The 123,355-nt window shown below is 40.4% G+C and overlaps 3 protein-coding genes across 3 annotated transcripts in view; 1 reads left to right on the top strand and 2 right to left on the bottom strand.

Annotated features, from left to right (window-relative positions):
• The first annotated feature begins 35,470 nt into the window (after positions 1-35,470).
• Positions 35,471-92,633, top strand: CCDC93 (CCC complex scaffolding subunit CCDC93). Its single transcript, XM_072874630.1, has 23 exons — positions 35,471-35,700; positions 36,889-37,002; positions 38,717-38,811; positions 40,960-41,071; positions 46,944-47,042; positions 48,456-48,512; positions 54,502-54,602; positions 57,411-57,450; positions 58,919-59,011; positions 59,484-59,534; positions 60,622-60,708; positions 68,310-68,426; positions 72,790-72,852; positions 73,047-73,120; positions 73,673-73,754; positions 75,077-75,148; positions 76,208-76,279; positions 76,543-76,651; positions 79,994-80,076; positions 84,766-84,803; positions 86,251-86,335; positions 90,121-90,234; positions 91,462-92,633. Exons 1-23 carry the CDS (start codon positions 35,659-35,661, stop codon positions 91,513-91,515), a joined length of 1,854 nt encoding a protein of 617 aa, XP_072730731.1. The 5' UTR covers positions 35,471-35,658; the 3' UTR covers positions 91,516-92,633.
• A 7,754-nt stretch (positions 92,634-100,387) lies between these two features.
• Positions 100,388-112,551, bottom strand: LOC140657702 (5-hydroxytryptamine receptor 5A-like). The gene is made up of 2 exons (XM_072875074.1): positions 111,514-112,551; positions 100,388-101,219 (listed from the first exon to the last, which is right to left on the bottom strand). Exons 1-2 carry the CDS (start codon positions 112,294-112,296, stop codon positions 100,887-100,889), a joined length of 1,116 nt encoding a protein of 371 aa, XP_072731175.1. The 5' UTR covers positions 112,297-112,551; the 3' UTR covers positions 100,388-100,886.
• A 7,861-nt stretch (positions 112,552-120,412) lies between these two features.
• DDX18 (DEAD-box helicase 18) overlaps positions 120,413-123,355 on the bottom strand; it is a 13,097-nt gene continuing 10,154 nt past the window's right edge. Inside the window, exons 13-14 of the mRNA XM_072874644.1 lie at positions 123,042-123,219; positions 120,413-122,433 (exon numbers count right to left, since the gene is read on the bottom strand). Of these exons, the coding sequence (XP_072730745.1) occupies positions 122,291-122,433; positions 123,042-123,219 (321 nt within the window). The 3' untranslated portion in view covers positions 120,413-122,290. The remainder of the gene's footprint in view (positions 122,434-123,041; positions 123,220-123,355) is intronic.

Raw genomic sequence — 123,355 nt, 5'->3', positions numbered from 1 at the left:
GAACTGGGCACATTTTCCACACATGCCTTTTATTTCACCAGCTGAGGCTGCTGTCTTGTCTCTGTTATTATCTGCACAAGAAGGCGTAGTGGCCATCCTAGTTAGCACACAGCTGGGTCACAGGCAAAGATCAGCATGGCTGACAAGTCCTGCAACATATGGGGAGCTTGTTAGGCACAAAGAGGCAGTGTACTGTGAACAAGTCTGGGGTCCTGGCAAGAGCATAGCGTGCAGCGGATGAGTTCTATAAAACTGATTTTCCAATACGGTTGGCATTTTAGAAAGGGAAGGAAAAGGAGTAGCAATGTGAAACTGTCGGATGACATGCATTCTTACATATGAAAAGGGCTTGTGCTTATCTGAGGTTAGCAAGAGGATACACAATTCTAGGGCTGCTATCAAAGGTATTTTTGTTTATTTATTTAGCCACTTGCAAAAGATGCTGGGTTGTCAGGTCCAGAGGCTAAAGTCCTTTATTTATTTACTGAAAGGTGCTGCATGGACAAATGCAGCATGAGTTTCCCCATAGAACTCTGCCAGTGTGGCTCAGCCCTGATGTAGTTGCCACACTTATTCAGTACTTGCTAAAATAGTTACCTAGGGAGTAAACACTGCCAACCACAGTCGTGGTTCCTGAAACATGGAGTCCAGCCCAGTCAGAAGTTTACCAAGATAACCTCATTGCATCACATGCCAAAGAGCCAGAAACAGCTGTAGTACTGAAGGACTATGACATTTAGTTAAGATATTGAAAATGCAAGGTAATCATCATCACGTTAGAGTACATCCAAATATGGGATTTAGAAATTAAAGACTTCCTACTGTATTTTTATAGCACCATACAATGTCTAGATTCAATGGACAGAATAAATAACTGGGACACAGGTTCATTGAGGCATATTTTTTTCAGTGATAAATTCTGGTGGGAAGCAAGGACAGTATGGAGCCTGAAGATACACAAAGAATGTATATGAAAGCGTTCCAGTCCTAGGTGTGTATGCATGTGTCATAAGTGTGTCACTTGCTAAGAGTAAAAATAAGGTCAGCGCAGATGAATAAGTATATGCAAAAAGGGCAGGAAGGAAATTCATGTCAAATCAAGCTAAAAATAGGTGGCTGAGTGGATTAGAAGAATGGCATAAGAAATGTAAACAGAAAAACTGCAATGTCTGAGAAGGAAGGCAGCCTTGCACAAGAAGTTAAAATATTTTCTGAACTCAGTTGAAAGTAAATATATGTGTCATTGAAGACAGAAGGAAGTGGTTTCTCTGTTAATATATTTAAGGTTTGGAGGTTCACAATTTCTCTGCAGCCATGAAATTCAGATTCCCTTCCTTCCCTCCTTCTTTCCTTCCTTCCTTCCTTCTTTCTTTCCTTCCTTCCTTCCTTTTTCTTTTTTTCTTTCTTTCTTTCTTTCTCTCTCTCTTTCTCCCTTTCTCTCTTTCTCCCTTTCTCCCTTTCTCTCTCTCTCTTTTTCATTCCATTTGTGGCATCTCAGATCCACAAGGAAGGCAAAGATTCTAGCAACTGCGTTTGAAAAGCTTCTACCCAGTATCACAAGGCTTGCCATGTAGTCATTAGCAAGCAATTGCAATGCCAATTGCATTTGGCAGTACTGTTGACTGAACTTATTTCAATTGGCATTGTATTTGTAGAGATACAGACCTTATATTTATGCCTACAAAAAATGTCAACAACTCATTTTAACTTATTTTGAGATAGGGCAATAACCCACCCTTATTTTGCTATTCCCTGTACAAATACAGAGTGCGAACCAGTGTACCCCTGCAGAGTTTACAGTCTAGAGAGAGCAGCAGATTCCTCCGCAGGTGGTAGAGAGAAATAGCACATACAGAGTGATCCTTCTGCTCATTTGTTGTGTCTATTTTAAGTTGAAAAAATTGTCTTCTGGAGAAGGCTGTTTCTTTCCTTCACCTGTTGCAGATGGAAAAGATGCCAAACTTCATAGACATCTAACTTTTAGGCCTCAGAATAAGGAGATAATAATGTTATCCTGTGTAATTTGTTCAACAGCCCAGGTTATCTGGGGCAGTGTTTAGGAATGTTTGTGTTGCAATGAGTCTCAGGCATGGCTGTGTTGGACAGCAATCACTGCTGGCATTGACATTGCTGGGAAGGACACATTACAGAGCAGTTTGAAAAATGTCTATTTCTCTTAGTCAACAGAAATCTGCAAATTCACAGTGACAATTCATATACCAGAAGTTCTCGTTTCCAACAAATATTTCAATTTTGCAGCATTCAACTTCCTCTCAAATTTGACCTTTCCCTCAGAAAGCACATGGTGTAAAATTCAAAAATAAAGGAACCAAGAGCTCACTTAGAAACACAATTTTCCATTAAAAGCAGTTTTAATGAAATATATTCCATCAGCCTTAGTTGGTTTTGACAGTCAGTAAGTGATTCAGGTGCCTAAACATAGGATTCGGGGTCTATCTTAGAAACGCTTTAAGGCATCCAGGATGCCTGCGTGGAGCTGGGGATGCGGCAGCCACGTGCGGGACCCTTATTCCGTCCCGAGGCTGCAGCTGCGGGTGCGGAGGGACACTTTAAGGCATCTAGAATAGCATTACACACCCTCGGTTAGGCAATTAGTCTCCGAATCTCTACAGAGCTACACAATTCCATATAATAAAACATCCCATCTGATATTGTTATCAATGGGCTGTCGGAACCTGGTTAAAGGAGAGAGGTCAGTGGCATAGTGCTCTCGAGTCTCACCCTATGTTCATGACGCTCTTTTGGCCTCTCCTGGTTATTTTACACTAGAGCAGCCAGAAATTCCTGCGCTGGCAGCTCCGTGCCGCGACCTCCAGCAAGTGCTGAGCAGCGGGTAGGTGGCTTGCCCACCACCTGCAATGCCAGGTCCTAGAGCAAGAGGCAGGTTGCAATCCAGGCACCTGCAGCAAGAACTGGTGCTCCCCCGGGAACCCTCCTAGCACGTGACATGCAGCCTTCAGCAAGTCTGGCAAGAAAAAACTCAAGTCTGGTGTTTGGCAACCTGATTGTGCAAGGAACACAGGGATAAACAGAGCGATACTACCAACCAACTCCACGTAACTCTCCCTGAAGCTATAAAAAGACAAGAATATTAATAATTGTCTGAGTCAGTACTATTATTTTTTTTGAGTTGCAGAATCACAGAGGCAGCACTGGAGAGCCATATGCTGGAGAAGGGAAGAAGACAGAAGAACATAACATAAAATAATACAATGGAATTTGTATTGTAGAGTTTTGAGGCCTAAAAGATTGAACCCCTTTTCCTCTTCCTTATTATTTTACTGCTTTGGCTATAATCGTTGTGAGAATATAAAGAATTGTCTCTTTCTTCTGTAGTGACCCACCAGTTAGCGTCAGCAAAGAGTTGTTAGGCTGGCCTGGATTTCTGGGCTACTGCTTCAACTTGTCCTTTTCTGATGAAAGCAGGGAATTGGCCACGTTGTGTAAGATTTAATGTCACAACCAGAACATGGAGTATGAACCTTCTGAACATATTTTAATGTGATGGCAAATGGATCTGTTAACAGAATTAGTTCTCTTCTCTTCTACATATTTTTTAAGGTTTAATGAGGAAGGTTTAAGAAGGTTTAACGAGGAAGACGTTTTTAATTCTTACCTGTTTTAGTAGAATTCTTACACACAAGTTGAACCAAAGTACATAGGACTTTACATGTACTGAAAAATATGTACCCAGCTGCATTGCTGATGTGGGTCACTGAACTATGACCAGCCTAAGCTGGCTCCTGGATTTTGTCTTATCCCTTTACTCCTAGGCTACACATTTTGGACCTGAATTTCTGCTGGCATTGTAAATTTACCCCAGTGAAGAATTTGGCCTTCACGTTGCAGAGAGACAAATAAAATCTCAGTATTGTGTTTGTGTTTGGATTGTTCGTAGTGGTTTTTTGTAGGTTTTTTTTTTTCTTCTTTTTGCTCCACTGATTCATTTATGAAAAAAGATGATGAGATTCAGGCTTCTGATGGTATTTCCATTAGCCAGGAATTGAAGTACTCTGAGCAGGCCAGGACTTGCATAGAGATAAATACACACACTCAAAGTGAACACAAATACTTTAAATACAGAAAAATACTACAGCTTGTGCCCCATGCTACTTACCCAGCAGACCTTCTCCTGTGGATTTATGGCTGTTATCACAATACTTTCTTCTCTGGCTTTTCTTGGAAGAAAGCTTTTTCAAGAACTAAATGAATTAAACTCATAAAGAGTGTTAAAGTAAAAATATTGTCCATGCAGATACGCACATATATACATGCATATATGTATAATTAGCAATCAGTTCTTATAGAGATTTGATCTAAATCCAGCAGATTAGATTAGCTGATAATTAGATTGTTTTGAGTTTGGATCTCCAGGGTAGATGCTGGACTCCAGATAACATAATTAGTTTGCGAAAGGGCACCAGCTTCTCAGCAGTTCACTGTCATTTTCTTGAATGTGCTTCCTGAGAGTCGTATGAAGATCTTCCATTCTGAATAAATTCAAAGCCATGTGTCAGTTGCCAAACACGTTATAAAAAATAAGGGAATTTCATGCAGTGGTCTTTTTGAGAGTAATCTGCTTATACAATTTCTTGACTCTTAGCTCAGCTTTTTCCAGCATTTGTGGTGCAGCAGAATAAAAATCATGTTTTATTCTAGCTATGAAATTTTAGCTATATATTATTAGAGACTTTAGAAGTAGTTTGACGTGCTTGTAACCAGAACGTGGGCCAAAATGAGTAACCTTTTGTCATCGGTGAATTTCTGCTGCTTCAGAAAAAGTGATCTTACCTTCATAACCAGCAATGATCTTACATCTTATATCTTCAGATGAAACTTGGTCTCTTGTGGCCGTACTAGAAAAGTGATACATTTTCTATTTGCTCTATAAGCAGAATTTCAGTTGCCCTCGCTTTCTCTTTCACTGCATAATAAAAAAGGAGTGTTGTTCAAGTTTTATTTTTCCTATTCATAAATAAGAAATCTCATACTCATTTGGTGTAGAGACGCTTCAGATGCTTTACTAACATTTTATTGTCTGCCTCAGTAACAAATACGCTGTCTATCCAGAAACACTGTGGCTTCCATTAAACCGTTCTATTAATTTGACTCAAGCAGACAACAAAGCACCCTGAACGACAGCGTGTCACTGATGACTACAGAGCTTTAAAGAAGAACCATTCTGCCTCCTGCCTTTTCATCTGTTTTCCTATATCTGAGTGTACCCCCCATTGTATTTTAATGGAGGCATAGTCCTGTTGAGTTCTATTAATTTTTAGTGATTAGCCCAGTGTAAAGCTTTGTTAGATAAAACTGATTACATTATTTTTTCCAAAGAGGAACATGGATACCAAGATCTCAAAGATCAGTAAGTACCCTGCTGTTGGAAAATGTTGGTTAAATGTATTTCTTGTAAATTATTCTACAATACTTGAAAAACATTGGAAAACTGGGTGAGGTCCTTCAAACAAAAGTGTATATCTGTCCATCTGCTCTGGCTATAGATGGAAGAGATGACTGAGAATCAGAGCTAAAAATGGCTAGTCTGTGACTCACATTAGGGGTATAAACTGGTGGAATATCTGGTATGGTAGCAAAAGACATTTCTTCCACTCAGGCTGGAGTTCACCATATTGCAGAAGCCAGCACCACTTATGTTCCTGTTTGGCTTATACAGTGCATAGTCTCATGTGCTGCACATGGATGAGGTCTCATTTACATTTACTTTTTTTTGTTTAGTCCTCCTAGTCAAGCAGAAGTATAAGCAATGTAATCCCCCTCTCTATTAACTAGACATGATACTTCAGCAACTTCTGCCTGACACACATCTGGGTTTCTGGAGTCCATCAGAGGTCCCTTATCCTGAGGGATCAACTGAACCTTCAGATGCCCTCCAGATATTAGATATCAATATGTGATTTTCAAGGCAACCCAGGAAGTACTTATTTCTTTCTGAAATGCAAGTAGGGTTTTTTTCCTGTTTATCACATTTCTTCTGTGGGGACGGAGTATTCCAAAGTGTATTGGAAATACTACCTCCCTCTCTGAATACTTACATTTCATTCCTTAGAGAGTCAGCAAGTGGCTAGAGGCTGTAACTTGGATGCACTGGCCTTCTTTCAAGAAATTGGTTCTTGAAAACTCGGCCACAAGCAATCAGCTAAGAGGGTTTTAATGTGTGCTTTTTTTAAGATGGAAGACTTAACGCAACATTATTACAGAAACACACAGTGCTCCAGCGAACACATCCCTTGCACTCTAAGTGATGCCTACCTATGTGCAGCCGTGCAGACCCCAGCCTTTACCTCGCGCAGGTAAAATCCGTGGGACAGCAAGCTCTTTGGGAGAGGCAGCATCTTTTCATTACGTGTGAGTGCAAGACGTAGCATATCTAGAAGCCACTGCAACATTTCTAGGACCAGACTGTGAATCTCTGTTGCAATAAACCATTGCTTACCCAAATGACCCCTGTGAAACTAGTACTTGCAATATGGACCATAATAAACAATAATGACAGAAATAATAGTAACAATGCACTTCTGTGGCTGCCTCCCTTTTCTTTTACATGGGACACATTCAGGTACCACAAGATGGATATGGTATAAAATACAGATTTATTGTCTTTGGAAGTAGTAATAATGGCAGCACGTGCAAGATGATAACTAAATGAACTATCTTGGAGAGTGATGATCATCTGTGCTCGGAATGTTACATCTCTCCACCTCTTAAAATTACGTACACTATTTACAACATCTCTTGGTTGAGTAGGGATTTCTTTATGTTGCTCCATGTCCAACTAATGGTAAATATGACGTCATGCAGTACTGCTCCATCTCTGGTTGAAGGTGCGAGTGGAAAGACATACAGAACTTTCTTCTGTGACATTCCCATCTACAGATACGTATAAACTGATAGAAATAACCTTTTGTAATACCCACAATTTTCTGTAGTTCTAATTTTTATTGTGCCTGCTGCCCGAAAGATGATAAGACTTATTCATAGAATTCACACTCCAGTGGTTTGATAAATATATAACAGTCTGAAAAGGAGTTTCTTGGTGCAGTGCATGTTATTCATCAGGTCTCAGTTTTCCTTGGTTTTCGTCCTAAGGTTAATTCCTCTTTTTTTTTTTTTTTATTTTATTTGACATTTTTGGCTGACTTCTCTGATCTTCTTCCTACCAATAGCCACAAGGAAAAATAGCACTTGGGACAACTAAAACTAAATATGGCGTGACAAAAAATATGTTTATATACCTTTATTATATTATCTCTTATTCTCTATCTGACAAATGAGGAGGTGAGAATATTGTAAAGTGATATTCTATAGCAGGCACAACGCTTATCAGTTATTTTCCTTTGACCTTCTGCCTTAGAAAATTAATTCACTTGAGCTGTTCGTACACTAGAACATTAGGGAAAAAATAATGTTAGCACTGGTGAATATAATCTCTGCAGGAAAGCTGGGCAATTATTCAATGGTCTAATCTTATCTCTTGTTTCATTTTTATATGGCAAGTCTACATTTAAAGTATTAGATATACTGTGCTTCTGCTCAGTACCATCAAACCACAGTAAATAAATGCCGCTAAGTGCCACCATGAGTGAAGGAGCTTATAATGAGAAGTGTGAGTAGACATGTGCGCCATTCATCATTCTGTTCAGTCCGATATTGGGGCTCTTTTTATCAGCAGTATTCGTAGCGGTGTCATCACCTCTGGTATAAATCTTCTGTCAGTGGCTGTCGTCCCGGTGCCCTATTAAACTCATGCTCTCACATAATCACTGAATGACCTTTGGATGTCTTTCATTAACCTCTGACCTGCACCCCACTGGCTTCTTGTTGGTAGGTAAATCTATAACATGACATTTGCTTATGACTCAACCTTTATCCTTGCTTAATAGTGGTGCCTTTCATTTTTTTTTTTTTGTTCTGGAGCAAGAAGATAGTTACAATCTTAAAGCACAGCTTGGATTTCAAAGGTTGGAACACAATATTCACCTAAGTGTCTCCTAATAGACGTTCTAATATTTTTCCACTGCTGCTTACTGAATGTGATCAATTGTAAATTGATGCAGGACGTTAGCCTCACAAATAATATTTTTGTTTCTGACAGAAGTTTATTTTCTCTCAGGTATTTTCTTCTTGCTGTGTTCCCCTAATCAGGGATTAGGGATTGATTAATTAAAATTCAGTTGTGCAGCTGGAGATTCTGGTGCTGGAGATGAGGGTAGCTATTACACAGCAATAATAATAATAATAATAATAATAATAATAATAATAATAATAATAATAATAATAATAATAGTAATGCTGCAAGATTTTGTTCTCATGAGGATCAAGTGGGCTGGAAAGTAGCTACTCCAGTGCTCTATGTTGCTGATGTCTTACTGCAGAGCCTTGGTCAAGCTACTTGCTTTTTCTATGACTCATTTACCTCACTTGTAAAACGGGCCATGGTAAAACTGTACTCTGCAGAATAAAACATGAAAAATGGCTTCTATTTACCTTTTCTGTGCTTGGGAACCAGACTGATACTCTTATTAACCCTGCTCAGCTAAGTGTGTGTACAGAGTTAAGAGCGTACTGAATTCTGTTTCTCTTCCTTCAGCCCTACGTCCCCCCTGTGAATGTGCCCCTAATTAAAGTTAACTATAATTAGTACCAATTAACTAAAATTCTTAGCAGTTGTATTCCTGCAAACCCATTGATGAAAGGGGCTCTCGCAGCGAGCAGGAAAGTAAGCGGTTAGGATTTGTGGGGGCGTTGGAAGCGAGGGGTTCATGGAAAATTGCAGGACTGGCTGGTGCTCCCTTGGCGAGGGGTTGCGGGAACGTGCTCATGTCTCGGCAGGGAAACAGGAGAGAGGAAATGGGTACGGCACCGGAGGAAGCTGGGGAACGTGAAATGCAGGTGTGAACCGTGAGGGAGGTTGTGGGGAGAAAATGGGGTGGATAGGTCTGATGGGGGGCTGTGTGCAAGGTCCTGTCGTCGTGATTCAGTCTTTCGAGTGACCACAGAAAAGAGCACGGGGCTTTCCACGGGAAAATTAAAGATCTGAGTGAATGTACGTGGAATGGCTTTTGCATTTTCTGCTAAAGTGTGTAAATCATTCTGAAGCAATGTTAAAATAAGAAAAGATTGGATGACATTATCTTCTCAACTTTATCTATACCTTTAATAAGGGTATTTTAGCAGACTTATGTACTTATAATACTTTCAAGTAACTTGTGTAATGGCAACAGTGTTTCCTGAACCACATAATGCACACACACTTATTAAAACCATGTCTTGATGATTTTGCTATCTAGAAAGCTAAAGCAAAATGCCAATAGTTTGTTCCTGAGTTTTTCCTCTCTCCATTTCTTTTTACTGCGTTCAGGAATGGCAAGTAGGCTACACTTCTCTTTCCTGTTTCGGTATGAGGCTGTCTCTGCACAGTTGGAGGGCCCATCTCTTCTCAGCTTGTGACCAAGCACCATCAAAATGCGGAAAATTTCAGGGAATTGAGAAGGGACAGATAAGCAGTTTTTCTCTTCTTTAACTTACTGTGTTCTGATATAGCATTCCTCCCTGTTTTTATCAGTATTGTCCTCATTTCTCCTTTTTCTCTCTTCATTATCTTCTATGCTTGGGTATGTCGCTTTTGATACCAAGGGCAAAAAACCCTAATGTTGATATTTTGCACTTCATAACACACCTGGAACAAATTACATGGGTAGCAAAGGAAACTGTAACAAACCACCGATGTCAACACATACCCATCCCTGGTGTTGGCTGACTGCCGTCTCTGGAAAGAGAGGTTGTTCTGGGCATCGGCCATCTCCACTAGAAGGTGACAACATCACACGTGCTTGGTACCAGCATCCTCTGAAGCACTCGGACATCATCTGAAACAACATCAGCTTCCTTGTGGTGTCTGAACTCTGGATAGGGGAGATATCAAGGGATGTGGCTGCAGCCCTTTGGTGGGGAGCAGAGATGAGAGCATTGGCCTGTGCTGCAGTCCTTAGGATGATCTTCCTCCTTTTCAGGTCACCACAGGGAGACCTTTATGTCGTACGGATGTGGAACAACGGAGAACTCATTTCCTGACCCCAGGCTCATTACATGGATGGTATTATCAAACGTAATACAACTTATGTGTGGATGGTTTGATAACACTGCCTTTTATTCAACATACATGTACTTTTTAAAAAATCTTCTGTTAAATCAAAATGAGAAAGGATAATGATAGGATAAGGAAAGAAAAGACTTCTATTCATGTGTGATAACCCATGCTTCCTAGCTCATTTGTAAGCACCTTGCCCTTCCCAGTTTAACATACAGCTGTTTTGGAGCTCACAGACAGCAGCACGGGGTCAACATTGAGCAGTGCGATGGGATTGGTGGTCAGTTAAACCAAGAGCTGGTTAGATGCCAGTTCCAAGAAAGCGTACAAAAATGTCCTGGTAAAAGGCTGTTGCCTAGGCACTGTCTACTTTCATTGGCAAAAGGGAAAAAACCAAGGCAACATACTGTGTTATACTAATCCCTTGGCCATTAAGGCCTATTAGTGGCCTCAGGGCGCTGACACAAAGTCCTGCAGTGGCAGGGAGAGAGGGGCAGACAGCAGGGAACCGTGGAAAACGTGATGGAAAGGTCATTTCCCCCAGAAGTGCCTAGTGCCAGTCTTGGCTTGTGCCCCAGCATCCCTGGTGGTGCCTGTGATGTGACCTAGTACCTGGGCGCACGTTTGTCATGTACCGGACAGGGATCCATTGTGCCGGGTTTCATCGGAGGTGAATGTTATTATTATGAATAATGGTAACGATAATAACAATAAGATACTAGAATATTCTGGAGCTCTAGCTATGGATCAGAACAATATTGTGCTAGGCACAGCAACGCCCTTTCCATCACCACTGGAGAGTGAGATGAATAAAGTCACAAAAGTGTGGGAAAGGAATGGGAAAATAAAGGATTGTATCTCTCTACTTTTTATTTGGATTTACAAAAACATTTGGAAAAGCTTTTCAGGGTGGAATTTGGTGGAGTGCAGTTGAGAACCTTTGGAAAAAAAGTGGATTGCGAGGAGAAACATGCAGAGCAAGGACCCTGTCCCTTAGATGGCTCAGTCCCACAGACCTGAGTGGGCTTTTGATCTGGCTGGGACAGAGCAGAAGATTTTCAACTGACGATGACAACCGAGAGGACTTGGGATGATGGCAGCAAAGAAACACAAATGGGTGGTTAATTGTGTGACCCACAGGGAGCACTGGAAGACATTAATGGGTATAAAGAGGCCATATTTCCATAAATGACCATTAGTCTTCTGCAAATGTTCCTTGAAATGTAAAGGAATTATTTTCTCTCTCCAATTAATCATCCTGGAAATCGTCCTTCGTGTAATCTTGAAAACACGGGAGAGGACTTAGTATCAGCAAATGTTGCCAAATGTACAAAATGGCAGAGTAATGTGTTGTATAAAATGATTTTGGGTGGCAGAAACTGGATAGGCAGCCAAGAATACTGCACCAACATTTCAGCTTTTCTGCGAGAGGCGTTGCCAGCCTCAGGAGGGAGCACTGGATAATTTATAGGTTAACATTTTCTTTTTATGTGAATAGCATTTTTTCTCATTTATAGTTAATTAGGTTAAGCATGCATGGGGAGCGAGGGAGGAAAGACTTTCAGAGAGAATCTAAACGATTAGTAATTTGAATGAAGTAAAAGAATCTGCTAAAAGATGTAGCTCTGGAATTAAATATGTTGCTATAACAAGTGTAAGTATCAGATAGGAATTTTAAAGGTTCTTACATTAATTATAGCAGCAGCATAAAAAGAGGTAGAGCATATTTACAGATTTGGCACTTGGATTCTTTTCACGAGTAGCTGCTGTTTCATTTTACTAGAGGAAGAGAAGCTATTTGTCCCACCATTTCACAGGTTTATATCTTTTGCACACATTTCTTGTCTTGGGGGTATTGGCTCACATACAGGATCAGTTAAGGTGAACTACAAAGTAAAATGAACATTGACTTAACCACTGAGTTTCTTTTTTCCTGTATAAAATCTTCTTGACACTTCCTGGTTGGCTGAACATTTTTTTTTGGCAGATTCTGTGTGTCCATCTAAATGCAGGGAGCAGAACGGTTTCACTAAGGCCCATCTAAAAATGCTGCACCATATGTAGATGGGGGCAAACTTTTATGCAGACACTGAGAATGGCATTCAGGGCATTAAAATCACCTGGGCTGCAGTTAGATTACTGGTGTACAGACTTGTCAAACCCAGTACGTTGATGGTGAGGATCACGCAGTGTGCTGCCATCGCCCATCTCCCACCGCGAGGGCGGTACATCTCTGCTTTGCAGCACCGCGCCACGGGCTCTCTCCGGTCCTGGTGCCCCACGTGCCTGACACAACCGGCTGGTTTCCCCCACACGACCGGTTCTTCTCGGGTGATCCAGCGCACGGCTGTCGTGGCCAGAGCTATCATGTTCCAGGATATCTGTGATGAGCAAGACAGAATTTTACAAGAAGGAAGACATTTATGAAAAATTTGTGAAAACGCATTTCCAGCTGGAATGCCTTCTACTGTGTAATTTTTGAAAATGCTCAGAACAGTTTTTAACTAACTTTCAGTTTCCTTTGCAGATTACCCTTAAGTATTGGGTGGAGTTTTTAAATGTAAGCATGTAAGTTCAAATTTAAGCACTTTTATCCGAGGGGTCTGATGTACAAGTTCTCCCAGCTGAAGAGCATGCAGTACTTCCAAAAATCAGGCAGGACTTTGAGTTAGATGCTAAATATAGATTTAACAGTTTATCCCCTGACACCCAAATAATTCAAAAGTGAATGATTTGTGTTTTCGAGAAACGAATGATTATTTATATTGCTGCCATTTTTATTGCACATGAGCAGTTCCACATGGAGAGTTACTCAAAGTAGTTTAATGTTTGTGCTGCGCCCATAAAAGCCAGTTTCTTTTTCTAGACAGAGGTCTTTAAAATAGCCTAAAGGAATTGAATGCTGAGCTCCAGTGAAAGTCAGGGAGAGAGAAGCACCTAATTCCCTTACGCCTTTTAGAAAATCCCAGTGTTTATTGGCTTACCCCCAGCTGTAAGTCAAGCCCAAACGCTGCACCAGTTGTGCCACAGCGGTATATTCTGTGGTCCTCTGTATCAGGCGACTCGAAGGAAGATGCGCGCGTAGTTGTTCGGATTTACACTGGCTGCATGCTTTTGTGTTTTTAAAAAGAAGAAAACAGAGTATGCAGAGGTTGTGTGTGGCTGCTCTGTGTGTGGGATGTGGTCAAGGGATGTCCGACTCCGGCCAGAAGTAGAGCGAAGCTCAGTGGAGCACAAAGCCCAGACCAGGGGATCCAGGTCCGGAGCCAGCCAGGAACAAACGAGCGCAGCCCTGACCTGCACGGCCCTGCGCTATGCTGCGCTGCGCTGACACAACAACTTTTTAGAAGCAATTTTGGGTTCTTCCGACATGACACGTGGTGCGATGAATTTAAATGCCTTGCCCTAGGTCACACGGGGAAGCAGTAGCAGATGTGGTAGAACAGAGGTGCCTGACTCAGAGCCCAGTCACCTCCTGAACCACAGGCCTTCTGTCACAAGCCAAAGGGAATGCTTTCACACACGCAAGGAGAAACGTCAGAGAAAACAACAGTTCCTCCAAGCTCATAGTAAGCTTGGATAAACAGGTTTTGGTCAAGCAGCCAAAGCTGAGGACCAGAGCCCAGAAGTTTGAGTTTAGTCCCTGGCTAACTGCATCTGTGTCTCTGGTGACTCCTGGCAAGTCCTTCACTTCCCCACCAGCCTGCAAAGCCGGGGCAGAAATGGCTTATGGAGAGATTGTGAGAATTAGCTAATTAACACTATGCAAAAGCTCTGCTGGAGAGCTGCTCTGCCCTTAGGGGAAGAGACTGCAATGTGTGCTCTGTCCGGGGGTTATAGACGGCTCTTGCAGGGTAGGATTTAATTGCACAAGCGCTCATCTGTTGCTGCTGTGATCATTGGAAGGTATTTTGATCCACCCTCTAGCCCGTGTACTTGCCCCAGCAGCCCCATATATACTGAAGCCATGACTGGTGCAGCAGGAGGTGAGTTTAGGCATTTTGGGCATCATCCAGCTCCCACAGAGCAGCTCAAAGAAGGAGCTATGTGGAGCTGTGCTGAAGCAGCAAGGGAGATCGTTGCTGCCTGCAGAGCAGCACCAGATCTGGAAGGGCAGCATGAGCTCTGCCATACCTAATTGCTGCACCTCTAAAGCATGTCCACAGCTCTCCATGAAGTCATTCCAGCACAGCTGGAAAGCTAACGCAGCTTGTCCCTCTGCCCACGAGTTGGTTCCCACACATGGCAGGAAGGGCCACAGCAGAAGGATCCAGGTGAGGAACCAGAAGACTGTTCATTTCCTAACGTCCCTTCTGCTTAGAGAGTCAGGCCAGTTCACAGGGGGACAGCTCTGGGCTTAGGCAGGTGGACTGTGTGCGGCTGCTGCTTTATTTGTCCCAGCAGCGTCAAATGTCTTCTCTCTCCGTCTGAGAGAAGAAGGAAGGGAGGCAGGCACAATATTTTATCACTGGTAAAAACCGCAATATCCAAGGCGAGGGATCAAGAAGGGATAAGAAGGTCTGATGTGGCATCTCTTCCTTTCAAGACCTGGATCACACCATTGACAGTTGAAACACTTCTTGGACCAGCTGGTTTTCCCGTCTTTGGGAAGGGCTCCTTCCCTTGCGCCTGGGCTGTGTCTCTTCTCCACTCCTGTACCTGACCATCAGGGCAGTGGGGGGTGCTGGGGTGCAGTCACACACTGCCTGGAGAACTGCATAGCTCTGCACAGCTTTTGCTATTTCCTTGTGGTATCAGTCCTGGCACCTGTGCCAGGGGATGTTCCAAGGCTCGGCTCATAGCAACGTTCCCTTGAGAAATAACGATTTCACTGGAAGAAGTTGCCAGTATGTTAAAAATGTAAGAAAGACAGCATTTTTCATGCAAACACTTGCTGTCAATATGGATAATGAGCTATCTGCTGCTAGTTTCCTTCTTCTTGGGGTGGGAGGCAAGGAAGGAGAACTGGACTTTGTGCTGAACGGATGGTTGTGAGGAGCCAGTACTGTGCAGTCATTTGCAAGCAGCTTGCAGACATCAGGAGTAAAGGTTCGTTACATCTCTAATTTTCTTTCTTCCTTTGGGCAGGTGGCCTAACAGCCCAACAGCTGATCCTACTTTTTAAATTTAATTTTAATTGAATGCACTGCTAGAGATGCCTTAAATTGACTCTTTTTGTTTGAATTTCCTAAGGGAGTTTGCCCCAAGACCTCTATCCTAGTGATAACTTATTCTGGCCAATGGAGCCAGTGTGTATTTATTGTATATCTCTGTCCCTTCTCTGGCTTCTGCTACCATGAACACTGCAGTTGCTGATGACTAGAAAATTACTCAAGTGTGAACTGTTTCACTGTCTGTCACTTTCCTCATTAGGCTAGTGAGAAAATATATCTACGACTGTCACACACAGCCCTCATTAGGTTAGCAGCACATTGAGATCATTGCCTTTTTTAAAGATGGCTGCAGGAAAATGGCTGGGTAGTTTGATGCTCCTCAGTAATAAGTGGAAGTAACAAAACTAGGGCTCACTGCACTCTCCTCTGAAATAATTGCATTGTTTGCAGAGCCTGATCAATGGAATGAAGTGTTACTGCTGGGGAAGTCAGATGGCAGTGCATAATCCCACTTCTTACTCTGAGTGGAGGGGGCAGAAGATGCTCGAGGTAAGACTAATTCATTGTGCAAAAGAGATTTAGGACAAGAACACTATCCGTTTTTGGCATCTGCTTCTCCTTGTGCCTGTTAAACTTGAGGAACTCTATCGAAGGTGGTGTATTTTCTTTTGTGTGTCAGTATGAGCAAATCTAGGTCTATCAGCTATAGCTCTAACTGGTAGCAATGAAGGCTACCAGTGTGTTCCAAATTCCTACCTCAAGCAGCTAGCCAAAGCAGCACTAATCAATATAGACCCATTTTAGCCTTTCCCAGAAGGCTGGATTTAGACACTATCACTGCCAAATGTCCATGCTGAGTTTCTGCTAGAAAAGATGTGCTAAATGACTGCATGCCTTCTCTCTAACTAGTGCTACTTTCTTTTTAGTTCACTTCTTTGCCCAAGCAAAGAGTGCCACTGCCTTCCACGCTGGCATTTCCCCTGAAATTGGTCCATTAACTCCTATATGCTCTAGAAAGACATGTAGCTACTTTCACGCCTGGATTGCTTTATTTGAAGAAAGGAAAAAAAAGAAAAAGAGCAATAGTTGCAATAGTAGCTACTGTTATCTGCAACATACCCCAGCCACCAGAGCAGCTACATAATCCTACTTGCTGTAGGGCCAAAGCGTTGAATGGGACCATTGTATTGGTGGGAACTGCGACTTGCTTTGCTGGAAAGGGTGCTTCTGAAAATTTCAGTACAGCCTAGTCTGCTGTGGCTGTTAAGTGCTTGCTTTGGTGCAGTCCACTGGTGCACCAGTTTGGTGCAGACATAGCCTGGCTCACCGACTTACTAGATGTTGTCGGCATTGGTAGGTGAAGGTTTGCATGCCATACCACATATAAAATTGCTTCGAAAAGTCGTTTTACATGAGGAACTTCTTTTGTGCTTTCATTATAATGTATTTTTACTACCGATTGCTTCGGTATCGTGATCCCAAAGACCTGAAAGGCAGTATACACAAAAACTTGCACCCATTGAATCTTGATAGAAATATGTAGGGCAATGTCTGGTCGCCACATCAGACCTGCAATGCTGATGATCCATCTCTGTTCTGCCACATAAATGTTCATTCATTAGCACTGGTGAAGAGGATCAGTGATATACTGTAGTTGATTAGGTTCATAGCAGATATGTATCCCCTAAGGATAAGATGATGAAAAAAACTTATGGCCTTTTTGCTTATTTAAACTTGATATCCAACTCCAAGTTAAATTGGATATCAAGTACTTGACTTGCTTTGCATATATTCTCTTCAATTCCATATACATATGATTCTTCTCATTATCTGCATTTACAAATTCAAAGGCAATTAGCCCTGAAATAGCTAGAAATGTAGAGAAAGAAATGTTTGAATTTTTATTTCCCATAAAGTTCATATTTTCTTTTTCATTTAAGGGGGACTTTAATTTCTTTTGAAGAACAGAAGACAAATGTTAAAAAAAAAAAGGAAGTCCCTCATGGGACTGGAGGCTGAAAAGGATCATTATCATGAAACAGAATATTTACTTCCTAGGCTGGTGATTCAAGTATTTTTTGAGAGGCTGAGTCTATACTGGCAGGTAGAAAGCAGCCCCTGATCTGTTGTCCATGTGTCGAGATTGCCAGCGCGGGGATGGCTGGGCTCTGGTATTTTGGTTCTTTTTCTCTGGGCAGGTGAAGCTCAGGCTGTGTGCAGTGCTGAGTAGTTCTAGAGGGTAGACTGGTTTGTCTGCTCGATACCAGCCTGCACTGTCACTACAAAGCACTGACAAACCTGCTCCACACCATCTGTTGTGTCCAGCCTGTCTCTGCGGTGGGCTGGCATGCAGCTGGCTCTATACTCAGCAGCAGGAGCTCAAATTTTCATCCAAGCCAAGGTTTGGAGCTACCTGTACAGGAGCACTTGTGTTCAGACAGGCGCTGAGTGCATGTCAAGGAACATGTGAGCTCAAGAAAAGGCTCAAACTCACATTTAAAACATAATCCTGGTGTAGCCTATGTGAAATAATCCATTCCAGTTCCAAAGGAATAGGTGTCCTTATACTAAGAATTAGCAGACTGAGAAGGGTCGGCTCTTGCGAGCCGAGTCAGCGAGCAGCCATAGGATAGGAGCCAGTTTCTTGGATTTTATTCCTTTATGTCAGAATCACACCATTTTGGTCAACAGGAAAGCTTTGAGTTGTGACTGCAGTGCCTGGTTAGGAGGGTAGCTCTGGGAACCTCTCTCCAGCTCTCTTCGCCATCGGTGTATTCATTGAAGACCAGGCTGTGCACCCCTACGCCCAAAACCGAGCAGTATTGCACTTGGCTCGTCCCAGCTTACCCGTGCGAATAACAGGTTCACACTCTGTGTTAACTTCATAATTGCCTTCAGTTTTATATTAGCAATTAGGTTTCCTTTCCACATATAACTCGGCTTCAGACACACCAACTTTTCAGGAAAATAATTCATTTACAGCAATATTACTTAGTTCATCCAGCTTACTGGTTGTGCCTTATTACTGGCTAGGTACAAGACTGGGTTTTTTTCTTCATCCTGACAGGGATTCTTGGAGTCTCAATGAGCAATTAGTATAAAAAAGCTGTCCTGGGGAGACAAAATTAATACCAAAAAAACCCAAGCCCAAACCTGTAAATCTTCAACATGTCTGGAATTTTGCGTATTTTTTTATTCATTAAAGGACACATTATTAACTAACAATCTTCCCCAAAAGATTGTTTTTATATTTTTTAATATCAGCTATTAAAAAAAAAAAGACTAATAGCTTTTTCTTAAAGGTTTCACAAGTTAATTTTAGTAATTGTCATTTAAAGTAAAAGTATAATGTCATATTCCAAGAGATCAAACAGCATTCTGTTTAACAGGTGATGCTTCAAGAGTTGTTGGGTTTTGTTTGTTGTTTGGGTTGTGGGGTTTTTTTGTAGAACAACTTTTTCATAAAGAGGTACCATTTCCCAAAGCATAATTATCACAGGACTTCCCATTTGGACTTTCAAAGGACTATTGGCGGCATCAGTTTCTTCTTCTTTTTATTAGAGCTGGTGGGAGCCAAAACTAGATTATTGGTTTCATGATATGTGTAAACTATGCAATACCTTCTGCAGTAGGAAAAGTAAGTAAGTAACAGCAATGCATGAAGACATTACATGTAACATGGCCCGAACTAGTCTCTCACTAATGTGTATGCAACCTGCTTTATAGAACCATATCTTAACCAGGCTAAGGGCTTAATTATTATTGATTAGTTCTGCCCACTGTTCCAATATCAGTCGTTATTGAAATAATCTCCGTACCCCTCATTAAACATGCATCTGTTTCCATGGGAATGCATTTTTAAATAAGAAGTGCTATTTGAATATTATTGGTTTCACTGGTTGTTCAGGCACTTGGTACTGTGGTCGCCCAATCTGTCATAGTTAATCAACTCTCATCTCTTAACACTGGCTGCAGTTATCAATGAGTTGAGGATTAATATTCTGGGCGAAGCAGATGATAAATCATTTGTATATAATTAGTGTACAGCAAGGTTACAGCTGACATGAATTTTTATCTTAATTATGAGAGAAATTTGTTCCATTAATTTAATTTAGTTTGCATGAGTGGCTAGACACCTAACAAAGTTAATCTTACACCTGTCATTACAACATTAAGGAGAGTCTCATTTTCAAGCTGTAGACACAGATACTGTAGCATATAAGGATAATGTTGCTCGTTCTGATGTGAAAATAGATGATCGTAGACAGAAGATATAGAGCCTACTCTTTTTAAAGTCTTCCCAAAGGATTTATGTGAGAATATTACAGAGATTCAAATCCGGTTGCCACTGTACTGAGTAGACTAATTTTCCTTCAATCTTCCTTCTGTACTTCCTCATGAAAGAAGCATGCAGCACTTACAAACAAAAGGAAAGACTTTTTTCCTTATTTTATAGATATGTATTTTAATTACTTTAACTATATACATATAGTTAACGTGACAATGCCATACCACTTGTATGACATGGTATCTGCATTAATGGCAACGGGTGAGGAAATACGCACTGCCTGCAATCCAGCCTTCATATTTATGTGAAAAAGAATTATTCATAACTTCATCTACTACACAAATGGCAATTATGCAGGCATTTCTGAGGTTTCAGCACACTGAGTAAACCTAAATTCTGTGTTAATTATCCAGGCAATTATCAAGTCTGATAAATCATACATGATTGATAGATAAGGTGGGGCTGTTTAGGTAACAGGATATGGTGTTAGTTATTTCGCTGATAATTAACCAAGCACCTAAATGAAAGAAGACTATTTGTGGCATCCCTTATAAAAATGTTTATCTGTATAGATTTGTTGATTATAGTTATTTTATTCTGGTAGGATGACTTCAGAAAAAGAAAAGCCAATACCGAGTCTTTTTACAGCTAATGAGATGAGACTGAATACAGTGGAGACAGAAATATAACTGAAAACTGCATTCTGCACTAGCTCAAGTCCAAATACATATTTGTAATACAAGCCACAGTCTCCTTCACATTTACAGCATAAAAATAACCCTCGAACAGAAACATTAATTGAACAGTAACTCAGATTAATGTTTTGTAATATTAGTTCACAATTATTACTCTCAGCTAGGGTCAAGAAGTATATAGTTGGATATTCACAAAGAAATGACTGATTTAAAAACAAAGAGCTCTAATGGAATTCAATAGTGCTTTTCAGTCATTCCAGTTGGCATCTCTATTACCTGAAATGATTCACAGTCCATTATGGGAGCTTCCATGCTAATAGAATGTCTATCTTCTGTAATACAGACACATCAGGGCACTAACTGAGAATCTGTCACAATGAATTTCATCTAGATTTCACTTCATCTCTTCATGGACTGTAAAATTTGCTCTTGTACAATGCCTAAATTTACTGTGGGTAATTGAGAGAGATCTATAGATGCAGCAGCACACGGTAAAAAGTGGTTTTCCAAAGATCTATTGTAAATTGTGCAGATTTGGTTCGGTTCGGGAAAGATTATGACGTGCTGAACACCAGTCTCTGATAATTAAATGTTTTTGGTGAGCTGTGAAAATATGTTGAATGGATCACAGTGAATAGAAAAGTGAAAACAGCAGCCTGGTTAAAATGTCTCTCTTGCAATGAAAAAGCTTGGCAGTGAAAGGCAATGAAAAAGCTTTTGAAATTTAAGAAACCCCAAAAAGAGGTAGGCAAATGAGTGAAAGTAGGCTCCATTACCCCTGGTAAGACTTATGGATCATATCAAGTAGACCTATGATATTTTTTATCTGTCTTGTGTTTACATAGTGCAAAGTGGGATATTACCCACTTAATCTGACTTCCTCTAGTTCTTTAGAAAGTCCTCCTTAAATAGTGCAGGCAACTCCATTTTATTTTTGCGACTGAGATTATTCATCCTAACTGAAAACGCTGCTGTTAAGTTCTATGCATGGACTGTTGATAAAAAATTTAAGTAACGTTTAATGCGTGGCTCTTTTTTTTTTTCCCAGCTGAATACTTACTGCTCTGCTCATGAAATAGATATGTCGAGCATTTTCAACCATTTCTTTCTTTTCTTTCTTTTCTTTTTTTTCAATTTTACTTCTTCCCATTAAAAGCTAAACAAAATTATTGGTATCCTTACCGATCACAGACTTTAATATTTGTTAGCCAATTACAATTGTGATATATTCTATAGCTTTTTTCCTAAGCCACAAACAGAATAATAGCATCACGCTCCACTGCAAGTGAAGTGATCTCAGCCTTTACATTAGGAGAAAATCAGAATGGTATGACTGCAGTTCATTACTGAAATAGGTAACTGATGAACTGAAAAGACAAAGGGCATTGTTAAATGAAATGTCATTATTAGAGCTGCTCATGTTTAACAAATGTACTGTAAGTTAATTCAGTGGTGTTTTCTCCAAAGTTCTCTGTAGGATGTTCACCATTCATGCTTATGTTCTTTACATGTTCAACGTATTTTTATTTTCTTCGTGGAAACAATGCTAACTAAACCTTAAATAAACACCGGTTAAACTGTTGCAAAAAATGTTACATCAACTTTTGTCCAAGGTTTACCTCCAGAGCTATTGCTCACCCAGTAATTTCTGAAAGACAAGTCTTTTCAAATGTTTTAAAATGTTTATTTCTATCATATTTGAATAAATGCCTTGTTTTCCTTGAAGAAAAATGGAAGGTAAATTCCGAGTTTCATGGGAAAAAGATTTAGCCTTTAGGCTCCAATTCAGCAATCGATGACTATGCAACAAAGCACTTTGGCACGTGTTTAATGTCAGGACCTGAAGCATCTGTTTTAATATGTTGCTGAATTGGGGCCTTAAAGAACAAGCAGAATCTTGGACCTCATATTTTAAGAGCTGTGTAAAAGTGGTGTTCTGATATTAAATAAAAAACATATCATACTTCCAGCATCTGTGGGAAACTGTTTGCATTGCCCCAGAGGTGATAAAAATAATTTATGGACCTCAGTATTTTTCACAACAAGGAAATGACCTCAGCTTTGGCAATCTGAGGTAGTTAGTGAAGCTTTTCTGCTACGTTTATGGATTTACTTGAGCTACATATTCTTTGACCTGTATTTTAGATTTATTGGCAGATACATAAGTCACAGTAAATAACCTAAAAAGCAATTGATGCTCTGTGCATTTTGTGCATGGACTGATTGACAGATTAAGAAGGGCTGCTTCTTCACAAGTGATTGAAACTTGCGCCCTTGCTTGTTATAAATATGTCTACTGGGGTGCCATGCACATTTTTTAACCAAAAATTCTAATATAACTGGAAGATTAAAAGCATATTCAGACTATAGTACGTGTAAATATGAGCTTGAAAAGAAAATATGTAGTTATGCATGCTACGATAAGGGCAATCAAACTCTTGAGAGCAGCCCTGAAGCCCTCTCTTCTCTGAGCAGTCCCACTGGCTCGATACCTCTCTTAGGGCCAGGGCTGCAGAGTCCAACTCTGTGTTGCAGAGCATTAATGGTCTAAAAGAGGGGGACAAGAAAGGTTCCTCTCCTTCTGCTATCACAGTATTGACATTCAGATCAGCACGGTTAATAGCTGAGGACTTCAGCCAGAGCTTGCTAATGTCTTGAACAGGTTTTGAAACGAAGATCTGGGCCTTGAGTGCCGTATGCAAGGCACTCTTCGAGTGCTTTGCATAATCATACAGGACGGAGTAATTACCTTGGTATGTGATGGAGGGAGAGTCGTGCTGGATTTCCTCAGGTGGATCAAGCACTGAGCAGTAAATAAGGGAAATAGATACTGTATTTGATGGTCAAGCATCTGACTGGAAATCAGAAACCCCACAAGCACGGTTTTTTCATGATACTGCTATGGAACTAAGATATTAATGACATTAAGTAGACATCCCTAATATCTTTTCATCCCTTTTTAATTTAGGCAAGGAACATAAAAGTTGCAATCAAATATCTATACTGACATCTCCATCATTCGCCTGCTGGAAATTGGAAAACAAACATTCCCCTCTCCCATCCTTCCACCAGAAGTGAGATTAATTTAAAGTGTGAGGCAGGGCTGTAAAAGTTTACTCTCAGTCTCTTTGTTCTTGTGGCTTTAAACCGAGATCTTATTAACCCTTTCGCGCAGCTTTTTTGAGGTTAAAAAAAATTGGCATTACAAAAGTTTTAAAGCAACCCATGGTGATACATCTGCATTCTCTCAGATGTAGCACAAGATACGTAATAAAGAATAAAAGTTTACTCACTTGAAACTGAGCTTCATCCTCATCTGTTCGGGTATGCATAGGTTTTAAATACGGATGTAAGAAAGGAACGATAACAGATTCTATCTGTTCTACTGTTTCTATGACCAAAAACATCACAAACAAAATAAACATGACTTGGATTACAAACAGCTATGAATGAATTAATATTTTCTGCTACCTGAATGTGCCACGGGTGATCTGTGCACTGGAAATGAACCTTGCACTGTCTGAATATGCACGGAGCTCTATAAGCTCTCTGCAGCAACACCATCCAGCAGGCAAAACACATTTTCTCGATTTATTTCCACCCATTTGTTTAACTTCACTGCCATCTGCTGTTAAGGAAGGGAACCTGTACCACAGGCCCGGAAAGATCTGTGATGTGCACAGGTATTGCCATAGCACTTCTAACTCTTCCACATTTTAATGTGCTGTAAAGGACAGGAGGGAGATATTTGGCCATAAGGCTTGTGCCCCACGGGACGCTATGCTATCGCTACCATTGCCAGGAGTTCTTCTAACAGACTAGGAGATGCTGTGTTCTACTAAATTAAGTGTTAAAATGGCCACTGGTTAAATCAGAAGCAAGCCTGGCCCCTAGTACAGCCTGCTGCTTGATGCCCTCCTGTGCATGCTTATACCCTGCCCAAGGGAGCGTTTTATCGCATCAAGACTCCAGCAACACCAACCTAAGTAATGCCATCATTCTTTGTGCACATTTCCCCTTCAGCATCTTCCTCCCCCTTTTGCTCTAGAGAGAAAGCCTTCCTCATGTTTCCTTTCCCAGCACTATTGCCCTATCTTCCTTCAGAGAGATCCAGGAAAATTCCATCTTCTCCACCTAGCTTAGAAGAACAGCTTGAAAAGTAATCAGTAATTATAGCATCTCTCATTCTGTGCAATGGAAGGACCAGCAGTTTATTAGGCAGAGAGGAACGGACCATATGGATCATCAACTCTTGTCATCCAGTATGTCAGGTAGTTCCTTCCAGTCTAACTACTTGATGCTGGCATTTTCACTGTATTTAACAAATAGAAGGACACTCAGGATGGATAATGGGTTGCATCCAGCAAAAAAACAGGGCTACATGTAAAGACTATGAAATCAAGCAATAGAGTTTGATTATGGAAAAGATGTTAAAAGTGGACAGTATTCTGTCACTGCTGGGTGCAGTTAGAGATAGGAAGTCTGTAAAAGCAAGGCATTTTCTATTACTTCCTATGTATGCTTACACAGCTTTGACTCAATGACTTAATTCTTTGGCCTGATTCACTCTAAAGCAACAGAAAACTTTACTTTGACCTCAGTAGGCTTTGGCTGAGGCTGTCAGTAAAACTACTGTGCAAGCTAAAGTGGTATTTGAAGAGTAACCTAAATATTGTGTTTACATAGTTAATCTGATGGCCTTGAAAAGTAAATTATGATATTAGACAGTTATATACATTTATTACAAATAGTATATTTTCACTCTGCAGTGTCAGGGATAAGCTCTTGTCAGAAGCAGGTTACTACTCTAGTATTAACTCTTTCCCTATGGTAACACCTGCAATCTCCTTGCTTTTCTGATTTTTTTTTTAAATTACTAAAAGGCTTGATAATCTATACAGCTGTAGAAAAAGCAAGATACAGTCTATGTCCCCTTTACGCTTTAGCAATAAAATTGCAGTTCAGTCTTGAGCTCAGAATATCTGTTGCTACCTGTAAGCTAAATTATGAACTATATGGCAGAAAAAAAATGTAGCTTGATTTTCAGATACTCTGTTAAGTGCAGACCTGGCAGTTAGAAAAATCTTATTTTGCCTTATAAATGGAGTGAATTTGATATGGAATTCAGTGAAAAAGCATCAGAATGGAACACCAACATGCCAGTTCCCAAGTAGAACAACATCCCTTGGGGCAACCAGATTTGTATGAACAAGTATTATCCAGCATTGGGTTACCTATTAGCACTGGAGTGTGTTCTAGTGGACAGAGTATATTAACAGTCATACTCATGTCCAGGTCACCTGAAAAACCTCTGGATGAGACATGGAACAAAATAGTCTGAAAATAAAAGAATTAAGTAAAACACTTTAGAAAGAGGTTGGTCTAGAGCTGAACAAGGTCAAAGGCCAGAGATGTGGGGTTTTTTCTTTGTGTTTTATTTCTCTGTAAAGTGTTTAAAATAACTGTTCTGACTCTAACCCTTTCACCATGCATTTCTTCTTTCCTTTGGTTTCTCCTATATGAACATTCACTCTTTCACACAAGCACCCAGCATATATGCAGGCAGACTTTCAGTATACCAGAATCTCTTCAGAACTGGCTTAACATTTGAAATTCTGCCTCTGCTGGCCAGTTCATGGGTAATCACTGGTACTTCTGACTTACGGCGTGGCATGAGAGCCACTGCTTGCCGTCTAACTTTGGAACCCCCAGATCACTTTGTCTTACTGAAAGCAGACTTGGTTTTTCTCTCTCTTACAGATCAGCAGAGATCCGTTTTCTCTGAGCAACTGTGAAGCATGCTGCTTCACTTCATACACACCTCCAGAAATAAAGGCAGGCAAACCCTGATGTGATGTTCTGATATAGCATATGCAGCTCATATCATCCTACTTTCTAAATCAAAAGAATTGCAGGATATTTTCTGCTATACAAAGGGAGAAGTATAGCAGAAGGATTGACTACAAGGCAGCCAGCTAGGGAAGCAGAGACTGACAAAAAAGAAAATGCATTGTCAGATTTTCTTTAAATCTGCAGTAGAAAGGGAGCCGGGAGAGAGTCTAGCCAGAAGAGATGAAGACAGAGAAGTGTCTTTAAGCTCAGTAGAACAATAGTCAAGGCAAAAGGTTAATTATTCTCTCTGTGGAAGTTACAGTCCCCAAATGAAAGGGGGCAAGTGCATCTCCCCTCTAGAAGCAGTTACTGGATTCTGGTCATTTCTGCTGCACATGGCCTGTGCTGACCTGCCAATTCATAGCATTGCTCAGTGCTCACTGCTCAGCTTCCCACCAGCCCTAGGCTTCCCAAAGTGCAAGGAAGTAATTTCTGCTCAGTCCATCTGCAGGGAATGGGCGGTTTTATAGGGTGGCATTTTAGTTTACAAAAAATCTGAATAAGAGAAGCAACATGTCTCTGCAGTCACAGGTGATCACAGCCAGGGGTACGGTGCTAAAGGAGTACCAGTAAGTTCTAAGAGCAGGGCCAAGAGATAGGAAGCTGGAAAAGGTTTTAGTCCCTACACAGAGGCAGATTTAGGAGAGAAGACATAGTTGCACATCTGCTTCATATACTAAGCAAAAGTAATACGGATCCCAAGAAAGAGGGCAGCAGCAACGGGAAGCAGAGCTTGCTGGAGCTTTTGATGCTTGCTTTGTGAATGAGCTGTGATTTTAATAGCCGTTCTGAACTAACTAGACTGGACAGCCTACGGCATAGCCCAGGTATTTGTGTATCTGTAGGAACATTTTTCCTAATTTCAAAAATCATGGAAGTTACAGGGCATCCTTTTCCATCTTCGGTTTCTAGAAGGCATAGTCACTGATAAGAGGGCATGCAGGGGATATGCAGTATAACTCCAAACATATTACTTCCAGCCTTTCAAACTCACAATATGAACTACTGGAGACAGTGGAGAAATTGCTACGAGAATTCTACAACAAAAAGACCTTATTAGCCTTGAACTATTAAAAAATCCAACACAGTCACTGGAGTCAGCCAAACTGCTGCTTTTGAGTTGACTGATAAGAAAAATGCTAACAATCTTAGAGGTAAATCTTTGTCCTAAGTGGCCCTAAGTGTCCTAAGTGCATAAAGGATGTGAAGCTGTGTAATAAGGCGTTGCCAATTCGCCCTATTTTTATTATGGGCCTTGCAATATTCGATGTTTGTTTAAAGCCCAGCTCCTGGAATCAAGAGATTAGGTGAAAGTCTCTGTTTTAATTAAGAAACAAACAAGAAAGGTTTTCTTCATTTTGTGGGTACTGGAAAAAAATTCTCCAAGGGCTCAAAAGCCAAAAAAGCAGACAAAAAAACCTTCATATTGATGTATGATTTAGATATATTAAATCACCTGATTTAAGTTGATTACATTATTTATGGAGACTGAATTTTTAATGTTCATCATTTAGTAACACTGATGATGCCAAACCCAAGAGGAGGTTTCTTTTTTAAGTGACCCATCCTTTAATTAGCAACAAAACAGCTCCAGAGAGATCCAAGCTCAAATCAGTTGATTCCTTTATGATAGCACTTGTAGAGGAAAAAAAAAAGCAGGTAGCACTGATAGCTGATGTTACCTGTATGACTGTAATTAAGCAGGATATGCAGTATAAAGATAGAGCACGCATCCCTGGCGGTTTCCAAACTGAGTTGCCATGTGACTGACATCAGATGCAAAAGATAACGGCGATAGTATCACTCTGCGGCACACAGAAAAGGAAATTATCTTTTCTGGAACATGTAAATCTGCCAAAGAGGAATCTTCCCCTTCTGGCATGTGACATTAGATCTTTAACAAGACTGAATTGCAGATATCTGATTCGAAAAGCAAGAACCCCTACTGAAGTTAACTCACGGTTGTAAACAATATACACCTTTCTGGCCACAAAGGGCATCTGGTCTTGCCATCAGAAAGGACAGAAAGGTATCCTGAATGAATGTGGGCTGGTTATTGTCTCTGCAGGAGACAGCGTCTTCCAAGCTGCAGACAGAGCTGAATTTGATGAACCGTTACTGTGAGTGTAACCCTACTAGGTGGCTTTTTAACAACTGAGCTAGAGCTTGGGTCTTCTGGACTTGGGTCTCTCCTGCTTTCTACGTTTGATTTCTTGCCCTCTAAGAAGCCTTAGAAGCTTGTATGAATTGGAAGTTAAGGCTTTTGGAGATGTAACTTTTTTCTCCCTCATTCTTTTGGGCAATAATGGACCTGTTTTCTAATTTACTGTTTAGTACGAGTGATTTTTCTCCAACTCATCGACTACTGCAGCCTTCCTCAATATTCCTCGCTGCACAAAACAGTAGACTAACCAGCTGGGTGTTTCTGCTACAGTGTGTTCAACACTGAAACAAACTTAACACTTTTAGATGGCATCACAGGCTGAAGATTTATCATCCCAGGGCCGTGAGATGGTGGGAGGAAGCAGGGCGTATCACTTCTCTTTCCAGATAATCATCATATGCTATGTGCAGACTTACTCAGACATGCTGCACAGTTTTATGCTAGGTAACATTTTGATGATTATCTTTGCACTTTGGGGAGGTGATGCTTTATTATCTTATTAAATAAAAGATTCAATCAATATTATGTGGACCATGATCATATGATAAATTAAAAAATAACTTAGTAATTATATGACCATGTTTTTCATTAATTATATACTTGAATCCGCATAACAGTTAAGAACTTCCATGGTTCCCACATTCTTGACCTTTATCTAATTTTTGGCAAGGTTTCCTGAGGTTTAGCGGTTTTGCAGAGCTTTTGAAGTGTGAGAGAGTCTGCACAAACCACAGCCTTAGAAAACTAGTTCTTTGCAGACTAAAATTCCAGAAAGTGTTTTCTAAGCTTATTATAATTACTAACCGCTTTTATTAATTCCTAACTAAACTCATGTTAATTTGCCCTTGAACTTTAATGAAATAGGTGCAATCATCATTGTGAAAAAGGACCTATTCAGAAAAATCATGTATTTTATTTGTTAGCATATTGAGGTTCAATTTGTGCTGAAATTAGTGATGATTTGCAAATAATAGTCAGGTTAAGATCCATCCTTTTTCCTTACCTCTGAATAGCTAGAATGGTAAAAGGTAATTCATTTTTCTTAATAATTGCTTCGGTGGAAAAATCTTTGAGAAGACAGCTAAGCCAAGTTTCTTGAACACTGTAAGAAAATACTTGGATCACACACAGAAAAACCTTGAAATGTCCACTGCAATAAAACTTGGGACTGCATTTCATGGTGCCCATAAAATCTGCTCCAAAGCTTCCTAAAAAAAATGGCTCAGAACAATTCAGGAAATGTTTGATTCAAATTACAAGAACTTCTCAGTGATTTAAGGGACAGTAGAGGTAGGGTCACTGTCAGCTCAGATTTTTTTTTCAGCAAGTTCACTCTTTTACTTCTTATGCATAATTGAATAATGGATTAAAACATATTAAAACACATTGAGACAGGCCTTCCAAAATACAGGCTGTACACCATGAATATATTTCCTGATGGCAGCAGAATATAGTGATGTGCCTCGTGTCACCAGATGGTGCTCTTCCACCATTTGTCAAAGTGTTTGCCTTTAAGCAAGATTTGATTCTTAGAAAGATGTGTTATTCTAATGGCAGTGTTGGATTATGCCAGAGTCCACTGCTTAGAAGTAGTCAGAAGATGGAGGGAGTAGGCTGAACAGAAGCAAAGTTTGCTTTTCATTTAGGGTTAAGTTGCTGTCAGGCTAAAATTCCTAAAAAACATTGCTCTATGGGACTGTTTCATTTCAGAACGGGTACATGGATAAATTAATCAAGTTAAACTTGATATCTACCCAGACAGTATACAGCTAATTTTTTCTGCAGGTAAGCTGCATTGTAAAGCAGCTTGTAAGTGGTCCTGGATAGCTTAAAGGTGTGTTATTAATGTCATAATGAGACATTAGTATAAGAAGATGATGGAGGATTTATAAAAGTTAACATTTTTCATCCAATTTTTTTCATCAAAAAAGGCTGTAGATTATTTTAAAGTTAATGAAGTGAAATAATTGTTGATGCAGTGCTTGTAATTCACAGAAAAGGCAAAGTCCTATTTACTTGAATAAAATAGGAATCAGATAAGTGGGAATGTCTTTGTTCAGTACTTCACATGCCTTTCCACTCACTCTTCAGCCTATTTTCCTTTTTGCTTAGCTCTGTTCAAGGTTACAGTTCAAGTGCTCACCTTGTATCTCAACCTTTCTGTCTTCTGCCTCTACATCACTGCTGTTTTCTCTTGCACCTCTTACTGCTTCTCTGCCTTTTCAGTTCTCTTTCACAAAAATCGACACGGAAGAAGAAAAGCCAAAGAAACTCCTCCACCTTAGACTGTCTTTCTCTTGGGAGTGAGGTGTACCTGTGAGAGGTCTGTTACTGTCTCAGATTATCTGATTCCGTTGGAGAACTTAACTGTGCATTCTTACAACTATTTTAATTGAAGGATGTGCCATACCATTATGACACATAGAAGGTAAAGTCTAAATCCATATATTTTGCCCAAAAAAGCCATGGTGAAAATATACACCTCTCTGCCCCTTTTTAAGGATTTGTTCCAAGACAGCCAGTGATCCAACAATCTATATTCTTTTGGTCTTTGAACATCAAATAAATCTTAAAGCGTGATTCTATTTGGAAAACTTTTACCTTTTAAAAGTATATTATAAGTTCCTGGGCTTTTTGTTTTCCAACAATTCCAAATCAGATTTGCTCAGTCTAAATATAAAAATGAAACAAAACATTTCTTCCCAGTGCTAGCATCACAGACACAGCTGCAATCTGAAATTTAATATCCTGGCCCAAATCGAGGACTGTGTGACGCACTTACAGTGCAATTGTTCTCATTTTCTTTGTACCTTCTCAGGTGAAGGCTCAATGACTCAGACTTAATTAGTTGTTCCATGGATGATAAGTGAGTCAGAAAAACCCACTTCATTCTCCCATAGATTAATTTCTCTTGACTGTAATACAGATGCCCTGAGACTTTCGGAAGAGAAGATGTGTAACGGCACTGTCCGAACAAACTTCACTATGGGTAATTACTCTGTGTCAGGGTGTACTATGCCCGTCCTTGCCTGGACTTTGCAATGTGTACCCATGTAGAAACCAAGAAACTCCTCAGTAGCCTGATTTTCAAAGAGGGCACAGTAGGCACTCTCTGAAAATCAAGCCTCTCATAAAGTTTCTCAAAAATGGAAGTACCCAAAATGACTAGTTACTTGAACATTCTGACCACAGTCTTTGAGTGATGTGACCAAAATCATGACACCGCAAAAGAGAAGTCTGGTAAAAACTTTAGTATTAATCAGATATGTAGTTATAATATTCTCTTATTCTCCAGACAGACTGCTATGAGAGCTTTCGTGGATGAAATTGTAGAGAGGACCAGCCACCAATTTTTTTGACTTTTGCCTATGTGGACCGTGAGTGAGCTGTGTTTTTTTTCTTACCAGAACATCAGCATTTTCACCATTGGACTGTCTTGTCCTCTACAAATTCCACAGGCCATAAAGTCTTTCCTCTTCCTCCTGCTTAAAAAAGGAACTATGCTAACTACATCACCAAGAAGGTGGCCATGAACAGGAGCTTCTACCATCACTCCCACCTGTTTTACCTGTGTTTGCCTTGGGTCTGGTTGGGATGAAGTAGCAGCTTGGTAAGTGAGCTAAAAATGTTCACATTAATGTTGCCAATCTTAGTAAAACAATATTAAAAATGACACAAACATCATTTTCAAGAAAAGTGTCTTCCTGTCTCCCTGTATGTTTTAAACTGTTAAATGCTGGGAATAGGAATCATTCAGAGGAGAGACTGAATAGGATCTTGGCTAGACTGTAGCTTCTAGATTTTACCAATGGATGTGACAGTGGGCATGTTTAAAACATCACTATTTAATGTTATATGAGATTGCTGAAAGGGCGCTATATCTTGCAAAACATATCCGCCTGTTTGATGGGTTGCAATGGTCTGCTGCAGGCTTTAATGCAATGGCTACTGTAACAGGTCTGTGACTTTTTCATTTCACAGTGCACAGAGTCTCACTTCCACAGATGATAATTGGGAATTTGCAATTGCCTACTGAATGGTTCCTCGTGCCTACTACACCTCAAGCAATAGATGAAGGGGGGCTGAATAACTGTAAGGAGACGGGATACAACCAAGACAACAAATAGGAAAGAAGAGTAAATGCATACAGAGGAAGATAGTACTGCTGTGCCTGGCAGTCTTGCTAATTCCAGAAATCTAGATTGAAACCTTCATGGCAGGAATAATTTCATTATGGATCAGGATGGAAGTGATCTCTCTGCTGGAGCTGCCAGGCAACAAAATGGGTTGAAAACAGAGCCCATCCAAGGTGTGAGCCACAGAAAACAATGCAAAAATTGATACTGACTTTGGAAGGCTTGGGTTAAGTCCCCTACAGTTGGCTTCAGTTTCTCCTGAAATTAGGAATACAACTCAGAAGATGTAATTATGGCATTATTGAGGTCCATATTCCAATGAAGCCACTGGGATCCTTTCCATTTACTCCAAGACCTATCCATGACACTTTGTTTTATGGTATACATAAAAGAACATTGCATCCTAACAACAGGACCCTGTACAAAAGACCATTACACAGGGAATTATACTTTATCTATCATGCAGAATTTATGGAAATAAATCTGTCTTTTAGGCCTCCCCAGCATAGCGATCATTCGAAAATTACCTAAGTCTATATGTTTATTTGTCTAACTGTGCCTGCCCAACAAAGAGTGGAGCCCTTGCTGTTGCTGTTATAACCCCATCTCATATTTTAATTTTTGTTACAAGAAAAAACAAATTGTGCTAAAAGATACAGTGAAACCTATTGCTACATTTTTAGTGGTGACCAAGTTTGATGTTGTCAGAAGTCCAGGCTGAACAGCGAAATAAATCGCGTGGTTATAAAAAAAGGAGGAAGCTCTTTAGCTCAGCTTCATGGGGCCAAGATTAATGAAATTGAAAAAGCAAGACAGGATTATTCAGAGCAGCTGCACCAAGACCCAGAATTTGGCTTACCTTCACAGATCAAAATAGAGCAGGGAAATGGAAAATGAAGACTAAAGCTGAACCTGCTAGAGATTTGCAAGCACGAAATCCAAAGATCTGAAGGAAGGGAGGTTTTTCTTTTTTAGACAGTACCCCCCTTGGGACTTTTTTTAAACATAATTGGTATTTAGAAGATTGATTATCTGAATGTCATAGGAGACAACGGCTCTGTCTGGATAACTGGGTGAATTTGCATCACAATTAGGTATTGGGAAGCAATGCTTTTGTAGAGTATTTTATTGAGGTTCAAGTCATCAAAGATGAGTTGTAATGACCTTTCATGCCTTTCCTTTTCATTTCCTAACCATATACCAGGTGAAGGAAAATTCCAGCCTTCTCTGTAAAGGAGAAAAATGTTTCCACTCCTCATGATCGCATAGACATAAAGCAAATTAAAAGAACCTATTACATTTCTGTAAGTATATCATTTTAAGCCAGCTTTGTGATTTTGGGTGCCAGTTGCATGAGTTTTAAAGTTCCTGGGAGTTAATTAGCCCTGTCTCCCTCCTTTCCTTTACTTTAAAAAGCCAAAGAAACAGTTAAGTTTTCCAGGGTAAGTTTGATCCCCACCTTGTCTGATACTCAGTTACCACTTAAGCCCCTAGGTTATATTGCCCTTGGCTTTTTATTTATCCTTTTTCTTTAACATATTTGAAAAGGAATTTTATGAACACGTCATGGCTCAGGAAGCTTTTTTCCAAGTTGATGTTTCTTTTCAGTAGTTATGTTATAACCTGTGCTGGCTGCTGCCTCTGAAGGTCACATACATCCCTTCCTAACACTCCTCTGTTTCAACCCTTCTTCTTGTCCCTGTTTTTTGTTTGTTTGTTTCAGTCTGCCTCTCCATGACAATCAAATTAGAGCCATGCAGTTCTCTGTGAGGAGAAGGCAGACAAGAAGCAGAAAGCCTGTATTGCTCTGGTGAGCATGTTAGCCTCTGGGACTGCATAACAGTTTTCTGCAACTCTAATTAAGACGTGGCCTGTGGTTACACCAGTACACAGCCTGAGCCAGTCTGGCATATTTTTGCTTTTATTACTATTCTTGTTTTGATCACTCTGTCAGGGCAGCAGTCGGTATGGACTGGCTCGTGTATGCTCTGCTGCCCTCCGAGGGGTGGAGACGATGCTCTCGCGTGGCTTTTCTTGTTCCTTCGCCTCCCCGAGATGTCTCTGGTTGCAGCCTAACGCAGTTTGGTTTTCATGATGCTCTGTGTATGGCGAAGAGCCTAGAAACTGAACGCCTGGCGTAGACGTGAAAAGAGACCACTGTCAGGTATTTCCGAAGCCATCGTCAACAAGAAAAGCTACCGTGCCTCCAAGCTGTGGATTAGTTTACTACCAGGCTGTTATCACCCAGTAAATCCTTGTGCATGAGTGTAATTTTATTCATGAGTCCAAAGCGTGGCAGAGCCGGAGCAGGGTGTTAGAGAGCGACCGGTGCCTGGGCACGGCTTTCCAGCCCCTGGCCCTGCCATCGTACGCCTATCGTGCCACTGGGCCTGCCGGGTGCTGGCAAACGCGGGCCGGGAGGCCAGGCTCCGGCACGGCCAGTCCCTGCCGACACACAGGCGTCCGCCTTCCCAACGGGGCCGCGCTTAGACACGGGCCCCACGACGCGCCCGCTGCCAGGAGGCAGAGGTAGCACTGCATTAAGGGGGTGCAGAGGTTCCTGCGCGTGGGACCTGTGTGCAGGCCAGGAAAAACACAGTTAAATCCCCCTCCGCTGTTAGGTCACCAAACGAAACCCAGCTGCTAATGAGCAGTGTCAGTGCCCTGTGGGACACGAGGGGCCGTGAGGCATCCCCCAGCTCACAGAGCACTCAATAACTTGTCCTCCATGCTGGTGAGGGGCCTCACGTCCCCTTGCAAAAGGGAAAAAGGAAGAAAAAAGAGAAGGGCGAACGCCAGCAGAACACAGGGGAAGTGCCCGGGACCAGCGGGTGCACGCAGGGAGCGGCGGGCTGTGAGGGGACGGCTCCGCGGCCCCCCCCTCGGCCCGGGCGCAGCCGCGGGCACGGGGGCACCGGGGCTCCCCCAGGGGCGCCGCCCCGGGCACTGGCGGGCGGGGGCGGGCGGCGCTCCGGCGGTTGCGCTCCGTGCAGTCAGTCACATGAGCCGCCGGGGAGCCGCGCAGCCCCCGCCCTCCTTCGCCCGCACCCCTTTGGCCGAGAATGGCACGGCCCGGATGCGCTTGTACGCAAGGAGGGTGCGGGCGAACCATTGAGCGGGGGCGGGGGAACCCGGCAGCCGCCGGCTGGGAACACCCCCTTCGCCCGGGCGTTGCGGCGGGGGGAGCGGACGTGACAGGCTGAGCGGCTGGGCGCAGGCTGCCGGAGGCGCAGGGCGATGGTCGTCCCCAGGGGACAGGAGCACCAGGCCCCCCAGGAGGTACCGTAGCGGCGTCTCTCCCAGCCCCCCGCCGCCCCCGCTCCGGGCAGAGCGGCGTTGGCCAGGCGCGGCCGCCCGCTGTTCCTCCGGCCCCGCTGCACTGGCTTCTCCGGGCTCCTTGCCTGCTTCCTCCCCTCCTCGCCTTCCTGCGGGCTGGGGCGCTGACCGGCCCTCGCCGCCGCTCTGGGGCTGCGCCGGCAGCCCGGGGGTCACTGCTGCACGGCGGGCACGGCCCTGCGCCGTCCCCCGCCTGCGGCCCACGGCCCCGTGAGGTGGGGTCCCTCGGGGCGCGGGGAGCCGGGCCCCTCTCCGCCCCGCTCCCGGGGGAGGCCCTGTGGGGCTGCTGGCAGCGCCTGTGTAGGTCACCTTCTGTGCACCATTACGTTTCCTTGTCCCCTCCGCTTGCGAGGCTTTTCAGGTTTCCGTGGGCTCCGTGGGAGGGGGAGGAGAGAGGGAGGCTGTCGAAAAGATTTTGGGGAAGAGAGGGGAAGAGGGAGGCGGGGAGGGTGTGTAGGTGGGCCCTTGCAGCCCCTGAGGGGGAGACCCAAAGCCCTGTTAGCCGTCTCTCCGGCCTAGGTCTGAGTTGTTTGGGTGCTCTGGGCCTCTAGGAAATCACGTATGTTCTTGGAGCTGTGGGGTTTCACCCGATCACATGGGGACAAAAGCACTGTGGTGTGCTGATGAGGCTTTGGAGCACTGAAACTATCCAGGCTGCCCGTCAGAGTTTAGTTTTTGTTACTGTCATACTTTGCTTAAAATTGCATTACCCAAAAAGTGGAATTCCACATAAGTTTCTCCTCCTGTTTTTGTAAAAAGATTATAGAAGCGTTATTGTGAGGTGTACGACTTTGTGAACCCTGAAATTGAAAGAAATGTGCAAAATTGAGAATAAATTAGCTGTCTTATGGCAGTAGGAGCAATCTGTCTAGCCGGAGGCAAACAGTGGGCCAGGAGTTTGAACAGCAAAAGCAGATTAAAGTATTTAACTGGGTGAAAAAGATGTGATGTTAAATCCATGTAGGAATGCATTACCTATTTCTTTAATGTCTTTCAAATTAACAACCAAATTGCTAATGGAAGTCAATGTTTTCCCTGATATGTGGTCTATGTTAAGATAAAGTTTGGGAAACGTTCATTTGAAGAATGAAAGAGAAACACTGAATTAGTGTTGTGTTGTTTGTTTGTCAGGTTGAAACAAGAGAAGATGAGGAACAAAACATCAAGTTGACTGAAATTTTGGAACTGTTGGTGGCTGCTGGGTATTTTCGAGCAAGAATCAAAGGATTGTCACCCTTTGACAAGGTGAGACCAATGCAGTATTTTTAAAAACCTTTTTTAAGTATATGAGGATTACATATTTTATACAAGTTAGTTTAGCAGTTCTACGCGATTAAAAGAAAAAAATACTTGGAACACGTGAGTCTTTCCTGTGTAAATAATTCTGCAATTGACCCAGTTTCGGACAGATAGTACCTCCTCAGTCTTGAAAAACGATTTTGTACAGCAAGGCCTGTTTTAAAGGAGACAATTGGATGCGAGCTAATTGCTGGTGTGCTTTTTTGTGGGTGTTATGGCCTAAGTTAGAGTCATATATGGGGAATTTTGCCCCTCTTTCAACTGCAGTTAGAATAGCTACAAAGACTTGATACTTGGAGATAGCATGGTAATTTTAAAAAGAATTATTCATTAATGAGAAATGAGGAAATATTTGTCCTGAGAGGCTCTGTGTGAGAATGGAACAGTTAGCCTAGTGAGATTATTTTTGGGCTGTTTTTACATATCTTTAGAACGTCATGTATGTTAACCTTTCATTGTCCAAGACAGGAAGTATGTGATACTGACAGTGAGCAAAGTTCAGGTTGCAAAGAGACTTCTGAATTGTTTTAGTTCTGACTCTGTGGGAAATTCCTGAACCAAGGTTTGAAAGCACAGAACTACAGCCTTGAAATGGACTCTTCTGTTTTCTGCTGTTTCTTTGATCATAGCACAGCCCTACTTTGCAATACAATTTTAGTTTTTTCAAACTGCTTGGCGTTACTGACCTTAGCTGCCCAGGAGGCTGTGCACACAGACACAAAGTAGTTTCAAGGAGACCACCTTAGGATGCAGTGTTGTTGCGTTTATGTGTAGAAATGGATGCATCAGGTTTATACTTGCCTAAATACAATTGCAAAGTTACCATTTCATGACAATGCTCAACCTTTACAAAAATGAGCATTGCTATAGAAAATGATCTAGCTGCTAATATAAAAGGGATACTGATTAACTGTTTCAGACGGGAATGTGAGAGGGGTAATGTGTTAGAAAACCTTGTACCAAACACCCTAATTTGCTGTGCGATGTTGGCAAGTTATTCCACATTTTAATCCCTTTTTTCTGTTCTTTGCCTTTGCATACTTTTAGCTTATCTTGCATATGTTTATGCAAGGTTGTTTTAAAATATTTATGTAATTTATGTACAGTTGATGAAATGGCTTGGGAGTTTAAATATGCCTAAGTATCTGTAGGAATAGGGCCTGAAATAGAGATTTTTACAGAGCTGGGGATTTTCATTACTATGTTGATACTGTGCCTAGCACTTGGTGTTGCATGTGTCAGCAAGCAAAGAATAATAGTAGCAAAGGTGTATATAAAAAGGTAAATATATGAATACAGAAATTATGATCCTTGATAAAATTTTGATACGGTCACTTTTTAAAGATTATGACATTTAACATACTGTCATGTTTTATCTATTGGGGTTCTTTTAATCTGAGAGCTGTTTCAAAACTAATACATAAAGCTAAGAGAGGAATTCAGAATGTCACTAACTGCTCTGATTTTTTTTTTCTGTCATCTTGTATGTGTATTGTATGTAGAAGTTGATATGCATTCTATGTATATATATTTCTGTCTCTATATAAGATGGAGAAAAGAGTAAGCTGTAGTTTCTAAAATAAATAAAGCCTTTAAGATCTGTTTCGTTTTGCCTCTTCAAATTAAGATGGAACTAACCATGCTGTTGCTCCTTTACTAGGTGGTAGGCGGCATGACGTGGTGCATCACTACTTGCAGCTTTGATATCGATGTTGATTTATTGTTTCAAGAAAACTCTACTATTGGTCAAAAAATGTAAGTTGATTAAATGGCAAGCGTGGTATTTTTTTTCTTCTTAGAAAAGAAGAAGTGGGCGTGGGGGGGAAGTTACCTGATATTTGCTGGTTTATAAGAAGGATTTTTAGTCCAAATTTCTTGCTTTTCAAGACCATATGTTTGCAAAAATATTGCACTGGTTTCTGGGTGTCTCAGACTGTAGTTCCACAAACTCTAAAACCAGAAAGAAGCTTATTCCAAAAAAAGCAGTGCTATTCCCCTCTGGGCTGCCATGTTCTTATATCCCTACTAAGCAGTGAAAGCATTTATGTGGCTCCAGATCGAACTGGATTGGGAACTGATCCAGATTAAAACCTACCAAAAAAAAGGAAAATAGTTTTAACATGAATCAGTTCCTGGATCCATTTCTCTATGCAGCTGCACAGTTGCTTGTGCTGGCACGAGGGGATGATGCAGAGGCCAAAACAAAGGGCAGAGGGAGACCATGCTGCTGGAAACTGGCGTGCAACGTTAGAAGACCTTCCTTGAGTTCTCTATGTCTGCAGCTTTGCTGTGTAAATAACCTCTGATTCTCCTTTATGGTTCTGGGTTGGAATTGTAGGCATCAGCAAACAGAATTTAAAGCATGACACCGTTGCCGAAACAGTTACCTGCCCCATACTGAGGAGGAGGAGTTCCTTCCTGATAGTGACCCAATGAGACCATTTTGGTTTGATTCATTTATTCTGCATGGAATTTGCTCATAAGCCAGCTAATTCCTGTATTAGGGAGGCTGTAAAAATTGTTTGTGCTGAGGAAGGGATTACATTCTAAACGACATTATTTCTTTATGCATTTCTGTGATAAAAGAGCCATATTAAAATTTGCAGGAAGTAAGAATAACCTGTCAAGTTACAGTTGCATGAAAAGACTTGTTTTCTCAATGTAGTTGAACATCTTTCTGTGCTGTTTTCTTGAAAGTCATTTGGCATCGGCAAGACTGTAACACATTTAAAAACAAAAATTTGTGGTTATTGCTATCAAACTTGAAGACACTCAAATCATCATAGATAAATAACTACGTAAGGCATTGTTAAGTGGACAGAATTAGGTAGAGACTAGGAATTAAGATGGTGGTGGTAGTTTTTATAATTGCCAAGTTTTTATAATTGCCGTCTTTGTTATCCTTAAGAACAGCAGGACAGGAAATAGTTAAGTTGTTCTGAAAATGTTCTGTTATCTTTCCAGCTGACTGGATGCAAAATTGGCAAAACAAAAACCAGGCTCCCCTCCCAAAACAGCAACAATGATTTATTTGTAAATCTAAAGTGTTCAGAGCCACTGTCCATTTGGGCAGTACTGAATATCACTGAGGTCAGTACTGGACCAGTTAATTTTTTTCCTTCATGGAAAAATAGTTTTAGTTTTCCCAGTACAGTGTTCATCCTCAGTGTTGACACCTGCTTTAAAAATGTGCTTGAAAGCATTGGCAGCAAAAAGCACCTTGCCCTAAAATAAGGGATTTAGTGGAAGCAGGGTGATGTTCTTGTAGATGAATCCCTTGTGTTAGGGTAATCCTTTCAACTTTACCAGCTCTTACCTGAGCAAGATGGTTGCCAGCAAATTCAGTTTTACTCACTTCAAAACCATGTGAAGTATACTGTGTATTTAGCTTTTAGGGGTAATATATATTTAAACTCATAAAGTTTCAGTAGTAATGTCAAGATATATTTTGGGAGTTCTGCTAAACAAATTTTTAACTCCTTACATTTGATTCTGGACTTTCTTTGAGTGCATATCTTTTACTTAGTATAACTGTTCCTAAAGCTAGTGTTTCTTCATGTGTGCATGTATTATAATATGCAAAGGTGTTTGTAGATATATCTTACATGGGCATTTCATCTGACCAGACATGCAGGTCTTAAAATTTTGTGTGTAATACTATAAATGAAATCACAAGCTAGGAGCCTGCAAGAGGGGTTTAATCACCTCTTCACAGACTAATAATATGTATAGTACAATGTAAAAGCTATTTTGTAAATGAAAGTTTGATTGCTTTTCACAGCTGTATACAATGGAAGCCACTAGAGGGAACCTTCTAACTACTAACTGTTTGCAAAAATAATTTATAATTTACAAAAGAAAATTGTAGCATATATACATGTGTGGTTTTTGTTGTTTTAATAGTGCCTTAACTGAAAAAATTGTGTCAGTATTACCAAAAATGAAGTGTCCTCATCGTTTGGAACCACATCAGATCCAGGGACTGGATTTCATTCATATATTTCCTGTTGTACAGGTAATAATTTTGTGATGTATCGATACTGTGCTGAAAAAGGCCATAAAACTTGCATAAAAATTTTAAAAAAATCTGTATTATTGTTTGGCTCTTTAACTTTGGAATGAATAATCCCAGAGAAGTAGTTTAAATGAATGTTTTTAAAGAATTGAGTGACGTTATGGATGATAGAATTCTTAAGTATTATTTGATCTACATTTAAGAAAAACACAAAGCAAACTCTTTAAATTCTTTGAAATGGAGTCAGATTCTGCCTTTTGTGGAACGTCTGCTTAAAGAAACTAAAGTTTAAGCTGTTTTCAGAATCTGATAAACTACTTTGCTGGACTAGGAAATAGAACAAATATCTTGCAGTCTATGTTTAAACTTATGGAGTAAGTTGTGCAGATAGTCACTCAATCAAAAGGATATGAATAAGGTGAAAGCCAGCTGGGGTAGTTTCTTTAAGCATAATTCATTGTTCATTCGGATCACTTAAAAACTATGGGTGGAAAAATGACTTGATCTGACATGTGACCCTATTGCTGCGTATTTGTTGAGCAACGCTAACTGACCATGTGCATGCTCATAGTTCTCCATTTTATTAAGGTTTAAGCTAACACATGATGTGTTCTAGTTACATGTGCTATCTTGAGAATCCTTGGTATGTCGTTACAATTTTTTTATTTTACTTTCATCTGCACACAGAAATGTATCTTTGATAAACAGGGAAAATGAAGACTGTTAAGCAAGCTTATTTTTCATTAAATATCTTCTTACCGCCTGCCTGTGAAAGAATTTAGCAAGTAAGAGTTTAATCTAAATTCCAGTTTGTAAGAAGTGGGGAAAACTTCCTATTTTCTCTTTCTTGTTATCTTCTAGTAGGGGGCTCCTGAGGAAAACCACACTTAACTGCGCTCGCCACAAAAAGTTATGTGGAGTGTGCTACTGTTATACAGCTTTCAAGCTGTGCTCATGCTGCCTAAGGTGGAAAGTTTGTATCTTGTTAATGTGAGTTTTAACTTCTAAACTTGCATTTTCCTACCAAAAAAAACCAAACCCCAAAACCCACCCAATCCAGGTTAATTTCTTGCCCTGGTCACTTCACGATGATGATGATTGGTTACATTTATCAAATACAAGACTTCTCTCACAGGAAAAATAATTCTTCTCCTAAAGTGAGAACATAAACTATTACTTCTGCTGTAAAAACTATAGCACTAGGTATTCTTTTCTCTGACCTGCTTTATCCAAAATCCTGATTTGGGATATTACCTCGGGAAAGGAGGAACATTAATTCTAAGCAGGGAGGAAATCAGCTTCTAGATTTCTCTGAGAGCAGTGATTCTCAGTATTAGTAGCTGGCCAGTAGGTGGTATATCTAATCCATACTTGGTGAAGAAGTCTTTCTTGATGAGCTTAGTTTTCTTTATGTAGAGGATGTTTTTTAGAAATTGTGGCTTTCTGTCAGGTCCCTGTGAAGTTCTGCCTGCTCCAGACACTGTTGGTTCCTCATTTGTCCCAATCAAGATAGGCTTTCAAGAAAACTTTTGTTGGTGTCACCAGTATACTGTGTTCTGAAAAAGACCATGCAAAAGCTATAATAGGCTGTCCACACCATGGCATGTAGGAATTATGTATTTGATAATGACACTTTACTCAATGCCCTGTTAAATTCAAGATTTCACTTGCTATCTGTAAATCTCAAATCAGCCCCCAAATGATACAGAAGCTCTTCCCTCCACCTGGCATTGTGTCCCAATAGCTCTTGCACTGTGCAAGCTACTCTGGTGAACTTGACGGGATGAATTTAGATGAATCCTTCCCTACAGGAAGAAATTAGATCGAGTTGGCTCACTGCCATAGCCTGTAGTGGAACTGTAAAAAAAAAAAAAAAAAAAAAAAAGAAAAAAAAAGGAAAAAAAAAAAAAGAAAAAGACTAAAAAAATTCCAGTGGGCAGAAATGGTGCTGTTCTTCCTACTAAATTCTGCTTATGTTCACAGAGAAAAGTATGTACACAATCTTGTGTTGAGATGTGCTTTGTAATTAATAGTCTGCACTTTCATCTCTTGTTGTCATCATCTTCCCCTCACTTTCCAGGGGTTCATGGTTATAGCACAGAAAACTGTTACTGGTTCAAACTTGGATCCCAAGATTGATCTGATCTCTTATGTGACCTCCTGCACAGGCTGTCAACAGCCCACAAGATTTATCTTCTCCAACATTTTTTAAAATGTACTTCAATCTCTTGTGGCTTTTTGTGTGGTCTTATAAATGTCAGAAGAAGTCTTTTTTTCTTATACAGTCATGTGGTTCTTCTTGAACACTTCAGAGGCTTGAAGATATGTCTTTTCATGGTGGAGCTGTAGTTTTTGAAAACAATAAGTGATCTATAGTAGGAAAATTTGATAGAAATGCGTATAACCTAGCTGTAATGGCTTCTACCCAGAGTACAGCCAAGATTAATGAGATGAGATTGTGTTCCAAGTGATGTCTTCTGTCAGAGTATAATGGACTAATGATACAAGACAGGTTCAGTGTTGGGTCCTAGCACTGAGAGCCCAGAACATTTTCTGTTCAACTTCTAATTGCTTCAAGTGCCAGCAGAGTTCCAGCCCATCTCTTCCCCCTCAGACTGATAGAGATGTGTGCTGTGAACAGTTCAAGCTTGCTTTGTAGAAGGATGACCATACCATAGCCCACAGACTGTATAAAAGCCACCTGGACTATCCGTTTGTTTTAAAGTATGCTCCTAAGGACTTCTTTGGAGTAGAGAGGGATGGACGTGTATGCATGCAGAGTATAATCCCATTTTTGTATACGTGCTGTAAATCCAATGCTTCCTAGAACCGAGGGATTTATTATTTATTCAGTATGGCCTGCTCAGTAGAAGAACAACATTGATAGCTTTTAGAGTACAGTAGAGTTTTGAGTTTTTTGAATGTAGAATAGGATGTATGTTGTGCTGGCTGGCACAGCTGAGCTCTTGGTCTGGTGAGTTGTGAGGTGTGCAGGCTATTTCATGGTATAGATGAAAACCAAGCCAGGAAATTAACATTCCTTTGTTTCGTGAACTACTGCTGTGTATTTTTCTATATTATGTATTCTGTATTTTGATAACATAATGTTATTAATGTTTAACAAGTAATAACAATGAATACTATAGGTAATATAACTACTTAGTGTGGTGAAATGTACTTTGTTAAAACATATTTTTAGCTTAAGTAGTAGATTTATTGTGCTAGGATGTAGGGTTTATGCCACTCAGATTTTTGGGAGGGCACTTCAGGGGTTGGGGGGGGGGGGGATTTTTTTTTATTTTTTTTTTTCCTCCTTAAAGATGCAAGCTAAAAGAATAATGTTTAAAGTGGCCCACATCCATTTCTATCATAGAATTATAGAATCGTTTAGGTTGGAAAAAACCTTTAAGATCATCGAGTCCAGCTGTTAACCTAGCACTGCCGAGTCCACCACTAAATCATGTCCCTAAGCACCACGTCTACGCATCTTTTAAATACCTCTAGGGATGGGGACTCAACCACTTCAACTGGGCAGCCCCTTCCAAGGCTTTGGACAACCCTTTCGGTGAAGAAATTGTTCCTAACATCCAATCTAAACCTCCCCTGGCGCAGCTTGAGGCCATTTCCTCTCATCCTATCACTTGTTACCTGGGAGAAGAGACCGACCCCCACCTCTCTACAACCTGCTTTCAGGTAGTTGTAGAGAGCAATAAGGTCTCCCCTCAGCCTCCTTTTCTCCAGGCTAAACAACCCCAGCTCCCTCAGCCACTCCTCACAAGACTTCTGCTCTAGACCCTTCACCAGCTTCATTGCATGTCTTTGGACACGCTTCAGCACCTCAATGTCTTTCTTGTAGTGAGGGACCCAAAACTGAATGCGTTATTCAAGGTGCGGCCTCACCAGTGCTGAGTACAGGGGGACAATCACTTCCCTAGTCCTGCTGGCCACGCTATTTCTGATACAAGCCCGGATGCTACTGGCTTTCTTGGCCACCTGGGCACGCTGCTGGCTTGTGTTCAGCTGGCTGTCAGCCAACACCCCCAGGTCCTTCTCTGCTGGGCAGCTTTCCAGCCACTCTTCCCCAAGCCTGCAGCATTGCATGGGGTTGTTGTGACCCAAGTGCAGGACCCAGCACTTAGCCTTGTTGAACCTCATACAATGGACCTCAGCCCCTCAATCCGGCCTGTCCAAGTCCCTCTGCAGAGCCTTCCTACCCTCAAGCAGATCAACACTCCTGCCCAACTTGGTGTCATCTGCAAACTTACTGAGGGTGCACTCAATCCCTTCATCCAGATCATTGATACAGATATTAAACAGAACTGTCCCCAACACAGAGCCCTGGGGAACACCACTTGTGGCCGGCCACCAACTGGATTTAACTCCATTCACCACAACTCTTTGGGCTTTGCCATCCAGCCAGTTCTTTACCCAGCAAAGAGTTCACCTGTCCAAGCCATGAGCATCCAGTTTCTCCAGGAGAATGCTGTGGGAGACAGCATCAAAGGCTTTACTAAAGTCTAGGTAGACAACATCCACAGCCTTTCCCTCATCCACTAGGCGGGTCACCTTGTCACAGAAGGAGATCAGGTTGGTTAAGCAAGACCTGCCTTTCCTAAACCCATGCTGACTGGGCCTGATCACCTGTACGTGTCTGCCGTGTGATGGCACTCAAGATGATCTGCTCCATAACCTTCCCCGGCACCGAGGTCAAGTTGACAGGCCTGTAGTTCCCCGGATCCTCCTTGTGGCCCTTCTTGTAGATGGGCATCACATTAGCTAATCTCCAGTCAATTGGGACCTCCCCAGTTAGCCAGGGCTGCTGATAAATGATGGAAAGCAGCTTGGGGAGCACTTCTGCCAGCTCCCTCAGTACCCTCCAGTGGAGCCCATCTGGCCCCATAGACTTGTGAATGTCCAAGTGGTGTAGCAGGTCACTAACCATTTCCCCCTGGATTATGGGGGCTCCATTCTGGTCCCCGTCCGTGTCTTCTGACTCAGGAGCCTGGGTACCCAGAGAAGAACTGGTCTTACTATTAAAGACTGAGGCAAAGAAGACATTAAGTATTCCACAGATGCTCTTTGTTTTCCTTTTTGGAATTATTTTATTGAAGATATCCAATTTTTTGGATTACAGAAATTCGTATTGGCAAAATTTCAGTGAACTTTGCATATGCTTGTGAAGATTTCATATGTTTTTGTTTATAAATGAATTTGTCAACTAAGACTTCCTAATAGTTGAAATTTGCAATAGAATTTTCTTTCCATACTTACTATAAGAAATTAATTAGAATGTAAAACAATTCGGTATATGAGAAGTTACAGTGCAAGCTAAATAAAGGGGAAATCATGCAACTAAATAACTAATTTTGCAATACACGGTTTGCAAATAACATTCAGAAAAGTGGGGTTTTTGGGGGATACTAGGCTCTGCTCCAAGGAGCTTATAAAGGAAGGCAGTTTGATCTTCTTTGGACTTTAGAATCCCACTGTAGTATGAACAGTATGGCTCATTGAGGTTTGTATGGTTCAATATAGTTCAACAGGTTGAAGAATATTTAGGTTTTTATATGTAAAACTTTGATTATAAGAAAAGACATGGTTTCTTAGCTTGGGCATTATCTGATTGCTCTACTGAGCTTTTTAGTACATGGAAGAAGAGCAAACATGAATTCTATAAAATAGGTAATGCTGAATCATTTTATTAGGAGTAGGTCCCTGAGTTACCATGTTTACAAATAAATGTTCTTGTTTGTGTGCTTAAAATGTGCTTTTAGCTTTTATAATGTATTACAAATAATTATGCAGTAGTTAGGTGTTTGCTGCTGTTATTCTTCCCCTTTCCACTGATACAAACCTTTTTTTTTCCCCCCAGTGGCTGGTGAAACGTGCAATAGAAACAAGGGAAGAAATGGGAGACTATATCCGTTCTTACTCTATATCACAGTTTCAAAAAAGTCATAGACTGCCAGAGGTAAGATCAAGCCAGTTCTTGTTTCTATTATAATATGTCAAATGCTCAGGTGCAGTACCAGCTTCACAGCTCTGAAATCAGCACAATATATTGGAGTTGCCTTTGCTATCATTATATTAATCGGTCCTAGAGGACTCCATGTGCAGATTCAGCTGGGAAGAAAATTAAAACATTATTATGACAGAGAGTTCATAGATATTGGTTAACTTTTGCTTAATAGTTGCCTTAGTTTTTTCTGCAGTATTTGCTACTTCTCTGTCAGTCTGGCTTGCCCGGTAGCTCACTTCTGGAGTGGATATAGAGCTCTGTGCAGTGTATCCAGGCAAACCATGTGACTGGAGCTACATTGCCTGAAATGTGTTCGAGAACACCCGGTGTGCCGTGGGGAAGCTGATCTAGCTAAATGAGAATTGTTATGCTGTTAATACTCATAACATAACTTGGGGGTTTTTTTCAAGTGCTCACGGTCAGCTCTTGCCTCCCTGTATCCAGCCCCCAAAATTTGTTCTTGAAAACTAGATTCCTAAAAAACTTCATTCAAAAACTGAACTTGGGGAAAGACCGAGAGGGACAGGTTTGGGTTAAAAGGAAATACATATGTCTCTGTAAAATGAGTGCCAGAGGAGTGAGAGGTGCAGTTTTATCTAGAAGTGTAGTGGTAAGAGTAATTTTGCACTGTTTGAGATACCTTGATCATATTCCTTCTCCTTCTGGTAATAGTCAAATGCTGCCCGCTTTGAAGTTACATGCTTAGAACAGTGTTGTGATCCTCTCTTCTTCCTGTTCTGCAGTAATGATATGAAGGTTCCTTGGTGTAGGAGGAGAGCTGGAACGAGCTTGGATTTGTGCCTATAGTGCAGAGCCATCAGTTCTGTTTGTGAATATCCCAAGGCAATTCCATATTTAAAACCTAGAACCCAAGTTTTGTCTCTAATTCAGTAACAGCATTAGAGGTAGATGTCCCTAGTATTGGGAAAGACAGACGGATTTTATTAGCTTGAGGTGTCTGGATTTTGTTTTGGTTTTTTTGATTGTTTTTAATGCTTAGAAACTAAAATAACACTAGGGGAAACTTCTCTTTTCCACATTAAGCCTAGCCCAACTTCATTTCTTCATAGTGTAGTAATGATTGGAGATCCCAGTAGTGGGCTGGGATTGCATTTGTGTCAGGTACTGTATAAGCAGAGAGCAGAAAGACTACTGATCTGGATACAGTTTTAAAGACCTACGTCCCTATCTGATGAGAGAAGCAAGTACTTTTCTGTGTTACGGGAAATCACTAACATTTCACCAAATAATTGGGCAGCTCAGTTAGAAACTATTTGACAACTTTGTTTGCAAAACTCATTACAGTGTTTGAGATTTAATCTCAATTCCTGGTATTTTTTAATCACCTCTATTAATGTCTTGCAGGATGACGAATTTATGCAAAGAAAAGAGAAGGCTATCAAAACTGTTACTGATATCTTTGTAAGTATGTTAGATCTTTATAATCAAGAAGCAAGTGGTTTTAATAATGAAATGGTGGTGGTTAATTCTGTTTAATGCAGCCAATCCTGGGTTTTCTCATGAGAAGGTCCCAATTAAGTTACATGGTGAGCTTCATTCTTAGAACAGGTCTCAAATGCCAACGTATCAGATTGAAAACCTTTTAAGTGTGCACGGTATGAGTAGATAAACCGTATCAGCTGCCTGCACGGAGAGTATGGAGTTCCACGCTATCAAACAAAAGTCACAAGGTAGTTTACCGGCTATTAAACCCTCAGCAGACTAAGTGTTTGTTTGAAGCTATCAGCAGTTGGACTATTTATCTTGAAATGAATCAAAATGGCAATGATCTCCTCAATTTAAATGTCTGCATTTCAGAACTTCTCTTTTTTACTTCTTGTAATTGACAGTGAAAACACATACCCTACTTTGGAAACGTTTTCTTCAAGTAGCAAATGTTGGTTGGGAAAGGTGTTATCGCTTGTGTTCTCCATCTTCAGATGCAGGTCTTCTAACTCTTGGATAAATTGTTTGTTTATATTTTTTGAAAGCTTGTTCATGAACGCTACCAGGAGTGACATGTAAAATACATAGGCTATATCACTGTCTCATACCTGAATTCAGATGCCTAGCTAGCAGCTTGAATTTCTGTCCTTGCTTTCTCTCTAATTTCCCTGTTTGCTTGTGACTATCAGTTTGCCATTTCTGACTCCAACAGTTCTCTACCTTTTTGGTTGGTTGGGTTTTTTTTGTTTTTTGGTGTGGTTTTTTTTGACCATTTTGATAAATTCACATGCCAGCATTTGAGAAGGGATGAGAAATCTGGGTATGTTTTGAATGGGACACTTCCAAGGCTCTTCAATAGATGGTGAAATCCCACTCTTCTGAGAAAATCAGTGCTATTTCAGGTGGCTCTAGCCAGACACCCTAAACTCTTTGCCCATGGATAGAGGTGTTAAGTGCCAGTATAACAAGCTATATGATAGTTTGCATAATGAACCAGACAAGTCATCTTACTGTTTTGTCATGTTTTGGAGGTAGTTGTTTTTCCGTATTAACGACCTGAGTGCTGCTGAGCCTAATATATGTGGTTGAATTACAGTGTATGTTTATAGAAAAACATTGATATGAAAGTCTCCAGGTGATGACCAATGCAAATCCCTTGTTAATCTATTTGAATAATTACTCTTGCTTTGAAAATTTCAATTAGTCTCTAACTGTTGTTCCCCATGGTTTGGTTGTTTTTTTTAATTATCAGCAGTCTTACAATGAGTCTTTTACTACAACTGGCAATACTTGTCTTTCCAGTGAGATCTGTTTTCTGTTTTACAAGTTAGCTCCCCTTGTAAATGGGTATTATTGTTTTGTTTGTGAACTTGTATAACCGTTTAAATTGAGAGAGAATGCAAACCCATGTAAGAAAGCAAATTCCAAATGTGTGTTGTATCAAGTAGCACTTGAAATTCATTGCGCTTCTGCTTATTTGCAATTTTCCGAATAATTGTCCTAACTTTTCAGGTGTTTCAAGTGTGTCCTTTTTCTGTCTACATTGTCTTTAAATAGCAATGAAGATTCTGTATCCAAGTGGCTGATACCAGCCTTGTCACTGAAGAGACAGAAACAAAGTAATCACAATGCTTTTACAAAACACTAGTACCTAGAATTTTTAGTGTCATTTAAAAACAACCAGAAGATATTTGATTAACAGTGATGAAGGGATCCCTTTGGTTGCTGAGGAACAGAGGTTTCAAGGCTCAGTTTTTATGTTCTAATAATTTGGGGTTTTAAGTTTGTTCTGTTTCGTTAATGCATTTATTTGGGAGAACTTGTCTGAAAAGAAGGAATGCAATCTACTTTCAGTGTGCAGTTACCTAGTAAATGTCAGGTCTGTTCAAGTGCCTTGTCCAAAGTCCCATGGTGCTTGGTTGAGTTTCTCTAACATATCTGCCTGCATGTTACATATCTACCTGCACTGTCTCCCACAGCATTCTCCTGGAGAAGCTGGCAGCTCATGGCTTAGGTGGGTGTACTCTTCACTGATTAAAAAAACTGGCTGGATGGCTGAGCCCAGAGAGTTGTGGTGAATGGAGTTAAATCCAGTTGGTGGCTGGTCACAAGTGGTGTTCCCCAGGGCTCTGTGTTGGGGCCAGTCTGGTTTAATATCTGTATCAATGATCTGGATGAAGGGATTGAGTGCACCCTCAGTAAGTTTGCAGATGACACCAAGTTGGGCAGGAGTGTTGATCTGCTTGAGGGTAGGAAGGCTCTGCAGAGGGACCTGGACAGGCTGGATCGATGGGCCGAGGTCAATTGAGGTTTAACAAGGCCAAGTGCAAGGTCCTGCATTTGGGTCACAACAATCCCATGCAACGCTACAGGCTTGGGGAAGAGTGGCTGGAAAGCTGCCCGGCGGAAAAGGACCTGGGGGTGTTGGTTGACAGCCGGCTGAACGTGAGCCGGCAGTGTGCCCAGGTGGCCAAGAAGGCCAACAGCATCCTGGCCTGTATCAGGAATAGTGTGACCAGCAGGACTAGGGAAGTGATTGTCCCCCTGTACTTGGCACTGGTGGGGCCGCACCTTGAATACTGTGTTCAGTTTTGGGTCCCTCACTACAAGAAAGACTTTGAGGTGCTGGAGCGTGTCCAGGGAAGGGCAACGAAGCTGGTGAAGGGTCTGGAGCACAAGGGTCTTGTGAGGAGCGGCTGAGGGAGCTGGGGTTGTTTAGCCTGGAGAAAAGGAGGCTGAGGGGAGACCTTCTTCCTCTCCACAACTACCTGAAAGGAGGTTGTAGCGAGGTGGGTGTCGATCTCTTCTCCCAGGTAACAAGTGATAGGATGAGATGAAATGGCCTCAAGTTGCATCAGGAGATGTTTAGACTGGAGGATGTTAGGAACAACGTCTTTACTGAAAGGGTTGTCGAGCCTTGGAAGGGGCTGCCCAGAGAGGTGGTTGAGTCCCCATCCATGGATGAGTTAAAAAAACGTGTAGATGTGGCACTTCAGGACATGGTTTAGTAGGCATGGAGGTGTTGGGTTGACAGTTGGACTAGATCATCTTAAAGGTCTTTTCCAACCTTAATGATTCTATGATTCTGTGTTTTCTGAAATTGCTTTTTAGAGCTCACAGAGAATGACATGGTAGAGGTGAAGCAGGTACACGTATACCAGATCAGGTGTTTCTTTGCTGGTTGAAGCCAATGAATTGGTTTTCACTTGCCCACTGTATTAGAGCCGTTGTTACTTTAAAATTCATAGGTCATGGTCCTGGAATCAGATATGCATGTGTCTACTTCTGCAGCTAAGGGAATAGTTCCATATTCAGGGTCCAAGAATGAAACAGATAATGGAAAGGAAAACAACGTACAGTCGTAAAAGTTTGGTGGTATTTTGCACCATTCAGCTAGCCTGTCTGAGTATCTCTGAATATCTCTATCTGCAGGGTTGATAAAGGTGTATTCTGTCTTCTCCTCTGGATCACAGATCTCTAGTTTTTAGGTGCATCTTCATGGTAGATAAAGTTTTGACATTTGTTCATCGCTGCTCACGGTATCATTAGACAAACACCTCTTCCTTAAATATATGAGCTCTGTCAGGATTATTTCTCAGCAGCTGGCACCTCATCTTCTTAATGGAAGATTAGTTCATGAGATCTCTGAAGGCATCAAGGCATGAGTGCACTCTAGAAGAACACACAGAGTGAATTTTCAGGGGAGAAAGTGCACAAGCTTTCCTATCTGTCCATAGCAACTGGAAGAAGGAGAAGGTGGCTATTGGATGAAGGCTCTTTCGCAGGTCACCTTTAAGTCATTGTGCATTGGAATTGGAAGAGAAATCCACTTTCGTAAAAGAGGACCAGCAAGTGTGAAAGATTAGTCTGTTGTATGAATTCATTATTATAACTCTGGTCTAAGGACCTACTCTGCTCTTCTCAAGGGGATGATACAATGAGATTTATGGTCATGACCAGGCCTAAAGGTTAGAAAAGGGAATATTCAATATCAGTAACGGTTATTGGAATAAGAACTACTGCCACTGAAAGGTGACTATGTAGTGAATTGAGATTATCTTGCAGTGTTTTTGTTCAGCTACTCAATTATCTGATGCCAAGACTAATGTTTATGGTATGATGCCTACACTTTATATAGCACAGATATAATATAGAATGCCACTGTAAAAGCTATAATTGCTTTTATGACTTGCATTGCTTTTCTGTAGGTGTGAAAGTACATTTTGTGGGAGATTGTTGATCATAAAAAGCTTTTTCATGTGACAGGCAAAAATGTAGCAAGATTTAATAGCTGGAAACCAAGATGACAGAAATTCAGATTAGAAATGAAGTAAAAATTGCAAAGGGTAAGTGACAAATTTAGGACAAACTTGCCAAGGAAGACTGTCCATTTTCACTTGTTTGAAATCTCTGCTTTGGGATTACATGTCTTTGAGAAAAGTTGAAAGCTATTTCAGCAATGTTATGGTGCAGGAATTGTGTGTTGAAAATAATAATTTGTGTTGTACAAAAAGTCAGATCAAGCAAAAGAATAATCTTCCTTTTTAATTTTCTTTTAGAATCTTTGCAACTTCTTGCATTGAATCTTTTGTCCCATGTGAACAGGGTTTTCTGAAGTTAAATGTATATATGGAAAGCCCAAGCTTTGATTTCAACTCTTGTTTTTGTAACGTATTTGTTCTAAGCATTCTGAGCCTGGCCCTCAAAGGATTTAGAAGATATGAATGTAAAACAGACCAGAAGAGGGGGGTGTTCCCTTTTGATGCTGGTTATTTGATGGTGATGATGAAGTTTTTCTCTGCTGTGATGAGGGCTGGAATTTCAATTCAGAAAAAGGAGAAGAGAAAATGTCATCTAGTTGATTGGGGGGGGACACTTTTAAAAAAATATCAATTGCAGTAAAAAAAATATCTTTGAGATCACAGGTTCTTGGTTAGTTTTTTTTCAGTATCCTTGCTAGCAGGATAGCACTAAATACTAAACTTCAATTAACTTCAAAATCTTTGTTCCAGCAACAGAAATGTTGCATTACAGACTCACTGCACCCTAATCTTTCACCAAACAAACAGCAAAAATTATTCCAGTCAAAGTAAATGTTATCTTGGTTCTAATTTGGGGAAAGCTGAGGATCTCATGATTATTTTGTGTTTGGTTTGGTTTTTGGTTTTGTTTTGTTTGTCCTTGAGGCAGAATAATTTTTCTAATGTTGTTTACAGACTTTTATAGTGGCATGGTTGATCTATATGGAAGGAGGAAGAAAAAAAGTACTTTAATATAGGCCAGATTTATAGTGCTATAACAGTTGTGTTTATGTTAACAGTCAGGCTAGCAGCTCTGTACTTTTGTTTCCATTTTGTTTTTAAATTAGAAGTAGCTCTATCAGCACCAAATAGTACTTGTGAATCCTGGTTTTATTTGATGGCCTGTTGTCCAGCTATAGGATCACATCGGGCTAGCATGAGATCGAATTATTTTAGTATCAAACTTCTTAAGATATTTTTGTTCCTTAAATTGCAATAAAATCTGCTTTAATTCCATTGTAACCTGTGATCATTGAGTAGATGATAATTACAGTTAATTATCTAATAAGAGATTAAAAACAGAATTAACTCGCAAAGGAGGTAGCATTTCTAGATGCTGGCATTATCAGCTAAATCATAGGGCCTTTTTAAATGGATGTTGATTGTGTTATTTTTGACTCTAATGTGATGGAGGAGGTGGTTAAAGAAATCATGCTTGTTTCTAAACACCCATTTGTAATTTTTTTATAACCTGGAAAGACTGGTCCTATAGCAAATTGTTTAGAAGTAAATTCAGTAAGATTTTATCATGTAATTCCCAAAAAAGAAAGTGAAGGACGTTTATTTGGGTAAGTGTATTGAGTTATGTATCACTCTAGATAACAAGTCTTCATTTATTTTAGAAAAGCCTTTTACAAGCTCTGCATTCATTCACTGTCTTACAGGAGGTTTACAAACCCCAGAGAAAATATAAACGTCAGAAGGGAGCTGAAGAACTGCTAGATGAGGAATCAAAGGTTCATGCTACGCTTCTGGAATATGGCAGGTGAAAGGCTTCATTTAATTGTCTGTGGGTTTGTATTGTGTGTATATAGAAGCATTCCGTATAAAATTTGGATTGTGAAGTTTTTTCCTACTACTTGAGAATCAAACTGTTTCAGATTTACTCCTGTTTGGTTTCAGATTTTGTTTGCTTACCCTGTAAATTCTCTGGGGACTGGACAGTCCTCGTATGTGTGCACAATGTTTTGTGCAATGGGAGCCTAAGTTCTGACTTTATGCTGCTGGTAGGGTATGTTTATTTAACATACTTGTTCTTGGCTTCATGAAAATGGCTTAAATTCATGATGCTTCTAGGTAGCGTCTGTCAATCAATATTGCCTCTTTGCAAGCAGTCCCCACAAAGTGGGGAAAAAAGGAGCTGAAGTTATTGCTGCTTTTTGTAGTTCTAATGTGGTTGCTACATCAGGAGGCTGAATCATGGTTTAGTGCTTTATCTTCTTACTTTCTGCAAGCTTCCATATAGAGACAAAGTTACCAAGGTTTGCATTTATCCATTACTTTTGGAAGTCCCTCTAGTTTACTGAGAGCTCTCCAAACACATACAAATAATGTTACAGAGTTTCTGTTTCTAGTTTCTCTTTCTGATTTTCCTTGCATCCTGGCTTGTATCAGGACTAGGGAAGTGATTATCCCCCTGTGCTCGGCACTGGTGAGGCCGCACCTCAAATAACGTGTTCAGTGTTGGGCCCCTCACTACAAGAAAGACATTGAGGTGCTGAAGCATGTCCAAAGATATGCAACGAAGCTGGTGAAGGGTCTGGAGCACAAGTCTGATGAGGAGCTGCTGAGGGAACTGGGGTTGTTTAGCCTGGAGAAAAGGAGGCTGAGGGGAGACCTTATCGCTCTCTACAACTGCCTGAAAGGAGGTTGTAGAGAGGTGGGGGTCGGTCTCTTCTCCCAGGTAACAAGCGATAGGACAAGAGGAAATGGCGTCAAGTTGCACCAGGGGAGGTTTAGACTGGATATTAGGAAATTTTACTTCCCTGAAAGGGTTATCAAGCATTGGAACAGGCTGCCCAGGGAAGTGGTTGAGTTGCCATCCCTGGAGGTATTTAAAAGACATTTGGATGAGGTGCTTAGGGACATGGTATAGTGGTGGTCTTGGTAGTGTTAGGTTTACGGTTGGACTCGATGATCTTAAAGGTCTTTTCCAACCTATACGATTCTGTGATTCTGTAGAGTTGAATGTTTTTAGAATTCAAATAGTTAAGGTGAACCTTTCATTCTTTTACTGCATGTAGATGGCAGTCGTAGAAAATCATGAGTAGAGGATTTTTTTCCTCCTAAATGCCCCTTGCTTATCATAGAAATGGCTCCTTTCAGATCACACTAATCATAAAAGTTAATTTTCTCAGTTCAACAAATAGTATAGGGTCTTGCAATGTCCTGATGCCAAATGCAGCATTATTCAGATACAGCCAGTGATAGTGCCATATTCTAAATCGTTTCTTGATCCTGTGGCCTCCAGCTTAAAGGTTATCATAAATGAGCTTGAATGCGGTACGCCAGAGTCTGGCTTGAGAGCAGAGTGATGCCAGTGAGCATCTTTCCACACAGTTGCATAGTCTCTTTCAGCTAGGGGCTTTCATTGCCACACCTTTGCATATTATCAGTCAGTCTTCAGCAAAGTACAAAGTCAGTTCCGATAACAGATATGAAATGTTAAGCCTGGGAGGCATATGGGTTCTCTGTTGATATAACTGGTGTTTAAGTTTTTGTTACTGCTGTTCTGGTGCTGTTTATTACTTGGATGCAATTATCTGTGTGAAAATAAAATTGTGCTCCTACAAAAAGCACAAACATATACAATAATGGCAATATTAATTACAAATGCTTTTATACTAATACAACTTTATGCATATTCTGTGGGAGGGTAGTGCTCTGCCACATTCTTTGTACTGCTAAGCTTTAAAATGCAGAGAGAACTTAATGTTGGGGAATTCCTGAAAACTTGGTGTTAGGCTGTAATAAAATGTGACTGAATTTACCTCTTAAGTATGAGTGTTGAATAAATGGAGAACTGGTGACAATTAATACTGCTGCTGAGGATCACTTAACTTTTAGCCATAAAAGGCTTGTAAATAGTCCTGCTTCTGCAGTAGTTAAGGAGTTAAACAGTTGTAGCTGTTAGTCAATTGGGAACATCGCTTCTTTTCATATCTGTGTACGTGCTGGGTGTAGTGCTTCGTAATACTGAAGATGATTGCTTACTCGTATCTAAAATTTATTTCTACTTAACATCTTTAAGGTAATATTTCCAAACTAACAAAACTCAAATGTCAATTTTTCCTCTCCATCAAAAAAACAGAACTAAACCAGTTTATTTGAGTGTATATTTAAAGCTCTGAATGCCATGCTTCAGAAAGAAATTGAAGATTCACCAAAGCACACAAGCATGAATGTTTTTTGGGAGTAGAGATTGCAGTGACAACTTCCTGAGGCCTTTCCAGAATTCAGAAGTATAGTAGCTGAGGATTAACTTCCAAATGGAAGGAGAGCATTGCTTTTTCCTTTCATGAGATTTACATGACAATATTTTATGAACAGTCTAGATTTGCAAATCATAATGGAAGGAGTAGATGGAGCTGAAATTATTCTATAAATATGCTGCACTACCTGCTTATTTAGTTTATTTGAAGCATTCCAAAACTAACCTGAACCTGGCTGTTGGTTTTGTTAAATGATTCACTTTCTAGTGCATTTCTTATGTTGAAAACTGATAGAAACTTAATTTATTCGTGGAAGTTGTAAACAAAAATGTATTTCTTTCATGTTACTATTGTTCTTTTAGGAGATACGGATTTAGTAGACAAGCAGGGAAAACAGAACAGGTAAAAATATACTAATTTTAAATGTTCATATTGTAGGAATAATTGCATGGGTTTTGTTGGAGCATTGGTTACTGTAAGTTCTTAAAGGAATACAACAGAATAAACAGCTAAAAATTCTATTATTACCACGTTTTTAAAATGGCTAACTGGAACTAAAAATCTGCATGCCATGGAAGATGCAGATTACTATGCCCTTTCCTAAAGCATTTCCTTCATCTGTACTCAAAGATCACATTTTGCAAACATTTTTAACTTAGAAGAAAGGGGGTTTGGGGTGTTTTGTTTGGTTTTGTTTTCTTTTTTAATGTGAGGTAATTAACATACCCTATCTGTTTAATGAGTATCTTTTAACTAAGTGTTCCATGATGTGATCATTAAAGAGTTTTTTTCCTTTTCTTTTTAAAGAACCATTGAGCTTGGTAATAAATTTTGTAGGCATTTATTATATAACAGGTTATTTAATGTCTTAGAGAAACATGTTACCATGCCATGAATAAATCATGGTGCCTCTTGAAAAATAGCATCTTTGCTGTGCTTTTGATGATTATGGAATCATAAAATGTCCTTGTCAGAGTATTCACAGTTTTATTATTTCAGTGCAGATATTACCTTGGCTACAAGCTTTTATTACAGACAGAGATAATGAAGAAATGCATTAAGCATGTCATGGACCTAGCAATACACTGAGTACATTAAGGTTGCCCTTCTTCATTAGCTCAATATTTCGCATACAAATTTAGCATTTAAATTTTATAAATGGAGATGTCTTCAAATCTAGGCATACCTCTTTTTCCCCTCAAAGTAACTGCCAGGCTACAGTCATGTTTATAGAGTTCATTTTGTTTCTTCAGAAATTTTACTGACTTTGGAATATTGTATATTAGAAGGTCGTCATGTTTGTTGTGTGAATTGTCACCAGTAAGGCAGAAGTGGAAGCTTAAATAGTCAGGTTAGTGGTGCAATAGGGTGACCTAGAAATTTTGTCTGTCTGTCACCAGTTCTCATAATTTTAGTGGTATGAATTCTTCTGACTGAACTAGGCAATTTTGGACTTTATGTTGCATATTTGTTATACCAATATTAAATTATATTAAGTTACAAAAAATGATTTATGTAAAAAAAAAAAAAAAAAAAAAAGAAAAGAAAGAGCTTTCTCCTATATAGCAGACATATTCTGGGGTAGCCAATTGTCTTGTGAGGTTGGTAGTTCTTAGAAGGTTGTGGAATAAGGGATCTTTGTGCCAGATGTGCCCATAGCAAGCCAGAGACACTGTCTTGAACAGCTGGAATACTTATGAAGTCAGTGAGGGTTACACCTCAGTTGGCATGAATCTGAGCGTAAGGATGTTTCAGTAGCTAACATGTATTCATAAAAACAGAACAGCTATATTCCGGTTTTCTCCATGTTGTCTTAATACTTTAGATTACTGGAACTAGATACAATATTTTCTTATTTTTTATTTAAAAGGCTGAAGATAAAAAAATTGCGCTACCTCCAGGGCTTGCAGCAACAGGAAAAGCTGAGCCTTGTGATGAAGATGACCTTCAGGCTGCTGAAGAGGTGTGCCATATACACAGTAGGCATGGATGTTACTAACTTGGGGGAAGGGCAGCAGTTGTCACTGCCCAGTCATTCTCTGCAAGAAGAAAAATTTCCATGCTTAGCTGAAGTGGAGTGCTTCCTGCAGGAGAATATGGAACCTGAAATTGATGCACAAAATTAAATGTTTGTTGATGTTTAATACCAAAAAAATCAACTTTTGTTTTGGAATCCAAGCATTTTTAAGAGGTCAGTTTTCAGTTGATAGTGGGAACTGAATACTCGGAGTGAACCTGTACTGTTATAAGGAATTTTCCCTTATATGATAACTTTAGCCACCTCTTCTTTAACTTTCATAGACTTACTGTCCCATTACATGCACTAAAATACATGTGTTATATGATATGAATTGTATACATGTGTTCCTGTCACTAGGCAGAAATAAATAATAAAAGATAAATCGTTATGTGTAATTCCTCATATTTTTCCCTAGCTTCGCATTAAAACTCTGATGACTGGAATGGCTGCAATGGCAACAGAAGAGGTAAGCAGCATTTAAAACTGATACAGCTTTGTTTAAATTATGGTTGGTTATGGCAATTATTCCTAAAATTGAGTTAATGGCAAGTCTGAAGTCTTAGAATGACTGCGTTTAAATTTGCATGAAGGGAGTGCAAGAAAAGATGGTTGAATTAGGAAGACAGTAATTTTTATGAGGCTGACGACTTAATCATTTGCCTTGAAATGGTAAAAGCAATATAAATAAGTGTCTCTTTCAAATGGTTTCTACAAGGAGAATTTCAGGGCAAAGACATCATGGTGCAGCTACCCAAGATGCAGTATGATCTTACTTTATTCATCTTGTGAAGATATCCAGAGGAGTAATCATTTTACTCGGGAGAGTGGAGGAAAATTGTATGCATTTCAAGGTGTTTTTCAAAGCACTGATAAATATTTATAAAAAACACCATTAGTGTAAGACACTGAAAATACTGGATATGTATCTTGTTTCCAAATTCTTATCTGGTTATAGACGTTGATATAATGGAACTTTTAGGCTGTTGTAATTTTGAAAATTCTTACATTTTGATTTCTGGGTGAGAGGACTGGGAAGAAATTCTGTTGTTAAACATTGTTTCTGTTTATGCTGAAGTCACAGAAGAAAAGGTAGTAATTAGTCTAGTCTCAAAGTTGATTCACATGCTTTCTACTGAAATCCACTGTGGAATTAAGTTCTACTCAAAGATTGTTTTTGTACGTGCATCCAATTTGAAAGGTGTGTTCTTTCACACATCTGCATTTTTATAGTTTGGCTTAAAATGTGGTCTAAAAGTGAGTTTATTATTGCGTATGCAAAATTCAGTATACAGAATACAATTTGAAGTAAGTTTTTGAAAATCTGAATTCAGATTACCACTGTTGTTTGCTAAAAGGTTGTAAGTGAGAAATTTCCATCAGTGAAGTTTTTTTGGGGGGTGGAATGTTTCTTGGTCTTTTTTTATGATTAAGAGATTTTTAGCCAGTGTAAAGGTTTCGTACATTTCTGTTAAAATTACAGCTTGGGGAAATTGCCATGTAGAAAGCACAGGCAGTTCCAAAACTCTATAAACATTTTCTTGACACAATTGCAGGGCAAGTTGACAGCAAGCACAGTTGGCCAGATTGTTGGACTCCAGTCAGATGAGATCAAGCAAATAGTGTCAGAATACGCTGAAAAGGTAAGTGTGTTACCTGATTATGTTTTACCAAGTCACATTTGATAGCTTGTTAATTTAGGCCTTAAGCTTCCAACTTAATTGCCATGATTCTCTTCAAACAACACTGTTTCATACATGCTGTGGATAACAGCACAGTCAGGATTCAGGGAAGTATTTTAATGAGATTTAAACGTGCTTGAGCTTTTGGTGTGCATATTCCTGAATTGCATTCATGAGTAGTTTGGGTTTAAGCACTTGCTTAAATATTTTCATGAATAAAGAAAGGCCTGGGTTGATACCTGTTCGAACCAGAGGCCTAAACTCTTAATGCATTTTAAAATGTTCAGTGTTAAGCACAGAAATACAGTTCTGTGGGCCTGCTCAGAGAAAAATCTAGGCCTCCTCCACTCGGATTTTCAGACACTGGGATCTTACTTGCACTGGGCTCCAATTATCAGTCATGCCCTGTATCTCTCATTCTGAATCTAATATCATCAAAAACAAACCTTTGTTGCTTTTATAAGTCAAGGCACTTAACAGCGTATATTAGCTCCATTTATTGTGTTCAACTGTGGTTGTTTTTAATCAGTTAGGTTTTGGGTGTTTTTTTAATTCACATTTCACAGTAATGTGAAAAGAAAATCTGGCTCTTTGAGCAATTAATACATACAATACATCACTGCCAGATATGAGTTATAGGTCGCTCTTATTTGTCCAATCATCTTCTCATATTTCTTCCTTTTTGTTGACACATATGAGGTATGGAGCTTTCCCATTTGGGAGATAAACCCTATAACTCAACAAAGTCTACAGCAAATTCTTGGCCTTTCTTTATTATAAAGGATTGGAAGAACAGAAGCCCAAGGGTCATATTTCAATGTTACATTTCTTCTGTTCTGAAAGAAGGCAGCAGGACCTTGACTATTATAGTAGAACAATGATTAATACCCTGGAAAGTAAGAACTGATTCAAGTCAAACCAAAAATATATCGCTTTTCAAATCTGTTGGATGTGATTAAAAAAAAAAAATAATTCTGTGTGTGCATGCATGCACCAGGAAAAGAGAATTAAGGATGTTATCAAACAGTTTATTGAAGCATCAGCAATGTTTGGATATAGTTCTAATAGTTTTAACCCCTTGTAACTGTACATAGTCTGAAGAACTTATTTGTGCTTATTTGTCTACCAGAGTCTTAATAGAATCCACAGGCTTAGTGAAGGTAGCTGGCAACCAGAATTCTAGATCTGATGTTGCCGTGTGCCAGGACCTTTCTTACAAGATGGCATTTTTGCAAAAGATCAATGAATGCAGTTTTCTGCATTTGCCCCTCCTTTCTGCTGCTGTGTTAACTTGCTGGGTAAACTGGAAGGAAAATTCTAGTGTCGTTCCTCACTTTCTGAAAATCCTGGCAGAAAAATATATTAACATGGCTTTTATCTGTCTATTCATCACCAGCTTTTTAAGGCCAATTATTCAAAGTAGCTTTGATTTTACTGTGTTAGAAGGATTCTTCCTCTGAGAACTTACAAGTATAGTCATATATAACAAGTGGTTTTGCTAGGAGTAGCATAGGAGGAAAAGCTTGTTCCCTGGTAAAATGAGAGAATGACTAAAACTAGAGAAGTGCCGTCTCAAAACTACCTCCTTCAAAAATGCCTGAAGGTGAATCCTCTTCAACAGTTTTAAATGCTGTTTGCAAGTTGCTTATATCTTGAGAAGTTAACTCAGAATGTTTTTGGACTTCTGGAATCCTATATCAGAGATTACTATGCACCTTACACAGTCAGTTGAAGTAGCATACAATATGCATTTCAATGATTTAGTATGGTTAGGGGTTGTTGTTCTAGGAATATACTAAATTGGATTTTCTTTTTTTTTTTTTTTTTTGGTTTGAGGAAACCCTCAAAGATAAAGTGGGATGCAGTAATTTTTATCTTTGGGTTCCTGAGCCTCGGGAAAGTGTCAAGGAAAAATGACAGCAAATTACATTGAAATGACTGCTAAAGATCTACCTGGAACTTGACTGAAAACAGATTTGAACTGTTACAGGGCTGGAGACTGTTTTTTTTTCTTCCCAGTGGGCTTCAGACAGTGGACTTCAAACTGAGGCAACTGTGAGCACATAAGGGGTGTTCCTCTATGAAGGAGGCACGGACGACAGCCCAGCTGAAGTGCCTCTACACCAATGCACGCAGCGTGGGCAATAAACAGGAGGAGCTGGAAGCCATTGTACACCAGGAAAACTGTGATATAGTTGCCATCACGGAAACATGGTGGGATGACTTGTACAACTGGAGTGCGGTGACGGATGGCTATAAACTCTTCAGGAGGGATAGGCAAGGCAGGAGAGGCGGTGGCGTAGCCCTGTATGTTAGGGAGCATTTGGATAGTTTAGAGCTTAATGATGGTGACGATAGGGTTGAGTGCCTATGGGTAAGAATCAGGGGGAAGGCCAATAAGGCAGATGTTGTGGTGGGAGTCTGTTACAGACCACCCAACCAGGATGATGAGACAGACAAACTATTCTGTAAGCAGCTGAGAGAAGCCTCACGATCGCTAGCCCTTGTTCTTGTGGGGGTCTTCAACCTACTGGATGTCAGCTGGAAATACAACACAGCAGAGAGGAAACAGTCTAGGAGGTTCCTGGAGTGTGTGGCAGATAACTTCCTGACACAGCTGGTGAGTGAGGCAACTAGGGAAGGTGCCCCGCTGGATGAACAGAGAAGGACTTGTGAGCCATGTGATGGTTGGAGGCCATCTTGGGCAGAGTGATCATGAAATGATAGTTTTCAATTCTTGGAGAAGTGAGGAGGGGGGTCAGCAGAACTGCCACATTAGACTTCTGGAGGGCAGACTTTGGCCTGTTTAGGAGACTGGTCGACAGAGTCCCCTGGGAGGCAGCCCTAAAGGGCAAAGGAGTCCAGGAAGGCTGGACATTCTTCAAGGAGGAAGTCCTAAAGGCACAAGAGCAGGCTGTCCCCAGGTGCCGAAAGACGAGCCAGGGGGGAAGACTGGCCTGGCTGACTAGAGAGCTTTGGCTAGAACTCAGGAAGAAGAGGAGAGTCTACGACCTCTGGAAGAAGGGGCAGGCAACTCAGGAGGACTACAGAGGTGTAGCAAGGCTGTGCAGGGAGAAAATTAGAAAGGCCAAAGCTGAGCTAGAGCTCAATCTGGCTACTGCCGTAAAAGACAACAAAAAATACTTCTTCAAATACATTAGCAGCAAAAGGAGAGCTAAGGAGAACCTCCAGCCTCTAGTAGATGGGGGAGGGAACATAGTGACAAAGGATGAGGAGAAGGCTGAGGTACTTAACACCTTCTTTGCCTCATTCTTTAATAGTAAGACCAATTGTTCTCTAGGTACCCAGCCCCCCGAGTTGGAAGACAGGGACGGGGATCAGAATGGAGCCCCCATAATCCAGGGGGAAATGGTTAGTGACCTGCTGCACCACTTGGACATTCACAAGTCTATGGGGCCTGATGAGATCCACCCGAGAGTACTGAAGGAACTGGCAGAAGTGCTCACCAAGCCGCTTTCCATCATTTATCAGCAGCCCTGGCTAACTGGGGAGGTCCCTGCTGACTGGAGATTAGCTAATGTGACGCTCATCTTTAAGAAGGGTCGGAAGGAGGACCCGGGGAACTACAGGCCTGTCAGCCTGACCTCGGTACCGGGGAAGCTGATGGAGCAGATCATCCTGAGTGCTATCACATGGCATGTAGAGAATAACCAAGGGATCAAGCCCAGCCAGCATGGGTTTAGGAAAGGCAGGTCCTGCTTGACCAACCTGATCTCCTTCTACGACAAGGTGACCCACCTAGTAGATGAGGGAAAGGCTGTGGATGTTGTCTACCTAGACTTTAGTAAAGCCTTTGACACGGTTTCCCACAGCATTCTCCTGGAGAAGCTGGCTGCTCATGGCTTGGACGGGTGTACTCTTCACTGGGTAAAGAACTGGCTGGATGGCCGGGCCCAAAGAGTTGTGGTGAATGGAGTTTACTCCAGTTGGCAGCCGGTCACAAGTGGTGTTCCCCAGGGCTCTGTGTTGGAGCCAGTTCTGTTTAATATCTTTATCAATGATCTGGACGAAGGGATTGAGTGCACCCTCAGTAAGTTTGCAGATGACACCAAGTTGGGCGGGAGTGTTGATCTGCTTGAGGGGAGGAAGGCTCTGCAGAGGGATCTGGACAGGCTGGATCGATGGGCCGAGGTCCATTGTATGAGGTTTAACAAGGCTCAGTGTCAGATCCTGCATTTGGGCCACAGCAACCCCATGCAACACTACAGGCTTGGGGAAGAGTGGCTGGAAAGCTGCCTGGCGGAAAAGGACCTGGGGGTGTTGGTTGACAGCTGGCTGAATATGAGCCAGCAGTGTGCCCAGGTGGCCAAGAAAGCCAATGGCATCCTGGGCTTGTATCAGAAATAGTGTGGCCAGCAGGACTAGGGACGTGATTGTCCCCCTGTACTTGGCACTGGTGAGGCCGCACCTCGAATAACGCGTTCAGTGTTGGGCCCCTTACAACAAGAGAGACATTGAGGGGCTGGAGCGTGTCCAGAGAAGGGCAACGAAGCTGGTGAAGGGTCTGGAGCACAAGGCTGATGAGGAGCGGCTGAGGGAACTGGGGTTGTTTAGCCTGGAGAAAAGGAGGCTGAGGGGAGACCTTATCGCTCTCTACAACTACCTGAAAGGAGGTTGTAGAGAGGTGGGGGTCGGTCTCTTCTCCCAGGTAACAAGCGATAGGACAAGAGGAAATGGCCTCAAGTTGCACCAGGGGAGGTTTAGACTGGATATTAGGAAATTTTACTTCACTGAAAAGGTTGTGAAGCGTTGGAAGGGGCTGCCCAGAGAGGTGGTTGAGTCGCCATCCCTGAGGTATTTAAAAGACGTTTGCATGAAGTGCTTAGGGACATGGTGTAGTGGTGGACTTGGCAGTGCTAGGTTAACAGCTGGACTTGATGATCTTAAAGGTCTTTTCCAACCTATACAATTCTATGATTCTGTGATTGAGTTAGTCACAGATCTAAACCTCTGAAGTCTATTTGCTAGTAGGAGATGGTTGAACATGAAGAGATAAACAAAATTATTTACTGCTACAAAGTTTGTATTTTTGTACAGAGACTCCTTTTTTTCTAAAGAATGTGAAGTTCTGTAGAGTAATGATTGAATTATCTTTCTTTATTGGAAAGTTTATAGCACTAATGTGTGTGAGAGAATCTCATTACAAAGAAGAACATTAATTGCATATATTTCCTTCCTCCTTCCCATTTAAAACTTACACGTAGCAGTGGGAGGCAGGCTCTTAAAGTCTAAAATTAGCCATTTATTTTGGCTAGCAGTTTTTTAGCTGCCATAGATTAGTGATCCTCATGCATAATTAATATGGTGTTTTAACTTAACAAATTCTGCCATAGAAAATGAGGCTACTAACACTTCTTGTTTAACTTGTTTATTTGAATTGGTTAAATCTTTTTAGGGCACTTGAGCAGTTGCAGGGGATGAAGAAGAATGCAGAAGTGAGTTTACACCTGTCAGTGGTAGGGATAACGTGTGTTAACAGAAAAGTTGAAGGATGTATCCATGTATCCCTTTTTGTCACATGTAATTGAAGTTCTTGTTTTGAGGTAGAAGAGCAAACTGATAATCTCTACAGTCAGAGACACTAGTACTCAGATACAGCTTTCTTAAATTATGTTCAAAAGGCAACTGCTGTTTCAGTCTAGTAAGAGACCAGGTAACAACAACAGTGTCAAAAGCAAAGTAGCTTCTATAATTTGTGCTTTCTTCCTTCTATGCTGAAAGATGCATTTTCTCCACAAATTGGAACCCAATTCCTCAGTTACTTTAAAGCTGTAGTGTTGCTGCAGAGCAGATCCTTTGACTGCATGAGGCTTAACCCTAGCTTTTTCATTTGCAGACCAGAAGGATTTTTCTGCAGAAGTCTCTGTATTATAGTGATGGGTATTTCCCATTTTCAAAAAGCAAGCTTTAGCAGTCCACTTCTGGAGACATGACCTTTTCTTTATGCCAAAGCTGTACTGTATGGGGTTTTACTACTTTTGCAAGGTCAGTCTCAGACTGTTTTAGCTCATGTTTCTTTCTCTTGCATTTCCAGTTTTCTTGATTTGCATGTTATGCATATTAGATAGGCTAATCGTATAGTGAGAAGGACGGGGTGTTAAAATGCATGACATGATGAGGGAACATGATTTGGTCAAATAATGAGAGGAATAAGTAAATCTGAGTATGTATTTGTATTTGTTGAATAGTTCAGTGTTACAGGTGTTGCTTAGAGGCATTTTTCCTTTCCTGACAAATTGAAAGAAAGTATGTGAATTGTTGGGTCAAGACGTCAGAATTGGTCTTTTCTTGCTGTGGATGTAAAAGTATAACAAATCATTAAGCTGCTCTTCAATATGAATAACATCGAAGATGGAGAAGAGGAAGACAGGTTTTGCCTCTTAGTTTAATTTAAAATTAAGCTATTAATGGAGACCTGCTTACCCATCTGCCTAGACTGGATACCAGGAGCAAATATGAGTGAGGAGTATTTCATACTTCTTGTAACATTTCTGCTGATTCTACATTGTGGTGGTTGTCAACATTTGGTAATTATTCAAAAAGCACTTAGTATTCAAGTCTTTGACAGACACTGCAAATTAGCACCTGAAGTACTTGAAAATTAACTGGTTTTCTAACGAAATACTGGAAAATGGATTAACTGGAAAAAGAACAGTGCATGAAGCAAATTACCAAAATAGATGGATGTAAATATTAGAGTGAGGACTTTCAAAAGGTACAAATAATGTTTAGGCAAATAATCACTTAGACATCTAGCTATCACTGATTTTTAATTATTCTTTTGTCTACTGCAAATATACAATTTCTATTATAAATGTTATTTCTGGTAAAGAATGTTTCTGGCAGCTTTCCTTTCACAATTCTGAGAGAACAGGAAACTGGATCCAGATTGCTATCTTCATTATGTATTTATGAGACACTTTCTTGGCAATGCATGCTGGATTGAGGAGTTTTCAAAGACTGATGTCCATAGTACACACACACACACAAAAACAAGCTTAGAGTGGTAAATGTGTCTACCATACTGAGTATGTCATTGTCATTCAGCATAAAGATGCATCCAAGCCAGTATTTCAGAATCTAACCACACAATTGTTCAAGGCATTTGAAAGTTCTGGATCTACTTACTGGGGTATGGAACATCTCGGATTCAACAAGTTCAGTAAATACCACTGCTTAAGGTGGTTTTTAGCATGTTTGTATTTTTTACATTTAAGAACTCTACCAGGTTTAACGAATGCTGATGCAAAAAATTATTTCTTTCTTCTAGTATACTGTAGTATTTTCCACCTGTCCCAGGGCACCTGACTTTATTTTTAGCTTACTTTAGCTGTTACCTTTGGGATATAATTCAGTTGTTCAGCTGCTTCCTTATCTTGATGCAAGATAAATCGGTAAATCATTCTTTCTGCTGGATAGTGGGACACAGTTCTTGATAAGCAATATCCCAGGTGTGTCCCACTCTGGCATTTCCTGAGCTACTGAAGAAGCAAAAAGTAATGGCATGAGGTCCAACAGGCTGTTGTTACTGTTTATTTTAGCAGTCTGAGCTTTCTGCTGAGGAGCGACCAGAAAGGCTTGGAGCTGCCCAACAACATAGAAGGAAGGTGGCATCACTGAATAAGCAGATTTTGCAAAAAACAAAACTCCTGGAAGAGGTAAGCATTGTGTGTCTAATAAAGAAGAAAACATTTATCAGTGTGGTTGATTACAAAGTTTTTGCGATCCAGAAAAAATTTGCAAGCTATCTCCTGTACCTGCAATTTGTCATGCTGAACATTCATTTCAGCATCTCTGAATGTCTTGCTTGCACATTTATTACTAATACAATGTCGCTGGTTTTATATTAAAAAAAAATTATATAGCCCTGTCTGTGAGGATGGGGCTAGCCAATCAAAACATGCTTTTCCTTTTTTCTTTTTGCATACCTCTCTTGGAGAAAAACAGAGAAAGTATCTCCATTTGACTTGTTAGCTATAGTGTTGAATGGGCTGTTTTCACAGTTTCAAGAAACAGTTTAGGAAGTTACTCTAAAATATGCTACAAATGACTTTTTATCACTTCTGTCCTTTATATGAGCCAGCTTGTCTCACTGACTGAGGTAGGTTTTTTGCTTCCTTGTTTGTTTGGGGGTGTTTTTGCACAGTCACTGCTTGGTTCACATCTTCACATTTATTTTAGGGGAGAAAGGCTCTTGAATTTGTGACTGATGTTCTGTTTATATCTATAAGTAAGAGCAAGAACCACCATTCCTATATTTCAACCTACTTATGCTATTGCCGTTTAAACCCAGAAAAGTGTAAGTGGAAAAGCTATGCCATTAATGAAATGCTGCTTTTAATTATGCATACTGCTGTAATCAGCACCATGCCATCTTTAGCTTGCAGAATCTGATGGAAACATATTGCATCAGAGTCAGTATGGAAGAGCTTGCCAAAAACCAAAAAGTACTTGAGGAAAAACTGCTGCTGATGACTTCTGTGGTTGATACTCTGTCAAATATAGCACTGATCCAGCATCCTTCATCTGTTTTTTGTTTTGTTGTGCTCTGCGTTTGTCAGTAATGTCTTAACATCTTCACATCTTAACTGGTTTTACCTATTAAATGTTGGGGGTACAGGGGCTCCGAAAGATAAGTGTCTGTATGGCACATTTTATGAGACAGTGATAAGTTCAGTCTTACAAACAACAGAGGTAAAAGAATGGTAGCTTTGAAAGCCTTACCTACTATGCTATAACTATAGGACCACTAGATTTTAAACCTTCCTGCTCAGCCACTTACTAGACCTGATTTTTTTTAATTTATTTATTTTAAAAATGGTAATAAAATAGTCTCTAACAGTGCAATTAAGTCTTTCATGTAAAGACTATTTATCCCTTCAAAACTTAAATCTCCTTTCAGTAAAGCATGTGTTGTGAACCATGTTTTGAAGTCTCTGACTAACATTCAAGTAATACTAAGTTTAAATAAAGCTATAGAAATAAAACTTATGCACAAAAAATTGGGAAGACCGGTGCAGGTTCTTCTTAATTTATTTTGCACAAAAAAAGACTTTCAAAGGGTAGGGTATGACAGTATTTTAACTGGTAAATATTAGAATGCATTTTCTTTGGAACATGCCAAACTAGTTTTGTCCTTCTTAAACTGATGCATTTCTGTTTGTGTTGCCCTCTGGCATGCCCCATCTGTTAAAACCAGCATTTTTTCATAGTCAATAACACTACAGTTGTTAGTTGCACTGTGTGTTGAATGTAAACCATGCCTGTCACAATCCCTCTCCATTCTAGAGTGAAATATTAGAAAGTATTATGATATACTATAGTTATGATGTTATGATATTATGATATACTGAAATTAAATATACCTTTTTGTTTTTACTTGAGTTTGTATTCTTTTAACACTTTGGTAATATGAATTTTCCATGTCTGTTTATGTCAAACATAACTTTGGTGCCCTGTCAAGATGATGACTGTTAGTAAAAAAAATATTGACAATACCTAGCATTTAAATGCAGGCTGAAGTGTCAGGCTTTCAAAAGCATAATATGGTCTTACAGATGGTTAAATCCTGCGTGAATTCCCATGTTGGTTTGAGTTTTTTTCCTGAAGTAGAAACACATATTACAGAATGAGATCTTTGGAATTTCAGAAGTAGGGGAAAAGAAGAGGATGTTCAGTGTATCCTAAGTCATTGCAGTACGTTTCTGTCACACTTTAACTCTTCCTTTTAAACCACAAATGCTATAAGACAAATGCATATGAAGGGAGATACAGATGTGCTGCGTGTATGTTGTAGAATGGAGACAGATGCAGGCTCTCTCAGCATCCGCTCTGAGCTAGCGGGTTGCAAACCTGTTCCATATAAGAAGCTTTGTTGTCATGACTGGCAATGGTTTAACACTGCCCTATTATAAAAGGGGGCAGGTTTGCTCAGGTTTAAGGATGTTCTAGTACAGTTCTATAGATTTTGAGCGGATTTGGGTTGTGTCCACCAGCTCACATCCACCTGCATTTTTTCTGCAGGCAGTATGTAGACATACTGGAGGCATGCTCAGTTTGAATGTATGTATGTACTAGAACACTGCACCACAGCCCTTGCATTCTGAGAACAGTTGGTGTTCTTGGAGACAGTTAGATCAGGCTTAATTTGGGGGAGGACAACCTAGGTTCAATTGTGTAGTAAGAGTGGTGTTAAGAAACTGCAACAGCTAGGTCAGGTTTCAAAGAATGAAAATGTGCACTAGCACAGTTCTCCATCCATGCCGTTTCCTTGATCTTTCTTGCCTACTTGAGCAGTAAGAGAGGCTGGTAAATGAGCTTAGCAGTTGTGGGTGGCTTTTGCAGCTATTCTGCGTTGTGCCATTATGATCTGGAAAGCAGAAAGGATCCGCCAATGTCTGTATGCAGTCTCAATGACTGAAATGTTCAAAAGCATTTTTTTTCTGGAGCACATGACTCTTATATTCTAGAGAATTGTAGCGTAGTGTGGCTACTGAATTAGTAATATGGAATATGCCTGTAAGTAGATATAAGTTGAGTGGATTACATTTTCATGCCTGATGCAAGTAATTTTCTTTACCAGTCACCCTGGCATATGAATGAATGTATTTGCTTGCTTTCCATATACTGCTGAGAAGAAGAAAGTTTGGGGTGGGGAGGAAACATGGTTGTAAACCACACAAAATTGGTAGAGTCCTTACTTCATTACAGATCTGCTTTTAACTGCCAAACAAACTTCATAATCCACAGGAAAACTTAAGTATTTTCTAAATCTATTATTGTGCTATTTGCCTTTTTGACAGTTGAGGGCCCTTTAATTCTGTATTGCTTATTTCCAGTACATAACAGTCTCAGTGCTATGTTTTTATACGGGGAAAAAAGTACTGACAGCTATAAGCCAAATATAATCCTTTTATCACTTTACTAAAGTAAAAATTTCTTGGCTGAATTTTTTTTACCACTTGCCAAAGACAGCTTTTGAAATCAGCAACAGTCAAGACCCCCCTTTTAAAAAATGTTTGTTAAGTTTTGTCTTCAATATTGCAGTAAGTTTTGGCAAGAGTTCTCATAACAAATAGTTCTTTAGTCTTTATGTCAATTTTCATGAGATGTGGACTGCAGGCTTAAATTATATATGTATTTTTTCAACTAGTTAGAATTCAGTCTATTGGTGAATTAATGGTAAAAAATATGAAAAGCAATGAAAAAGCTTTCTTTTTATAAGTTCGGCTGTGGAAAGGGATGAGTGGAGTGTTGAGTCACAGCTCTATGTTGTGAACAGCAAACTAAACCATCATGAAAAGAGGTGGAACAGAAAGCCAAATGTGCGTTTCTTTGTTTGCAACACTTCTGCTCCACTTTTGTAACCCATGTCCCATTTTTGTTGTTACTATTTGCAATGTTATCTTAAATCATAAGGACTTCAAAGAAGGATGTTCTTCTAAAATTAGCCTCTGTAAATTATTTGACAAGTGAAATATCTAGTGGCGTTTTGCTAAATGCCTTCTTATTAGACTTTCCATAGTTACACAAAAGAAAATCATAAACCAGCTTGCTTATTTGGTATGGACGTATCTATGGTATGGTGCTATGGCACTTTTATGCAAGTCTTGAATCGCCCTAACTTATTTGGAGAAGTACAAAATGGGACTCTGTTCTTAGGCTGGTGTGAAACTAGGCCAGTATAACCAGGCTAAATAACTGTGAGCAATTTAGCAGAAATTCTATCCAATAAGTTACCATTCTGTTGGCATCCATTTTGTAAAAGCTGCTGTTTATTCTGGGACCTAATACATCTAGAAGGTCAGGTGGAAAATGTTTGCTGTTATTAATTAAATATTCAATTAGAATTCTGGCAATCAACTGCTCTCAGAGTAGATGACAAGAAAAGAGAGTGTTTGTGATGGTTGGCCAATGTTTAATAGACAACCATTATTAACAGCTCAAATATTGCTATTCTCCATTACAGGTGTAATTAGCGTGAATATAGAATCAAACTCTTTTCTTTCTCTTTCATAATAGTTGCAAGCTAAATGTGCTGATCTGCAGGCAAAATGTACCGAAGCAAAAAAGACGTTAACCGAGGTAATCTTTCTTTGTTTTTCTGTGTGCTCATTCTAGCTGAATCATTTTTGAGAAGCTTTGTGTGTAGAGGGAGGTATTAAATGGTGAAGGTGTTTGACAACTTACCTCACTGATCCCATGGTGTGGGAAAGCTGAGTACCATGAATCATTTTATGTGTGGAAGTGTTTTTCAATTTATTAATTTCAACCCTTAGGTTAAGAGTTACAGTGAAAAGCTGGACAAGGAATTGGCAGCTTTAGAAACGATAGAATCCCAAGCAGATTCTAGGTAAGTTTCTTCCTTTGTGACCTTTGAAATTCTGAAAAATGATGGTTTTAAAATGAATCATTCAATATTTCTTGATTTGTCAACCTAAACAAATAACTAAAATTTAAAAATTAAATAATTCTCCAGCTTGCTTTCCAAAGGCAGGAAAATATTACCACAGTATTCAGTGAGAATGAAAAGTGACAATCTGTAGTTGCAAATAATTGTAGGTGTTTAAAGCAGAAGAACCCTAGACACATTTGACAAGTAGATTAGGCCTTCCTGATTTATTTTCTTCATATTTGAAGCCTTCATCTCACATAAATTAAATAGGAGGCTCTCTCAAAACTTCCACAATAATGAGGTCAGAACCTAGCAAAACCATCAAAATACTCAGTGTAATAGACATTTTTATTTTGACCTTGGAATATCAGTGGTGATATTTGGGTTTTTAATTTACACAGATTTTTCCTGGAAATTTAGAACTAAGCTTGTTCTAATGCCTTTTAGTTCTCCATCTGTTTAAATTAGAAACTAAAAGTCTAATGTGGTTTACTGGATCTTCAAATTTAGCATATTACAGAGTCTGCGAGCACTGGTGGCCATGAATGAAAACCTAAAAAGTCAGGAGCAAGAGTTCAAAGCACATTGTAGGGTAAGTTTTAGTTTCTTATATAAGTAGTCCTTTAAAACATGGTAAATAAGCATTATATTTCTTCCTGATTTGTCATTGTGTTGTGTGTCCCTGTTGTCACCACCCCCCACGCGCCCCCCCTGCCCCATTTACTGGTATTTCCTGGTTCATGTTGAGTGTTGCCACCAGCTTGATTTGCAGCAGAGTTATGGACAGTTGCCCAGTTCTGCAGTGTATCATATCTGCAACAAGGCTGATGACCCAGAAGGTTGGAACTGGATTAACCAGAAGGACTTGCCCCCTGCCCTGAGGCAGGGAGGTGTAAGGAAGGCTTCCAAGGCATCTAAATTGGTGTGGCCTTCAATGTTCTGTTGTGCCTGGGACTCTTTATTAAAGGGCAGTTCCTAGACATACAATGGCAGATCAGCCTTGTACTGGTCACAGCTATGGCTTTTCTCTTTCCCATTAGCATTCTGGCTATGTGACAGGGAGCACTAAAATGTAAGTTTGAGACTGGGCTGTACGAGATACCCACTTGTGCTCTTCACAACCTTGAAATGGATTGTCTCCTCTTTGGCACTGTACCCCCCAACAGTGACCTGAGGAGGGGTACAGTGCCAAAGAGGAGGGCTTCATGAAGGCCCCTAGCTTTGGAGCAACCCACCAAAAGAGACAAGACTGAGATGAAGCTATTGCAGTTTTCAGAGCATGTTTCAGTTTTACTGCCTAATTACTATGTTTTGCTGTCCTGTTTACTGCTGTGTTTATGGACTGCCTAGAAATATGATTGGAGATAATTGTTTTCATTCTCTTCTATTTAAACAATAGTGGATGGGATTTAATAGAATGAAAAGAAGTAGCAAGAAATAGTGCCCTGAGGCACAGACTGAGCATAGGAACCTCATTTTCCCAAACATACTCCTTTGGAAATCTCTAAAGGATTGTAATGGAAACTACCTTGCAAGTAACTTTAGATTTGTTCATTTTTACAAATGCCATATGTTGCAGTCCCGTGTCATGCTATTGCTATTGTAATATTCCTTTGTTTCCTCAGTTTCATTTTCCATGTCACTCATTAGTTGTCTTAGCTGGATCTAGTATAGTTGCAAGTAAGAAATAAATTTGTTCCTGTGCGTGATAAAAGAAGACAGTTTTATGTGATGAGTATAATGGATGCCTTACCCTTAAGCAGGGAATGCTGTTTAATCTTTACAAATTTAAATTCGAAGTGTGTGGTCAGCTCCACAATTTTCTGAGAAGTGTATGTTGTCAAGCTTCCTGCTCTCCCCTGTTAAGAGGCTAGGTCTCAGTTAAAAGCAACATAAACTTTTTTTGTTTTAAAGGAAGAAATGGAGAGACTTCAACAAAATATTGAGAATTTGAAAGCTGAGGCAGTGGAAAATGGGGAGGAACAGGTAATAGCAAATGTCTAACTTATATTTTCAATTTGTGTTTTAAAATGTTGGCTTAGGTCCTTCTGACTCCTGGCACATTCTTGTAAGCATTAAAGTATCTGTTGCAATCTCTGAAAAACTCTGTTCCCCCCCAGTGGTAAAGTCACAGTTAAGGCTAATCATAGAAAAACAGCAGACTGAAAATAGCTTTAGTATTCTTCATTATTCTTGCAGAATCCATGGGACTAACTCATAGATGCTTTTGTGCCTTTTACTTGTTTCTTTGTAGTACCAGAGAATCTCTGGATGCTGTGTTAAGAGCAGTGCATACCTCTGACAAAAACAGGTCTTCCTCAGAAAGCGTGTTTGTTTTGGTTGTTTTTTTCTTAAAAGTGGATTTATTTGAAGAATGAAAGCACAAGTTTTCAGTGGCTCAGTACATTGCATGCCGTGAGCAGCTGTCAGAAGTTAGGCTAAAACACAAGTGCATCCAGACTTGATGGCAATGAATAATGAATGAACAGAAAAGGAAAAGCTTGAATTACTTGTATTTTCAGTGGGTAAACATTTGATATATTCATGCCTCTGAAATGAGGTAGATTACAGGTTCCATGATGCTGCTGTCCTTCTGAACGCAGCATGAAAAAATTAAAATGCAAACCTAAATCTTACATTTTTAAACAAGAAAAAATTATTTTAAAGTCCATTATTTTTAAAGGAAATCTAGAATACGTGTCAGAGGGTTTATATTCTGTCCTGGACCATGTTTATCCTTAACCCCACCACTGAATCAAAGTATAAACATTCAGATAAGGAGTTATACTCAGCAGTGGAAAAACTGCTGACAAATCTTAAAAACTAAAACATCAAAGAATTAAAAGCTAGCGAAATGCACTTTTTTACAGTGAAAGATGTCATTTTTTAAATGCAGATTGTGAATCATTGTTAAAAAAAATAACAGCAAATGGTGGCGTTATTGTAGGAGCCATTAAATAGAAGATGGACAAACACAGAAAACAAACCCAGTCTGCACGTTTTTGCTACTGTAATACACAATTGTTTTGGGTTGTCAAATTCTAGGAGCCGAATAAGATTATAGAACAGCAGTACAAAACTGAGAAAGATAAACTTCAAAAGATCCGGCTGTTATTGGTGAGTAACTCTTTGTAAATTTACTTGTACAAAATTATTGACGTTTTTCTTACCTGGTAACTTCTAATACTTCTTTTTGTTGTTCTAAAAGTTTTTCTGTCACAAATCAATGACAAAAAAAATTGAGCCTCAGCCAATGCTGCCTTTTTTTTTTTTTTTTTTTAAATTATTTAGTAACAAAATATTGCTGGGGGGGGCTTCATCCATTTTAAGAAGAGAACAAGAAGAGGCTTTGTTTTCTCCCCTCCTAACTTTCTATTCAGGCACGAAGAAACAGAGAAATAGCCATTTTACAACGCAAGATTGATGAAGTACCCAGCCGAGCTGAGCTAACACAGTATCAGAAGAGATTTATTGAACTTTACAGTCAGGGTATGTATATCAAGCAGGAACATCCTGCTGAAGGCTAAAGTCCTGGAAGGAGGGCAATTGCATTTTAAGCATATGGCGTGTAACAACAGCACTTGCTAATTTTTTTGTATTTTAAGGGTCTTTTGGTATTCATGTTATACACTCCGTTTTCAAGGCTTTATAAGCTGGCTATAAGAATTTTCCTGAGGGCAAAACTTGATGCACAAGATCTCTGGAGTAAATTTTGCCTGCAACAGGTTCAGTCATTTAGGTTAGCAACCAGTGTGTTTAGAAAGTCCTTAATTCACCATTTACAAATGAGGTTTGTAAATTTGAGTTGTGTTTAATTAATTCCTCTTAACATTAGATTGCTTTCATTGTTTTCATTGATGTGTGATACCTGGTTCTGAACCAAACTATGTCAAGAACTACAAAGTAAAGGCAATTTCTTGAAGGGATTGTTTTCCTTCATTTTTGATTTATAAATATCTTGCAGTACCTTGGTAGGATCGGAGTACAAATTGTCTTTAACTTTCTTTTTTTATGATAAGAAGCTATAAAATGGGGAAATGTGTTCGGTTGACTTTTTGGATAGGTATGCATTTGCTGTGCATGGATGGTATGGAGCATGCTAACTGAATAAAATTTTAAAGTTGTTCCCTTAAACTGATAACAGACCAGTATACTTACTGGTGTATATTTAATGTAGCTTGTGTATTAGCATAAGCTAAAATAAGTTTCTACCAAGAAGAACTCGCTAATGTTTTAAAGATATTCTGCATTTACTAAATATGTGTGTGAAACAAGCTCTTGAAGGTTTAGCAGTTCTGAAATGGTTATCTATCTTTGATTCAAATCCCTTGCCCTGCTGAGGCATCTCTAGTGGCATAGTCATGTGCTATCTTCCATGTGTGTTGTCTAACTCAGTGCATGGAGTAGATGTACTTCTTTAGTGAGTACAACCTAGTACTTCCTTCCCCCCGCTTTGCTGCTTATGTGCCCTGCAGTTTATTTAATCAAGTCCAGCTATAAAGACAACTTTGTTGTCTTCCATTAAATTTTCTACAGATTGTCTTCTCTGTCATGTCTAAGTGAATTCAGACAAATAATCTATGGTCAGAGCATCTACCTGCTCAGAAGATGGGGGCTTCATTTATATATGAAATACAGAAAGATTAAGGTCAAAGAGACTTGTGCAGCTTAGGGTGTAGATTTAAGATGCTTTGAATTTTATGAGACTTTGTAGTAAAAAATATACGTAAGTAACTTGGACAACACACTGCTCAGTTGTGGCTGGGAACCTGCATTGTACAGGCTTAAGTTTTTGGAAAAATGAGGTGAAAATCTCTAGCAAGTCTTTCTGTGAATTGTGGTACTTTTTAGAGGCTTTTCATTTAGCCAGATGCAGGTGATCTTCAGAGTTGCCAAAACCTGTTTTTTTTGAACTTTGATCCAAGGTGTGTTGGACAAGACAGTCTTCAGCGATCCCTTCCAACCTCAGTGATTCTGTACTAGAATGCTTTTAAGTTCCAATATTCCCTGCTTTATTTTGGACCTAACTGAAGCCTCTTCCTCTTGAAAACATTAAGCTATGGTTTCAAGAGAATCAGTGAGCCAATTGGCTCCTTCTTCCTCTTGTTTTTTTGTCTGTCTTACCTTACATGGGCTCTGGTGTGTGCCAATAAGGCTTCATAAGCTGGTACAACTTTCTAACCCGGTGGAAATCCTGAAAGGTTTTATTCTGGGTCGGTATGTGGAATCCGCTCATAAAAGATCTGTGACTACCAGAGCTGCTGCAAGAAAGGGAAGAGCTGCAGGAATGAAATGGTTTGAGAAAGGCCTCTTCCATTTTGCAGCATCAAGTCCTGCAAAAACTGAGCTAACTAAGAGAGAACACCTGAAGTAAGCCTGTTGGCGATCCTTGTGTTCATGCAGTTTTTCAAGAAGCAGCCTGATTTCAGCATTTGGAAAATCTTTGTGAAACATGCTGAATAGCCCTTACTAATTTGTCAGCCTATCCCAGGCTTTCCTGAATTCCTCAGTGCTTTCAGGCTCCCAGTACTCAGTATGCTTCTCAAGGCTACAGCATGTGCAGAACATGTATCACAATCATACTGTGGCAATGAGAAAGCTCTTAGTCCCAAACATCTTGCTACTGCAGAAGCAGCCACTACTGGATTTCTGTCACAAAAACATTCAGCTTTGGGCTGTGGGTCGCTGTTGGGCTTCAGCTGGAGAACAGAATTGTACAAATCAAGAGTTGGACTTTCTTTAAAAAGTTGGATGTTTAATGACGTTGTGATGTGGGAAGGAGGTCATGCTGTCTGTAAATGGTTCCATTCAAAAGCTTAGAAAAGTGTATCAGTTCAGTAAAGGTTTTATTTAAAGATGGCAACTTGTTAGCCTTTTGAGTTTAATGTAATGAGCATGATTTCACTCAGGTTTATCTGGCTTAATCATGACCTCTGGAATAATTTTCATTATTAAATCATTTGATCTTTTTTAACCCATACGTTTTTTCCAGGTTCAGGATTCTAGACAGCGCTTAATATATTAGCCATAATAATTTTTGCCAACTGTCCTTCTCTGTTGAACTATTTCCTTGGGAATCACAAATATCTTAGGTTTCCTTAGGCATTGAAGAACTAAAGAACAGATGAAGACTTAGCAGATTTGAGTATCAGTCATCGTCTTGTAGGCCCAAAGGGAATGCATGTCTGAGCCTTACCTTCCCCACCAAGCTGTGACCGACATCTGCTAGAATCACCTAAACCAGAAAGTATTATTTGAAAAGAAAGTATTATTTAATCCTATCAGCATGAATAAATTGTAAGAAGAGGGAAAAAAAGGCTTTAAAACAGTAAAAGCTTTCTTGAGCACCTTGCATAGGTGTAGCTTGAAATACGTAGTATAATGCACTTTTTTTCCACACAGTACTATCAGATTATCTGTTTCCTATCTGCCCCTGCCGAGCCTGTGCCTCTCCGCCACCATGGGCAAGCTATGCAAGGGCAACTGTTAGCAGCACAGCAGCCTGTATGGTGTAAGGGTAAAGCTTATAGAGGAAGGATGAACAGGCAGTGGTAAGGAAGCACAGCTGACAGTGCCAACATAAGTTCGCATAAAGGACTGGCAGCAGTTGAGGCTTAATTTAAACACTAAGCTGTGTTGTTCTCATAAAATCTGATAGCTGCAAACCCTGCTGGAGATTTACATGCAGAGGGAATATTCTTCCAGAATGTATTAAAGAGTGTGTGCCATTATTGATAGTGGAAAGTATATTATATAAAGCCTATGAATTATTTTTACAGATTCCATTTCACCTCGTGCTCTTTTATTATTCTACCCTTTTTTTGTTTGCAGTCTCAGCAACTCACAAAGAAACGAAGCAGTTCTTTACTCTTTATAATACACTGGATGATAAGAAAGTATATTTGGAAAAGGAGGTAAGAAAATGTTATTACTGTTTTCTAAATATTCAATCTGTGGAGAAGGAGATAGAGTTTTTTTACTTGGCTTTCACCATATTCAGTGGTGTCAGAGTAGAGTTAACAGTCTTTGTAAGTAAAAATGAAACAATTGATTCATAAGAATATTTCTAATGGTGAGGGGGAAATGGTCTGTGTTGTAAAACTAATGCTGTTAGTACAACATGTTTAAACTACTCACTGCTTTCACAAAACATGAGTAACATTTGAATAGCAAATATCTCTGTCTTGGTATCACAGGACCAAATTACCCTCTTTTTCCTCTTTGGCCAATATCTTTTTTTATGAACCAATGCTATAGTCAGTAACTTCGGAGGGCAAATTCCAGCTGCTGTCAGCAACATCAAGAGTTAGTTCTCAGGGTCTGAGCCTGCCTACACTGAAGTCACTGGTGATTTTACTGGACCAGCATCAGAAGAGTAGTTCTCATGAAAGCAACTTGTTTTTTTCCCCTCCCCTCTCTCCCGGCTATACAGAGTTCGGCTCTTTCTTGGGGATTAATTAGTCGAGTGATTCCAATTTTCTTTTTTTGCAATGACAAGCATGTGACTTCAGTAAAGGTGGAGAAATAGGAGCAGTCAAGACTTGATAAAAATTATGACATTACTTTTAAAATATGTTTAAATAATGTTTTGATACATCAGGCTTTTCTGTTTATTCTAATAAAATAAGAACAGATTAGTTAGTTTTGCATTACTTAGATATATTTGTTTAGTTTATGAGACAAGCAGTAGTCAAATTTCTGACTATGTAAAGACACTTTATCTCCTGGTTTTGAAGATGATGAGCAACCATTTCCTTCCATTAGGCAGCTGACTCTAATACATGTGCCAGATAGTTTTCAGTTTTTAAATTCAGGAAAGCCATTAATTTATGTAGCTTCTTTAGAGGACGTGTGATCCTGAAAGTTGCTTGCCACACAACACAACTGAAGGAATAGGTTTAAATACAGAAATATTCTTTAACAGTTGACCTATGCTGCATGTACTGTACCTGTGGTAAAACTGTGAGGAGAGGTAGTTGGGGGAGTAGGGGGAACTTTTGGCAAACAGCAACCCTTCAGGATAGAGTAATGTTAGGCATGTACAAGACCATGTTAACTGTGGGGGGAAAAAACGACTTCATCCCTTCCTGATTGTCCTACTTAGTTCTGCAGTAACTGAGTACAGTTTACCTGCTTTGGTTTTGATAACCTTAAAAAGTGCGCCATGTGAGTCGGCAGGAAAGCTCACCAATGTTCTACTTCTGTGCAGAACTTACTCAGAGATCTACTCAGAATATCTTTTTCCTTTCGCAAACACACAAGACTGGGCTTCCTTACAGATTTTCTGGAGGCCAGGATGATGAAAAAAACCCACAACCCAGAATACTGTTTTCACACTACCATTCTAAACTTTACCTTTCCCTAGTTTACCCTGATAGAAATATTTTAAGGCATGACTGCAGCGTCAGGGTAGATCTGGCCCTTTCTGTTGCAGAAAAGTATTATACCGCTCTATGAATGTTGTCAGAATCCAAATTGCATCACAATAAATTTAAAAGTAACTTCTGTGACTAGGTGATTTAACAACACATGTAAATAATATATGTAAAAAACCTCAAGTTCTGTGCTGAATTGAGCCTTATGGCTTTTTTGTTTATGTGTATATATCGGAGTTAGATCAGTGATCAGTACAGAGCAGGATCTTACCAAAGTTTAACTGGCGGTGTTGATTGTCATGTGCTCTAGAAATACCTAGTTTCTGGGAGAGGTTTCAGTTTAGCATGAGAGAGTTCTGTTTCTAAAAATTATTCTACCTGATGGTCCCTAAGATCCTCAAATAAATTATCTTGGAATTAGTGGTGTAACTTATGTTTTCGTCTCCTGAAAATACCATTAAGAATTTTCCGTGACAGTTTTTCAAACATCAACTTCTTACAAACCAACAGTGATGATACTATGTAATGTCAGTTACATAAGGAATATTCAGGAATCTTAGCTGTAAAACTTGCATCCCTGTACAAGAGTGGGTGGTATAATGGCTGCCAGTGGTCCTGGCAAATGCCTTACCTAAGTTGGTAAGAAGATGATCACATGCTTTGTTTTTCTGTGATCTGTCGTTGTTTTTATTTTCTTATTCCGAATGGTGAAATGTATTTATAATATATAGTACAACAGGTTGCAGATAACGATATACCAGATTTAAAATACTACATTAAGTAGCAGCTGTAGAATTCATATTACCTTAACTTCTCCCCTAGGTTAGAGTTTTTAATACAGATTCATTTTTTTATTTTGAGGGCAAGCCTGCAAATTTAAAAAGCATACAGAGATTGTTTTTGAAATGGGCACATAAAAAAAGTCAACAGAATACAGAGCAGATGTATTTCATTGTCGTATAAATTGGGAGTACTCTTGCCAATACAATTCAGTGCCTTTTTTGGGGTTTTTTGTTGGTTGTGGGTTTGGGGTTTTTTTGTTTTGCTTTGGGGGGGGGGGGGGGGGTGTTTTGTTTTGGTTTCTGGTTTGTTTTTTTTTTTTTTTAGTTCCAAGCTTCACTTACATGGATATAATTTCAAAAGGCAAATAAATTGATCAAGGGTTTCTTTTATCTTAATGTCAATCATGAGAGAGGTGTCTGAATGTCTTCTGATGCAGTCTTAACTTTGTTAAATGTATAATATAGTTGAGGTTTCCTTCTGTTGCTTTTAATATTAGAACCAAGGTTTCAGCAAGTAAATATTGTCTAGTAATGTACAAAAGATGCCCTTGGCATCTGTGCCTCACAAAGATTTCTGGAATATGCTTGTGCCTTTTCTAGGCCTTCCCTCCCCCCCTCGCCCCCCCCTTTTTTTTCTTTTCTTCCCCCAAAACCAGCCCTTTCATAACATAACGCTGAGCATAATTGCTTTAAAATAACAATAGCAAGAATTGTTATACAGTGGAATTTTGGCTATGAAGGTTATAGCTCTGACATGAAAGGTCTCTATGAATATGGTTGATATTTTAATCATATTTTGTGAAAGATTCATTTTTAAAATGCTTTTAAAGTCATTTTTTTCATAATGTCTTTGATTTTGGGGTTTTATATACTGATTTTACTGTCTGTAACGTAACACATCAGCACTCTTACTACGCAATAGTTGTGCAGTACTACTTTTCATGACTTGAATGTTTTGCAGTATAAACTGTAATTACATTCTTAAACACATACTTATTAGAAATATCTTGAGGCAAGGACGTGGACTTGGCAAATATTGATAAATCATGCAATAATTTCTTTCCTCTAAGTAACAGGAATTCTTAAGCATCTTAGCTGCTTTGGAGTCTGTTCAGAATTTGTTCATTTGAATTTTTCGAAGTAAGGTCAGGAACAACTGCAGATTCTGCCATGCATGCGCTTATCACTGTCTCATTCAGATGGAAGATTTTAGATTTGGGAGGGATCAGTTTAGCTTTCCATAGCAGTGATTCTGTTTGCAATGCTTAGGTTTGTTTAGTACAGAACACTTTCAAGTATTCATCAAAAGGAGAAACTGTTTGGAAAGTTTAACCACAGGAGACTTACAAGAAGAATTCAAAGCTGAGAGAGAGAATCACATTAATTGCTACTTGGTGAATTTTAGTGCTCTCAGCAATATGTAGAAAGCAAGAAAAAAAATCAAAGGTGGTAACATAGAAAATATTTGATATATAATTTAATTAGTTGGGGGAGTTTATACCGAGAGCAACAAAATATTCCTGTGATGTTGTTATGAATTTCTATTTCTGTCTTGATTCAATGCAACGTTAGTATCTCATAATAGAAGCCATGCATGTGAAATGCCATTCTGTACTTTTTAGAAGTTCATCTTTTTTAACAACCTGTAAAATACATATAAGCAAAGCGAGTAATGATGTGTGGCTGTTTGGAAACCTGTAAAACTCATCTGCATAATGAAAGCAGTGCAGAAATTCACCTGCTGTTCCTGCCCTGCTTGGTCAGTCTTTGCAGTATTGTGTGGAGATACTGGTTCCAGTCTCAGAAGGAAAAGTGGGGGGTCATTTGTTTGTTTGTTTGTTCATTCATTTTTTGGGTTTTTTTTGTTGTGTTGTTTTGGGGTTTTTGTTTTGCCCCCCCCCCCCCCCCCCCCCCGCAATGCTTTTCTCAGGCTGGTGAGCTAAGTTGCAGCTTCTTGACAGAGCTATGCTGCTAACAGCTTCAAAGCTAGCATCATCAGTACTGTTCATACAGTCTGGGTTTCTTTTGGGTGTCACTGCTGAACACTGGATGGGTACCTGTAAGTTGCTCCTATGTCAAGTTTCAACACATGTTGAACAGATGTATATGCCATTTTACTTCATCGCTTTAGTTTGGAAAGTTGTCACGCTGGAAAATTCTCAGTGGTATAATTGGGCATCAGTAAAATTAAAAATTGCAATTGTGGTCCAAGACTTGCTTCCGCTTTCTGTGGCTCCCCCACTGGGATAGATTTTACTAATAGAGGGATCGTGGTTTTTTTCCAAAAGAAAGCTTATGGTGATTTTCATATAGCTGACTGCTTGTCAGGGCAACATCTATATAGTCAATTTTTTAACCTGAATTTCATTTTATTGTCTGTAAAAACTCATACCAGAAAGGAAAAATGTATAATATCTTCTTTTTTTTTTTCTTTCCTAATTCACAGGTTAACTTACTGAATTCTATTCATGACAACTTTCATCAGTAAGTAATGGTCATTTTTCTTTTGATAGTTGAAATGAGTAGCATGGTTGGTTGGAAAAATGGGAGCAGGCATGAGTTACAGAGTCTAAAAAATTGTTAGAATTCTTTTATTAACATAAACTGTTTTATAAAATAGTTTATTAATTCCGTTCAAGCCAATGTTTTGGGAATCAAAGACTTGGAATTACCTAACTTTTATAGCCAACATATGTTTTTAATATCTGGCTCTTCAGTTGCAGTTGTGGAAAGAAATCATTCGGTCATCATTTTCCTGGCATCAATTTAAATATTTTTCTCCATTTTGTGAAGCTGTGGTTATTACATTATGTACAGAACATTAGACTCAGACATATTTCAGACATGTTTATTATAGACTAACTCTGTATTTAAAGGTTTTGATGAAGTGTGAGGTCCTTAGGTAAAATCATGGTTCCCTTGGAAGTTCAAGGTCAAATATCAGTCTATGATGCAGTCGGCATTTTTTTTTTCTGTGTTTTTTTGACTTCACAAAAAAAAGTCCAGTATGAATTTTTGTCACAACTGTACAATTCAGTAGAGTCATGGGGGAGGAGGTGGCCATTTAATAGTTTTAAACAATTCTTCCTAGTATATCTTTTTGTAATTCTTTTGTGAAATTACAAGCTTTTTTTTCCCCCCAGAGTAATTACTTATATCTTTACTTATTTCGATATACTTATGTCCTTCTGCGTTTGGTCAGAAATTTTGATTTTTTTTTTTTTTTTAAATCTTTGTTTTTCCTATTGTGATATCCAAAACTTGTAATTACAACAAAAACCAGAAATTAAGTATTTCAGATGTTTTCCTCTGCAGCAGGGATTGTAGATCTGTTTTGGTCAGTGATGAGATTATTTTGATTTTGTCCAGTCAGTGGAAACCAATGCTGTAATGGACAGCTGGGTTTTGGATTGGTTTTGTTGTTGGGTGGGTGTGTAGACGGGGGTGGGGTGTGTGTATTTTCTTTATTTTATTTTTCTTAATCTGTTTAAGATATGTTACAAGTCTAAAATTACTTCTGGGCTTTCCCTATTAGGGCATGAAATTATGTTTTAGAATATTTACCGATCTACTAGTGCTCTATTTGCCTTCTTAATATTCACAACTGCCACTTTTCTTAAAAGTTTGTGCTTTTGGTTAGTTAATAGCAATTTATTTCTGTACAACACATGAGAGAAAGGAACAGACTTGAACCGACAGGGAGAACACTTGTGATGAGCTCTGTAGTCTCTGTTCCCCTCTCTTTGATAGTTTATACCAGCTGAAGAGCTGAGCTGTTCCCTGAAATCAGTGATTAAAAAGATGAATTTTTACATAGAACAATAAGTAATGTGAATTCTTGGACATGGGTAAATATGCAAGACCACTGTAGATGAGACACGTTGTCCTACATCCCTGTCAGTTGTTATCTTGGTTGTTTTTTTCTTTCCAGAGCAATGGCATCTTCTGGTTCTCGTGAGCAGTTTTTACGGCAGATGGAGCAGATTGTAGAAGGCATCAAACAGAATCGGATGAAGGTCTGAGACTCTTCTCACTTTCTTTGCTAGAACCTGGGAATTATTTTAGAAAAGCCTCTTGGATAATAACTATGCATGGAGAAATCCATTATGTGAGGTGCAAATTAAGCAAGCAACTAACAAGTATTACTTATTTTCACATCCATAAGAAACTGCTCACCACCTAAATGTTAATGAATAGAGTAGAAAAGAGGTTTTATAACACTTCTCTCCGGACGGGAAGCTTATACCCCTTAACTTTGTAATTGTCAGTGTAGTGATGTAGATGCTTGAAACAGCTGTATGTCACTGAAATCAGTGAGAATTCTTCCATTTGGATTGCGTGGGCGCAGTCAGACCTATGTCTCAGGCACGGTTTCTTAAGCAGCTGGAGCTGACTGAAGTGGCTTTCTGCTGCTGAAGAGGGTAAGCAGCACCTCAGAGTCCCAGCCATCAGCTTCCCTTGTCCCAGTTGCAGCACTCATCTGACACCTTGCTGAATCCACTCAGGTGGTTTTTGTTTGTTGTTTGTTTGTTTTGGTTTTAACCTGATTTAGAAAAGACTCATCATTGCTGATGAGTGTTGTGTCCACATAGCAAGTGAAAGGGGTTTGTGGGTGAGCAGCGCCCCAGTGCTCGTTCAGAGAAGACAAAACTGCTTCTGGTAACATTTGGGGACTGTTTCGTAAAAGCCTCGGTGTGTGTTAAGTGGTCTTGGGGCAATGCAAGCATGAGGTCCAACAGTGGCTCCAAGTAAAGCTGTCCACAGGCATGTTTGCGTACAACTGGGATAGGCTTAAGTACTTCTTGATAATGGTAGTTACTAACTTGTAGCTATTGGGTTGTTTTACTCTCATATTTTCATATGCGAACATACTCATATTTTCCTAAGTCCCATAAAGGGGCTTTGAGATTCTTTTCTCTACAGAGCCAGAAAATTATTGGTAGTGGATTATAGCTGTTCTTTATTTGAATTTAAATGGAAGTATGATGGACTATAAATCAATATATACTAGAATGTGTACTGAAAATGCAGTCTGTCCAGGTATCGGGCTCTTTCATCTCAATAGCTAAATAGAAACTTCAGGTACAAAATATGATAAGCATGTGTATATAGAAAAACAGAACAGGATGGAACTCAAGCTGTAATAAAGCTCTTTTGCACTAATAAACTGCACTATAAAAATATATGACATTTACTATAGACTGCTGTGTTCAAATAGGTGGCTATTTCATTGCCTTTTTTTGCAATGAATTATTTTTATTTGCTTGACTTCTTATTTTCAGAGAGGACAAAATGACAGCAGAAAGAATAGTGATAGTGGTGGTTGTATGTATCGGTCATCTTTCTGTCATAAAGGCTGTTGAAATAATGAGTGACAGCGTCAAACGGAGGTTATGAAAATACTTTAGAACAGAGCAATTCTGACTAGTGAAGATGAGTTTGAAGATAATTACATTTCTTTCTTTTTTGAAGAATGTCGTTATTTTAATTGCTGCAGCAAGCAACTGCCCCAAAATGAAACGGTCCAGGAGTTCAGTGTTTTGTTTTCTGTCTTGTCCTCTGTTACGCACGCAGAAATGGGTAACAGCACAGCAAATGCAAGGAGTGAAAGCAGACTGAGAGCTCTGCTGTGACTTACTTCAGGTTCTTGCAACTGAACTGTTAAATCTCTCAAGTCCATAAAATCATTCTGGACTCTCTTCCTGTATTCTCAAATGGAATCAAAACTTTCAGCTGCTTCCTGTACAGATAAGGGAGAGGGAAGTAAATGGGAGGTATCATGTCAGATGACTCATTATTTTGAATAATGGCAGCATCTCTGATGGTTGCTGAAAGCAATGGCAGCCCACATCACTTGTGCTGTATTTCTGCACGGGCAGTTTGGCCACTGGCATATTGCGAGACAGTTCACAAGTGACATTTCATTCCTAGGTGTAAGTGTCTGGATCAGCAGGAGGTGGCAGTTACAACTAATGGAGAAAAACAAGAGTTCCTGAATGAAAAAGCTAAGCTTATCTCAATTGAGAGAAAAAAATTGATTGTTAGTGATGGAGTAGATAATAATTTAGTACCTTCTCGTAGTTGGTTTCTCAATGCCAGTGAAGATACTGACAGCACATGGACGCTAAGAAAGTTTTAACAATTCACATGGTTCCTTGGGAAACAGCTCTGCCGCAAAAGGGAAGGTTCTCTTATTCTTCACCTAGGAAATGTCTGTTGGATGACTTTTTCAACAGGCAGGCTAGTTGTATGCTGCAAGGGTTATTCATCCCCCTGATGGTTTAGTCTTACCTATTCGACTTCTGTCTACAGTGCATTAGAAGTGCTCACAGTCAGTTTCACGATTCACACTTAAAGTACATCCACTTTGTTTTCTGTACAGCCCTAAAGACCTTCTACCTGAAGAGAAATTTCAGTTTTCAAAGCCCATCATATTGTAACTGCATTGTAAAAGAGGCCTAAGGAGAAATCAGACATACTTGTTACCAAGAACAAGTAACTGGCGAACAAGCATTTCAGTGTGATAACAGATATTCATGAGACTTTCCGAGGACAGAGCAGGCCAGTTTCTACTGAGAGGAGTATGTCGAGAGATTTGTCATGGTCATGCATAAAGGAAGCAATTTATCAAAGGATAGTAATAGGGTCTTATCTCTTCACAAGAATCTAGTTCCTAGATGTTTTAGCAATGCTGGTTTTAGCCTCATCCTAAAGGAATGGGAAGCATGTGATAATGCTTTTTTCTGCATTAACACATTTAATGCTTTTTCTTCCTCAAGCATAACTTTAAAAACCTACTGGCCCTGCCTGATAAGTTATGTTAGGAGAGATTCCCTGATGTTTTGGACTGCAGCTGGCTTCGTAAAGGAGAGGTACCTTGTTAGCAGTGTTAATACTTCCTCTAAGTTTGGGATCTGCTCATTTCTTTTAGGCATTAAGAATCAGTAAGATCAGTGTTGGCACATAAATCTAGAAATGCAGCAAGTTCTGCTGCTGTGCAATTACCTGTTTGTTTGGGCTTTAGGGGATTCTTGCAGTTTGGAATTGCATTTGTCCCTGTCAAAATTTAGGAGGCGAAAGCCTGTCAGAGAGCTGCAAAAATAACTTTTGGGAATGCAACAGGGCTTTTTTTAATGTGACTGTGCCCTAGCACCAGAGGGAGGGAGGGAAAATTTACTCTCTAGACTAGCAGCAAACTTGTCTGTGATGCTGTGATGGAAGAACTTCATTAGAACTACCCCTGAGAGGAAGGCAGTCTCTGTTCTATAATAAGAACCAATCCTCTCCACGTTTAGGGTCTTAAGTTATGATTGTCACAACTTTGGCAGAAGGAGAAAAGAAAAGAGATTTCTTATGTGTGGGTCTTGAGCAAGTACAGTATTGCATAGGAAGGTAAAGATGTCTCCTGCCCTCCCCGTTTGATACAACTAACATAAACAACCAAATCAAGATCTCAGTGTTGCATCAAAAACCTTTTTTTGTTTGTTTGGGTTTTGTTTGTTTTATGTTAAGTAATTTCACTGTGTCATCGTTGAGGTAGGATTGTTCAGTGAGCAAGATTCTTGGCTTGCAGAGATGTGAGCCTTAGTTTAATAGTGAATGCTACCTATAGGGCCACTGGTACTGAGACTTCAGCATTAGCTGTTTAATTATTTTTTTTTTTAGTAGCTGGCCTAAATGTTCGTTGCATTTAAAGCACAAGCCGGGGTATAATCTATGAAGCATCTGTCTCCCATTTTCTATTATAGATAGTTGTTCCTTATACAGTATATGATCTCTTATCCTTCCTGTTTACCAACAGATGGAAAAGAAGAAGCAAGAAAACAAAATGCGAAGAGACCAGTTGAATGATGAATACTTAGAGCTTCTAGAGAAACAGAGGCTTTACTTTAAAACAGTGAAAGAATTTAAAGAGGTAAGACCAGTTTTGCCAATGTAAACTGGCAAGTGTGCAGTGACCCATTTTGGCTTGACTTGTGCACAATATATGCACAAGAGTTCCGAATATGATGATTATCGCCCCATGTTCGCGCTGTCTCTTGGTGGTTATCTCCACGTGATTATTGGACTCTGAATTTGCTTCTGGAAATTCTTTTTTCACTGATAGACTAGCACCCCTCCATGTTACAGGGGAAGGACAGTTGGTTACTGAGCAAGCTGTATATTTGGGTTTCCAAATGGAATCTCTTGAAGATCTATGAGCAGTTAGGTATTGGAGCAAAGAGGGTTGTGGAAATATGTGTGAATAAGGGAGGGAATCCAGAGTCTCAGTAGTTATAAATACTGTTAGGAACCAGCCTTGTTTTCTAACCACTGTGAAAGCACTGTTTAACACTTCACTGATTTAGCCTTTCCCGAGCTTTTCATCATAATATGCTTCTGTTAATTATTGTCTCCATGATAATGAATGACAAAGTAGTGCTGCCAGGCAAAATTGTCATTTGGCATCAGATGTTTGAGGAAAAACATCTTTCTGTCGTCGGTCCTGCTTGGTTTTGAGACAGTTCCTTCCTGTTTTGGCCAATGTACTCTGGGAGAATGACAGGGACTGTTCAGCTACTTTTCTGACATACAGAATTTTACGTCCTAGTTGCAGAAGTTAGGTGGAATTTATTTTTTTTTTTTTTACTGGAAGCATATTTCTCTTCCACTGCCTTGTGAGGGAACTTCCACTCAACCTTGCTATCCTTAAAAATAAATGAAGTCATGGTTGTGGTGTTGAAAATAGGTGGTATGTGCTTATGTAAATATATTTCTTGACCTATATTTCTTGACCTAGAGTTGTTCCTTGAACACTGACTTTTTCGAAAACTGTCTTGTGAAGTTCCAGATCACCTAAAATTAATCTCAATTTCAGATTTATTCAATTTATAAGTAAAAAGGTGGATTTGTTTCAGCTAGTTGTAACAACTTTAGATGAATGGTCAAGTAGCATTCCTTTTGGCTTGAATGTCATAAAGTTTAATGAATATTACCATTGGAATAACATTATGGATGAACCAGAATTATCTTCAGCTCATCAGTCACTCCAGACTACTTTGGATTTTGGAGATCTTTCAAAATAAAAGGGCTTGGTTTTGCTGATTGGAAGATATAACTAGTAGAGTTAAGAACAACTACTATCTTTGCTTTCTGTTAACAGGAATGCCGTAAGAATGAAATGCTGCTGTCTAAGCTGAAAGCTAGTTCTTCCTGAAGAACTCCAGCTGGTGAAGTTTATAGATGATTGTTCAGTCCATTGAATCTCTTTTGTGAGGTGACAGTTATAACTGCAATGTAGATATATACAGATATATATATATATATATAAAAATATATATACACACAGCTGTAAAAGTCTGTTTTTTTTTTTTTTCCCCCAGTATGGATTCGGTTTTACATTCCTTCATCACATGGCTGTATTATTCATTATTGCCTCCACTACACAGTAAAGAGTTAACACAGTACAGCAAAATAGAAATATTGTCTAATTTTATTTATTTGGGTTTGGTTTTTTCCAACAGTAAGGACAATGGGGATGTTTTTTATTTGGGTTTTAACACTGAATTAGGTCAAGATTCTGGAATAAGTAGATATGTGCTGTGTAATATGTCCAGTACCACAAGATGAGCACTGCAGAATGCAGTGGCTTGTTAACTTTGGCCAAAAAAACCCCACAGAATGAGATTCTTGAAACTCTTCACCAGCTAATAACTTCACATTATTTTAATTTACACTCTAGCCATAGATAAGATTCCAAAGGATAAGAATTCATTTCTAATTGTTAAGACATAAGAAAATGGAAACTTACCTTGGATAATTCCTGGTGTAAAATTATAGATCTATATTTTTATAAAGTCTAGCTGTTGTATAAATTTATTTGAAATTTCATTTTTATATATAGAGAGTGTGCTTGTTAAATTAATAGCTCCAGGAAAAAACACCTTAATCACTAGGACCATCATGTTATCCCTGGCTGGGATGAAAATCAAAGTCTATGTCACCTGTAATATAGAAGATAAAGATTCAGACACTCTGCTCAAATGAACTGATGCTCACCTTTGAAGACAACAACCTATTTACCCTGCTGAAGATTTCCCCTTGAAAGTTTAGAAACTTTGTGGAACACTTTCTGAAACATTTTTATGTCTGTATATACAGTATTTTATAATTCAAAAAGTTGCTTTTTGTACTTAACATCAGGATTTTGGACTGACTTCTTAATGTACATCACATCTTCAGGAGAAGAAAAGCCACGTTCTTTTTTCCCCAGTAACAGTGATGACAGTGCTGTTTGATTACTTTCTATGGCAGTGAATATAAAATAAAGAATGTTTGGAACCCACTGACCTTCCGCTGTTGTGTTTTTAAGGTGGAACTTGCTTTAGAAGCCTTAATATGCTTTTGAATGATGAGTGCATTAAAAGATGAATTGTGTCAATATTCACTCATAAGGATGTTTTCGTGTGTCACATAGCAATCAGTAACATTTTGTTTTCTCTTGCCGCTTTTGGTAAGCATGGTGTTTTGGTATTTGGCACAATATCAAACCTGGTATATGCAAAGGAGGTCCATGGAAGGTTTTATTTGTCTTCCATAAGCATCTGCTTAAGATACAGAATTCTCAGTGGAGACAGTACAAGTCCATCACACCACAATACCTGATTCTACTCCTTTTGAATACAATGGAAGGTTTGATATTGGCATGTGAATTTATGCAAACGCTGTAGCATTGAAAATCATAGAACTGTAGAATCATTAAAGTTGGAAAAGACCTTTAAGATCATCTGGTCCAACCATCAACCCAACACCTCCATGCCTACTAAACCATGTCCCGAAATGCCACATCTACACATTTTTTGAACTCCTCCAGGGATGGTGACTCCACCACCTCTCTAGGCAGCCCCTTCCAATGCTTGACAACCCTTTCAGTAAATAAATTGTTCCTCATATCCAATCTAAACCTCTCCTGATGCAACTTGAGGCCATTTCCTCTTGTCCTATCACTTGTTACCTGGGAGAAGAGACCGACCCCCAACTCGCTACAACCTCCTTTCAGGCAGTTGTAGAGAGCAATAAGGTCTCCCCTCAGCCTCCTTTTCTCCAGGCTAAACAACCCCAGCTCCCTCAGCCGCTCCTCACAAGACCCTTGTGCTCCAGACCCTTCACCAGCTTCATTGCCCTTCTCTGGACACGCTCCAGCACCTCAAGGTCTCTCTTGTAGTGAGGGGCCCAACACTGAACACAGTATTCGACATGCGGCCTCACCAGTGCCGAGTACAGGGGGACCATCGCTTCTCTATCGAGGAGAAGCGTAGGCATTTGTTAAGCCTTGCATAAGGAGATTGTTGACGTTCTGTCCAGGTAAAATGCAGTGAGCTACCAGAACCATGGTAGACTAGGTTCAATGTGATGTACCTTCCCATAAGTGAGACTGTGTTTTTGGAACAACCTGAAACACTTTTCCTGTGCCTTCAGTACAAACAGAAAGAAAACCCTTCTACTGAGCCAGCTTGTACCTTACTCCCCCACACCAGTTAGTGACTGAACGTATAGAGGCTGCTCCGCTTGTATGTATTCAAAAGTCAGTCTGCCTAGAGCTAGTGAAATAACGAAGGCAAAATTGAAGGAATTCTGAATGTAAAGAAGGAAATCTGCATTGAGTGCTACTTGCAGGCTTTCTCCAGTCAGCTTTGATATCAGGAGACATTATTTATGTCTACAAACTTTGCCCTCTATAAAAATAGTAATTCTCTCTCTAATTTGTAAATGGAGTAATTTAACTTTGGTACCAAGATAACCTGTTTGTGGATTCAAACTGACATATTTGCTTACCATGCACTTCTAAGAAAATAACTTGAATGGACATTTCAATTTGGGTTTTACAATTTTCATCAAAATTGCTTTAGTATCAAGCAAAATTTCCTAGGTAGGGTAAGTAATGAACTTACGTGTAGAATAAATGATGTGATTATTTGTTCAGTATAACATTAAACTTTATGCTTACCTGTTACAAACTCAGTAACCTGGAAACTTCAACATGGAATATAAAAACATTGGAACCATTGCTCTGGCTAGGAGCTAGTGATTTTGACTAAGATATAAATCTGGGGTTTGTGAAGATCCAGTTGTTGCTCATAGAAAATAAATTCAGTCCAGATTATAACTTGATGTAACAAGTCAATTTCTTTCTACAATAGATCGAAATCCAGGGCAGATGGACGCTATCTTTGCTTTCAGATCCCGGTGTGAAAATGAGAGGGAAGAGGCTGGAGAGGTATGAAAAAAGCTATATCAGCTGCTCCTTGCTTTCTGTCGCAGGCTGTGTATGTTGGGGGTACCATTTCTTCTGATACCTGAGGAGGAATCAAAATGAAAGAGGCCCTTCTTCTAATGGCCTGCTTAACTTGGTGACTGCCGGGCTTAACCATTACATCAGCCTGTCCCGGTCAGTTTTAGTGTGGAGGAACAAGTACATATCATGCCACGGCTACTCGTGGGAAGGTGATTTTTGGGAACCGTATCCAAGATGCTTTGACACTATAAACATGACAATCCTGCTAAACAGAAACAACTGAGTTAATTTTGGCTTCCAGTAAAATGATGACAGCTATTTGTCAAAGTGAAGAGCCGTGTCAGGAGGTAACTTCTAAGTGGAGTTTTCAAAGGAAGGAGGGCAGTGCTTTAAAGTGTTATTTTCCTTTAAGTCAATAAGCTTTAATGTGTACCATGACTGTGCTGGAGATTTAAGGTCTTTTTGCATAATTATTACATTAATTTTTTCATCTATGGAATTAAAAATATTTTTAATGCCCCCAGTTTGGTGATTGGAGCTGTGCAGCTGAGGCACGAAATTCTGAGAGTGTATATGCATGTATGCAAAGGACTACAGAAACCTATAGCAAGCAGAATCTGTCTTAATTCTCCCTTTCAGCTGGTTGCGAGGGAGGAGATAAGAGTTTCTCAGAATTTTCCATCAGTGTTGCTGGATTTCTTTGACTGTTTAAAGAGAAGGATCTCGCCCTGAATTTGGTGTTAGCAGGCTTGCAAAATATTTACAGGACTTGTAGCAAAACTTCTTTTCTTTTTTTATTTGATAGAGCCTGCTCAGAGCTTTAATTTGCATTTCAATAAATTTAATTATTTTGATATGTTGATGAATAAACTGCTGCAAAGAAAGTCCGCTCTTTGTTTCAGAAGCTGACAGTCTCTGAACTGAAGGCATACACTTACCTTTCAGACTGTGACAGCTTTCTTTAGTGCACTTGTAAAATACCTTTTGAGAGTGAAATCGGTGACATACACCTAATCCGAGCATGACAAAATCCAGACAATCTTTTTGTTACAGTGTATCAAAACGAATGCAGCACTGCACCAAGTCACTATTCATTTGAACAAAAGAAAATCTTGGAAGGCAAGTTAAAATGTGAGCAATATTTTCTTTAAGGTTTCTTCCCTTCTTCCTCTTTATTTCATGAAAAATCTGCTTATTGAAGTGTGACCTTAGTGTGTACGTTTCTGAACCAAAGAGCATTTGATGGGGGAGAAGTGTGTGACATGCAAAAGCATTTTATTGTGTGACGAAGTAGTATGTTGTACTCCTTATTCTCCGGAGACACTATGGCACAGGTATACCCAGCCATAGCAAAACTTTAAAGAAATTTCTTTCAAAACATAAAATTACTTGCATGAGAGAAAGGGTATTACTTCTTTTAGGTCCCACTTTGTATAGCTACTGGTACTCACACAAAACAGACAGCTGGAGAATTGCGATTTGCTGGTACACCTGCCACCTTAGCGCCAGCTTGGCTAAATTAGGCATGTAATCAGGGCACACGTACAAGGCGATACACAAGTCTTACTTGTTTGGGTGGAGGGTGACATACTCTTAGAATAGTCTTTTATCTAAAAGAAAAATTTAGGAACACAAGCCTGTTTACTCACACAGTGTCTACACAGCTGTGGCTGCCGCCTATGGCTGGCATCAGAGCTACTAAGGCGCTGGTCCCTGGAGCTCGAGGCAGGCGCTGCCTCGTTACCCAGCTCTTCGGGCAGGGTTGGTGGCTGCTTCGCACCCAGCAGCATGTTCCCGTTATCAGCTGCTGCTTACACCTGGTTTCTTGGTGACTGTGGTGTAGACTAGCTTACGAGGTACTGCTCACAGGGCTTTGTCAACGTGTATTCTCGGGGCCAAACCATCTCTTTTTGCATCAATCTTCATTTAGGAAGGGCTTGGGAATTCTCATGTAAAACAGCTATTTTGAAGCAGAGACTGAAGTACGGTTGAAAGATCAGGAGCTCCTGGGTACAATAACAAATTACTGAAGAGCTTTCATTGTGGAAGCTGTAGCACGGATGTGGGTTTCATGGAGTGAGGAGGAGCACAGAAAGTTATTAGCATTTTCTGTTCACATTCGTCTTCCAAATCTCTTTGATTTCTGCACAATCTGTGGATTCCACTAGCACAACAAACTGAGGCCTTAATTTCAAGATAGCTGCAGGGTTCTCGGAGCCTTGCTGCAGGATACAGCAATGCCTTTCTGCTGAGCAGTAGTCTCCAGTGAGTTTTTCTAGGAGCAGATTCAGTGTCGGGAAATAAAGCTAGTAGTCCACTATATACAAGCAGAGATGCCTGGTGTACACCAAAATTAGCAACTTCTATTTGAGGAAATAAATGACCGTATGTCTAAGCATTGCCAAATGATGTTTCTTCAGAATAGCTGATTCTTTTTTTTTTCCCTATTTGGATATTCAAGATACTGTATCATTTATCTTAGTTCACATGGGAGTTGTATTTTCCATATTTTCTTTGGTCCATCTTGAAGCCAAGGATAACAACACAGCAATAACGTAAGATCTAAACTCTGATGCTTGAAGTGCCAGAAAGAGGAGTGCTTGCATGCCTGATTTTACTCTTTCCTCTTTTTTCAATTAAAATAAAGTTGCAAGTTTTAATAATGAGAGTAATTAATCACAGCAATAAAGTACCAAGGGAAGTACAAAATTATCCACAGTTCCAACATTTTTTAATCAAGGTTGATGACTATCCAACAGTTATGCTCCCATTGCACCAAGTTATGGGTTTAGCACACAAATCCGTGGGTAAGAGGCGGTGCTCGCTGTGCAGAAGGCCAGGGGATGGTGATGCCTTTTCTGGCTTTAAGCGGGAAGCAGCGTCCAGCAGGGTAGGCCATAACCCCAGATAACGTACGTATTTCCCCCACACTAAGCTCAGATTCCATGTGATTAAAATCCAGGATTTTAAATCCTGAATATGTGCCGCTGCTCTTCTAAATGCAGACATGCACAGAGCCAGTGTGGGGAGCTGATTTTGTTAAGAGCTTTCTAAAACCACTGTAGTGAAATGAAAGCTCCACTTGTTTCTCATCTCCTCTGGGTGAATATGAAGCCAGGCTGCTTTCAGTGGAAGCCTGTCATTCTGTAACAACTCACTGCTGTCACAGATGCTTGGGTGGGCAGAGCACTAAACCAGTTATCTTGAGAACTTCTCACAGTGAAATTACAGAGGCCCAGATTCACCTCCCGAGGAAGCTAAATTCATCTTTGAGGAGGTGGAGAGCTACATTGTGTGCTACATCAGTAGCCCTGCTACCAGTTCTCAAGCGAGCTGAAGACAGCCCTGCCACACCTTCAGCATTTGCAGTAGTACCAGTGCAAGTATACAGCTACACTGAACTGCACAGTAGCCTTCTGGCTTTATGGTGTTTCTCAAGTTCCAGATGCAAAGCCATGGTAAAACGTACCCCAAAATCTGTGTTGCTTCTTGGAAGGGTTCCCACACCGGAGCCTGGTGTTCCTCCAGTCAGGTGGCACTTAGAGTCAGAACAAAGCTCTCGCTGCTGCTCCTGCAGCAGCCAGAGACTGTGATGGGCCTTAACTTCAGTGCAGCAGGGCTGGTAATTAGATCTGCATGCTAGTAGCGGCTTGTCTTACAGGCACTAAAATTTGGCCAAAGCATGATCATGAGAAACTTCAGGAGTGGCCACATGCAGGAGATTTGTATGCTCTTCAACAACCAGCTCAAGAAGACCTCTTCATTTTCTCCTTCCAGGTCATCTGTTTGGATGTTAAGGTTTTTAGAGCAGTGACTCTCTTAGATGAAAAATTCAATTCACTTAAAAAATTCATCAGTGATTCTGAATAAGACTGGCAGGTTTTAGTAACTTTTAGACTTTTACATATGTGTCTTCCTTTCTGGTTTAATTAAGCCTCCAAACGCTAGTTTGAACTGTAGCTATTCAAAATGCAGGCAAATTGAGATTCAGAAGGGAAAGAGTTACTTAAGCTCCCATTTAAAAGCCTGAGCCACTATCTAAACATCTTTTTGAAATTCTAGGTTATTAAGATTTCTTAATTCTCATTGAAATTGAGAGAAGCATCCTCTGCAGGTACATACACAGGTGGCTGTGGCTGCAGATACAGCAGGTCACACTGGAATTTCACAGTACTGCAGGGTGTGAAGTACAGCGGTGCCTGATCTCACCACACACTGCACTAGTGAGATGAGGCCAGGCGGTTCCCTTAAGGAACTGGAGGGATATGCGCTTTGACAGCATTGAAATCACTTATTTCGAAAGGAGCCGGAACTTGCCTCGGTCTCAGTTGCCCATATACCTGACATTAAGCTCAAACTGACATCAGCAGGTACATGAATTGTGTTAGGCTACACTGCCATAAACTCTGCTTTACAGTTAGGCAAGTAAAAGCTTCATCATTTTTCTGTTTTTCAGACAACAAGATACAGACGTTTGATAATACCTCTCTGACATGGCTGTTAAGTTCATCAGTCCCTAGCAGATGGAAATACACCTACCTGCTGCTGCCTGTGAGAGACTGCCAGGATACCAAGACTTTGGTAGGAGCTTCGTGGTCAGCACTCACGTCGATGCGATGCCCATTAGCTTGGTAACCGTCAGAGATGAGGCTGAGCGCGATGCACTGCAGCGAGATCAAGATGCCAGCGGTGTATATTGCTGGAGCTGAAATTTGTGACTTTTAGTCATTCCGTGCGGTTTTGTGTTGTTTGCCTGAGGGTACACTTTGAATTAGAGTTGCTTAAGCAGCAGAAAACACAAAACTGGCAGAGAAAGGCAGCGTAAAAGGTTGAACCTCAGCTTCAAAAGGAGCTGCGATGCTGCCCAGCCCCATCGGTTTTGCCCTTACAGTACCTAAAGAAGCTTTGGGAGGAGATGGGAGACGGTGCTGGGACTCCGTGTCAGTAAAAAGCTGCCACACTAGAAATACTCAGAGATGCTGTCAGCATCCCCCCTCAGGGAAGGGGAGGAAGTAAAACCTACTAGAGGAACAAATACGGAGAGAGAGAGAGACTTGGCAGTATGCATGGAAATACTTATCTTTTAATTTATTTCTGTATATATTGTTGGGAGAGAGGTGTTTGTTAGATCTTGGAAAAACAATTCAGGGCTTGGTTTTGAGTGACTCTGGAGTTTTTGGAGACACTTAGACATGTTGGCATCAATACCTTTCTTACAGTAGGAGGAAGTTGATGCAAGCTGACAAATTGTGGAATTCACTCAGGTAGGGTGATGAGCACAACATTTATGGTGCACGGAGCCCAGACAGTGCAATGTGGATACTCACCTACCACTGCCAAGCAGCCATGTGTTGCTGCCAGCAAACCTGGTGATTGAATACAGCATGTTTGGTGTTTGTAACGCACATGCATACTTAGTTTTATGGTAGCATGAAATAATAGTGCATACAGTCCCCCTTCACTTGAAGGTATCAGGTGCCTATCTTGAGCTCACCTGGGTTTCAGAAAACAGGGAGAGCCTGAGCCCTGCGGAGTCAGAGAGTCCAGGTGAAAACTCTGCGCTAGATCCTCCTCCTGCACAAGCGGGTGCAAGCACATTCTCAGTAGCTCTGAATAATTTTACACTTGGCTTTAAAATGTCACTTAACCCCAGCGGACATAACTGACCTGTATTTTACCAAGACTTCCCATCAAGGACTGCTGCTTACTAGAGAACACACAGCCCTTCAGTCATACTAGGGCGTGTTTTTGAGCTGCTTAGTCATCCATTTTAATTTCACATCAATTCAACAACTGATTGAATACGGCATGTTTATTGCCTTCCAAATAAAACTCAAAAATGAAGCCAGCATCCTGCCCATATCACAAACATTCCAGTATTGCTCAATTAGCAGTTCCCACTGGTGCCTTGGCTAATGATGAGAAAGCTACAGAATGGCACCTGTAGCTGGTTAGATGAGACCAGTCCAGTTAGATTTGACAGTCATGGTATTGGACACATACAGTGCTTCACTTGCAGACCTTAACACACGTTGATTCAAAGAGCAGACGGGAGGTACTGACTGCTTCAATCTTCTTTGCCAAACCCTGGAGCAGCATATATGTATGTCCAAGGGGGAACTGTAAACTGTCAGTCAGTTTATATCCAAACACCTTCCATCTTCTTTTTCATTGTTCCTAAATCCCCTCAAGTAGCTCTTGCGCATGAAAACTGTACATACCACAGACATGTTTCCCTCAAGAAATCTCTGTATTATGCCATAAAGGATTCATTTTCTCCTCTGTGTCCCCTTTTATCTCTGCTTTACAAAAAGGTTCTTGAAGGCATTGTTGTAATTTTTGTTAAATGCTGTATAAATGAGAGGATTAAAGAAAGAATTGGAGTAGCCAAGCCAAAGAAAGATGCTTTTCCAGACGGGTGGGATGGTGCAGGAACAGAGGGGACTTATTAATTCTGTGATAAAGAAAGGGATCCAGCACAGTACAAAAACTCCAATTAAGATGCCAACCATCAGAGCTGCCTTTTTCTCTTTCTGTTCTCTCCATGTTTCTCCATCTGTCTGGAAAGTGATAGCTGCATGACGAGCTGTAAACACCATCTGTGGTTCATGCGAAGCTTCCTTCACCTCAAAACAAAAGCAAACATGGATTCTTACCAAGACAATTTGTTTGAGTGAAGTATTACTTTTAAATGACAGCATGACATCTGTGCACCTACCACAAAAGGCCCCAACTCCGTTCCTTCCATGCTAAAAGAAAGAAAATGCCCCAGAGTGCCAAAATTACCAGACTTCTCATTATGTTGGAAAAGCTGCTGAGTGTGACTGACAAACAACGCTAAATAAAGAGCAACTGATGCCATGTGTGTGGTGGGCATTCTTTTGCAGTTTATTTTACTGGATGCCTTGATACCTAGTGGGAAATCAGGTTGTTACGGAAGGCTAACAAAGGCATGTGCCTTCTGCCTATCCCTAAACTAGACTCTCCTATGCTGCTACATGACCTTTAGGGCTTCTCAGGCCTGAATCATAAATTACTTTCATTCCATTGCAGGTCCTTTGGGTCATTTCACTAAGGTATTAGAGAGGGACCTGCAACAAATGCCTGCTCATCGCCTACCAGATAAAGCTATTTTCTTCAGCCCAACTGCTTGGACGCAGAGCTCAAAATCCCATCCCTGGTGGGTGCAGGAGCTTGGCACTACCACTTGTTCTGCAGAAGGGACAGAGCATACCCCAAAAAACTCAGCTAAATCTGCAGGAATATTTTTCCATCAGAACCTTTTTTAATGAAAGAATGGGATTTCAATTAGAAGAAAGTTTTAACAAATGTGTCTGATCTTTGGAAAATGCCAGTATTTCATTACCCCCAAAAAATCATAAATGCCTGAAATAAAACTGAATACTTTGGAAATATTTCAGTGGAAAGTAAACCCACCAAGAAGAGTCCCTTATGAAAGACAGAAGTCGGGTGCTTTCTGCTCTTCCTTGACAGAGGCTATCTCATCACAGGCACTTCTCCCTCCTGGAGAGGGACAGAGCAGTGTATCGCACCAGCTGCAGCCTGGTCACAGTGCCAACACAGTATATGACAATGGGAGCATAAGGATGCACCTGAAATGACGTACCCACAGGCACCGTGCCACCATTTTGAATTAGCTTATAAAATACTCTGGTAGTAATCGAAGAAAAGTTCTGCTGGAGAAGCAGCATTTTCTGGTCCTCATTTTCTCCCTTCTGTCACCTGTCCTTTATTTCACTCAGATCTACATGGTATTCTCACAAAAAGTATTCCATTGCCAGAATAACACGATTTCAATAGGCCTTCAGTTCAAACTCTGGCTTCAACAGAAGTTACACAAGGGACTCCAGGCTGCTGACGGTGCTTCTTGTCTCCTTTCTTGCCAAGGGCAAGACATTCATCTGCGCAGCGAGTACAGCACAGTGCTCTGGGTGGCAGCAAGACTGGGGCAAACACGTTCTGGGCACAAGTCATTACTGTGCTTAGAGTCAAACCAGAAAAACATACTCCCTTGTGATTTTAATCTGAAGATTAAAGTATCTGTGCGTTTAAAGTTCTTCTAGGCACTACAGTTATGAAGACAGTGAAATAAAGTAAACAGTTTAAGGATGCAACCTGAGGCTCTGCAATTTGCCTAAGTGATAATTCACAGGCACTGCAAGACTTTGACGCCACTCCAAAGATGGCTTGTTTTTAAATTAGCCACATATTCCACATGCACATGCCACCTTTGTGCAAGCTTTATAATAGATCGAGGGCCTCTATTTAATATGAGCACAGCACCTCAGAGGGGGAAGCACTGGCAATGGCTAAACAATCACTCTTCAAGATGGATATCCCTGTCTTCACCCTCAGACATCAGACATGGCTGTAGAATGTAAGAGCAGCAGATTACAGGCGCAAGCAAATAATGGAGGAAAATGAAAATCACATCTGTCCTGACAATTAGAATGGGACACCCCTCATGTAGCAAGGATCACACCATTTGTCTGCAGAAGGACTTGCTCTGCACATCTTTAATCACACTCTGCAAAAAGGGATGAATGTATGACACGAGGACAAATTTGTGACAAGCAACCCTGAAAGATTACGTCTTAGCCCTGAGGAATAGCTACATAAGTATGCCTCTTGGGAAGAGCCATACAAAGGACTTTGTCACTAGCATCGGGCATAGTTTGGTACTATATTTAACCTTCACCTCCTACTCAAAAGATAAGAGCTTGCAGTGTGCCATCATCAAATCAGAGCCTTTTCTTTTCGGTACTTCAGGTTTTAGAAAGCTCGTGGCCAAACTGCGGTATTTACTAGTAGCAACTCTTTTATCACTTAATTACATATTATCAGAAATTTTGATAGAAGATACCACAGTCCTCAGGTGTTTTCCCTAATGAAGCATGCATTTACAGCCTGGTCAAGCTCCTACTGAAATCAGAAGAGTTTTCACAAACTCCACTGATTGTTAGATCAGGCCTCTGAATACTAAACAGCAAGTGCAAATAGATCATGGTATTTTTTGTAAATTTCAGGACAGCAGTTGTCTTCCTGTGTACATAGTTTCTACTTTCTCTGTTGTCATAGCTGTTTTTTCAATTATTTTTTTACTAGTTCTAGTTCTGCCTGGGACTTCCAAATAACATTGTAATAACAGTAATAATAACAAAAGTGCAAACAGCAGCTTGGTGCTTTAGGAGAAATAATGGGATCTCTCATGCAACCTTCCATTAAGTAAACTGCGTAAATATCCCTGGCAGACTGGAGATATTTTGCTTCAATTTTCCATAAGAAATCCTTTGAAAAGGATACACAAAATGTTCTTGAAAAGGTAACTAGTATCCCTCCTCAGCAAGCTCCTTCAGCCTGTGCCTTGAACAGGACTTACACAAGCATTTAAACCTTGGAAGCTGTATGAAAGCTCAGCTTTCCATGATCATCAGCGTCTAACGCTCACCCCGTTCATTGTTTCCAGCTGACCAGCCGCAGACGCTGTGAATGACCCTCGCTCAGTTGGCTCTCCATCAGGCTTGCCCGCCACGACACCTGCCTCTCGGGCACTCCCGGCATGGGGTACCGTTCCAAGTGCCAGCCCCCAGCGTGAGCGCTGCCACTTGGCAGACCTGTGATCCACTGGCCAGCTGCTCCTGGCTTCTACTACTGCAAAGCGGACCAGGCTTTACGCAGGGTTTCTAGCAAGGCCCTGTGCTCAGTGCTCCTGTGCTCAATGCCCCTGTAAATGCGTCAGCTTTGCGGTACTGTGCTCCCTCCCTGCCTGGTCACCATATATATACACCTATCACCATATATATACACCTACCACAGGACTGCCAGCAGCTCAACCCTGCTGTGGGAACTGATTCATCAGGGGACAAGTCCAATAGATTTTTAAAGTTAAACACGGATTTAATGTGAAGTGCTGTTCATATCGGAAAATATGTATCAGTGCAGACCGCAAAGCTGGGAAAGTCCAACCTTTCATCATCATTTCAAATTTTTTTATTTTTATTGCTCTCTATATGATTTGCTGCAGGCCTGATTCATCTCCCTGGCCTGGTTGGTGCAAGATTATCCTTGCTACAACTATCAATCAGCCCCCAAGACTATGTCGTCAAGGCTGTTTTTTATAAGCCAACCCACACAAAGTACATGGAAAGTAAATTAGTCTATCGTAGGCAAACGCTGTTGTGGTACACAGTGCTGGCGGGGGAACCATGCTACAGGACTCCCCCCTTATGCAGGCATGGGGTAATCCACTATAATTTGGCATTGTCTGAACAAGAGCACAGGCCAAAAAGATTATGTAGCTGGCTTTCCAGCCTTGCCAGTTGTGATTTTCTTGAACTAAACACAGCTCTGACTATACCATATCTGCAGTTTCCGGTGCCAATCCTGGAGGCTTTGCATGACTCCAATTTCTAACGTAAGTCACAATACCTGACCGTTATCCCTGTGCCACGTGGAACAAAGGACAAGCCCAACATAAAACCTTTCCCCCATTTTGGGCCTACTGATGAGTGCTGGTCAGCAGGCTGTGATGGGGGCAAAGGTGGGCAGAGACTGTAAATTAAAGCAATCCATGAAGATGCCTTAGTTTATACCGGGGACATCTCTCATATGTGAGCATCTCTGCACGGCATTGCACACTGTTCTTACTCAGTGGCTAGCAGCACACTATGCCTTGGGCACAGATTTCCTTTCACCCGTTCAGGCACTGCTCCAGGAGCTGCAAGTCAGGAGCAGTGGGGAAAAAAGCTGGTATGAAAGGACTGCTACTCTGAGGCCAGAACTAGGTTCTGCATTCATGAAATCAGCTATGCCCAGGACAACAGGCTCTGAGAAGTGTAGAGCCAACCGCTTTCCACTGAGAGTATCCTAAAGAGAGTTAAATGAAGGAAAAGAGCTCTCAAATACAAATTCTTCTACCGACACAAAGGAGTTTGGTTTTAGTTTCAGAATTAATTCTTCTGTACGTTGATCAGCAGTTACAGTTCAACGCCACTTCTGTTGTTTCTGTCCCCAGTAAATTACTACTACTGAATGGCTGTATGTTCCTAGAGTTGTACAAACCCAATTCCTGTGTTCCTAGCAGTGTTTGAAAAAACATGACACCAAGGAGCTTCTGATGAAATCCCTTGATTTGGAACATTTATTCCTTATAGCTTTAATGATTGTTATTACTGGTCCTTCATGGCAGGTACTGTGTATGTGTTTGTACTGTACCTCCAGGGTCTGTAATAACAGAACAACAGTAAAGATGATAAACATCAATCAAATCTGGCTTACTACCACAAATTCAGAGTTTTGCCTATTACAGCATGATTCAGCAAAGATCGTTACTGCCTCAGTGCAGCTTTGGCATACTTCTTGCTCTTTGAACAAGAACACGAGAAACTGAAATGCACAATGAAGGATCAAAACATAGGAATGCCTACACTTTCTTGGATGCTCCACCAATATGACAAACAGTACATTTGACAGGGAAAAGAACACCTGCTTTCTCTCACAGGATTTTCTTCTGCTGTAAGCAGGAATAGCTCTGCATTTCTCCCAGGAAATTGTTAGCCACTCCACTTTGCTTCCTGCCTCACCTTTCTCCTATCTGAGATCTGCTGCCACTCTTCTGGACAGTTGCACTTTGTTTCCTGACTCCTCTCTTCTACTTGTACAGTCAGAGGCAGAAATAAGAAGTAGAAGGCCTGTGACTCCTTCAGAGAAGGAGAATCTGTTTTCTCTCCCATATTGTCCTGACTGGTTACATGGGTTGGAGAGGCTGAATGGGCCAAGGTGCAGAACAACACTGCCCTGTTGGAGCTCTGGGGCCTGATACTACCTAAAGTGGGAAGGGCTCTCACAAAACTGGTAAGGTTTGGATCAGGCCTAATTAATCATACACTATACAAGGTACTTTGAGAGGGAAGAAAGAAAAAAAAACAAAAAAAACCCCCAACCATCAATAGAACTTGATTTTTAACTCCTCACATGGAAATTTAAGCCTGACTCTGCAATTGCTACATGTAAGTAATCCTGACATTCAGGTTCTGCCATTCTTGGTTTTACTGGGCGAAACCTATGCTGCAAGTGGCTTCATTGATTTAAAAGAGCACTCTCCAGCAGTATCTACTGTTTTTCAAGCAGTCTCATTTATTTCAATTGGACTATTTACAGAGAGAATTATTACCTACTGTCAACAAGGTGTGACAAAGTATAGCTCTCTGTCAGTGATGGTACGTCACTAGTTTTTTTAGGTCACTCACATCAGTATTGACTGTAGAATTCACTTTTAAAGAAGTTTCATAATTAGCAAACAAATAATTATACAAGCACATGTCTAATTTAGGGTCCCAATTCTGCAATTCTTTTGTTTCAAGGGAAAGTAAGAAACAAGTTCTCATTAAAACTAGAAGCACCTCAGATGTTTCATGTCCATCTCCCTCACCTTAATTTTTTTCAAAGACTTTACAAAGTGTTTTTCAAAAACACAAGTAAAATTTTAACCAAAACTAACTCAAAATAGTTATTTTGTAACTATTCTAGTCAGCACCTCTATAAGAGTACAGAAATATAACGTATGTATGCCAGCTCTCAGCTCACATATGTATGCCAACTCTCAGCTGAGAGACAACTGCCCTTTCTCTGTGCATATATATATGTGTGTATATATACATACACAGTGGCAACCTGCAAAGCACTTTGGCACCTGGCTGTGTTGGCTGAAAAGCACTGTGCAAAAACATCAAGGTATTATCATAATTGTTCCACTTGCTGCATCTGGAAATGCAGCATTTTTCTTCAAGGCATTTCTACTGGCATATGAGTACTATGACCTCAAATCTTTTCCTCGTTAAATTAACTTGCTAGTATTAACCAGCTACACTGCTGGGCATACCTCAGGCCACAAACCATAGCCCTGGCACGCAGTTCCAACTCAGGGCTACCTGACAGCTAATTCCTGAGTGCAACACAGACATCTCTCCCAGCAGGGACCACCACTGTTACTACTCGCCTCCAGCCTGGGAGGCACTGCCAGCCTTTGGCATCGGCTGCCGAAAGCCCCTTTCATGTCAGATCAACTAGTGCAGGGCACCCAAGGTGAGAACTGACATAGATGCAGAGGGCACTTCACACTCAGAGTAACAGTGACAAAAGAAAAATGTTGCAGGGCGAGCATGACAGATGAGCGTTCTCACAGAAGGAAGGGATGAAAGAAAGTAAAGGTAGGAGAGACATTAGATGAGGAACAAATGGCAAATTAGAGTGAGTTGATGGGCAAAACAAGTAGAACAGAATTTGCCCCATCAGAGAGGACAGTGCTGACACTGACAACCTAATTACCCCTTGTTGCGTTAAGAGTTACTGTCGCGTAGGAGTCTGAGGAGTGGCGGGGAGGGGAACCCTCCCGTTGAGTCACGAGGTTCAGACAGGACCCCCTTGCTTTCTATACTCCTTCTCAGAGAGGAGTCTAGGTGTGGCTGGATCCAGTCTTAGTCTCAGACTTGGTCAACAGTTTATTTTCTAAGGACTGTATATGTAGCCACTCATCAGAGTCAACGTTTGCCTGTCAGAGCCCTCTCAGGGCTTTCACTGAAACAGCTTTGCAAAGTCGATTAAGGCGACGGCGTTAACTTACAATGTTATAAGTCCGGTCGTGTTCAGCGTACTGAACTTCACAATTACGGATTCACTAATAACGCGCTGCACCCCCAGTCTAGTCATGTTGCATGAACTATCACGGCCACGCTTAAAGAGTCTGGTCGTGTTCAATAACTACCACGGCTAGATTAATGAAGAGTGCAGTTTATTAGAGCAACAGACACACAGATTCTTTGGATTACCGGTGATAAATTCACTGTCTGCAAAGCACATGCAAATACCAAGAGCAGGAGTGACACTGCCGGCTATAAATGCATTAAAAGATAATAAAGCAACTCTAGAGAGATTTCTAAGTTTCCCGGGGAGGCACTTGGCATAACCAAGTGTTCGAATCTTACCCAAAGGCGTCCCGATGGGGGGGGAAGAGAGGCTCAGCCCGTCAACTGATCCCAGAGGTCAGAGTGGTACGTGATGGTGTCTTCCCTAACATTCTCTCTCTCTTAAGCCATTTCATACTCTCTTTCACCTTCTAGGTGGAGCTTGAGTGACTCTAGTCATACATACCTTTGTTTAGGATTGGTGTAAAGTTTTCTCACTTCGCTTTTAAAGGTATAAGCTAGGAAAAATTCAAAGCGCAAGCTCAGTGAGGGGTGGCTGCACCTTGGAGGCAGGTAGCTTTTGGGATGCAGGTGTGTTTTGGTATTATAATGATGTTATAATGAGCAAAGTTCACCAAAAGGACAGCATTTTGTCAGAAACATGACAGACTGTTGGCCCAGGGTAGCAAATGTGCAGCTTATTAGTTACACACAATACCTTTGAGTTCCCATTTAACTGCAGAGCCTGGCCGCATTCCACCCAGGAAGCTTCTTCAATGTTGTACCTTACCCAAAAATGTGAATATAAGTTTAATTTCTAAGTCACCTCCAGCAATTATCCCACACCCCTGGATGTGGAGAAGTGAAGCTGGATCACCTTACCAGGTTTGCCACGTACCCTGGCAATGTTATCTTTGTGTTTGCATGTTTAAAAAAAAAAGGGTTTTGCCAAAGGAACAGCAGTGATGTGTCTGAAGATTCTTTTCTAGAATTCACTGAGGAACTGCTACTTTTCCTGTGGATCATGATTCATGATGGATCCTGCTCCTATAAGCTTAAAAGGGATCAGGATAAAACTCAGTGAGTAAGTCTCAGTCTCTTAACTTAGAAAGAAAACTGACAAGAAGTGCATCCTGATGCATTTGAATGCATCCCTTGATCCATGGGTTCATTTAATGTACACATGTGCAGCTGGGCATCAGCTCTTCCTTTAGACGATGAGTAAAGGTTTGCATGTGCATCACAAAAGTCTTTTTATTTAAGCCAGCAAACGAAGCTGCTGGGACAGGGGAGAAAGTTGCCACTATATACCAATTGCAGATTCAAGAATCACTGTTAGAAAAGGAGAAGACAATATGTCAGTCACTGCAAATGTAAGAAAGATGAAGAACTGCTGGCTTGAGCGTTTGCTGGTATTGCAATAACAGCTACACTGGCAACCCCTCCAAAACGGGTATTCAGCTCACACTGACAGGAGCTCTTCTGTCAGTGTAGCCTAAACCAGCTCCCAGACACTGCATCAGCATAAAGCACTTACCTGCCAGCCTAGCTGTGCCCACGCAAGGGCTTTTGCAGACAGAACTATGACAATTAGGAGCCAGACTTTTTTCATGTTAAAACTGACATACCAACAACATGTCTCTGTATAGGCTAAAACTTAAGCAGCAATGCCTCAGCTCATTTAGCTTCCCAGAATGTTAGATTGCAAACAACTGGTCCTGTATGAGTATGTGTGCATGTAAAATAGATAGATAAAAAAGATAAAGCATGGAAACCCACTACAAATATTCAGTTAGCTTTTGTGCTTGGAAAGATTATAGATTAACTCCAAGCAATACATTCATCATACTTACAACAACTTGGAAAGAAATTTGGTGCAAACCAGGGGATGAAGGCCGTAGGAAAAAAAAAGAATGCCACTAGAGGAGACATTCTCATCTTTTCTAACACATTTTATGCTTTTGCATAGAAGACAGCTTCATCAATCAATTTATATTGAAAACATCTTCAAGACATTATGATCCAAATCTGCAAGTCTGACCACATATAATTGCGAGCGCTGTCATCTCTTGCTAGAATCAGGGGACACAACCTACGGACTTTTATTTGTGACCATAATAACATGTTTCCTGCCATGACTCCAAATCAAAGTTAGAGGGATTTAGCAGAGGAGTGAGGCTCTGCAGGATTAGCCCCAGTTGAACAGAAAGGTTCCATGTCTCTTTAGGTATCTCTAACATTCACACAGCTCATCTTTTCTTACTGGGAAGGGACTGGACTTAGCAAATACAACATGCAATCACAAAAATGTACTATAAAGAATCACTTCCACAGGTAGGAGTGAGAGTAAGAGTATGTGACAGAAAGTGGAGAGAGTTTACAGAGAGCACTACCGAGCACCTTGGCAACACGGCATGGGTGACAGTGTCGTCATGCAGAGAGCCTGACTTAACGGGACACAAGGGGCCAACCCCAACCCTTCTGCAGGGACACAGCCTTCCTGTCAGCTAGGTGTATCCCCAAAATGAATGAGACTTCCCACATGACTAGGGCTTTGTGGGATTACAGGCAATGTTTGGGATAAGAAGGAGGAGGACATGGTTTTTAAGACAGCTGGTAATTTTAAAACAGAAACAATTAATCGCTCATTTCTTCAACAGTATGCAGTGAGCAATATGTTCCCGATATTCAAGGTAAAATAGCCCAAGCACATAAATAAAGTGTATAATTTGCTTATCAAAATCTATTCAGACACTGATAGATCCCACACAAAGTCCGTGCTGGTAGATAAATGTGCATGCATTTACTCTGTACATTACCTAGTGATCTGTTTATGTCTTTGTTTACCCCATCAACACTGCAAAAAAATAAAGGGGAAAAAAACCCCAAGGAATGGCAAATTCAAACTAAACAGATGATTTTTAAATGGCTCTCCAGACTGGCAGTGAATGCACCTGTCACTTACTCTTATGGCACACTTAAAAAAAAAAAGAGAATAAAACTCTTCTCCCAGAGTGGCGCTTTTTGACGGGCTAATTACCGCTCACGTCCAGTCTGTAACAGAGCTAAATTCACACGAGAGCCCCAGGGCACGTCTCAGTCTTCTCGCTGTGCCAAAACCACCGATGCAGGGGTGATGGCTGGGAGCAGACGAGAAGCAGGAGCGCAGATGCCTGGGGCGGCAGCAGGGGCTCTCCTCCCCGTCCCCCACCCTTACCTGGGCAGCCTCAGGCAGGGGCACCACGGCGTTCCTCCTGCGGCCCCCCACGCGGAACTTGGCTGCCTTGTAGATCTTCCAGTAGACAAAGAGCACCACGCAGAGGGGCAGGTAGAAAGCCCCACCGGTGGAGACGATGGCGTAGGAGGGCTCCTGGCTGACCTGGCAACGCTCCTGCTCAGGGCTGTAGGTCTCCCCCCAGCCAAAGAGGGGGGCGAGGGAGATGGTGGCAGAGAGTGCCCAGGTGAGAGCGATCATGATGTTGGAGATGCGGCGGCGGGTGAGCAATGTGTAGTCCAAGTGGCGGGTGATGGACCAGTAACGGTCCAGGGCGATGGCAGTGACGTTCCAGATGCTGGCCGTGCAGCACAGCACGTCAAAGCAGACCCACACGAGGCACAGCTCCCGGCCCAGCCGCCACCGCCGCCCGGCCGACAGCTCCTTCACCAAGCTCAGCGGCATCACCAGGGCCGCCACCAGCACGTCCGACACCGCTGTGGAGGCCACGAGGTTGTGGGGCACCCGGTGGAAAGCCTTCACTCGCAGGATGGTTGCCAGCACCAGCAGGTTCCAGAGGAAGGTGGCCACAGTCAGGAGCACCAGCAGGGTCAGCATGAGGATGGTGAAGATGGAGAAGGGCTCCTGGCCCCTCCACGTGCTGCCGCCCACCAGCGCGGAGGCAGCCAAGGAGGCGTTGGTGTCCACGTTGGTTGACGAGGTATTGGCGCCCACGTTGGCCTGACACTGGCCCCGTGGGCTGCAGGGGCTCAGGGGCTCCGCCATGCGTGGGACCGGGGCTCGGCCCCTCACTACTCCTGCACACGAGCACTCTCCCCCTTCCCAGGCCGCCTGCCGCCCCGGCACCGTCCCCGGCCCCGCAGCCGGGGAGCGGGAGCCCACATGTGCCGCCGCCTCAGCGCAGCCCGCGGCCCCCCCGCGGCGCCGCCGGGCACCCGCTGCCGCCCGCGCCCGCCGCTCCTCACGCCCATTCCGGGCGGCTGCGGCGGCGACGAGGAGGCTCGCCGGGACCACGGCGAGGGGCAGGCACGGGGAGGGTGGCACCGCCGCTCCCGCCCCGCCCCGGCGGCACCCTCGGGGGCGGTGCCGGAGCCCCTGCGCGCCGTCCGGCCCGCTCCGCTGGGGCGAGAGGCGCCGCCTGCGCCGGCTTCTCCGCGCAGTCCCCGTGAGGGAGGCGGCCGGACACCCCCTTCTCCTCACGGCCCCCGGGAGGCGGCGGGACACCCCCTCTCCTCAGGGCCCCTGCCCGCCATGTTCCCCTCAGCGCTCCCGCCAGAGCGTTGCCTCGCCTCGAGCAAGCGGCCCCTTCCCGCCGCCGCCGAGCACCGCTGCCGGCCGCAGCCTCCGAGGTTGGTGGCGGGTTTAGTATAGAAGACGAGTTATTTCTAGGCTGCAGCATTTTAAATGGGAATTTTTCCCGTTACAAAAAAAAAAAAATCTCTCTGAAATTCTCTTAAAATTTTAAGTGGCCGGGAACATCTCCATCTTTACATCTGTTTTCGGGCAGGTTCATGGCACGGTTTCTTTACTAAGGGCTTGTGCCCAGCCCCTGAAAACGCACCCTTCTCCCGGCCCTTTCCAGTAACTACCCTCAAAATCAAGATGTTTCAAATAATTTTAGACCTGTTACACAACCTCTTTTAAAGTCTGCAATAGATGTTAACAGGGTAATACGCATAAAGGAGACACAGCGACCAGCTTTGTCACCTCCTGAGTAATAAATGGTGACAAGTAGTGTGACAGGATCATATTTAGGGTATTATATTTAAGGTGTGTTTAAGGTATTATATCTAAGGTCTTTGGGAAGTATCCTTTATCCCAGCCTGCTTTTATTCCTGGGGTCCTTTACAACCCATAACTAGCATTTCCACCCGCTTAGACCATTACCAGGACAATTTCAGTGGGAGTTACTGGACAAAACACAGGCTCTTTTCCCTTACCAGGTCATACGGTGCCATCCAGAGCTCTTTAAAAGTGTTTGAAGTTGTTGATCAAAATGTTGGTGATGAAAATAAGGTCAAAGAAGGTCAGTGAAGTTTGTTTCCTTGCAAATAGCAGCACACTTAATGATCATAGACTGTAACGGGGCAGAGTTTGGGGACAGGAGGTTGGTTGCTCATTTTTGAGGTAGAGAAGGAGTATTTTCAGGGTCAGAATAGTCCTGTCTAAATGAATGCTGCTCAAATCAATGTTTTTCACTTGCATTCACATTCACTGAAGAAACAGCACCATCTGACAAAACACAAACCTTTCACGGCATCACTATGTTACCCACAGCAAGCAGGGCCCAGCTTGCCTCACTCAGGCGGCCCAACTTCAAAAGCTGGAACAATGATTAAATGATTGTTCATTTCAAATTATTACAGAAACGAAAGACAATGACTGTAGTCAGAATAACCAGGCTGTTTTGTTTGGTTAACTTTTGGATGCCACTTCACTCACCAGATGAACAATAAAGTAAATAAATCCTTTCCTTTATGCAGACATGATTTTAGTTGTTCTTTCCTATAGTAATTCTAACAAGTGCTCTAGCATAAGCCAGCAGCAAAGAGAAAACTATCTGCATTACTTACCAGCTTTTATTATTAGGAGAAAAGGAATTCTGAGTGCTAAATGTCTCGCATTTTGCCACTTGAGCTTCCAATAGGCAGAATCTGACAGAGGTTGTCAAGAAAAGCCTTTTCACAATACTGCTGCAAGTTAAGCCTAAAGCAGCATCTGAACGGACACTGGTAAAAATTGTCAGGGTTGGCAGACACCATGTAACTGCTTCACAAACAACTTTGCATGCTTTGTCTTTATATTGCTCCTTTCTAATTTGTGTCTCACTTTGTTAGTTAATGCTACTTTTAAAATGCCAGCTAAAGAATTACTGAACAACACTTTATTCCTTTAAAAGGCACCCAGACCTAAAAGCAATACAGGAAACAAGCAAATAAAAAAGCCAACTTCTAAATGTTTCAACAATTGTCAGTCCAATTCTGTGAACTTAATAAAGGAATAAAAGAATCTTGTCACAATTTGAATAACTCAGTGTCGTGGATTAGCCTCAGTCGGCACCTAAGCACCACGCAGCCACACCCTCACCCTCCCCCCTCCCAGTGGGATGGGGGAGAGAATTGGAAGAGCAAAAGTAAGAAAACTCGTGGGCTCAGATAAGAACAGTGTAATAATTGGGGAAATAATTATTACTATTATTATTATTATTATTATTAAATTTGTAATGAAAAGGAAAACAACAAGAGATAGAGGAACAAAACCCAGGAAAAAACCCCCAAGTGATGCCACCGCTCACCACCCGCCGACCGATGCCCAGCCGGTCCCTGAGCAGCAATCGCTGCCCCCCAGCCAGCTCCCCCCAGTTTCTACACTGAGCATGACGCCATATGGTATGAAATAGCCCTTTGGCCAGTTTGGCTGTGCCCCCTTCCCAGCTTCTTGTGCACTTGGCAGGGCATGGGAAGCTGAAGCGTCCTTGACTTAGTATAAGCACTACTTAGCAACAACTGAAACATCAGTGTGTTATCAACATTATTCTCATCCTAAATCCAAAACACAGCACTATACCAGCTACTAGGAAGAAAATTCACTCTATCCCAGCCGAAACCAGGACACTCAGCTATTAAAGAAAGACTGCAAACAAACAAAACTCAGACTAACTGCAAGAGTTTCATGTTTAGGGGCCCAGATGGGCCAGGATAGGATCCATTTGTTCCTGCTTCCACAGGAAATGAGGTTGTCTTTTTCTTGTGTGAGGGTACTTCATTTGTGGGTTGTGGACTATGTGTGGGCCACCATTAAAGCAGCCCAGGTGATCTCAAAATCTTCCTTTCCTAGAAGCCGTGTCCCATCCCTCTACTCCTATTTATTATGTGTACATTATGTGCCACATCTGGGTAGTTACATTCCAGTTCACTCATCAAATGCATTGAAATCTCCCACTTCTTCCTCCCATTTGGCTGAAATAACCTAGTCCTATAATACAGAGGCTTGAATAAAGTCTCAAAGGGATTTATTTTTTCTTGATAACTACCCCACTGCTGTCTTGTCCTGTGAATGCAAAGGCTTAGTGCTCCTCAAAGACTGCTATGGCAACACATTACAGTGTCTCAGGAACCAGGGTATACTTTGAAAAAGAGAAGAGAGAATTTTAAAAAATGAGGAGACTTGCAGGTATTCATGTATTCTAAATAACAGAAAAGCAAGTAAATATTTCATGAAACAATAACATAAAAAGAAAGAGACAAAACAAACCAAACCCACACATTTCTTCTTCTAGTGAAACTAGAGGATCTAGTTTACTTTTATGTAGTTACAGCATTACAAGTTACTGTCATGTCAAAGTGCAATAAAAACAATGAAGATCCTTTGTTTCATTCACTGATACTTTTCAATGGCTTCAGAAACTACAGTCTGCATCTTCATCGTTTCTTCTCTCAGTGAGGTATGGCAGTGCATATCCTCAGAAGATTACTGATATCACCAACTATTTCATTGTTTTTAAAATAAGCAAATAAGTATGTGACTAAGGACTTGGAGCAAGATGATGGAATTAACAGTAAATACAAAAAAATGTCATCTTTCCATCTGGATGTTTGGAGCTTTGTGGGCTGAGATGTCTGAGGAATGCAAAACACAAAAGGGTGGAAAATAGTAATCTGCTTATAAGTCTAAGTGTAGAAATCCTTTACATCTTCTTTTGCAACTTTTCTCGCTTTTCCCTGGTGAGCTGAGAATCACCGAGGAAAGGACTTGTGACAGAGATGAGGAATTGCAAAACATATTCCCTAGCCCTTATCACCTTATCAAACACCAGCTGCAAAGCTCACTCTTCTGGTTGCTGACATTGAAATGAATCTCCTCAGACTCAGTCTCGTCACAATTTTATTTTTTTTCTGTCAGTCTGAAAGTTCTTAACTTAGCTTAATCCTCCCTGCATCCTTCTAATTCCTGTCCAAGCTCCTCTTTGTACAGTTGTGCTAAAAAGGCAGCTGTCTTCAGCAGACAGCAGCTACCCAGGCCGGCTTCATTGTAGCTCTCTGTTTTCAAGCACTTTGAAGGACAGCGTGCTGCTTAGGAACAGCTTTGGAGGATGATGATTCATCCAGATGATAACAGGATTTCAACTCATTATGTGAAGTGATGCCGTATTTTTATAACAAATATATAAAATTTAAATGTAGTTTACATTTTTCAGAAGTTTGCTTTTATGTTAGAGACAAGCAGATTATTTTTAGACTGTTATAAAGGGACTACACTTGACTGTTTTGACTCATTTTCCTTTTTTTTGTTTTAGCTATAAAAGTTCTATGAGAACTTATAGAAGATGCAGTTTTATTCCATCCTGCCTTCTCTGCTAGCTCTTTAGTAGAAAACCAGCCTCCTCTATAAAGCATTTTTCATAAAACCAGTTATATAAATCCTGCAATTAATTTGATAAATATCTAGAAAAAATTTCAGCTCAAGGGAGAAACAAACCCTCAAAAGCCCTTTGATAGCTGGTTCTATATTTTTATGATTGAAAATGTGATGGAGAATCTAGATGTCACATAAATGCTAGCTAGTATCAATTTTATTAGTAATAATGACCAAGTCTTTGACAGAGTAATTTCCATTCAAGTATCAGTTTTACATAACCTATGAGGATGTGAACCACTAAGTGCAAGGTTTTCAAACACAAGGGGTAGTCAGCAAAGATCTGTACACCTGCATGAATTAGGTTTGCCACAAAGGTGTATGCATGTGTTAACAGATAAGAGAGGAATGTAAAGATATCAGTGAATACAATTTCTATGGAAAAATGAAGTTGCTTCACGTTTTTGGTTTTTTTAAGCGTCATTTTATGGTTACATTTATGTTCTCAAATTACATTTTGTAGGTATTAGTGTTACTATGTGCCTTCATAAATTCATTCTCAGGTTTCCTAAAAACAATTAGAGAAAGGTGCCGCGCAGAACTTACCTACTACTCGTCTGTTTTCTCTTCCCGTACAGAACGGGTTTTATTATTAGAAGAAGTGACAATATATCAAACACACTTATCCGAAACTTGTAAGGAAGACTCATTAGCTCCTACAAATTCACATGGTCTGTCAACCCCTATGAGTGAACATCTCATTTTAGTTACGCAGAGTAACACATTTACTATTCCTGTGATTCTCAACATTCATAGGGGATTGCAACCACTCGTAGAGGAGCCCAGAAAGCCCTGCACAGCTAAACGTCTTCAGATGACAGCCAAAATAGAGAGAAGTGCTTGGAAGAAGTTTTGGAGCTGTTATACAAGATTTTGCAGGGCCTAGGATTTTCTTGTTTTTAATTCTAATTCTGAACAAGGGGGAAAAAATAGTAGACGGTTATGTTTTTCAGTGTTGTAGCTTACAAAAGTGTTTGGGAAGATGGACTGCTATTGTAGAGTATGCTCAGATATTTTTTTGAAAGGTGAATGCAGTTCTTAAGCTGGATGACACTGATATAACAAAGTGAATGTGTGTCTGGACGGCACCCCGATTTTCCATTTGTCTTCCATTCTCTTAATGGCATCCTTCCACTACCTCTTCTCACAACTCCATATCAAAAGTTTATTGTGGTGGCTAAGAAGAGAAAAAAAAAGGTAATCTCTTCCCCATGTGGCTGTGCAATAAAGATATTTGACACGAGCAACATTATAGTATTTATGACTTTGATGCAAGCCAGCAAATTTTTTAGAAGCAAAAAGCATTCCAGTTCAAGAGGCTGGATTCTTATTGTCATGGCTCAACATCTTCTATAAATCTAGAGCAAACAAAAGCATCGGAAACAGTTGCATGAATTCTCCTGTCAAGCCAAGCAGCTAAAATCCTGAGGAAATGAAGCTAGTAGAGCAAAAGTCAAGAGCAGAGACAGATTTTATTCTGCATGCCTAGCCAGTTGATTCTAGGCTTCTTTCAGCATTGTTACTTTAGTTTGAAAAAAAAACAACCAACCAACCAACCCACCTTTTAAGGCCTAATAACTGGCTCTTTTCTAGTTGTTACATTTTTAGATCTCTGTAAAATCCCTTGTAAGTTTTGGGGGTTGAAGTAACTGGACAACTATCTCCTAAACAGGACAGTGGTAGAACTAAAAACACAAGTCACAGACATGTGCTGTATCCTGTCAGTACCCTGCCTTACTTCACAGTGGGAAGGAATTGGAGACCTCTACTCAAATTTTTTTTGTTTTTAAAATCACATAGTGCTTTTCACCCTTCCTGTGAGAGCTTGATTCCCCTGAGCCTTAGATTACTGGCTTGAAAGCAAATCATTAGAGTACCTAAAGCTTTGGCAGCTTACTTGAGTTATCAACTCATATATGAAACAAAAAGGCTAATTACTGCCAGAATATAAATATACTTATTTACAGCAGACCTAAGTAGATAATATCTTATCCAGTTCTCAAGTATTCTTGCTCCATACTGTCAATAAAAGTGCCCTCTACCTGTGACATTCACCCTGAACAATTTGATGGCAACACTTTCTGCCTAGCCTTGTGCTCATGCGTAACTCAGCAGCATTATGGCATAGGAAACTCACATCATGACAAGATTTTTCACCATTATGAGCAGTAGCTTGGCAGTAGAATTCTCCTTTATGGGCCTGTTCCAAGAACTGTCAAAAAAATCTTCCAGTTCAAGCAGGACAGTTTTGATCACCCCCTTAAGTGGTTTAAAGAGTCCAATTTCTTTGTCAAGGTTCGCAGAGAAAGAAGGCAATTTCTCAAGGCACACAATATTAGTCCCCAACCTATCAGTCACTGTTATGAGACAAGCCTTGAGAGTCTGATGGCTGAGGTCTATTAACTGCTCACAAGATTGATAACAGGGTAAGTTGCAAAGGAAACGTTAGATTTCCAATCAGTTTGACAATCTTTTAAACTTCTTGCAATACCACAGTAGAATAGATGCTGCCTGATACACACAGATATTTCATCAGAAACTCTTTTTCATTTATGATTCCATAAAGAGAAAGGTAACTGCATCTCCACAAGCCAGGAAGCTGAAGCCCTTCTCTTTCAATACCCACTTAATATCAGCTCGGGAACTTATCTTCTGCTTAATCAGGAAATTACAGTGTGAAATAGCAGACTATGTAGTTACTTCAGACTGTACAGCCATTATACATCTATAATGTTTAAGTACCAGTGTTAACTTTTTTTTTTTTAGGGTAAGCTAGTACTACTCTAGAGCAATACCATCCAGTCTTTTCATCTCCTAGATAAGATTATTTCAAAGATTTCTTTGTGTTAGGGTATATAAGAAAATGCAAACCAAAAATACCAGGGAAGATTTGTGCAGACTTGTGACAAAGCCCTACTTTTTAGTTGTCCTTGTGTCAGTCTTTAGAAACAGTGCCTCAACTCTTCCAAAGAAAAAATTGGGTGGAGCTGGAGGTTGTCTAGCTGCTGGGAAAGCAGTCAGCCTTCTGTTCCCAGAATGAGTGACAGAAAAAAGCAGTTCTCTGTGAAGCAGATTTTTGCCTACACAGAGAAGTGGCAAGAACTCTGATGCGCTTTTAAGTCCAGCCAGTTCTGGCGATGCAGCACATGGCCAGACAGGTGGTTACTGTCTGTGCCCATGATCTCAAGCTTTTTTCCTGTTCGAAACGCATACTCCACACTACTTCATTCACACTGCGTGCACCCACATAACCACACTCTGATCTTTTCAGTGGTTTACTGCAGCTTTGCTTACACCTCTTCCCACGTAATTAATTTTGCAGTTCATCTAATGAGTCCCTCAGTCAATTTCACTATAATGCAAGTTAATTCCTAAACTGTTACTGCACAGCTTGCAGGTATAGACAGAACCCTTCAACGGTATCATGCTGTAGATCTCAGAGATAATTCTTAAAATGTGCTATTAATAAACAGACATGAGAGCTATTTTGACATCTATTATTTATAAATATATAAGCAAACGCAGAATCAAAGATTGTAACTCAATGAGCCAGGCATCATGCACTTCGTATTGCTTACCCTTCAGAGCAGATTTTGCTTTTTTCATTGCAACCCTGGAAGCACGAGACATTCAAATCCTAGTAACAAAATTAATTTACTTAAATATTTTGACATATCAGAAGTTCTTAATATCTGACCAATGTTAATTAAGAGTCTTGAAAAGTCCATTAGGGCTAAAAGTCAGCTGTTTCACAAAAAAGGGAAAAAAGGCAACACTCAGTTCTGAATGGTGGAAGCACTAGCAACAGAATGGTCATACTATTTTCCCCCAAAAAATGATCTGGTTTCCCTAAAGGTGAAAAGAAAGTTCACCAATGTTTTTCTGCAATACTTCAATGCACATATCATAGTTTTAAATCTGACATTCTACTTCAAAAGACGTAAGGAACAACAGTCCATTTTATATTGCAATAGCTATGTATGCTTTTCTATTCTAATTGGTCCTGGGTTACATTTTAGATGTAAATTAAAAGCTGGTTTACTGTAATCACATGGGGCCCAGATTTCTGGATTCTGTGACATTTTAGTCTTTCCCTGCATTGACGGATGTACATTTTTTAAATACTATTGCCCACCACCATTGTAGCCTTACAAGAATAGTTATCTACTTCTACAATGGTAGAGATATGAAAACGATACATGTAATATAGTTAGTCTACTTTTGCCTAACTTGTGTATTCTTTTTCTATTTAGTCTCCATGTTTGTTCTGTATGCAATGTGTATTACACCCTCTTCCATTTCAGTCTTTTACATTTCTCCCTGAAAAAATCCTTCTAGTATATTTATACCCCATTTCACTTTTTCCCTTACCGAGTGTCTCCACCCCCTCAAGCCTTTGACTCTGCCCATCACTGATCCAATAAGACTAAAAAGCTATTCACTTTTGTAATTTACAAGTTACAACTGCAAAAATTCTCACTGCATCAAGGTTATGGAGCATTTAAAAAAAAAACAACCACCAATCTGGGATGAGTGCTTCAATTTATGTAATCTGCTTTTCTTAATTTCTTTGTGTATTCATAAGAGAGTACACTAGACATTACCAGATGGGTAAATTCAGATTTAAAGAGAACATGAAGGAAAACCAAACATTTCACCATTTCAACCAAACATGTTACCATTTTATGACAACATTAAAAGAAACAGTATTAAGCATGTCCCAGATGTGGTATAAAAGATTTTTTTTTTTTTTAAATCTTGGGCACTGTACCTGTTATACAGATACCATGACTGAAATTAATCACAAGCTTATACAGCCTTAATTATTCGTAAGTATGTTGTGTTCTAAAGGAATCTTCCTATATTGTTCAGCGTATTTGATGGACAAAGCAGAGTTCTTCAGCACTAAACACCCTTGCAATGATTCATGGGAGCAACATTTTTTTTTGTCTCACACTGTAATGTCCTTGCGTTTACTCCAACAATTTTCAGATGTGTGCATAGAAAAAAGGGCAAATGTAAAGCAAATTCTTCTATAAAAACTAAAAGTATTTTTTTCTTTCTTTAATAAAAACCTGTAGTATTGACTTAAGATAATTATATTCAACGATCTTCTTCCTTACAACAAGCATGGCAAAATTAGCTGGCCATATTCTCCCTTCCTATCTTTAGTCTCCTTTCCAAAGAGTCTTCCTGAACTGAAAGATAAAAGATGTTCCCAGAAACAAAACCATAAAGACCCCTAAAAATGTGAATAGAGCAGTTTAAATTGGAAGTAACTGTCAGATGGTTTTGATCAAGGTAGTCTATTCCAATGCCACAAGCCATTTTAATGAATGTAGGATTAACGAGAAAACTGCCGACTGTCTGATTTCTTGCTAATGTGTTTGAAGATTTTAGCTTTGTGGGCGTTCTTCGATTTCTGGTAACCAAATCCACCACCTCCACCTCTTTTCTGTAGTCTTCTGCCATGGTTGCTGTTCACATCTGGAATTTTATTGGTTAAAGAACTTAAAAAGGAATAATTTGAAATGTTGCATTTTAGGTATTGTAAGAGTTATTAATGTGAGAAAAAAATAACAGCATTAGACAAAACGTTGAGTTGCATAACTACAGATGAAACTACAACTTTGTGCCTGTGGTTCTAAACAGTGCTTTTATTCCTCCAGTTGTCCAACTAAGTTGGACTGCTTCAAATTCCATCCACTGGCAGGTTTGACAGTAATCTAGATAGAGTCTTCTATTTCATGCTCTATTTCAATATTTCATTATTATTAAACTTAGAGCACACACCTTTCAATGAAAACATTCTGCATGGAGAACAGTACTCTAGAACAGGTATGTAATATTCCAGTATCTGCTACCCTGCAGCACAAACATGCACTAAACCATAGATGTTTGTAGGCAAATATCAGAACTGCAAAAATTGCAATTTAACATTTTCTTTGATAAACCATTGTTGGAGCATGATGCATCTATGCAATTAATAGCAAAAAAAAAAATTCAGATTTGAAGTGGCATAGGAATTTCACTAAGTTGCATTTAACATTTATAAAGCAGAAATTCAACTGTGAAACACTGCAGTAAAAGGATACTGAGGTCAACAAACGGAGGAACTTTAAAACCAAATGAAAGGCTGACTTTGGGAAGATCCAAGTTATTGACATTATAGATCTGCTTCAGAGAATGGGAGTCATAAGCTCTAATGTAAGCTTTGTACGCTTCCTGGGCTGACTTGTGAAGGAAGTAGTTCTTCTCAATCAGTTTCTCCAGCTGGTGGGGAAAAAAAGAAAACCAAAACCAAAAGACATATCCAATTATAGCTGTAACAAGTGTATAAATTATATTCAAGTAAATTATTTAGTGTGTGAGTTGCAGTGACATTCACTATTCACTTCAGCAAAATTGC

Source organism: Ciconia boyciana, chromosome 10 (assembly GCF_034638445.1).
Source record: "Ciconia boyciana chromosome 10, ASM3463844v1, whole genome shotgun sequence".
Lineage (NCBI taxonomy): Eukaryota > Metazoa > Chordata > Aves > Ciconiiformes > Ciconiidae > Ciconia > Ciconia boyciana.
This window is presented reverse-complemented; position numbering and strand designations above follow the sequence as displayed.

Excerpts from the sequence above, each read along its gene's own strand:
- CCDC93 (XM_072874630.1), top strand. The coding sequence starts at position 35,659 with ATGGTCGTCCCCAGGGGACAGGAGCACCAGGCCCCCCAGGAG. Across the intron at positions 37,003-38,716 it reads GATTGTCACCCTTTGACAAG|GTGGTAGGCGGCATGACGTG; the intron begins GTGAGACCAATG and ends CTCCTTTACTAG. Across the intron at positions 59,012-59,483 it reads ACCTTCAGGCTGCTGAAGAG|CTTCGCATTAAAACTCTGAT; the intron begins GTGTGCCATATA and ends ATTTTTCCCTAG.
- LOC140657702 (XM_072875074.1), bottom strand. The coding sequence starts at position 112,296 with ATGGCGGAGCCCCTGAGCCCCTGCAGCCCACGGGGCCAGTGTCAGGCC. Across the intron at positions 101,220-111,513 it reads CCCTGCCTGAGGCTGCCCAG|GTGAAGGAAGCTTCGCATGA; the intron begins GTAAGGGTGGGG and ends TTTTGTTTTGAG.